The 143,277-nt window shown below is 42.2% G+C and overlaps 1 protein-coding gene and 1 long non-coding RNA gene across 2 annotated transcripts; both read left to right on the plus strand.

The window, feature by feature from the left end:
• Nucleotides 1-20,345: 20,345 nt before the first annotated feature.
• LOC123510539 lies at nt 20,346-79,619 on the plus strand. The gene is made up of 4 exons (XR_006676538.1): nt 20,346-20,479; nt 26,093-26,142; nt 75,011-75,090; nt 78,900-79,619. It is a non-coding gene; the product is annotated as an uncharacterized LOC123510539 (long non-coding RNA).
• Nucleotides 79,620-80,312: 693 nt separating this feature from the next.
• Nucleotides 80,313-93,299, plus strand: LOC123510623. The gene is made up of 6 exons (XM_045265909.1): nt 80,313-80,464; nt 85,415-85,555; nt 88,614-88,655; nt 90,057-90,137; nt 91,597-91,694; nt 92,506-93,299. Exons 1-6 carry the CDS (start codon nt 80,329-80,331, stop codon nt 92,671-92,673), a joined length of 666 nt encoding a protein of 221 aa, XP_045121844.1. The 5' UTR covers nt 80,313-80,328; the 3' UTR covers nt 92,674-93,299.
• The last annotated feature ends 49,978 nt before the right edge of the window (nt 93,300-143,277 follow it).

Genomic DNA, 143,277 nt, shown 5'->3' on the forward strand with positions numbered 1-143,277 from the left:
AATGCTTAATCAAGAAGTAGTTTGCTTTTATTTTTTTCCCTGTCTGCCTTCATTAATTAGCTAAGGGAACAAATAATTCTACCAGACGTTAATTAGCGATTTAATTAAAGGCGAAACTCAAAGCTGGTTTTGTGAAAAATGAGAAATTCGATCTCGGCGACTCGTTCATTACAACCAGCAAGTCTTACCCAGAGAGAGAGAGAGAGAGAGAGAGAGAGAGAGAGAGAGAGAGAGAGAGAGAGAGATAGTGTGTGTGTGTGTGTGTGTGTGTGTGAAGGGGGATGAGTGGAGGGGAGAAGCGGACTGGGGCTTGAGCGAAAGTTTGAGTCCCGATCGAACCCAGGACAGAACACAGCCGATGCCTCCACTCCCAGAGACTCCCAGCGACTCTAAATCACGCCTGTTTCTTAAGGCCACACAGGTGATAGGCTGAATTTTTTATAGCTTTTCCTTACACTGATGGCGTGAAACTCTTAAAATGTTTCTAGAATCAAATAAACACCAATGAGACTTTTAGTATGTAACGCGAGATTTCCTTCCATTCATCTATTATTATATCACCCATTTGTCATCTTTTATGTGTATTAATGGTGGTGAATTCTTGTCAATCTCCCTTTATACTCATGCAAACATTTATGAGACTCCTAATAATGTGAAGCGCACCTACATCCATCCATTTGTTTGTATGTTATATGTTATGGTGCCACTTATATTCTATATTTTACAATAATTAGTGATAAATAAATGTTAAATGTTACATCCATCCATTCATTCATTCATTCATTCATTCATTCATTCATCTATCCATCCATCCATCCATCCATCCACTCATTCGTCCATTCATCCATTTCTCCACGTATTTACCCCAATGCTTGAATACCGACAGTTGGAAAAGTTAGTTAAAAATCAAGATTATTTTATTTTCTCCCGCTGATTGAAGGTACAAATTAGTCACCGTAGAATCAAAGCTTGGTTAGATTTTACTGAAAGAGAAGAGAGTTGGTTATCGTACATGTAAAGCGAAGTGCAGTCGTAAATCAAACGTAATACAACGCCTGCCAAGGAAGAAGAATCACAGGTACTAGTATTTTTTTTCTCACATGCATTTTTAACGGGGTTGCATTTCAGGAGTGCATTGGAACTTCACGCGCCACAACGAGAGACAAAAGTGTGCGGAATAAGATATCGTGAGTGAATGGGTAAAGAAATGCTACTGATAGATAGAATAATGCAGCTCTCGGTGGATAGCGGGGTTGCATTTCAGGAGCGCATTGGAACTTCACACGCCAAAGAGACAGGAATGTGTATAGAATAAGATATCGTGGGTGAATGGGTAAAGAAGTGATATTGATAAATGGAATAATGGAGCCTTAGGTGGATAGATGGAGTTAGAGAAGCTAGATAAAAGTTTAGATAAGGACGAGAAGGATTCAATAGCAGGATACTAAGAGTGGATAAGTGGATAAGAAAAAGTTGCCAATAGAAAACAGTGCTGCAGTAGATGGAAAGACTGGCGGTGAGTGGTATGAAGTGGATAAGTGAAGAAAAACTATTAAAACAAGGGTGGAATAGTTCAATAGAAGACGATAGGTAGATGAATAAAGAAATGATAAAGTGAATGGGTGGACGCTATTAGTCTTACAAAGTGGAATATAGAAAAGTGGAAAATAGAAAGTAAGTGGACGGTAGGAGTGGATAATTGGATACATAAAGAAATCCTAGGAGAAAAAAAAAAAAAACTTGCGAGACATAGATCGACGAACTGTATGAATATTGCGAAGTGGAATCACCGAAAACAAAAACAACAAATGCCACAAACAAGTTAACGGCACGAGTGAATGTGGAAAGCGATACAGAAAACCAACAGGACCAAGGAACTAAAACTACATTAGGTGGGCGGAAGGCAGTAAATAACTCACACGAAGAATGGAAATAGACGCAGGGATAATATGGTGACGTGGATACTGGATTAGCCTCCTCCTGTGAGGGTTCGTGGCCCCAAGTATTGAGCCTCGCCAGGTGGAAAGTTTAGCATTCACTTACTTGGAGAAGTACCGAGACCTGCTGGGAAATAAAATACCCTTTATTCTGGAAGGTGTTCTCGCTGCGCAGAAGTGGAAGGGATGTACTCTATGTGTGTGTGTGTGTGTGTGTGTGAGAGAGAGAGAGAGAGAGAGAGAGAGAGAGAGAGAGAGAGAGAGAGAGAGAGAGAGAGTTGAAAAAGGCAAGATATTTACGACGTGTTTTCTAAAGTATCAAGGTTGTTATTACATATATAATGATACGAGGCTCACTTAAAATAAAAACTGGACAGCTCACTTCAGAGTATCCCTGAGGGTCAATACACTGTTATGCTTCTATTTACTGTATTTGTAGAAAGACAAAGCGTGAGAAATACATTGCTATACTCGATTGACGTTAAGAAAACAATCACAGAAAGTGCCTGGAAATAGGTCAGTGGCTCCCTCACTCTTCTCCCTCACGGTGGGAAAAGGAAAGGAAAACCAAACGTATTGCAAGAAGAGCCATGACTGAATGTTCCTCCCGTCACACGCCGTGAATGAGAAGTGTGTTGCTAGAGTGCTCTGTGACGCTGTCCTTCACTTCCACCACTCAAGCTGAACCCATAAACAAGAGCTGGCAGGGTACAGTAAGTGGAGGAAATAATTCAGACTCCAGCAGCAAATTACAAGTTGGTAAGTGCACGGGAGGTAAAGGTACTACCCTTGTGGAGGCGCCTCTAAGTGTCTGACCCAGCGGTCCCTCGAGAAGTTACCTGGGCGAGTGGTCAGGCAAGTCCATTTGAGCTCATCTTACATTTATAAGGTAATATGGGCCGTAGGGGTCCCCTGCCTCCTGGGGATCACCGCCTAAACTTCAAAGTGGCTCTTGGCCAGCTCCCTCCCTCGGCTTGACGATGTGTGAAGGGCGGCCACAGGAAGAGCGCAAGGAGAAGGAGGAGAGGGAAGATGACTGAAGAGAAACAAAGCAGTGAAAAAAGGCAAGAGTATTAAAGACGGTGAAAGTGAGAAACTGAGAGGATTAAATGGTGTGCAGAAGCAAAGAGAATAAAGAGGGTTGTCAAACATTATGCCAGACAGAAGAGGGAGAGGAAAGCCCGTGTCCAATATCTGCTCAGGGAGAGGCGGCGGCCCGGGGAGGGAGCGCCGCGACCCCAAGTCAACACCACAACACCATTTCCTTGCCTCAAATTTCTCGTAACTTTCCATACGCTGCCCTTGGCTTCTGGCAGATTTTGTTAACTATTCGAGATATATTAGATTACCCTCAGACGCTGGCCTGAACAAGCGGCAGGCCGAGGGTTCCAGAGCAGCTGCCTCCCTCGCTCCGCCGTGGACATAGCCAGGCCGTAAAATCACCCGTGAAGGGAGTGTAAGCGAGGTCACCTTCCCTTGATCCCCCTTGGCAATACGGCTTTTGGTCGGTGCTGTCAGATCATCCTGGGTGGTGGGCAGCGGCCTACGGCGATCCCCAGGAGGTCGACCTCAGGGCTCCGTCAAAGGGCGTGCCCAGTCAAACTCGATAACCTCATAATCCGCGTTCCCTTTGACGGCCGCTAGAGGGCTCGGCGGAGACTACCAGAGATGTCGCCGCTCGGCCGGACGCTACTTCTTGATCCCGAGTCCTGGGAATTACCGAGACTCCCTGATTTTCTGCTCCACGCCTCCAGTTTGTCGTGGCGGAAGCTGCGTCCAGGCCCCGCAGGGAGGAGCGATCCTTGCCGCCGCGCTGAGTGGGTCGAGGGACGGCTGACAGACTGGCAGGAGGCGTGGGCAGTGATGAGGGAAAACTACCATACACAAAGTTAATATTTTTCCAGTGTTGGTATGAATTTCGTCTTTTCATAAGATTTTGTTTCTCCTTCCACGAAATGGGTCTTTTCTCCCTGTACACACACACACACACACACACACACACACACACACACACACACACACACACACACACACACAAGCCAGAGGACCGGGGTTCGATTCCCCGGCCGGGTGGAGATATTTGGGTGTGTCTCCTTTCACGTGTAGCCCCTGTTCACCTAGCAGTGAGTAGGTACGGGATGTAAATCGAGGAGTTGTGACCTTGTTGCCCCGGTGTGTGGTGTGTGCCTGGTCTCAGGCCTATCCGAAGATCGGAAATAATGAGCTCTGAGCTCGTTCCGTACGGTAACGTCTGGCTGTCTCGTCAGAGACTGCAGCAGATCAAACAGTGAAACACATACACAACACACCATAGCGTGTCACCTCAAGATAAATCTCTGTATGTTTTCTAAAACGAATGAAACTTTAATGGAAAATTTAATCACTCGCCCAATAATTTGTGGGCTAATTACTACTTCATTCCAGAGAGAGAAAGAGAGAGAGAGAGAGAGAGAGAGAGAGAGAGAGAGAGAGAGAGAGAGAGAGAGAGAGAGAGAGAGAGAGAAAGTTATTTTTCTCATTTATCCCTGTATGTTATTGGAATTGTGTTCATTGCTATATAGACCACACGTGTTGCTTATATTTCACTACACTAGCTAAAATCAACTCACTTTTGATCAGATTACTTATATAGTCGTACAGAAAGACACTAATCACTCACATAAACACAAGAAAAGAAAGTAAAAAACCCGCGTCTCCTTCCTGACTGTTTTCCATTCGACGCTGAAGGAAAAAAGTGCCTTGGAGTATTAAAGGAGCTGGAACTCTTAAGGTTTATATAAGAAAAATCATTGCTTTCACGGCGGAGCTTGAGAGTCTCTTCCGCCTGGCTTTCGAAGTTGCATGTTGCAGCGTTAATTAGTTCTCCTGGAAGCCACCAGGGTGCAGGTCGTGACGTCATTAAGGAGGCAGAGAGAGAGAGAGAGAGAGAGAGAGAGAGAGAGAGAGAGACATTTAAGAAACCAAAATTATTTCAGATATACCCTTTTTTTTGTATCTGAGAAAATGAGTGTTGTGTTGTGTGGTGAAGTACTAGTTACTGTACTCTTTGTAAAGCTCGGGGGAAGTTAATCAAGCTAATCAGTATTTCGTGCAGTGATTCTCGTTTTACCTTGATTTATTTACACGTTGCCTACTCTTTACTTCGCTGTGACATCTCGAGTCTCGGCTAGTTAGGCTGCTGATGAGTCCGTAGAAAAGAGAGAAAAGACAAAAAGACTCGTACAATTCAAACAAAGATTAAAGCGAGGAGAATTATGCACTGAAAGCGGTAATGAGGTAAAAATGTGCCATCACGAAAGGGGGAACTGTTATTATTTTTTTTTCGTGTGTGTGTGTGTGTGTGTGTGTGTGTGTGTGTGTGTGTGTGTGTGTGTGTGTGTTTGAATCGCCATGTGTATGTTTGATTTTGATTGCCTGGCGCGTTTGTCAGATTGCATTTTTGATATTTCTACGCCTGCTGTATTTGCGTGCCAGGGCCGGCCAGGTACATACCACACAATATACGAAAATTAGTGAGTGACACCTGCAGCCAGCGGAGAAAAGTCAAAACGCGCGAATCTCTGCAGGTGCGAGGTAGGGAAATTAAAATAAAAATATATACATTTATGTACGTACGTATGTCACTCATTTATAAAACTTAGGATCCAATACCATATAAGAAAATAAATAAAGGTTCAGATTGCATTGATTTTCGAATCGTAAATGAGACTTGGCTTCTCTTCTCTTCTTGCCGGATGTTCTGCTTCAAGGAAATAAAGGTTTTGTTGTGATTTTTGCTTGGACTCACTTTGTTGGTCTGCCTGGTGGTGCACGAGGGAACAACATTGCTGCGATGCATAATTAATCCCTGACGCTGTGCAATATTGGTGAGTGTCAGCCCAGCGGGGGAGGCCAGGCTTTGTCCTCCCCCGACACTCCACCCTCGAGCCGTCCACATGTAACCTTCCTCCTACCCTTTCCTACCGACTCAGCCTGCCTCTCTTCCTTCTCCTTTGCTGCCTGCCTCCCCTCCCCTTCCTTGTCACCTTTCCCACATTTCTCCTACACGAGTCTTCTTCCCTTCGTTTTATTATTTCCTGGTCACTTTTCCTATTTTTTCCTTAATTTTCCTATAGCTTGTGTTCTCTTCCTCCTCCTCCTCAGTCTTCCTAGTTTTCCTCTTTTTCTACTTACTAATATAAATTAACATTATTTATCCTTTTTCTAGATGCTCTGTGCAATTCGCTTCCCTCTTCCACTTCTCCAGGTCTTCCTCCTCCTCCTTCTCTTTCTCCATCTACTCAATCTTCCTAGTCTTCTTCCTTTTCTACTTACTAACTTATCTAACATTATCTATCCTTTTCTAAATACTCAGCGTCATTAGTTTCTTTCGTCCACTTTGCCAGCTTCTCCTCCTCCTCCTCCTCCTCCTCCTCCTCCTCCTCCTCCTCCTCCTCCTCCTCCTCCTCCTCCTCCTCCTCCTCCTCCTCCTCCGGGGCAGCCATCCTTCAGTAGTGTAAGCTTAGGCTGGGTTAGGGGGTGAGATGTGTAGGGATTAAGCACTTACTGCAGCGTGAAGTAATGGAAGTGTGTTTATGTGGTGTTGATTCAAAGAGAGAAGCACGTGTGTGTTATAAATAGCATTAACAATAAAAAGAGTGATAAAAATTGTGTCCAGTAGTGTAGTGCAGTGATTTATAAAGGAAGTATTCATGTCTCGAGAGGGAAAAAAGGGAGGAATAAATGTCGTTGCCCTACACACACACACACACACACACACACACACACACACACACACACACACACACACACACACACACACACACACACACACACACGTAGTACACACATGCATGCGTACACACAAACACCACAACTTTAGTCTTACCGAAAAAAAAAGCAAAAAAGAAAAGTGTGAATTTTCCATACCACTCAAGTCTAACACGTTCATACTTCGATATATTATTTTCCCAGTATTTTTTCCCCTTTTCCCTGCGTAGTGTAATCTTTGTAACACCGTAACATCATCAACACTTCACACTGTCTATACACACTCTTTAATGAAATCGAAAACGTGCTCTTTCTCTCTTTTCGCGGCATTAAAACCCATAGTCTAGTCACACATTCCCGTAACCATAACACAAAACAAAGAGAGAAAAAAATATATAAGGGAAAAGTGATTTAGTGGATTTATATTTCGCGTCCTTCGCCACCAGAAAGAAACATTTCAAAAGAGAATCCGCGACACATTTTCTTGGATCCTTTCCATGGCTGTTTTAATCGTTCTCAATCCCCGATAATTGAATGTTGATGCTGGCAAATTCTGTTTCCATTTTAGAGTATTCCTACACAACAGATTTTAACCTTCCTTACACACCTGGTCGCTTCCCCGGCCATCTCGGACTTCGAAACACATCACCCTTGCTCTAAACCCCACACTTTTAACGGCAAATAGGAGGTGCTTGGAACGCTCTGGTGCATAACGCAAATATTCACTGCTCCCGGCGACCATCACAGCCTTGCTACGACCGCGATAGAGTCCCTAAAGTGCCCTAATTACGGCATGTTAGTTAATTACAAACCTCATCAAGAGAATCGAACACAGTGTCATTAAATCTTTGACGAGCTTGCACAGGGCCGAGACGATTACTGACTCGGAACTTACAACGACCAAATCTTGTAATTGTCACACAAGTTTGGATGGCCTCTCCCCTCCCCCTTTCGCTCCTAATTCCACTTTTTATTCTTCTCGTTTCCGCCGTTTCCTTTCCATCCTGATTGACTCCATTAACTTTCCTGTCTCCCTCTGCTTTCCGTCTCTCTCTCTCTCTCTCTCTCTCTCTCTCTCTCTCTCTCTCTCTCTCTCTCTCTCTCTCTCTCTCTCTCTCTCTCGTCCCTTCTTCTTCCCGGACACAACTCATTAACTTTAATGATACTTCTATAATTGCTCTAATTTTCTGTCTTTTCATATTTCTACTCATCATCACTCGAACTGTTATCTCTTCCTGCAACTTGTTCATTTTTTTTTCTCTCTGTGTCTCTCTCTCCCTTTAGCTTTTTTATTTATGTCTCCTTTTTTTTATCCTTTTTTTTTTTTTTTTACTTAATCTCGTCCACTTCCTTGTCATCTTCCCCCTCCCCTCCTCATACCGTCCCTACCTGCCTTCCCTTCTGACTTCCATATACCTCCCTCCCTCTCCCTCATCTCTCCATTTCTTTCTCTCTCAATCTCCCTCCCTCTCTCCTTTCTTCTCTGCCTCTCCCTCTGTCTCCCCTTGCTCTCTCTCATCTCTCTCTCTCTCTCTCTCTCTCTCTCTCTCTCTCTCTCTCTCTCTCTCTCTCTCTCTCTCTCTCTCTCTCTCTCTCTCTCTCTCTCCCTTTCTTCTCCTACTATCACTGTCAAGCAACTTCACAGTAATTCTATTCACTGGTTTTCATCTCAACTTTTGAAATCTATCCCGCCATTTCAACTTCCCGCCACAGAAATTTTGAGAAATGTAGCTACCCATTTTTATCGCCATTTATTTATATTTGACTGTATTCATTTATTTTTTGTATTTAAATGTTTTTCAAAGTTTTCCACAGTCTCATCCTTTTCATGTAGTTTTTTTTTTTTCCAGTATCAAGACGGACTTATTTATTTGGTAGTATTGCAAACGTGATTTTTTTTCCTTTTCTGGCAAGAGTAATTAGTCTTCCACGCAACATTCCACAAGTCAGCGCAACTCATTTTTCACTCAATATTGATTTTAACAATAACTATTTTTTTTTTCACGTAACTTTCCTCAAACAACAATATTTATTAATCATGTATGATCTCAAGGCCAAGTGAAGGTAATGTCTTTCACAGAACGCCACGAAAACAACACTAATTCACTTTTATATTGATTCTCACAATAACTTAATTTTTCCCACGTAACTTTCCTCAAACAACAATATTTTATTAATCATGTATCATCTCAAGAACAAGTGAAGGTAATGTCTTTCACAGAACGCTTCAAAAATAAGACTGATTAACTTTTTTGTATTTTCCCTGTGGTGAGCGATGCATATTTAGCGGTGTGAAGGACACGATGAGGCGAGACTTTGCTTAACCGAACCGCCAACACACCTCGTAGAGTGAGCCGTGAGTTTGACTATTTTGAGGTAAATACAATGTTTGAGGTGCCTCGGGACGTGGTGTGCGAGGCGTAAGAGCCTCGGATAGGAGGTACAAATAGCAGCTAGTCGGAGGAGACTAGCGTAAAACTGCTGCTAATGGCGGCGGCCGGTAGCTAGTGAGGGATTTTGTTTACTTAGTGGCAAGGTACCAAAGGGGCAGAGGAGACAAAGGGAAAACCGAAGCTGGATTTTCTGTAGCGAAGGTAAAGCTGCGCGATAGTGTAGCAAGGGAGGTGTGGGTAAGGAACGGAGAGGAAGGAAAGGAGTGGAGGGGAAAAGGAAAGTAAGGAAGGACAGGGGAGGGAAAGAAGGAAGGGAGGGACATGAAAAAATAACAGGAGGGAGGGAAGTGGTGACTGCAAGCTTTTGTTGTTTCTAAAATAGTCGTGTCTTCATTAAAGTTCTTGGAAGGGAGAAGTGAAGTCCCCTTTTGTGATGTTTTTTTTGTATGCCCTTCTCACTTAGGGTCAAGTTGCAGCACGAGGAATAATAATACTGATGATTATGATAGTAATAGTGATAATGATAATAATGATAATAATAATAACAGTAATATTAAAGATCACAACAAGGACAGCGACAAAATCAGCAGACAAGAAAAAGAAAAAAAGAAAGGACAATAATTATATCTATTTAACACAAGGAAGACAATATGTACGTGATTCAATTTTACATAGATTATTGTATGCCAAGTGTGTGAGTAACATCTTCCTCTAGTAAGGTAAAGTTAGGTAAGGCTACGTAAAACTAGTTAAAATTTCATTAAGTTTCCAGGAACACACACGTACTCAGAAACCTGCCTTATTAATCAGTCACTCAAACCCAACAGCTTTCTCTCTCTCTGGTGTCGACTCAAACGCACACATACACACACATACACACAGCCTACATTTTTATGGGCAAATATTGTTTTACGTTGGCGGCAATATTTCCCCGGACTCTGGCACACAATTTGTTATACTGTACAGATTCGGCTCCATAAATCGTCTTGGTAGGGGAGTCGCTCTCAGTGGCGCCGAGTCCTCTTGTATGACGTGCTAATGCTTTATCAGGCGTCGCTTACTCGCTCGATACTCTCTTGATTCCCGTTTCATATCGCTTCTCAGGCCGCGAGCGTGGGACCGAGGGTATGTTGTGAGATTGACGTGTGTTCGAGGGTTGGTCAGAGTGCAAGGGTGGTGTTTTAAGTGTTTTGAGTTGTTTTAGTGCTTATTCAGTGTTTCTGATATGTTTTCGCATGTTTTTTTTTTGTTGTGTTTATGTTAGTCTCTCTCTCTCTCTCTCTCTCTCTCTCTCTCTCTCTCTCTCTCTCTCTCTCTCTCTCTCTTTCCGGCACTGTCAAAAAACATCAATCACAATACTTGTTAGTCTCCCCTCACACAGCATCGTACTCCGCACCTCGCTTCCTTCCTTCGCCATAACACTGAATTATTACCGCGAGTACCAACCTCCATGCACTCATTGCTCGCTCACTTTTACCACCAGACGCATAGAGGGTGTAAAAGAACAAAACAACTTCCCCTCACACCGAACAATGGATCAACAATAGTTTCTTCAGCGGGTACGATAACAGAAAATATGATACTCCCTTTCTGGCAACGAAGAGCCAAGGAGGACGGTAGGACGGTTCACCCCCTAATATCTCCTTATATCATTCATACGCCACAACGCGCTCTTAGCTTTATAAACCCCATCCCTTACGCCATCATCTAAAACAAACATCCCCCTTCAGCTGTGACCATAACAGACCCCTTTAATAATTCAAGGCGAGACCCAATAATTGAAATCTCGTGTAGAGGTAAGCGAGGCAGCCAGCCACCCCGTACCCACCCAGAAACTCGGACCAGTCGGACAACGCTTTCCACTTAAGACACTTGGGGTCTAGCCAGCCCTGATTTGCGAAGCCGTTATGAATTTTGAATATAATCGCTGAGCATGCTGAGTCTGTTTATATTCTTTATGTCTTAAGTGCTGGGCGAAAGAGGGCGCTTAGTACATCCACCCAAGAATCAGTGAAATGTTCTGTAACTCGTAATTTTTAAGATGGTCAAGGTGGTTATGAAAAATAGCTTGATGTCTCGATTTAGCCTAAGAATGTGTTGCGATTCCTATCCTTTACGTGGTCAGGTCAGAGGTTATAAAGAAGGCTTGACTGGAGTGAGGAGGGCGAGGTGAAAGGGTCCTGGATTTGGGGACATGGGTGTGTGGTGGTACCCCTCTCACTCCCCCTTCCCCGTTTCCAGGAAGTGACGGTGACATAAGACCTTACCGTGAGACTTCTTGCCGTCACCTCTTACAGATGATATAAATGGGGCTTTTTCCTCAAGTGCAGCAGAGAGTGGAGGCGTGAGTAGTGGTGAGACAGGAAGCCGGGAGGGGACGGGAGCGGGATCAGACGGGCAGAGACAGACACAGGCAAAAGGAGCCACAGAGAGGAGGGAAGGAGAAAGGAGTCTAATGGAGAGGGAATAGATACGAACTTGAAGATATACAAATACAAAATGCACCGGTAACTGAACGTGTCGAAAAGGCGGCAGCACGTACGAAGATTTGCTATTTGATTTTTGTGAGTTGGAAATACTTGAATAAATATTACCTAGAACAAAATAACAAGAAGCTACACATTAATAAAAGAATAGTAACTAATTTAAAATGTGGTTAATGTGACTGATAAAGAATAGATATAAAACACGAAATAAAGGCTTCGAAGCAGGAAAATGGCACATGAAAGGGTACTAAAGAGGGAATTGTAATATGTTTTGAAGTTTATCTGACGAAAATTATCCTCTTGTGTCATTGTCGTCTTATCGCAGTCATCTTGTGGTGTTCTGCTTGTAGTTTTCAAGACATCAAGTGCCATTGAGATGCGATGCTTTTTATTTATTTATTACGTTTTTTACAAGACATCTGAACGCATTATGTTCCCACGATTGTCTTAACTGTACTCTTACCAAAGAACACCAAACTCATCTGTGAAGTTCCTTTGAAATATTAAGATTCGTGCACTTCCTAATCATTGTTCAATACATCAATATTGAAATACAAAAAGAACACCCTTTTCCATATTAACGAGGGGACCATGAACGACCACCGTGCAGTACGTAATTACCAAAACGTGCAGTGCGTCGGTCATTTCATCCCGTGCAGGTCGTTTCCTCTACACCCTTACCAAAAACGAGCCTCGGTAAGTGCGCCTCCCCAACCTTCCCCTCCCACGCTTTGGCGAATCGAAAAACTATCGCAGACGAGAAGAATCAACATCACCAATACGACGACAGCGTCCGCGGCGGGTTGGTTAGCGCGTTAAGTCGTTTGGGGTGAAGTGAAGATGAGCATCAGTGAAAATGGAGCGTCTATGACGGCGTGGAGTGCACAAAACGAGGGGCGAGGACACGGGATCTTACTTAGGCCCTCCGGAAAAACAAAACACGGTCGCACACTCTCCTCTGTCGTCAACGTGAATGAATTTTTCCCACACTTTCGGTCAGCGGTGACATAAAATGAGCCACCAAATGAGGGAAAAAAGACGCCACGTGACCACATACCCGAGCCACCCCACCCGGACGAGCCACTGGACCCTGGAGTGCCGCCACCGGGGGGCTGGAAAGCTCAAGGTGGGTAGGACGAGAGGCGGTACATTGCGGTCAGTCCAGGCGGGAGAGGACGCGAAGGGTGAGGAGGAGAAGGCGTAATGTAGTGAAACTCTGACTCTCCTCAGGCCACACTCGTTGCTGCTGTTCCTTTGCATTCCCTGTATTTACCATTTGGGCTCAGGACAAGGATTCCCCATTTGGGCGAGTAGACGTCGATATTTTTGTTTCCTGGGAATATGACCTAGAATGACACTTCCCATTTCCTCATTATTTCCAAGTCTTTCACCGAGGAGTAGGACAAAACAAAGAAATTGAAAGAAGTATTTGTGTGTGTCTCAGTCGGAGGAGCGGACTGGGGAGAGGGAGTAAAGGGAGGGATGAAGAGAGGAACCGGGACGAGGAGGGGAGAAGAAAGGAAGAAGAGGAAAATATGCAAGATAATATGAGCTCTCAATGTAAATTCTGATGCCTTGGAAGCTCAAGTTTTGTGTATTGTTTCTGTAATGGCTTCTTCTACCTGAGAAGTGGAGTTAATTGCCATACTAATGCATAAAGGTGAGAGGGCTGTACACTTCTTCCCTTGAAATCAATAAGTAGTGGTGTGTCTAGGAAATAAATGAGTAAAATAATGAGAGAATTTAATGAGGGAAATAATGAAAAATAATAATGAGTAATAATGAGTAGAATAATAAGAGAATTTGATGAGGAAAATAATGAGAGGATTTACAGGAAACAGAGAGGAGAGGGAAAGTAAATCACAGGATACTTAAGACACACGAAGCAAGTGAAGGAGGAAAATAACGTGAATATGACAACAATCAGAGAGAGGAGAGGAGAGGAGAGGAGAGGAAGAGAAGAGAAGAGAAGAGAAGAGAAAAGAAGGTTAGAGAAGAAAAGAGAAGAGAAGAGAGGAGAGGAGACGAGACGAGACGAGACGAGACGAGACGAGACGAGACGAGAAATACGGAGTTACATACAGAAGAACAGAAATAACAACACACACCCACCCACCTACCCACTCACACACACACACACACACACACACACACACACACACACACACACACACACACACACACACGTTCACTAGCCAGACAGGATTATCCTTGCCTAATAGGGTGGTTAAGCGAATCAATTATACCCGGCCGTGACCAGTTAGGGAGCGTCACTGGCTGTTAGTGCCAGGCGGGGCCCACATAGAGGCCGTCAGTGGTATTCATGTGTTCAGGAGACTCCATTTGCTAAGGTTAAGGTTAATACTCCAAGTCTCATACAGGTGAGCGGCCCAGGTCAAATTAGATCATTACTTAGCGCAGGTGTGACGCTGGATGACCGTCACCGTCCTCGCGAGTCCGTACAGAGTGAGTTGGTGTAGCATAGAGGTGCTTTCGTGTTGTCTGTACTGTAATTGTTGTGGTGCAGTGTTGCCTCCTGTGCTGCAGCGCCAGTAAAGGGAGGAGGGACCGGATGTTGCCTCTCACAAAGGTGCCTGCGAGATTGTATTTGTAAAGCCATTTCCTCCACTTTACTAACTATAGCTTATTGTGGCGATTTGAGTTGAGGTTAAGAATTTATCCGCTTGGAAGAAATCTTAAACTGAGAGTGAAAGGTGAAAAGAAAGATTTGTAATATAAAGTCCCATAAAGCTGTCTTCCTACTTTATACTAGAATCTATTTTGAGAAGATGAAAATGGATGGAAGGAATTGATAATCTATTTCATATATTAAAAAAAAAAAAAAGAAAAAACCTTAATAGATTCTTCGACTGAGAAATTAAGACTTGTAATACGTAACTACATGAAACAATATCCTGTACATTTCATCGCTGTAGTTTATGCCAAAAATGTGTCAAGAATAAATAACACTATAGAGAATAAAATTTAAACAGCGCTAGAGTAAGCAGTAAGAACCACTGTAATATTTAATCCATCATACCCCGAGTGCAAGGAACAGACAGGAGGGAGATGGGAGGAAGATCGCCGTGAGAGGAACGTTCACCGCAGTCTCCTTCCTCCCAGCTACAACACAACATAAGGCAGATCTACTTAACAGATTTTATAAACTTGGTATGACTCCCGTTAAAGATCAAAGGCTCGGTTGATAGTTTTTCCTCCCTCTGGGCAAATTGTATCGAGTTTCAGGGCAGGTAGGTTAGGGAAGCGATGGTCTGGTTTTAGATCTGAGGCCGCCGTCTTGCTCCTTCGTATTGCTTTCCCTAGTTCTCGGCAACGCAATTTTGACTTCTGGAAACGCAACTTGAGTGTTTACGTGAATATAACCTCACTAGAATCACCCTTACCTGTTTTTTTGTGTACCTGTGGTGTATCATTAGTTCATTGCACCTGTGTCATTATAATTCTTCTCATCAAGGTACTACGTTAAGTTCTCATTATTCAGACAGGTATTACTGCCAGGTGAGGTGCTTAGAGATATGGAGAAATGCATAAGATGATGTGATGAGAGCTCAATAAGGCAGCCCATATCTTAAAGGCGATAAAGGGGAACGTACTGTGTGTGTGTGTGTGTGTGTGTGTGTGTGTGTGTGTGTGTGTGTGTGTGTGTGTGTGTGTGTGTGTGTGTGTGTGTGTGTGTGTGACCATTAATTGCCCATAGATGAAGGCGTCGCTTCCTCTTAAGCCTGACGTGGTTTACTGCCTAAAGACGTTGTGAAAACCCCTCCTTCCCTTACCCCTCCTGTTCCTCCCCGTCCCCTCCCCGTCGCCTTCCCGCCACAACAAAGCCCCGCCGCGCACACCAGCACACCAGGTCCTCGGGTGCCGCCAACCCTTCCGCCGGCAGTTCATATCTTGTCGTGACGTCTTATGAAGTTCGCATTTGACGGCACAGTCAAACTTTTATAAAATGTCAGAATTGACTGCGAAATATAGGGAGTTGCCACACACGTTTCAGCAGCAACTCAATTATTGTGTTTTGGGTGAAATATTGGCAGCAGTTTTACCTGGTAACATATTTCCGGAGAAGTCGGTAATGGGGATCGCATGTCCAGGAGAAGAGCATGAATTAAAGTCGATACCAGAGAGCGTCGGCGGCGTGGTGCCGGCAGCCGCGCGCTATAGCGGTGACCACCGGGTTGGCACCAGCGGGTAATGAGGTTTGCCTGCCCGCGGCGGTTTCTTGTTGGCCACAGAAGAAAACTTGGTCTTATGATTGATATTTGGATTAAAACGTAATTGATTTTCTATATGGAGTGCCACGGGAGCTCTTTGTCTGATGGGAGTCGCTATTAATACAGTTCAGCCTGTGATGCGGCGCGGGAAGGGGCGGCCCCAGGGAAACTCGGGTATTATGTGCTCGCCGCCGCCCGCACATCAAAAGCCGCCCGCCCGCCGCCAGCACGCAGGCGCACAGAAACCTGCTTCCCGCCCTCCCTCCTGCGTGTGGGCGTGAGGGAGCGTCAGCTCTGCGTCAGCGTTAGCGGTGGCAACGCCCATACTAGCGATGACGACAGCGACGATAGGGTGTGTGTGTGTGTGTGTGTGTGTGTGTGTGTGTGTGTGTGTGTGTGTGTGTGTTTGTTATATAACCCTTCTCCCTTCTTCACACACACACACACACACACACACACACACACACACACACACACACACACACACACAAGGAGACGAGCAGTGAGGGAAAGAGAGAAGCAGGGAGAAAGGGAAGGAAGAGAGAGGGAGAGAGGAAGAGAGGGAGGGAAGGAAGGAAAATCTGTATAGTGTGGTGGTATCTTAGCGAGACAGAGTTATGGCCGCCGAATTATAAATGGATTTCATGGTTGTAGGAACTGTGGATACATATTTTCCGGCGGCGTGGTGAGAAGCGTAATTTAATGTGCATTACTCAGGGCGGCTGTCGGAGTGCTGGGCGATGCAAATATTCATTGTCCTCTGCCCCGCCTGTGTTACGCTCCCGTTCTCCCATCGCACCGTGTGTAATGAATGCCTTTGCTGCCTTTCCCCATCTATTTTTCAGTCATGCCTCCACTGAAAGCATTACCGGGCGGACTTCTGCTGGAGTGGCTGAGGGAGTGGCTATCAAACTATTTCTTATTCATATTCTTATTTTATTATTATTATTACCTAACCTAATCTAACCTAACCAAACTTAATCTAACCTAACTAACCTAACCAAACCTAACCTAACCTAACCTAACTTAACCTAGCCAGACCAAACCAAACCAAACCATACCGAACCCAACCCAACCCAACTCAACCTAACCTAATCTAACCTCACCTTACCTCTCTCACCTCATATATCCACCGAACGTATTACTGGCAGGCTGACGAAATGTGATTGCTTTTGTTTTATCATTATTATCATCATTTCTTTCATAGTGACTTTCCCTCTGAATGTATTTGTGGAGTTGAGAGAGAGAGAGAGAGAGAGAGAGAGAGAGAGAGAGAGAGAGAGAGAGAGAGAGAGAGAGAGAGAGATTCTGACTTGGTGCTTGCTGTGGTGGCTGACGCAATGTGGTGACCTCTTTATTATTCATTCAATTTCTCGTCCATCGAATATACGTTTGTTGTTAGAGGAAGTTTTCTGACTATGCTTATTCGGAGTAGTTGACGGAAGGAGTAACGAAGTGCGATAATTCCTTTTTTATCGTTGTTTTTATGAGTTATTCTTCTACCGAGTGTGTTTTTGAAGTTAAAGACGATTTCTTATTTGTTGTTTGGTGTGGTAGCTGACAGAGGGTAGCGAAGAGTGGTTTTTCCTCCTTACTTGTTTCTCATACATTTGGAATGAGATTTAGTATACAGAGTGACTCTATGATTGTGGGTTTCATTTCTTTATTGTCATTCTATTTTTTAATGAGTTTTGCTTTCTTCTTTCAGACATATTTAGGTGATCACACGTTTTGTATTTTGAGTTCGATTAAAATTTACTATACTGAGTGACTTTTTGATTGTGGATTTCCTTTCTTTATTCTGTCATTCTATTTTTCATTAATTTTGCTTCCTTCTTTCAGGCATGTTTTGTATTTTGAGTTTCTGTTGGATTGAAAGTTGGTATATTGAATTTTTGATTGTGGATTTCCTTTCTTTAGTCTGTCATTCTATTTTTATGAGTTTTGCTTCCTTCTTTTAGACATGCTTGGGTGATTACACGTTCTGCATTTTGAGTTTCTGTTTGGGTATGAAATTTAGTACACTGAGTGACTTTGTGAGTGTATTTCCTTTCTCTATTCTGTCATTTTATTTTTCATTAATTTTGCCTCCTTATTTCAGACATGTTTGGGGATTTCACTTTCTGCATTTTGAGTTTCTGTTTGGGTATGAATTTTCCAGAGATGAAGTCAGGCAGGTCCGCAATGCATTAGTTTATCCCTCAGCCACATTTTCTATGACGTGGATTGATTATATTATTCATCCGCTGGAATTGTGTATTTTCTTAACATTTTCCTGCACGTCTTGTGATTCACCCCAATATAAAAAAAGCAAGAAAAAAAGAATGCGATATTTTGTCTATGTGATTATCCATTGGTTTTCCTCAATTTCCTCAGATTTTTTTTTTTCTATGTAATTAACTCCATTCAGAAATGTACATAGTATTTGACTCCCTTTTCTAGTTTTTATCTGATTTATAAGGTGTTTTCATTTACGTAAAAATAAATTGTAAGTTTTCATTTACGTAAAAAAATTAATGTGACAACTAGCGTAATTTGATTGAGCTGGAAAGGATTCGAACGGGTGGCAATGTAAAGTGTACGTGTTATGCAAAATATTTACCACTGAGCCAACGGACACCACCCACCATCACATTGCAGTCTTGTCTCCATCACACCCACAACATCTTATACTATCCTTTCACACACACACACACACACACACACACACACACACACACACCATATCATCGAGGTTTCCGCCTGAGAACACCAGTAGAGTGAAAGACTGAGAACAGTGTAGAGTGAAAGACGCGACTAAGTTTTTTTTTTCTCTTCCCCCATCTTCTCTCTCGCTCCATGTCTTCCTCCGACACTTCCTGGATTAGTTCTTCCCCGGACCACCCTGAACAGAATACGTCTCCATTTGTGATTCCATAAATAAAAGATGCTGAGCCGTCTCCCGTCGGTAGCCTCCACAATGGTATAATAAGAAGGGGGAATTCAATTACATACTTGCGCGAGTGACCCACTGTAATGCATGCTAACTAACGCAGCCTCCCTATTGGGCCGTACCGGTGCTGCGAGGCGTTGGTGGTGGTGGCGGTGGCGCTGGTGGTGGTGGTGGTGGTGGTACTGGTAGAGCTGTTGCTGAAAGTAGTGTTTGTAGTAGTGTCTGCTGGTGATGAGTGTTAGTGGTAGTGGTAGTGGTGGTGATGGTGGTGGTTGTTGTTAGAGGTAGTGTTTGTAGTAGAGCCAGCTGGTGATGAGTTGCAAGTAATGGTGGTGATGGTGGTGGTTATTGCTAGAGGTAGTGTTTATGGTAGTGCCTGCTGGTGATGAGTGGTGGTAGTAGTGGTAGTATTGGTGATGGTGGTGGTTGTTTTGGGATAATATGCAAAAGATACTGGTAGTTTTGTTTAAAATAGGGATAGTAGCCAGCATCAGTGGGGGATAGTAGTGATGGTGGTGGTGGTGGTGGTGATTATAGAAAGCAATATTGACAAAACTACCTATTGATAGTTATATAGTGGTATAATAACAGTATTGGTTGTATGGGTAAAAAAATAGTGGTAGTAATGAAGAGTCACTAGTGATTGTGGTGGTTAAAATGATGGTAGTGATGGTGGTTGTGGTGGTGGTGGTGGTTGGTACTGGAAGTAATGTTAGTAGAAGCACCTGTGGATTGTTATTTACTGTTAACAGCATTTGTTGTGCGCGTGGTAATACTGGTGTTGGTGTTGAGGACTTATGGCCGTGACTGATACTGTGCTACATCACCAGTTGAGTTTAAATACAAGTGATTCTCGTCGTTTCCTGACTTACGTGATGAAAGAGAGTAAAGTGAATGACAGTTAATGTGATGTGCTCGTTCAGTCATTTCCAACCCACTTCATGTCATTTACTAAGGCATTATAACACTCAGCAGGGTAGATGTTTATTTAGGCCTTTGTATAGACAACTTGTATCAACAGAAAACAAAAATACGTCTTTGAAAAGAGGTAGGAAGAAGAGGGCGAGGATGTAGGAGGAAGAGGACGAGGAGAAGATAAGAAAATAAATAAAACAGAGGTGAAGGGAGAAAAGGAATGAGAAAAAGAAAACAGACAGCCACGAATACTCTTTTCAAGGCGTGTGTGTGTGTGTGTGTGTGTGTGTGTGTTACATTTTCTACAATTCCGTCTTTTCCCTTGACCGCGTCCTGTGTCCTTCTCAAGCATCGTGAGGAGGCTTCCCGGACGCTCCCCGAAGTACCATTGTGGCGACCTTTAAAAGATTAACACGATAAGGCTGGACAGTAAGGGAGAATTGGTTCACTGCTCGTTCCTGCGTGAATCACCGGTTAGGGAAATGGAAACTACAGTGGCGCTCTTCCCTTTAGGAGAACCAACATGCGAATCTCAATAGATATTATGCTTTGTGGTTAATTTACACCAAAGTATCGGTGGTTCGCTTCCCGCCGCTATCTGAGAGTCATAGGCGAACGGTAATGGGGTTCATAGTCTGGCCAATGGACCGGATCAAGCTTCGTTGTATCTGAGTTGGTTTTGTTTCGAAGTAAAGGGTGTTCCTGTGTGATGGTGCGGTGCTGAATGCTGCTAATGTGTATGTGTTTGCCTCATGTGTGCTCGTGTGTCCTTGTGTGCCCTTGTGTGTCTCGCCTCCGTGAAGGGAACGAGTGCAGGTACTGATGGAATAATGGAGTAAGTGTTTTGCTTCCTCACATATGAAATACCTTTTAGCATAAACATCATAAACCATATTTTACTATTCTGAATCATTAATGTTTTATTTGAATTCAGTGTTAATATTCTTACCCACACCTCGGCACTAAAACAAGGGAGCGTTTATTTATATTTATTCCTAAAACGAAAAAAAGAGTAAAAAAAATATCATGCAGCGTTAGTTTACTATTTCGTGGCAACTCATGAAACAGAAAACATTGCCATTTTTTCACCATTGTATTCCATATTATTTTAAGTCGAAGGGATTTCATGCTGGATTGGCAGTGCTGGTGGCCATGAATAGACTCGCAGTGAAGTAGACTGTGATGATGAAACGGTTGCAGTAGTTGTTAATTGCAGCATCTTGTTGCATACGCGACTCGTAATGAGAGGGGTGCAGGTTTTGTCTGCTGCCATTAGAGTATCGACAAAAAAATCAGAGATGAGGCAGCCAGATTTGGGATATAAATGAGGGTGATAGCAGCGTCCTCCCCCGCCCCCCTCCCCCACACGCCGAGGATTAAAGAGGGGAGGAGGGGGACAGGGGGAGGGCTGTCAGCATATGGTCTTCCTGGCACAATGGTCGGGGTGGGGGGCGAGTTTCCACATTTTTGTAATCATTGGCGAGGGAAATGACGTGGTGGTGGTAGTAGTGGTGGTGGTGGTGGTGATGGTGATGGTAGTGGGGGGGGTGTGGGCTCGCAGGTAACTCATGCAAGGCTTACCTGTGCCTTTTTTTGATGTTCGCGTTGTGGTGTTGACGCTCCCGTGCACCTCAGAGGGAAGAAACAACATATGCAACAACGTCAACTTTTTTGTAATACTTTTGTCTGAGCGATTCCCGCCTGTAATCCAGCTGCTGCTCGCCCGTGTGGGTGTGGTAAAGCGGATTTTTGCATTTTATTCACTTTTAGGTATTTGTTCGAATTGGTGGAGCGGCGCCCCCCTCCGGCGGCGAGAGATTACGGCGCCGCGGCCCCAAGCGTGGCGGTGAGGGCGCTGGGGCTGCACGCTGCCGCGCCGCCGTCGCCTCGCCACGACCGACGCTTCCTGCCGTCTCTTCCCGCATCACTAACTTAGCAATAGCGGGCAGTAGCACCAGTTTGTACATTTTTAATTAATGTATTCACTGGACTGTTCCTATCTCTCTCTTTCTCTGTGTGTCTCTCTCGCTCTTTCTCTCTTGCGCGATTTAATCTGTTTGCCAAACGGCCACTTCCCCCAGTTCTGCTCCATTCCCTCAGTTTTATTTTTCTTTTTTCGCCTCCGTTTGACCTCTCCCATGAGCCCGGGCTGCCCACCCGCCGCGCGATTCTCCCCTCAATGACCAACTAACTATCGCGGGGCTAGACTCGTCCTCTCTCTCCCTCGCCCATAGCGGAGACTCGCCACCCACCGCCGTGCCTCATTTTTCCTCTCCGCGACAATACCAGAGAAAGGAAGAGGGGGAAAAATACACAATGCTCCAAAAGTTTGAGCATGACTGTCAAGAGAGAGGGTTCCTGCGCCACGGAGAGAGCTACATCTAACTCTCCTGACGCGGCGCGAGGAGGCAATAATCACAAGCACCAGATACGCAGAATAATGTATAGAATCACACACCCTCGTCTTGCAAATCGCCTGCGTGCGTGTAATTTTGTGCTTTTGATTGGAATGCATTCGTGTGCATCGCATAATCACATACATCTCAAACTTTGCACATAACACGCCAGGGGTCAGGACAATCGCAGGAACCCACTGTTTTGTTGGCAGTTGTGAAATGTATAACCGAATGTTTTAGCGGCGCCCGACATACTCAGCCCTCGAGTATGTCCTCAGCCGAGCGGAAAGGTGTTGTGGGGGAATATATGTTGAAGGTCGGACAGCGGCGGAGCGGTGAGGGCGGCGGCTACTGGGCCTGGCTGGGGTAGAAGAGAGAGAGAACCAGAGTACGAGAGGGAGAGAGAGAGAGAGAGAGCACCAGAGAGCCAGAGAACCAGGAGGAGGGAACTGCGAGCTGGGGTGAGGAGGTGAGTAAGATAAAATAGGAAAGCTGGGGAGTGAGAATTCGCGGTAAAGCGACTAGGGAGGAGAAGAAGAGGGGGAGAATGAATGTTACTGGGGGAGAGATTTACGACTTAAGGGAAGCTGGGGTGAAAAGGCGTGTAAGATGAAATAGGAAGGAAGCTGGAGAGAGAGAGAGAGAGAGAGAGAGAGAGAGAGAGAGAGAGAGAGAGAGAGAGAGAGAGAGAGAGAGAGAGAGAGAGAGAGAGAGAGAGAGAGAGAGAGAGAGAGAGAGAGAGAGAGAGAAGGGGTGAGATGAGGAATAGGAGAACTCGAGTGAGAAAAAAGGAAAATTTAGGAGGTGGAGAAGCGACAGAATGAAGAAGTTGCAAGGAAGAAGTAAGGATGAGGGATGTAAGGGAGGGAAGGAGATTGAATAAAGACGTGGAAGAAATACAGGAAACGAAGGAGGAAAATAGATAAAGGGGGCGAGAAACAAGAAGTAGAGAGGACGAAGAAGGAGAATAAGGAGTAAAGAGAGACTATGGAGAGATAAGAAGCTCTAAGGCAACTGTGATGGAAAGATGAACGTCTCAGAAAAACAAACAGACCCCAAAAGAAGGACGGTCACCATAAACACTTCACTTTTCAACGCGGCGCCTCGGAGGCAATTTAAGGCGACAAAAAAAAAAAAAAAAAAAAATAGAAATTATGAGACACTCCATACAAACAAGAGCCTTAAAACTCTTCCCTAGCGTCACCTTTCCGTTTCTCGTTCTCACCTGCCCCGTGATGATTATGCCGACAGGTGAAGGCTCCCCTGCTTACCCTCAGCCACCATCGCTCAATACTAATAATGATCAGCAAAGTAAGAAGGAAGAAAAAAAAAGTGAGGCGGTATTAGGCGGAAAAGATTGTGGTGTAAGAGGCGGAGGGAGACGGGGTACCTGGCGGGGAAAGTCATTAAGTACTGCCACCGGTCCTCGCTAATTAACTCAATTAATTAAGAGTCTTTTTAATTTTCCTGCTTCGTGTAAGCTTGGCCGTTCGTCAATTGAGCGGCCGGAGCGGGACCTACTCCATTGTCCGCCCACATAAGAAGGGAAGTCCCGGGGAAGGCAGCGGGAGGTAGGCCTTAGCGACACACCCCTCACACCTCTCTCGTCCTCGCCGCCCGATGCGTGAAGGAAATATATTTATTTAATGAGGAATATTCGCGGCTTCTTCCTCTAAAACCATCCCAGAGTCTGACTTGCTTAACCCCCACAGAGAGAGAGAGAGAGAGAGAGAGAGAGAGAGAGAGAGAGAGAGAGAGAGAGAGAGAGAGACTATCACCTCTACTAAGATAAAGATTACGTAAAACAAATCAAATAGAAAAGGAAACTTGTATAATTTCTATAATCATATTGAGAGAGAGAGAGAGAGAGAGAGAGAGAGAGAGAGAGAGAGAGAGAGAGAGAGAGAGAGAGAGAGAGAGAGAGAGAGAGAGAGAGAGAGAGAGAGAGAGAGAGAGAGAGAGAGAGAGAGAGAGAGAGAGAGAGAGAGAGAGAGAGTTTTATCGTTGTTTTAATCAGGGTTATGTCTCAATGAGTATAAACATTTTGATATTTGCTATATTATGAATAAAACAGACTGACACAATTAAGTAAACAGCAGACATATGAATAACACAGATTCAACAACAGCTTCCCCTGATGCCAAACTATTTATTATTATTATTATTATTATTATTATTATTATTATTATTATTATTATTATTATTATTATCATTATTATTATTATTATTATTATTATTATTATTATTATTATTTCTATTATTATTATTATTATTATTATTATTATTATTATTATTATTATTATTATTATTATTATTATTATTATTATTATTATTATTATTATTATTATTATTATTATTATTATCATCATCATCATCATTATTATTATTATTATTATTATTATTATTATTATTATTATTATTATTATTATTATTAGTAGTAGTAGTAGTAGTAGTAGTAGTAGTAGTAGTAGTAGTAGTAGTAATAATAATAGTAGTAGTATTATGTTTATTCTTGACCCCTTCACTACTGGGACGCATTTTTTACCATGAGTTTTGGATATGATTGGACGATTTTATTTAGATTAAAAAGGTGAGAAGATTAATGGCCAATGTTCACAATTTTAATCCCATCATAGGTATCAGAAACTGTATAAAATCACCAAATAGTAAGCAGAGTGAACATGGAGACATAAATCGATACACTATCTTCCTTAGTTCTTTTTGAAGTAACCTAACAATCTTAGCTAGTAGAAAGGTAAAACTAAAAAAAGAATTAGTCATATTTTTCTTTCCCACCATTCGTTGTTTCACTCTTCATTTTCATCTTATTTTTCTTCCCTCCTCCAGACAACAAGTGAGATACAGTCTTTCTTCCGCCTCTTCCTCCTCCTCCTCCTCTTCCTCCTCTTCCTCATCCTCCTCCTGCTCCTGCTCCTGCTCCTGCTCCTGCTCCTGCTCCTGCTCCTACTCTTGCTTCTGCTCTTGCTCTTGCTCTTGCTCTTGCTCCTCCTCCTCCTCCTCCTCCTCCTCCTCCTCCTCCTCCTCCTCCTCCTCCTCCTCCTCCTCCTCATCTTTGTCCTTTTTCTTTCTCATCTTCAGCCTCCCTATCTCTCCCATACCCTTCTCCTTCTCCTCCTTTCTTTTCCTCTTTCAGACAGTTAAGGTATCCTACATTTCCCCCCCACACCTCCTCCTCCTCCTCCTCCTCCTTTGTTTCTTCCTTTCCTCTCTTCGTTCTTTATTCATCTTGGGAAAGTATCTTGTAGGTCTAACAGCCTCCTCTTCTTTCTCTTCTTCTTTCGTCTTCTTCTCTTCCTTGTCTTCTTCCTTCACTCAGGCTTGGGGGGGAGGGGCACTGAAGGAGGTTGGGGGAAGGAATGGGGGGTGGAAGCCTTGGTAGAGGCGGTCATCAGCTTCCTCGTATTCTCGTGAGACTCAACCAATCAGCTTCTTGTTATTCACCAGAGGGCTCGAGCCAATATACGTTGTTATGGGAAAACATCGTCCAATCGACGCTCAAACTCTCCCTCCTGCCCCCCACCCGCCTCTCTCCCTTCGTCCCTCCCTCCCCCTTTCCTCCCTCCAACTCGCTAATCTCAATTCTCATTTTTTTTTCTCCCTCTCCATCGCTTCCCGTGATGTCAGGTGTTTTAAGGCAGGTGTTAGTGGGTGCTCGCTAATCAGGGGAGTTTAGAACGTTTTGGTAGTGGTCGTGACCTCAATTAACGTATGGATTCGATTGATGCTTCGTGTGTTTTCCTCCTGGTTCAGTTTTTTAATTTGGTTTTTTTTTTTTTTAAGCTTCGCGGCGGTTCGTCTCGATGCTTCACTGTACCAGAATTCTGACTCAGTGGCTTTCCGTTTTCTTTGCTTGTCTGCTCAGGTCTCCCTCTATGATGGATGTATTCACTGATGTCTATCTTCGGTTCATATTATGCTAAGTAGGTTGAATTCTCAGATCGTTAATTTTCTTCTCGCACACATACATCATCTGTCAACTTTCGTATCATTGTTGCGAAAAGCTGCTTCATATTTTTGCTTTTATATTCCAGAGTGTGAGAAGCTGTAGAGTGATGGACAAGCAACACAAGCAGACCACAAAGTACGTGTCTCTCTCTCTCTCTCTCTCTCTCTCTCTCTCTCTCTCTCTCTCTCTCTCTCTCTCTCTCTCTCTCTCTCTTCTTTTTTTTGCTTTTTCCTTCTTTCTTTCTTTCTCTCATTAATGAATACAGACTAGTGTAAAGTAAGGATTAATAGTACGTAATGCTCTTTTTAATATCGTCTCATCTTTATACATTAATTGACATAACATCATAGTTTTCTTGAGTGTCGCATAGCATCAAATCAGCCACAATTCTCTATTTAACCATTTGACTTTTGATAATACAACTTTTTATATTTTTCCACTAATCTCTTTAAAAACCAGATTTCTGTAACTAGCAAAAATTAACTTAACTTTTTTTTTTTTTACATCAATACGGCTTTTTATATTTCTTTTCCACTAATCTTTTTGAAAACCGTATTTCTGTAACTATCAAAAATTAACTTAACTTTTTTTCCATGTCCATCTAGATCATGTATTACTGTGATAATTTTAACAAACACAGCTCCAATATTAAAAAGATTAGTTGTCGCTACAGCTGGTCATCCTTCTTCAGCTAATTCCTTCCTTTTACAAGCATATCCTCTTTCACTACCTCCATAAACGTCTTCAGTATACACTGCTTTATTCAGCAGATATAATACCATAAACACTGAAGAATATCAACTGTTCCATCATTCCTTAACATTCTTACCTTGACATTTGTTTACGATTAGACCATTTTATTGACATTAGGAAGGGTCTATGGAGGTCAGAAGATTAATGACCACAGTTTTCACTATTTCAATTACTGGAACACATTTTAACCTTGACATTTGTTTACGATTAGACCATTTTATTGACATTACGAAGAGTCTAATGAGGTCAGAAGATTAATGACCACAGTTTTCACTATTTCAATCCCCCACATGAATTTCTGATGTTGTATAAGATCACCAAATAGTAAGTAGAATGAATGTGGAAACGCGTCATGGTACTGAAGTAGTTAAAAGATAAACTATTCCAGTTTTACTTATGCTGTCAGTAACTTCTTTCGAAACTAACACTGCTACATCAAATTTGAGGAGCAGCCGTGGCAGTACAAACGGTGAAGTAAAGGGTAGTGTGCTGGTTTGCTGTTCTCTCTCTCATGTGTTTTGTAATCCTGTCTTTCATAAGGTGGTTTTGTTTTTCAGCGTAAATACGAGTGATATGTAAATGTATCCCTACTGGTTTATGGTGACGTGGATTCCCTTAATTTCCATGTGAATCATGTGGGTTTTTGTGATGGTTGTTTATGGTTTTGGCTATTCTATATTGCTCGGTCACTGTTTTGCAAGCCGAAGCGAAGTGTTGGATAGATAGAGTGAGGGATAGTGTTACGGAATGTGCTTATCTCTCGCTACCATCATTACCACCATCTTCACCACCACCATCATTCAGTATCACCATCACCATCTGTTTCATCGTCACTATCACAACAACTATAACTACTACAACTGCTACTGCTACTGCTACTGCTACTGCTACTGCTACTGCTACTGCTACTGCTACTACTACTACTACTACTACTACTACTACTACTACTACTACTACTACTACTACTACTACTTGTCCTTTTACTACATTTTGTATCACTCATTAATTATTACCTTTCTCTCTACTTACCATTATAAAAAGTTGAAAGATACACACACACACACACACACACACACACACACACACACACACACACACACACACACACACACACACACTCTCTCTCTCTCTCTCTCTTTTACTCCCCTTGCGTTTCCACCACCACCACCACCACCACCACCACCACCACGAAGCCATCCCACTCTCTCCGTTAGTCAAGCTGGAATTAAAACAAACTACCACAGGGAAAGAAGATGAAAGAAAAAAAAAACACTGGGAACTAATTTTTTTGCGCATTATTCTCTTGTTTATTTGCTCCTGGCGATGTTACGAAACCTTGCTATTGTTTTGATAAGTAACTGTAGATTGCGTGACAAGAGATACACAGCTGAGATTTATGTTTATGGAAGGGAATACATCTTACTTGGAATATGAATGAGAGGAAACGTCAGCAGGGGAGAGAGAGAGAGAGAGAGAGAGAGAGAGAGAGAGAGAGAGAGAGAGAGAGAGAGAGAGAGAGAGAGGAGAGGGAGAGAGAGGAAGGGCGGGCGGTGAGGGAAGTGAGAGAGGAAGAAAGAAATTACGAGTAAAGAAAGGGATAGAGTGAGATTTATAAGCAGGAGTACGAGGTGTCTATACCCACGACGGGAGGAGTGAAGGAGAGGAGAGGAGAGGAAAGGAGAGTAGAGGAGTGAAGGAAACGAAAACGAGGAAACGTACATGGGTAGAAACGTTGAATATATTGAATACTGTATAAAACAACCATAAGTGAAAGAAAAAAATAGAAAAACGTTTATACATGTATCATATAAGAAGTAGTATATATAAAAGAAAGAGAAAAAAAACGTTGATTAATAAAAAAAAAGAAAGCTAAAACATATAATGAAAAAAAAGAAAGCTAAAACATATCAATGAAGAGTAAAGAGGAGGAAAGGAAAGGAACGCAAAAAGTGCATGAAGGTAGAAAATTTTGGGTGTTATGTAAGGAAAAGAAAAGAAAAGAAATAAATGATAAGAGAAAGGATGAAAAATAGTAGAAAAGGAAAGATAAGAAAAATAATTGATAAAGCAAGGATGAAAAGTGGTAAAGAAGGGAAAAAAAGAAAAAAAGAAAAGAAGAAAATTGGAGGTAGATAGGTTAGAAATAATTGAATAATAAGTAAGAAGGAAAGAGAAGAAAGATGAAGGATAGATAAAACGAAAAAAAAATATATATAAGAACAAAAAGAAAATGAAGTAAACGTAGAAAAGGCATGATAAATTTGAGAGAATAATAGATAAAAAGTTAAATAAAGGTAAAATATAACTAGAAGAGATAAATAATGAAATAAAACAAAAAAAATAAATAAACTGAAGGAAGCACAGGAATAAATAAAGAATAAAAAGAGAATAGACGCGCTAGAATATGTATTAAAAAAAAAAAACAGAAACGGAAAACAGAGAAAAGAAAAAAAATAGATGACGGGAAAAGGAAATTAACGAAAGATACAAAGTTACAAAGGATAAATGAAGGAATAGATAAAATATAACAGTAAATGTAAAGGAGTGAAATAATAGTGAAGAAATGAAGTTTCCAAAGATAAATAAATGGATAGATAGATAAGATACCATAGTGAATGTGAAGGAGGAGAAAGAAAGTGAAGATACGAAGTCAAAAAAGATTAAAAAAAAGGATAGATAAGCAATTGTAAAGGAGGAAAAATAAATAATGTAAAAATATAAAAAGAATATAAAAAAAGTGCCAGAAAAAAAAATAGACACAAGATAAAACAGACTGAAGAATAAGGTAATGAAACTGATAGACAGAAAGGCAAATAGGGATAAGTAGATGTTAGATAAAAAAAAAGAAGGAAAATTATATGCTAGAACAAATGGAAGGGAGGTAGATAGGGAGATCAGGAGGCATAAAGTGAAAACGAAGGAAAAAAAAATATAGAACTGAGAGGAAAAACTAGAAGAAATGGAAGAAAAATAGATAGGGAGAACAGGAGGCATGAAGTGAAAACGAAGGAAAAAAGCTATAGAACTGAGAGAAAAGATAGATAGGAAGAATAGATGTAAGGGAGAGGATGAGAGAATACAGGAGAGAGAGAGAGAGTGTGAGAGAGAGAGAGAGAGAGTGGAGGTGTGGGGTAGTGTGATGGCGAGGGGAAGGGCGGATGTGTAAAGTTTGATGAAGGTAAGTCTGGGAGAAGTTGGGGAGGAGAGGGAGGAGGATGGGAGGCAACAAGGGTGGGATCCTTTACCGTACTGATTAAATACCTTCCTCAGGCAGGAGCCAATACCTTCTTAAGAGGTTTTGATCCTGTATTATTAGCGCGTGTTCGATACCTCATTATACCGGCCAACTTTGGGTCAGAAAAATACTTAAGATGGGATTTGAGACTCGGGCCAAGGGAGACTCTGCAGCCGTAGCCCAGCCACCTCAGCCGTGACCTTAGACGCGGCGACACGTGGCGGTAGTAGTGGCGGTGGCGAGGCGCTGCGGGATGAACAGGTCGCAATGATGCAGGGCGCTGGGTGAAGGGAAATTAGGTGGGAGGAATGAGTGCATCGTTTTGAGGTTCGTGTGTGTGTGTGTGTGTGTGTGTGTGTGTGTGTGTGTGTGTGTGTGTGTGTGTGTGTGTGTGTGTGTGAGGTTGACAGGTTTACAGTGGTGATGGACTGAGGTGACTGAAGGCAAAGGAAACTGAGAGGAATGATTCGATTGGTTTAAAATTACAATGGAGTTATGTGTGAGACTGACAGATTTGCAGTAGTGATAGATAGAGGAGACTAAAAGCAAATGAAACTTAAGTGTGGGGAACGAGTAGATTGTTATAAAAGCACAGTAGAGTTATGTGTGAGATTGACAAGTTTGCAGTGGTGATAGATGAGGGAGACTAAAAGGAAATGAATCTTAAGTGGGAGGAACGAGTAAATAAAAGTACAGTAGAGGTATGTGTGAGATTGATAGGTTTGCAGTGGTGATGGATGGAGGTAAGGAAAGACAGATTTAAAATAGACAAAGTAATAATGAAGTTGATGAGATATGACTTAGAATGTGTAAATACAAGGACAAAACACAGGTTGGTAGATGTAATAACCGATTGATTGGGTGATTCTGAAGCGCTACAGCAACTGAGTCGGATATTCTCGTGTGGTGAAAGTGAAATGGATAAGGAAAGGAAGGAAGAATAAGTACTGGTAAAATTATCTGGAGATTTTTAACAGTACAAGCATGAGGCGGCGAGAAATACTTCGGTAGCATGATACTTTTTCATTGGGTGAAGACAGTTACTGAGAATTGAGATGGAGCAAATAGATAAGGTGTTTATAAGTACAGGTCAGTGTATTTTAAACTAGATAAAAAAAAGGCGAGCGAACAGATAGCACTAAATATACCTGTATTCCTGAAGGACGCGAGGGTGACATGGATCTTGCGACATTTGAGAAGTAAGTTGATTGTGCCTAGAAGTAATTTTGATACAAGTGCATAGCGAACTAGAAGCAAGCAAGAGGACAGTTAGCATGTATTTTCCTCGTATTCCCGAAGGAAGCGAGGTTGGCACAGAAGGAGGTCTTGGTATATTTTCCTTAATGAGTTGTAGGACGCATCAGTGTGAGGTGTTTCTGGAACGTCTCTGTCCCTTTGATGGTAGAGACTTTCTGTGAGTGTCTCCAGGACGGGGCCGGAGTTCAGGAAGTCTGCAGCAAAGACTCGTTGTGGGGGAAGAAAATATGGGTGTGAACTGACATTCCTCCGTACCAGAAGGAGACGAGGCGACGACAACAACCCAACAATGCCTCCTTCCTTTGTTGCAATTTGCGCATAAACTCATTTCAACAGTTGGATTGTCATTTTTGGTTAAACTTCGATCCCGGCAAAGCAGTCAAAGGTATTTAATCAAACTTGTTCCCCCTGGGTTTTGAGTGACTAGGAAAGTCGAGTGTTCCTATTTTTTCCTCTCACAACCCAACCACGCATCTAGAATTTCATTTGTTGGCTTCCTGATTAGCGAAAGTTGCTAAGTTTGCCAATTACGTGATACTTGATCAAAGCTATTGTGCGTGCGCCCTTGCTGAACCTGTCCGGATTGTAGCTGTGGCTTGGGCGTCGTCTTAAAGCCACCATGATGTATCGCACGGACGCATTCGAACACACTAACCCATTACGAACCAAAATCATTACGAACACTAATACGAAACATCTCACACGAAGCTCATTCAGTCTTTTCATTACGTGTCCCTCACTTCAGTAATGGCGCAAGGACACGAGTTCGAAGTTCCGGGATTAGTCTGTACAGTGGGACTAATTATGTGTGTGTTTGGAGGTCTGAATGTGGGCAGGTGTTTTTTTTTTTCATGTGTGTATGTAAGTTGATGTATTGAGGGTCCGATTTAGTGATGTATGGGAGGGAAACGTGATGGGCGAGGTGAACGAGAGAGAGAGAGAGAGAGAGAGAGAGAGAGAGAGAGAGAGAGAGAGAGAGAGAGAGAGAGAGAGAGAGAGATGTAACTATTTTTTTCTATTTATCACAGGGATTTAGAAGTGTTTAGTCAATGTTTGTATAGAGTCACATAAAAAAGAGAGAAATGAAAACATGACTGATAGAGACTCAGAGAGAGAGAGAGAGAGAGAGAGAGAGAGAGAGAGAGAGAGAGAGAGAGAGAGAGAGAGAGAGAGAGAGAGAGAAAACACACGTGTCCTCCTTTCAACCAGAAGTCACCTGAGAGGAAGAGACGAACCATACTTGACAACACACACACACACACACACACACACACACACACACACACACACACACACACACACACACACACACACACACACACACCTGTTAAAACCCGCGCCTGTGTTGACTTCCCGGTGATTTTTCCAGCCATTCGTTGCTAATGTCAAACTTTTCGGACTTTAGCGCGCCTTTTGCTCTGTCTAAGCCGAGGAGGAGGAGTTCCCGCCGCCTTCCCCGTCGGATCTGTCATCTTAACGTCTCGTGATGGGCACTGCCTGAGAGACGCCTAATGCACGCCAAATATATTCAACACGCCACCTACTTGTTTTGATAAGACGTGTTTCTATCCTGCGTGGGTGTTGATGGGTTTGTGTTGTTGTTAGTTTTTTTGTCTTCGTTCTTTGTGGTGTTGAGGGGAAAAACGATGGAGGGAGGGAAGCCAAGGTGAGATGAGGGGAGGAGAGAGGAGGTGAGGGGTGATCCTGTCTCCCCCTTCACTCCCCTCGACATAAACCACTAGCCTGGCTCCGTAATCCTTCGCTGCCACCACCATCACCACTACCACCATCACCACCACCACCACCACCACCACCACCACCACCACCACCACCACCACCACCACCACCACCACCACCTTTGTTTTACCTTTCTCATTCTATTCAGAGTCAACCTTTCCTTGTACTGAATCTAAGGAGTGTGGAAACATTGATTTTTAACCCAGTGATTGCTTGTGATAGTGTGATTCGTCTTACTTCATTCAAATAAGTCTTCACGAATAAACTGAGGGAAGATCAAACTCCTAGTGTTATAATAGTTTTGGGTCTTGGTCACTTATTTTGGTGTCAGTTTTGTGTTTTGAAGTTGGGCTCTGAAGTTGTACGAGATTGTTGTGTTTCTGTATATCTGTCAGTCAGTCAATTAGTTAGTGAATCAGTGTCTATATATCTATTTATATATTCATCTGTTTATCCAACTAACTGTCTATCTGTTTACATGTCTATCTGTCTATCTATCTTTATCTTTTTACTATTTATATATCTTAATGTGGAGAGAACAAGTGCCAGATGGTAGCGCGGACAAACAAATATGTAAAACAGTGTAAAATAGTGCCACTTTGCACCTGATGTCTGGCACGTCTCTGTCTCATTAACTAACTAACAAACTGCTAAAATAAGGCGTCTCATTACCTTCATCCGGGACACCGCTGCTCCGCCTCGAAATATTAAAGTGTCAGCTAATTGATTGCTATATAACAAGGCGCCGGTAATTAACTCCATAATCAAGTAGAGGCCTCAGGGAAAACATTAAAGTAAAAATGGGGTGTATATATATTTTTCCTGATGTATTACACGTAGATCCTTACTTTACCTTACTTAGTTCTTTGTCTCTTTAATACACATGCCTTAGGAATAACAATGAAGGTTGTCTGTATTTTGTTTGAGGTACATAATGTTTCGTGTATTTGATTGAACTTGATTTTACCTCACCTTACCTAACCTAACCTAACCTTACCTAACCTTACCTAACCTTACCTAACCTTACCTTACCTTACCTGACCAAACCAAACAAAACTTGCACACTTTCTTTGTCCTTATGATACCTGGACAGCGGCTGGTTTGGGTGCAATAAATCAAGGGGTTTTATTGTTTTATATATATCGTAGTTCTGTAACAGTGGTGCATTTCCTTAACCGCCAGCTGTCAATATCCATCACTGTGGAGCGTTCGCGGACACATTCCCTCGCTGAACGATATCACTGAATCGTTCTCGTTCGTCTCTCTCCGATTTTTCAAACTCCAAAATTTAATGTCTTTTTTTTTTATGTATATATAATTTCAACTTTATTGATGTGGTTTCGGGGTTTCTGATTTCACTCCTGTTTTTGCCGGGGTGAACTGCATGTGTATGTGTGTGTGTGTGTGTGTGTGTGTGTGTGTGTGTGTGTGTGAGAGAGAGGGTGTGACTGGTTCAGAGGTTAAGTTAAGAGGAGGTTATTGTAGACACGACAGTCTCTCATCCGTCACACTTTATTCCGCGATCATTGTGTTCCGTGACTCAGCGGCTCTTGTTCTTACTCCCGATGCTTACTGCTGTGACTCTCTTTGTCGTGTTGCGAGGCGGCGTGCGTCCCCTGCGTGTTGCGAGGCTGTTATGGGTGACTTAATAGATCGTTAGCGAGTTTTTACGTGCATTTTTACCATCGCGGTGTTTGGTAATCGTGGCGAAGGGAAAGTACTGGTGTTTTCCTCATCAAGGACGTGAGATGACTTGGTGTACTGGTGCTGTGGTGGTGTGGTGCTGTGGTGGTTTTACAGCGGCGCTCTCACCAGCTATGAAGAACCAGTGTCTCTTCGCACCTATATATCGGGAATCTATAATTAACTCACCTGGCTTGTCTTTTTAACAATAGGTAAGAGGTTGTCGGGTAGAGTTAACAGTACGCCTACTTTAGTGTGCGATTCTTGTGTGTGTGTGTGTGTGTGTGTGTGCGTGTGTGGTGTAGGCTTTCTTACCGACGTGTTTGTGGTGTTTGTTTTTCGATATTTTCAAGATATTTTTGTGGCCGAAGACAGGGATGATCTAGAGGCTGCGGCTAAAACTGGGCGGCCTCACCTTTGAGCTTCACCTGAGAACGTGAGTGTGGCGTCCGTGGCTGTCGCGTTAGTGTCAACAGAGCTCCGAGCGGCGGATGGGGGGAGGCGAGGGAGGCGGCACTCTGGACGCTGCTGCCCTCTGTCGTCGCGCCTCCAAAGCTGCTCCATCTCTCCCTCTCACACTTCCTCGCTCCTCTACCACTTTCTTGCACAGCTGTCATGGTATCTAAGCGTCCTTCGGAATTTCCTTGAAGTTATTTAATAAGACAATGTATATCGGGGCATCTTTTTCCATTACCTGACGAATGTACTGAGGCGAGAAAACGGCCTCAGAAACTGCTGGATTTTCCGTGGCGCGAAGTGAAAAGTTGGAATTATTGTTTGGACGAAGCTCGCGAATATTTTGTTTTTGCTGATTTTTGCTCGTCAGCTCGACTTGGGCTGTTGGTGGACTATTACCAGAGTTCATCGGCTCCTAAGAATCGACCGCCGGCCCGCCACACTGCTACACGCGGGACACGGCGGCAAAAACACGGCATTCCAGCGTATTGAGTTAACTTTAATCGAATGACTTATCTTTGGACCTCATAACGGTAATGATAATGATTATTTGCACGTGCACGCTATCAACGCTGTGTGTGTGTGTGTGTGTGTGTGTGTGTGTGTGTGTGTGTGTGTGTGTGTGTGTGTGTGTGTGTGTGTGTGTGTGTGTGTGTTGACATGTTTGTGTGTGCAGGATCGAGGCGATGTGTACAGAGGCTTTGTTGACAAGCGGCAGGACGTCTTCGGCTCAACCCTGCCTGGAGGCGCTGGGCCGCTCGTGGTCAAGTGCCCGGGCGCCGACTCACGCTGCAGAGACCAGCTGTTGCGGGCTTCTGGCGACGAGGGGGAGACGTACACCGCTCCTGAAGGGGAAGCGGATGGTGATGGGAAGGAAGCTATGACACGGAATAGGTTGTGACTGATGTGTTTTTCGGTCACATCCAATCTGGAGACAAATCAGAGAAAAAGGAACAGCTCGAAGGAGGAATGAGTTATGGAGAAAGAGAAACTGATAGGGTGTTATATTATGTTATTAGTAAATTCATATGTAAGAGTAGGGAAGATATGTAAAAATTATTCAATTATTCCCGAATTTCTAAACTCTACGGATATAAGAATACAGATAAAACTACTACTATACGTCTGCTCTCGATTGAAAGGAAAGGAAGAAGAAAAATGATATAGATTGACGGCCTTATAGCTTATAGAAATAAGAACACATAGAAATTACTTCATCTTTATTAGAACCATATAATACTACGGATACAAGGGTATAGATAAATAAATAAAATATGAAGGCATCGTAATACCAGAAAAAGCAGCGTCACATAACACGGATGACAGATAAATAAGAAAAAAATGTTAATATCTCGAAGGTGAAAAAAACAGTGATGGGATAAGATGACGAGAAAATCTAATACTCTCTCCTTAAAATACCAAGAAGGATAAATTGGCGGAACATGGAGTGAAAAATATAACTAAATGGAAATACAAAGAAATATATAAATGTAATATAGCTTGACGCCACAGCAGCTCAGAACAGCCTTGTGCTTCGAAGGAACAGTGGCACGCGGGGACATAAACCTGAACACATCACAAACACAGTCAATATGCAGATCCTCGCCAGGCCCTCTCGCCACTAAAGTTTTCCGATGGACAAAGACTCGGCCAATAATCTTCTTATGAAAATGTAGGCATTTCTTTGGCTTCTTACATTAAGCCTCGTACTTGACAGCTGCCGAGACGCGCCGCCCGCCCTGTGTTCGTGTTATATGGTGATAGCTGTGCGTGTATGTGTGTATGTATGTATGTTTATGTATATGTGTGCTTACTATAGCCAGTGTGTGTGTGTGTGTGTGTGTGTGTGTGTGTGTGTGTGTGTGTGTGTGTGTGTGTGTGTGTGTGTGTGTGTGTGTATGTGTGTGTCTGTTAGTTATGAGAGTATGTTTGGTGCTATTGTTGTTGATATATTATTATTATTATTATTATTATTATTGTTGTTGTTGTTGTTGTTGTTATTATCGTTATTTTTATTATTATCATATCTTTATTTTTATTGCTCCTGGTAGGAAAAGCACCGCCAACAGCATAATAAGTAAAAGGTTGTAGAAAGAAGAAAAGTAGAAATTATAGATTGAGTGAGTAAAAATACTGGATTATTACACCAGAGAGAGAGAGAGAGAGAGAGAGAGAGAGAGAGAGAGAGAGAAAATGATGGCCGGCTTCCCCTCTGAACGGGTGGTGCATCTAGTGTCGGAGAACTGGTGAGGGCGGGCCGGCAACACCCTCTCGTAGTCCCGTAAACACCACCACAAAGAAACAGTTAATGCAGGGCTGCCCGCTATTCTTGTGAGACAGAGGCTCAAGTACACCCCAAGAAATGAGGAAAGATTGTTTATCTACCCTTACACCTGCTGGCCGAGACGTACAACTATGCTTCCCTACCACGTAATGTCGCAGCTCCTAGTGTGAGTCGAACCTCAGCGCCCCGAAGATAACTCGGCACCGATGAGCAGGAATCTCGCGTGTAATTAATCTGGGAACAGGGGTGGGGGTAGCAGCGCCCGCATGAGTTATTGTCTCTTGTTATGAAGATGTGTTTGGCGGGAACCTGGAGTGTGTGTGGCTGTGTATGTGTGTGTGTGTGTGTGTGTGTGTGTGTGTGTGTGTGTGTGTGTGTGTGTGTGTGTGTGTGCGCGTGGGAGTAGAGGTGTGTTAGGTGTTAGGGGAGGATGCCTAGGCCGTCTGGACACGTGTGATGCTAAAGAAATCCGATTAAGGGACATTGTTTCACGCCCTCCCTTTGCCTTCCTCTCTATCTCTCTCTCCGTCTTTCTCATCCTCTTCCTCCTCCTCCTCTTCCTCCTCCCTGACCTGTGTCGACTCCTTGCGCGGTTACCGAGTCTCTGAAATTCTTGGTTTCGTTTTTCCTTTTGTTTTCGTTATATTTTTCTTCTGGCTGTTGGTTGTGGTGGTGGTGGTAGTAGTAGTGGTGGTGGTAGTAGTAATAATAGTTGTTGTTGTTGTTTGGTTTCTGTAAGTATTTGTAATTGTAGTGCGTAGTTGTAGTCCTAGTAGTAGTAGTAGTAGTAGTAGTAGTAGTAGTAGTAGTAATAGTAGTAGTAGTAGTAGTAGTAGTAGTTGTAGTAGTAGTAATAGTAATTGTAGTAAAAGTAGTATCACCACCATTACTATCACCAGTACCACCACACTCACACCACCAGTACCACCACCATTACCAGCACTACCACCACTACTAGCAATACCACCACATTCACACAACCAGAAACCCAAGAACACACCCTCCCTCCCTCCCTCCCTTCACAACACACCCCGTCACTAGCCCCTCACACAGGAAGGAAGGAAGAGTGCGTCACATTTCATATTCGGAGATTGACGTCACATTCAGACGCTCGCTGCTTCCTGCACACCCAGCCTCTTTTTCCTGGGGCCTTTCTTGCTTTCCCTATCCATCCTAAGGGCGCGGCATCCTTCCCTACACCCGGTCACTACCCCTATGATTCCTAAGCCTGTATTTTGAGACTTCCCTCTCACCACCATCACTATAAGAGACTAGTTGAAGATACTCGTGCTTTCAAGAGTATTTCTATGGTTCTAGTGATGGACTGGCGGGATTTCTAGTTGATTGAAAGGAGAAGCTGTCTTGAAATCATCTTTATGACCTTGGAAAATTGTCGTGGTAAGAGAGACAGGCGTTTCTGAATATGGGCCCTACTCTAGCTCCAGCGGTCTTAGGGCGGGAGACGAACCGAGAGGCAGCGTGGTAGATTATCCTTGTGTCCCTCGGGTGAAGAGTCTCCTGTGGCTCGTCAGTAAATAATCGAGAGGAGCCAAAGAGGTGTAGTGTTCTTGGCTCCATTTTTCATACGCTACGAGTTTCTGTCGAAGGTGCTCGGGAGACTGTGAGGTGAAAGGAGGTTGTGTTTTTGTTATTTATTTTTTTTTTTCATTTGGTATCGTTATTTTATTCTAGTTTGAGATGAAGCAGGTTGTGTTTGCTTTCTTTATTTATTTGTTATTTTGTATTCTTATTTTATTTGTTTGGTTTGAAATTAATAAGTTTTTGGGGGTTTGTTTTCTCTTATTGTGTTTGATTTTGTATTTCTAATTTTTGTGGCCCTATTTAATTTGTTTGGTTTGAGATTAATCAGGTTGTTTTTTGTTTTTTCTATTTTGTTCAAGTCTGTATCCTTATTTTCTTTGATATTAAATGAAGGAGTTTTTTTTTATTTCATATTCTACTTCCTTTTATTTAAATTTCATGTTTGGTTTGAGATTAATCAGCTTGTTTTTGTTTTTCTATTTTATTCAAGTCTGTATCCTTATTTTCTTTGTTTCGTGTTAAATGAAGGAGTTTTTTATATTCATCTTCTATTTTCTTTTATTTCAATTTCATATCCTTCTTTCATTTGTTTATTCTAATGTATTTATTCAATCTACACTGTGGAAGATTTAGAATAAAGGATGTTGCTCTGTTTTTCCAATTACTTCTTTTTAGTATATTTATTTCACTCTTATTTATGCATTATCATTTTTGGCATTCTTAGTGTCATATGTTTACATGTGGTTGGTTTCAGGAAGGTGAACGAACGATACTGGAGAAGCGTTCGTGTGATTTGATTTAATTTTGTTTGTTCAGCGTATAAGAAGTCTTGTTTTCCGCGTTGTTATTTTACGTTTCTCTGGTTTCACATAATTTAATGTTGTAACTTGAGTGCTTTTCATTTAGCAGGGTGTGGGAAATAAAGCGCTGGATACGGAAATTACTCTAACAGGTTAATGAACTCGTGGAAAGCTTGTAAGAATAATATGTTGAGGAAAATATAATAAACGAAAGGAAAAACATGGAAAAAGCTAGAATGAAAATAATTATCATCACCATCATCATCACCATCATCATCATCGTCATCACCATCATTGTCGTCATCACTAACACCACGAAAAATATGAATAATAAAGCTTGGGAAGAAATTAGAATGAAAAATAAGTAGACGTAGGAAAAAGGTCATTATCACCACCACCACCACCACCACCAATACACCTACAACACCACCACCACCACCACCACCACAACATCTACAAACACCACCACCACCACCACCAATACACCTACAAACACCACCACCACCACCACCACCACAACATCTACAAACACCACCACCACCACCACCAATACACCTACAAACACCACCACCACCACCACCACAACGTCTACAAACACCACCACCACCACCACCAATACACCTACAAACACCACCACCACCACCACCACAACATCTACAAACACCACCACCACCACCACCAATACACCTACAAACACCACCACCACCACCACCACAACATCTACAAACACCACCACCACCACCACCAATACACCTACAAACACCACCACCACCACCACCACAACATCTACAAACACCACCACCACCACCACCAATACACCTACAAACACCACCACCACCACAACATCTACAAACACCACCTTTACCACCACCATGCACCATCATATTATCTTACTTTCATCCTCCTGCTCACCACCACCACCACCACCACCACCACCACCACCACCACCTAACAAAATGAATCTGTTTTCCTCAATAAGATCACCTGGTTCAGCTTTCCCATCTCGGTACTGTGAAGAAATACGACTCGAGATGCTTCCTGTTATGGGGTAGTTCTGTTTTTCCTCAGGTATTCTCTTTCCTTTTATTGATACGGACAGGTGAAGGAGGCAACGGATACTGCAGGTGTTAAGAATCGATCAGGGAACTTCAAAGGCGATTCTAAAGGGAAGATTGTAAAGAAAAGTACGTGTCATATTATATCTCTGATTCTTTATATGTTTGCCAGTTTACCTATGTGTCTTTTTGTTATTTTGTTTGTCTATGTTTGTTTCTTGAGGTTTGATTGTAATAAAAGTACATTTCTTATTATTTCTGTCAATATATTTGCTTCTCATTGTATATTCCATTGTTTACGTGTGTGTTTTTTTTCTGTTTGTTTGTCTATGTGTTTCATTTTGCAGGTTTGACTGTATAAAAGGACATTTTCTTGCATCTGTTTGTTTGCCAGTTTACATATGTGTCTCTTTATCTGTTTGTCTTTTTTTCTTGAGTTTCCTTTCATTTCATAAACATAAATAAGCAATTCCTTAACGGTTAATGAGCAGCAACAGCGCTCACACGCGCGCGCGCGCGCACACACACACACACACACACACACACACACACACACACACACACACACACACACACACACACACCACACACACACACACACACACACACACACACACACACACACACACACACACACACACACACACACACACACACACACACACACACACACACACACACACACACACACACACACACACACACAGACAAGCGCGATGTTTTTTTCCTCACCTTATTGTTCGATGCTATTGGCTTTCACTGTTTATTGTATCCATCGGCATTATTTTATCACGTAATACCCTGTGCGCAGTTTCCCAGACGCGGGTAATCCTTTCTTGGCTCTGCAGCTCAGTGGGGACGAGGGCTCACATCAACAATACATAACACGCCATCTATATCATCCCTTTTTTTTCTTCTCTTCCCTTCACCCTTCGCGGGATTTTCTTTAAGTTACGTACATCAAGTCCAGTTGGGGTTGGTCTTCTTACTCCTCTCACTCACTCAGTCGTCTCAGATTTCTAATTCTCTTGTGTGTTATCTATTTTCTATCTCTTCCTTTCACTTTTTCTTCAGTATGATGTAAAGTACAGGCTGCATCATGTGGCTTCAAAGCGTTCCTTCACTCACTCCTATCAAATTCCTGCTTTTTTTTTTGTTTTATCTTGGCTTCTTATTATCTATTCCTACTTGCTTTAGTTTTTATTTTCTACACTAGCTTAAGTACAAAGGAACTTCCATGTTTTCTTTTAGTTGTCTTATTAACCCATACCATATTCCTTGTTTTCTCATTAACCCCCTTCAGTATTGAGACGCATTTTTTTTTCCATGATTTTGGGATATGGTTAGACGATTTTATGTCTACTATTCTAATCCCCACACAAGTATCTGAGGCGTTATAAAATCGCTAAATAGTAAGCAGAATGAATATGAAAACGCGTCCTAGTACTGAAGGGGTTAGTCTATCAAATAATTATCTGATTCTTTAATTTCCAGCATCTTTTCCTCAATCTTTTCAACAATGCATGGACTAAAGATTTGTTTTCGCTCAGCTCCATCTCTTTTTACTCTTCTCAATTTCTTTCACTAGCTTATCTTTTGCTTCCATCTGGTGCTTAGGATGTGTTTCTGTCCCCTGGCCGTTCGGGAAACCTCCATCCTCTCTCATCTTAAGTGACCAGAGAGGGGCAGCCCAACTTAGCCCAGGTAGTCAGGTAGGGTAATGGACAGGTATGAATTCTTTAGTAGCGAAGAGGGCGCTTGATCCTCGAGGGAGCGGGACCACTTGGCACTCCCCGGCGCTGCTCATCTTGCGGCACACTGTCACTGCCACTCTCTCAGTTAGCGCCTCTAAATATTTGATGGCCGTGTTCAGTTTTCGCGAATATTTCTTTTAAGAGGAACAGCTTGAAGAAGAAGGAAGAGGAGGAAGAGCTAGTGTGCAGGAAGACAGGAACTAGAGACAGAGAAAGGAGGAATGAGGAATAAGGGGATGTTAAGCTGATAGAGAAAATGTTTTATAGAGAAAGAAAAATAAGGGAGGAGGATGTGGAGGCGATAAGGAAGAGGAGAAATAGGAAGAAACACACACACACACACACACACACACACACACACACACACACACACACACACACACACACACACACACACACACACACACACACACACACACACACACACACACACACACACACACACACACACACACACACACACACACACACACACACACACACACACACACACACACACACACACACACACACACACACACACACACACACACACACACACACACACACACACACACACACACACACACACACACACACACACACACACACACACACACACACACACACACACACACACACACACACACACACACACACACACACACACACACACACACACACACACACACACACACACACACAGCAATAACAATCTTGAGGCAAAACTTATCCATTTGTAGAAAGGGAAAAAAACAATTAAAATTTTAACCTTTTATCACCTTCGTTCTCACCTGCGCCTCACCTGTCTCCTCCTGTCTTTCACCTGTGGTCTTTCTTTGGGCAGGTAATGGCAGTGTCCTCTAGTGTCCTTCTCTCTCGTGTCTCGTGTCCTCGTCTGACGCCTCGCATTATCTCACAAATCGAAGGGAAAGAAAGTCCGGGAAAGAATGTCCGCTGGGCTTTGTTTCTGTCCTTTTTTTCCTCAGTTTTCCCTCTATTTTTTCCTTTTCCCTGCCTTTGTTTTAGGTTAAGGTCACGATTGTTGTTTTGGCTTGATGTGATGTAGTATTTGAAGTGGTATGATTTACAGTTATTTTTTTAATGTGAGTGTCCTGGAAGGTTGAAATGATTGGAAAGGATGTGAAGTGAATGACATGAGGTGAACGTGTAACTGTGGCATTGTTTTTATTCTTTTTGACATTGCGTAATAGAAATATCGCAAAGAAAGGACGAGATAACATAAATGAATTCAACACACACACACACACACACACACACACACACACACACACACACACACACACACACACACACACACACACACACACACACACACACACACACCAAAAAAAAATTCTTCCCGTCTCCTCTCACTCTCCCACCTTGCCTCTCCCCCGTGCACTCTCCCAAAGTCTCACAAACAGCACCACACATGGATTGAAGGATATATTCACTCCTTGAAAACACGGCGGCCTCCTTCCGCACTCCGCTGGCGTGTCAACAGGAGACGTAACTCGGGGCAGACAGTGGCTTAAGGATGGCAGGTTCTTTCAGCAGGAGTTTGGGGAGTGGGAGTGTTGGGACCGAGAGTGCGAAGCCTTGGAGTTGCTGAGAGCGAAGTGGTGCACAGGGAAAGAAAAGGAGAAAGAGAAGGAAGAGGAGGAGGTGGTGGTAGTGGTAGTGGCATTGAGAGACAGACAGACAGAAGACGCTAGTGTTGCTTATCGTGAGTTTCGTGTAGTTTGTCACCGTGTTTGTTCATCAGGAGGCTCTAGATGTTGAAAAAAAGACTTTGTTTAGTGTTTGTGTTATGACATGATGCTGGGAGAGAGAAAGGAAAGATGGTTGTGTTATCCTTTCTGATTTTAGTGTATTTTGTCTTCTTGTGCGTTTATTAAAATTTGGGTTCTGTTCAGTCTTCATTTGATGGTCAAGAAGAAATGTTGAGAGAGAGACAGAAAGAGGGAGGAGAAATGCTAGTATTACCTATTGTGAATTTATTGCAGTTTGTTTATTCAGTTATAGATATTGTTCAAGAATTCAAATGATGTTTGCGTTAAGAGAAGATATTGCAGAGAGAGAGAGAGAGAGAGAGAGAGAGAGAGAGAGAGAGAGAGAGAGAGAGAGAGAGAGAGAGAGAATCATCCATCGTGATTTTAGTGCCATCTATCAGTTTGTATATTCATTAAAATATTTCAGGTACTGTTGAAAAAACATTAGACATATGAACACAAAACTTGGTATTATAAAGATTCTTACGTATACCTTGTTACCTTTCACTGATTATTACACCTGAGAATATGCTAAGAGACGCGTCAGGTGGTGTCTGTTTTACTCCTGAAGGCGAGGCGGAGTATAGCAAAGCAGTAGTAAAGGAGCGGTATTTGTGACGAATCTTCCTCCTCTTTTGCCTGACTCATAAACCTTATTTCACTGTGAGAGTTTAGAGTGGCGTGGAAAGGACACTTCTCTCACCTCCCTCTCACCACGGCAAGGCTGAAGGGTAAAGGAGACGAAAAGGGGAAAGGAAAGGAAGAGAAGTGATGAAATGAGATTAAAAAAATGATAGGTGAAAATGAGGAGAGAAAGGAAGACGACAATTATGAAAGGAGAGAGAAATGCAGGGTGAAATAGAAGAGGAAGGAAGGAAATGACGAGAAAGCAACAGAATATGATAAAAAGGAGGAAAAAGAGAATGAGAAAGAAACCGAAAGAGAAATAAACGAAGGGGAGGAAGAAAAGGAAGCCAAAGCAGAAGGATATGATAAAGAAAAGTAAGGAAAAGAAGATCAGAAGGAAATCAAAGAAAAGGAAAAAAGAAAGAACGAAAAAAATTAAGAAAAAGGAAAGAAGGGAAGAAAGGAGAGACAAGATAGAAAGGAAAAGGAAGAAGAGAAGAAGAAGAGGATGAAAGCACTACTCGTAACACCAAGAAGGAAAAATCAGAAAGAGGAAGAAGATAAAAAACATAAGCATCAGGAAGGAAAGATGATAAAAATGAAGAAGAGAAGAAGAGGAAGAGAATGGAAGCACAAGCATTAAGAAAGAAGGAATAGACGGAGGAATAAGAGAAGAGGAAAAGGATGGAACCATATACACTAAGAAGAAAGGAGGACAAAGAGGAAGAGGGAAAGAAGAAGAAGAAGAAGAAGAAGAAAAGTATGAAAACACAAGTACCAAGAAAAAATATAAGAAAAGAAGTGAGAGAAGAAGAGGAGGTTGAAGGCACCAGGGGGAAAAAATAAAGATGAGAAGAGGAAGAGGAAGAAAATTGCCAATACTAAGAAATAATAAAAAGGATAAATAAAAGAGAATAAAAGCACCACCAACAGATTAAAAAAAAAAGAACATGAAAAAGAAGACAAATAGACACCAGAAAAAATGGAAAGAAAATCAAAGTATAAGCACCAGAAAATGAAAGAGAGAGAGAGAGAGAGAGAGAGAGAGAGAGAGAGAGAGAGAGAGAGAGAGAGAGAGAGAGAAAGAGAGAGAGAATAAGAGCACCACTAGCACCATCAGGAAGAAGAAAGAGGAGAGGAGAAGAGGAAGAGGCTCTGCTGGTAACGCCAACATAATAGCATTTGATCACTTACCCAACTCTAAAGGACTCTCACTCCCTGATCTAGGCTGAGTAGTTTATGGTGTTGCTACTTATAGGGAAAAAGTGATGCCTAGTTCTGTGTCTAAAACCCATTTCGTGTAAGTTATAAATTTTATCACCATAAGTTTTCTCTAGTCCTCAGGGAAGAGATCAGTTGAAGGAGGAGCTGAAGGAAGAGGAGAGAAAGGCACCAGGAGGAGGAGGAGGATGAGGAGGAAGAGGGAGAGAGGAAAGTGATGAGAGAGAATGGAACGAAGTGAATAGTGAAGGGAATGTGATGGAAGGCAAAGATGTAAAAGAATTGTTGTAAAATGTAAGTGTAAATGGTATTAGATGGATAAAAGGAAGGAGAGAAAGACACCAGGAGGAGGAGAAGGAGTAAGAGGAGAGGAAAGGATGAGAGAGAATGGAAGTGACGTGAATAGTGAAGGGAATGCGATGGAAGGCAAAGATGTAAAAGAGTTGTAGCAAAATGTAAGTGTAAGTGGTATAGATGGTTAAAAGGAAGGAGAGAAAATTGGTGCAAGTAAAAAGAGAACAAATGGAAGAATGGATAACGAAGAGGAAAGTTGTGCGGAGAGAAAATAGCTGAAATAAATCAAGGATACAAAAACACTGAAACAAACACAAAACAAATACGTGGTTACAAGATTTTCTGAATTAAAACAAGAGAAAATTACGTTCAAGAGAGAGAGAGAGAGAGAGAGAGAGAGAGAGAGAGAGAGAGAGAGAGAGAGAGGCAAATAAAACGAGAAGTGATGGACAGGCGGCGTGAATTGGTACTAGAATGATGCGATGTGGAGGAAAAGTAACGCAAAATTTCCTTCCTCTTCGCTCAGGCAAGGTGACGGTGACGCAGAGACGCAGACCCTCACGCAGCACCGGGAATAAGTAAAAATATCACCAAACCCTCCTGACGCTACAAAACTGACGAAGGAAAAGGGAGAAAAAAGGAAAACGCTTCTTATATCCGATAACAGAGACAAGATGAGAGTAGAATAGTGAAGATATAGACTTACAATTGTATAGAACTGAAAGAAAACCGAAAAAAAGTGTGTTTTACGTATAGGAGTGTGAAAAGAGTAAGAAGACGATAAAGATAAGGAAAGATATCTCATACCTATCCACTGAGAGAAAAAGAAAATGGGGGAATAAAAGATGGGAGTGTTTCTTTATTCTACTCACAACAGAGAAAAATATGAAGAAAACTACTCCACTCTTGACCTTGCAATAGATCCCCCTAGCGAGTAAGGTTGTCAGCATAAGACATAGAAATCACCATTGCTCCTCTTCCACGCTCCTCTCCTCTCTCTCTCTCTCCTCTCCCCCACGCCCGGTCTCTGCTTCAAAGCAACGCACACACAAAAAAGACCGGAAAAAACTTTGGAATATTGAACTCAGCCGAGAGAGAGAGAGAGAGAGAGAGAGAGAGAGAGAGAGAGAGAGAGAGAGAGAGAGAGAGAGAGAGAGAGAGAGAGAGAGAGAGAGAGAGAGAGAGAGAGAGAGAGAGAGAGAGAGAGAGAGAGAGAGAGAGAGAGGAGAAAGGATAAAAAAAAGAACACCATCGTTGGACACATGTATTCAATTCTGCCTCACACTTCTTCCTTCGTTCATGTACAACTTCGGCGCATATTTCACTTTCCGTTTTTTATACATCTTTTCTACTCTATTTTTTTTTCTATCCTCCATTTTAGTGGCGCTGGGTGGAGAGACGGGGAGGATAGGCACTGGGGAGGATAGGCAGCGGGGAGAGGCGGCGAGTTGGGAGGGATATAAGAGTGTTTGGTGGGTTCGTCAGTATGTGTATCACTCTGGCATAAATCAAGATAATGCCTCTGGTAGAACGGGATGCAACGCCAGCCCAATATCCTGATTGCAATTTAGACTAGTGTCGGCATCCGAAAGCCTGCACAAGCCCCCGTCCCTGCCTTCTCTCCCTCCCTCCCTTCCTCCTTCTCTACGTCCCTCCCTTCCTCCCTTCCTCCTTCTCTCCTTCCCTCCCTCTCTGTCCTGTCTCGTATTTCTATCGCGGTTTTCGACTAAGAGGGTGAGAAGGCGCGGGACCCTCACTGACTGACATCATGATAGAATGTGTGTGTGTGTGTGTGTGTGTGTGTGTGTGTGTGTGTGTGTGTGTGTGTGTGTGTGTGTGTGTGCACGCGTTTGCTTAAAGGAAAGGCGGGGAAAAATGTGTAAATGGTTAAAGAACAAGAATTATTGGAGACATGACCTCTATCACACGTTTTTCTGTTGCCGTTTTAAAGTCATCATACACAGGCCTCCTCCTCCTCCTCCTCCTCCTCCTCCTCCTCCTCCTCCTCCTCCTCCTCCTCCTCCTCCGCCAGAGAGAAATATCAATCATGGGAGTAAAAATTGTATCGCCCATGAGTATTCCAGTTTTTTTTTCCTTTCTTTCTTTTCTCTTTTGCTTCCTTTTCGGTCTCCATCTTTTTTTGTGACGCTGACTCTCTTTTTTTTTAATTATCTTTTGTTTTCTCTTGCGTTTTTTATATTCAGAACGAGTTATTATTATTTTCTTTCGCTTTTGTTGTTTTGATTGTGTTTTTCCTTCCCTTTTTTTTTCCCATTTTCCTGCAGTTATGGTTAAAAGGCGACTGTCATTTGTCTCTGGGAAAAAAAAGAAAGTGGGAGGAAAATACTTGACTTTTCCCGTCATTTCTCACGAAGTTAACTGTATTTTTGTATTTTTTGTGTTTATTTTCTTGGTTTATCAATTTTTTTAAAGACTTTTTGTTATTTATAGTCGTGGTTCATGTTTGTTTATTACGAGTCTTACGCTTTTCATTTTATTTCTTCTTTTCTTCCTTGTTTTGATAATTTTCTTAAGCCTCAGTTGTGTTAAAGTACGGATTTTCCTTATTTTCAACTTTTTTTTTTTTTTTTTCTTAATTTATATATTATCATTCACTTATATTATTATTATTTCATATTATTCATTCATGTTTAGCAATACCCGTTAGTCTCTTCCTTTTTCCGTACATTTGCTTTTCTTAATCATCATCAATCATCATCATCATCATCATCATCATCATCATCATCATCGTCGTCATCATCATCACCATCAGCATCATCATCAGCATCATCATTCTCTATTGTTGCACTGAAGGTTAAAGGTTGATTTTTTTTTTTTTTTTTAGAGAAAAGTACATGTGTTTGTTATTATTCTCTTATTCTATTGTTATAAGGTTCTCTCTCTCTCTCTCTCTCTCTCTCTCTCTCTCTCTCTCTCTCTCTCTCTCTCTCTCTCTCTCTCTCTCTCTCTCTCTCTCTCTCTCTCTCTCTCTCTCTCTCTCTCTCTCTCTCTCTCTCTCTCTCTCTTTAATCTTGTTATGTGTGTCTCCTAGATTTGTCTGTTCACCTTTCTCTTTTTTGTTGACCTTAAGTGTTTGTTTGTTTGTGTGTTATATTTTCCCTGTACATCTCTTACTAGACGTGTGTGTGTGTGTGTGTGTGTGTGTGTGTGTGTGTGTGTGTGTGTGTGTGTGTGTGTGTGTGTGTGTCTGTCTGTCTGTCTGTCTGTCTGTCTGTCTGTCTGTCTGTCTGTCTGTCTGTCTGTCTGTCTGTCTGTCTGTCTGTCTCTCTCTCTCTCTCTCTCTCTCTCTCTCTCTCTCTCTCTCTCTCTCTCTCTCTCTCTCTCTCTCTCTCTCTCTCTCTCTCTCTCTCTCTCTCTCTCTCTCTCTCTCTCTCTCTCTCTCTCTCTCTCTCTCTCTCTCTCTCTCTCTCTCTCTCTCTCTCTCTCTCTCTCTCTCATGGATTTGAGAAGTAGGTATAGGTTCTAGGAATTCTTCGACGGAGGCAAAGCCCAATAATCGGTCGACATACTCTTTCCTTCAGCTCCTCCTCCTCCTCCTCCTCCTCCTCCACCTCCTCCATCTCCTCCTCCTCTTGCTCTTCCTACCTGTTCGACGCATCTACCTGTGTCTCCGTTAATTATCCCCGTTTCTCTTCACCTGTACACGTTTTCATTGTTTTTGTCACGATATTTAGATTTGCGTGTGTTTTTTATGCCTAGTAAGTGTCTGATGGGAGATGAGTGTGCGTGTGCATGTGCATGTGCGTGAGTGTACGGTTTGGTGGTTAAGGGCACGTTCTGTACTCGTGTGGTTCATGGTGTGTTTACTTTTCCTGCTATTCTCCAGGTGCTTTCACATCTCATCGTCTAATGCAGGGGCGCGCGCAGTTTTTGATTCACCTGCACCCCTCTCTCTCTCTTCCCTCCCCCTTGTCACCTGCACCCCTCCCCTTACCCTTTCGTCACTTGAATTCCCCCCTCTCTTCCCCTTCTTACCTGCATCCCCCTCTCCTCCTCCTCCTCCTCCTCCTCGTCACAGGTAAAGGTAAAAAAAAAAAAAAGAAAATTGTTTCCCAGAATTAACACCATGATAAAGAGAAACTGTTTTTCATTCACTTCATTCAGTACAAAGTCGTGTTTTTCCCTTTAATTTTTACCCGCTTGTCTCTTCAAGTGCATTTTTTTTCACCCGCTTCTCAGTAATTTTCAGTAATTTTCTCTATTCTCTCACTAGTTTCTTTTATTTCGCATTTAGTTTCGTCTCTTTGGTTTGGTTTCTCTTCAATTTGTCGATAGTTCTTTGCTTTCGTGTAGTTATTGTCTTTTTTTTCCCGCTCTTTATTAGTTTCTCAAGATTCCACTGCAATTATGAGACTCCACCTTTACTCCACACTTGTTAGGATTTATTTCACTCATTCCACAAACTTGAGTACTTTTCTTTCCTCGTAGACAATACAAGTCTTCCTCTTTCCTCTTTAGCATCTATCTTTAACGCCTATCTTTTCTCTCACCCTGTCTGTCTTCTCACACCATTAAGTCTTCTTCCCTCTTCCTCTCACGTATTCGAGTTTTCTCCCTCCCCCCTCCTCACTTTCTTCTTCCACCTGAGAACCATTTCCGGCTCCCACCACTCACTCCGCTCCACTCACATCCACTCCCGCAGCTCCCCACCTACTTTTCGATGTCCTCCACCCACTTAAGTTACGGCTTTCCCACTCATCCACTTTCCCATGCACTCACTTTATTGATCGTCCATCCTTTCTGCTCCCTTTCCCTCCTCCTCCTCCTGCCCCCCACGAACCTTCTCTCCACCTGCTCTCTCTTCTCTTTCTCTCACACTCACACGCTCTTATCCCCATGTAATTTAGGTTCACTGCTTATTCACAACACATTCATCCATATCCTCTCCTCTTCTCCCTTATGCTCATACACTCACTTTCTCCCATGTAATTTAGTTTCAAAGTCTGCTTATCCAAAACACATCCTTGCAAGTCTATTTTACATCTCAACCATCTCACCATCCGTGCCTTTTTTTCCTCCCTGTCAGCGGATACAACATGTGTGTAAAAAATAAAAAGTTGTCTATATCGTATACCCTCGCAAAGCCCAGACCCTCCATAAAATCCCGCCACAGGGCCCCAAGGCAAGGCAGGCAGCACAAAACGTAACCATCACCCAATCCTTCTCGTGGAAACACCATCCCCCGCACCCAGAGTCCCCTAGACAAAGGCAGATAGCCAAAGCTAGTGCCGCCGTCAAGCTTCGGGACACAGGCAGGCGTTGTATACTTTGGAGAATTAGGTTGGGAGCGGCTCTCGTCTCTCTAAGGGGGCCACAACTTTCCACTTAAGCTACACACACCACTCCCGATATTGAAGGCTTGAGAGTCGCAGTGGTGAGTTACCTTTCGTGGGTGTGAGGTGTCGTCTCCTCTACATTCACACCCTTGTCTCCCTTTCTCCTCAAATACTCTCTCTCTCCGTCCTAGCTCCTCCCTCCCTCGCTCCATTACTGCTACTACTACTGCTGATGCTTATCGTTTTGTTCCTCTTTCCCCCCTTATATAATCACCCATATCTTAAATTACACTCAGGTCTCTTGGGGGCGCTGCAATTCCTTCCTCGCGCCTCCCAGTGAGTCTTCGGCGCGCACAGTTTGCTGATTGGAATTGACTGTCACGTGGGAGATTTGGGCTGGCAGATTGATCCACAAGTCTGACTATGATGAGGACGACTCGTGGGCGAAGGACCCGAGGCGTGCGGTAGAGAAGGGCTTCCCAAATCCTTTCATTCTCTCACATCTTCGTCAGGATAATCGTATTCGCCCTCCATCACCCAAGATTCTCTCAGCGGTGCAAGTCCTGTTTTCTTGCTGTTTCTGATTTACAACTTTGGGATTTTTCTTCGCATCGTTGCCGCCAGTAACTTGTGCCCGAAATAGACGTGTGTGTCGCTTGTTTCTCATTACAACTTGCATCGGTAAAACTGTCGCCAAGTTACGTTGCTGTATTCTCGTGCACAACAAAACAGGAAATTACTCGTGAATCTAACTTGATACAATAAAGCGGTAATGTTTTCATGAAATGTTAAATGGTTGAAATTGTAGCTTACGTACGTACATTAATGTTGATCTTAACATTGCAGTCACAAATAAATTAGGAATCTGAATAAAACCTTTTTGTTAAATAAAGATAATTTTTGAGAATGTCGTATAATGAATGAAAAATGAAATAGAAACTGATTAAAAGGAAACTGAAACATAACTAACAAAACTCGAACAAAGGAAGAAAAATGTCACTGAAGAAACGCAAAACAAACACGAAGTGACGAATCCAAATTGATGAGAGAGAGAGAGAGAGAGAGAGAGAGAGAGAGAGAGAGAGAGAGAGAGAGAGAGAGAGAGAGAAGGCGAGTAAGAGTGTTAGGAGTTCTGAGAAGTTGAGGATGGAGGAGTATGGGCAGGAAGTCTGAGGGTGAGAGAAGAGAGATGGTGTGAAGGAAAAGAGGGAGTGGGAGGAGGTGGAAGCAGGAGGAAGGAAGGAGGAGAAAGGAGAGTGAGTGAGGTGGGGGCGCGGGGGGGCTGGGTGCTGCAGCGGGTGTGTGGGGGTGCGGGAGGGGAAGGGGACGTGGAGGTGGCGAGGAGTGCAGCTTAATTACACCAACTGAAGTGCGGGTTAAACTTCCCTAATGAGTTTCCATGCCCCTCTCATTACGCCGACCGTCCTCTCATTATCGTCGCTTTCTCAAATGCTTCGCCCGCCGTCCCAGCTCGCTCGTCGCTCGTGACTCGCCGCGAAGAAGAGCGAACGAAAACCAGAGAGGGCGAACGCTCCTTTTTCTCCCAAGGCTCTCAAGTGGACTAGCCCTTAACTCGCGGGATGACACAAGAAGTTTGCGTATCACATATACAGCGGCCAGATGAGTCTTATGTAAATGTAATGCAAGAGTTAATATAATAACAAATTGGTTCTAGAATGCGCCACCCTTGCCTTCATAACTCGGATTTAATTAGTTAAACTATACGTGTTTTATCGTGGACTATCCTTATTTTTGTCCTAGAACCTTGGGGGTGGTGTGGGGAGAGAAGGAGGGGGATGGGGAGGGTGTTTGTCCCCTTAAGTCCCCCACAGAGGTCCCCCAGGAAGTCCCCAGGAGGTCCTCACTTGGCCATTGTCACCGCCACGTAGCAGGATAATTAGAAAGGTCAGGACAGGGCAGTGGAGGGAGAGAGGAAATGAGACTCAGCTTTGTTCCTCGGCCCTGTTGTGGGGAGGCAGGGGACGTGGGCAGGGGACGTTAGGGAGGGACAGGGGTCGTGACGGGGGCTGGGCGGTATGGCAAGGGAGCAGGGAACGTAATAGAGGGAGGCATGACAGGGTATGTGGTAATAAGGTGGAAACGAGGAGGGACGCAAGTGGAGTGGTGTGGTGTGGTGTGTGGTTGGTGTGTGTTAGCAGGTGTGGGTAGGCGAGGGTGGAAGGTATTAATCACACACACACACACACACACACACACACACACACACACACACACACACACACACACACACACACACACACACACACACACACACACACACGGGAGCTCACTCTCGTTCCTAAAAAAAGCAAAACAAGGGCAGGTCAGGAGCGGTACTCTCATAAATATTATCACACAAAATCACTGTAATCATAAAACGGTCAGGCATGATACGTGCAAATGCAACAACTGGCCACAACATCTATTTGCAACAGGGAATATACAACAACAAATTATTTCCATGCCCCCTCTCCTTTTTTTTTTACCCCGGTGGCTGGTGGGAATTTAGTGCGGTAATAATATATTTTGGTCCACTTTCCATAATCCCGAAAATAATTCAATATTTTTGGCGGGGAAGTAATTGGGATAGGACGCATTAATCCTGATGTTGATTCTCTTTTTGCCTCCGTGTTGCAGCACCAGGTCGCGCCGTTTATGGGAACCGAGTGATTGTGTGGCCAAGTGTGTGAAATATTCGGCCCATGATATTTATGCATTCAACACTCCGGTCTCTTTACCTGTGCGTGCCTGGGCTCTTGTTGTTGTTGTTGTTGTTGTTGTTGTTGTTGTTGTGGTGGTGGTGGTGGTGGTGGTGGTGGTGGTGGTGGTGGTGGTGGTACAGGTGGTGGTATTTTTATTGTTTTGTTGTTGCTGTTGTTGCTTTTTTTGTCAGTCAGTGGGATTTGGGATTTGTTTTAACGGTAGTACACACACACACACACACACACACACACACACACACACACACACACACACACACACACACACACACACACACACACACACACACACACACACACACACACACACACACACACACACTGACGCTAAAGCAATCAATCAATCAATTTTCAATGTTAATTGATGTGTGTGTGTGTGTGTGTGTGTGTGTGTGTGTGTGTGTGTGTGTGTGTGTGTGTGTGATGTTTTACGTGTCAGCTTTCTCACTTATGTTGCTGTTGTTGTTGTTGTTGTTGTTGTTGTTGTTGTTGTTGTTGATGTTCGTGTTGTAATTCTTGTAATGGTGGCAATATTGATGATAATAACGATAATAAAAATTATAATAATAATAATGATAATAATGATATTAATAATAATAATAATAATAATAATAATAATAATAATAATAATAACAATGGTAATAATAATAATGATAATAATGATACTAATAATGAATATGATAATAACAATGCTAATGATAATATCAACAACAACAACAATGAAAATAATGACAATGATAATAATAATAATAATAATAATAATAATAATAATAATAATGGTGATATAGCGATGATGAAATATGATAATGTAATAATAGTAATTTTCATCGTCAACATTATTATTGTTATTAATATTATGATCATTGTTATTATTATTACTACTATTATTATCATTATTATTATCATTATTATTATCATTATTATTATTATTATTATTATTATTATTATTATTATTATTATTATTATTATTATTATTATTATTATTATTATTATTAATATTATTGTTGTTATTACTATTATTTATTACTATTATTATCATCATTATTTTTTATTGTCACTTATTGATAGTAGTAGTAGTAGTAGTATCACTATTATCATCATCATCACCACCACCATCATCATCATCTTCAATACCACCACCACCACCACCACCACTATCATCACTACCAATACTTTCCCTCATGAAACAGGCTGAAAAATACCAGGGAGAAAAAAAGAAACCTGTCATTTGTTAACTTTCGCAATGTCGAACACTAGACTTGATTTTTCTAAATGTCCTTAAAAATCGGCGCCAAAGCCAGAAGTAATAGAATGACGCGTTATGAAAGAAGAAAAAAAAAGGCTGCAAGTCGGCTTTCGTACGTGGTAGTGGTGGTGGTGGTAGTAGTAGTAGTAGTAGTAGTAGTAATAGTGGTGGAAAACTTTAAAAATTTTTCTCATTTATGCATAAAAAATGAAGTAACACGACTTAATACTACAATATATTAATGTTCTCTTGTCCTCGTCGTCGCAAAAAACAGAAATGAGACGCGCAGAAAATAAGTCATTTGTTTCATATTGTTTTGCAGTTGGTTTTGTCTTTCTACACTTAAGCTGTATTTTTTATTTACACCTTCATTTTTCTGTGATACAAACATTCCTTTGCTCTGACGAAATTGTATCACTATTATTATTATTATTATTATTATTATTATTATTATTATTATTATTATTATTATTATTATTATTTTTATTATTGTTATTATATTATTATTGTTATTATCAGTATTATAATTGTTGTTATCAATATTATTATTATTATTATTATTATTATTATTATTATTATTATTATTATTATTATTATTAGTAGTAGTAGTAGTAGTAGAGTCAGTAGTTGTAATGGTAGTAGTAGTAGTAGTAGTAGTAGTAGTAGTAGTAGTAGTAGTAGTAGTAGTAGTAGTAGTAGAGTCAGTAGTTGTAATGGTTGTAGTAGTAGTAGTAGTAGTAGTAGTAGTAGATGAAGTAAGAAGCCCAGAGAGAGAGAGAGAGAGAGAGAGAGAGAGAGAGAGAGAGAGAGAACGTAGTGGCGGTGGTGGTAGAAGAAAAAATATATGATGGAAAGAGGAAGGAAGTGATAGCGACAGGAAGAGGGGGATGAGGGAGACAGGAGCGGAGGGATGAGGGTGACACGGTAAGAAAAAACCCAGAGAGAGAGAGAGAGAGAGAGAGAGAGAGAGAGAGAGAGAGAGAGAGCAAACAACAAATAGCAACGTTTCATGATGCTGGTTACTCCTCCCCGTCTCTCTCTCTCTCTCTCTCTCTCTCCTCTTTCTCACTCACTCTGCGTCCCTCCCGTCTCTCCTCGCCTCTCCCTCCTCTCCCTTCGCGGTAAATAACCCTCTTCCCTTCCCGCAGTATTGGAGATGTGATCACCACTGCAGGTATATTTAATTTCCTCTCCTTAAGTAAATCTAGCCAGAGTCGGCCTTGGATTGTTAATGGAATTTCCGAAATCACGAAATTGAAAACGCCGCGCCAGTATACGTTTTTTTGTGGTCTGGGCTGCGAGAAAGGAAATTAAGAGATTGAGATAAAACAAATCTAATATTGTTAGCGTGGCATCATGGCGGCGGCGGTGGCGACGGCGGAGTATTGAGAAAGGTGTATGTATGTACGTTTGTGTCTGTTTGTATGTGTGTGTGTGTGTGTGTGTGTGTGTGTGTGTGTGTGTGTGTGTAAGGGTGATGTCCTCTTAAAGTAATGTTTGTAGAGTAAAGATCACCTCTTGTTCATTTTACATTCTCTTCTTGTCATACTTCCATGCTTTCCTATTTCCTTCTTCATTACCTCACCTGTGCCTGCTTGTAATTAGCGTCCGTGTCCATGTCCGTTCCATCTACAAAAGCCACATTTTTGTATTTCTAGTTCATGATATCTAAGCTTTAAATTCTGCAAAGTTTCGTGTTTAAAATGGCGCTGCTTTAATTTATTTCTAGTAAGGCAAACCTGACACCTGTGGAAGAGACGAGCTCATCTTCTACAGGTGTGACGCCACGTGTACTATCTTCCCTGTACATAAGTGTTAGAGGTAATGTCACTATTTCTTACTTTAAAATCGCCCATTTCATTCCATTCCAGTTCTCCTCACCATTCTCTTAACCTCTTCAATACTGGGACGCATTTTTTACCTTGAGTTTGTGTATGATAGGACGATTTTATTGGCATTAGGAAGGGTCTGTGGAGGTCAGAAGATTAATTCACACAGTCTTCACTATTCTAATCCCCACGTAAGTTTCTGAAGCTGTGTAAAATCACCAAATAGTAAGCAGAATGAATATGGAGACACGTCATTGTACTGAAGGGGTTGTCACACGTTCTTTCCCTCTTTTCTTTCCACTGGTCATTCACATCACCTCTTCTCTCCACTTAACCCATATTTCCTCCTCTTCCTGCCTCACTTACTCTCTTTTTGCCTCCTTTTTTCTCTCTATTTCTACCTTCCTATCTATTTTTTTTATCTCCCCGTTTCTCTCTTCTCCTCAGTCACATCACCTCTTCTCTCCCCGTAACCTATCTTTCCTCCCCTCACCTGCCTTACCGCCTCCCTCGCACCTCCTTTTCCCCTCTTCTTCTCCCACCTTTCCTTATCTCCCCTCACTCATGTTTCCTCCACTCATCTGTCACCTCATTCACTTCTCATCTCCTCACTCTCTCACTAACTCGGTAACTCTTCTCTCTACTCTCTCTCTCTCTCTCTCTCTCTCTCTCTCTCTCTCTCTCTCTCTCTCTCTCTCTCTCTCTCTCTCTCTCTCTCTCTCTCTCTCTCTCTCTCTCTCTCTCTCTCTCTCTCTCTCTCTCTCTCTCTCTCTCTCTCTCTCTCTCTCGTTACCAATATTGTTAATCCATCGGCCGCTCTGAACCAGGTGTTTTTAGCGGCCAGAAAATTACCTGTTGATAAAAAGTGTTTGGATTAGATGCTTTTGGATAAGGCCCTCTCTTCTTCCTCTTCTTCATGTCCCTCCTCATCCTCTTCCTCTTCCTCCAGTTTCTTGTCCTCCTCCTCCTTCTTCTCGCCCTCCTGTTTTATCTCTTTTCCTTCCTATCCTCCAGTTTCTTCCCCTTTTCATCCTCCTCCTCCAGTTACTTTTCTTTTTTCCTCCCCCTGCAGTTTCTTCCCCTTCCCTTCCTCCTTCAGTTCTTTCTCCTTCTTCTCTTCCTTCTTCAGTTCTTTCTTTTGTCCTCCAGTTTTTTTTTTCTCCTCCCCTTTTCTTCTAGTTTCTTCCCCTTCTCTTCCTCCTTCTCCAGTTCCTCCCGTTCCTCCCCCTTCAGTTGCTTTCCCTCCTCCTCCTCCTCCCCCCCCCACTCCAGTTATCCCGGCAAGTTCCACCCACGTTTCACTCTCAGTCGTTACTCTCCATTTAATGCCATTTATCTTTTACTTTCTTATGATCTCAATTTATCTAAGAGGCGCCGGGAACTACTTAGCGAGAGAGGGTTGGTAGCCTTAAAGAGCCCGGGGAGCTTTGTCTTAGGCGAGGCGTCGCTCCACCTCTGGATCACAATTTAACGTGTGTTTAAAGGTCTATTTTGTTTCATTTTGCACCGACGCTCTGATGGAGGAAGTTCCCTTACTCTGAGTTTACCTTCGTTCTCCCTCTCTGTGATGGTTTAAGTGTTCTTCTGTGTGTGTGTGTGTGTGTGTGTGTGTGTGTGTGTGTGTGTGTGTGTGTGTGTGTGTGTGTGTGTGTGTGTGTGTGTGTGTGTGTGTGTACTTAAGTTTTGTTTTGGTATACATTTGTCTAATCATATTTTATTTATTCAAGTTTTCCTCAATAATATTAATGTTTTTTTACTGCTTTCTATTTTTTTTTTCTGTCTCGCCTTCGTCCTTCCTCACTGTGTTGGTTGAAATGTTCTTATGATTTTATTCAGCTTTATTTCTGTCTATAGTTCGTCTAATCCCATTTTATTTTTATTCTTCAACATTTCTTCAATAATATTAATGTCTTTTGTAGCCTTTTTCTATTTTATTTCTGTCTTACCTTCATCCGTCCTCACTGTGATGCTTTAAACGTTTCTTATTAATTTTCTACTTCACTTTTGTTTCTGTCTATAATTGGTCTAATCCCATTTTTCGTTATTCTTCAACTTCTCTTCCGTAATATTAATGTTTCTTATGTACTGTTCTTTTTTTTTTCGTTCTTCCTGATTGTGATGGTTGAAACGTTCCCTATTATTTTTTTTTACTTCTATTTTGTTTCTCTGCATAGTTGCTCTAATCCCATTTTCTTTACTTAACTTTTTATTCCCGTAATATCACTGTTTCTTTTGTACTTTTTTTTCTGCGTCTTTTTCCATTTCTTTTCTACTTTCTTTAATTCGTCAAGTTCTTTTCCCCCTTGATACTAATATTTATTCTGAATTTCTTTTGTTTTTTCTCATTCCTCTATTTTCTTTATTTTTCATATTATTTTCTACCGTCTTCAATTCCTCAGTTATTGTCTCACATAATATTTCTACATCTTTTTTCTTCTGTATTAATAGTCAAACGTTTCTTTTTTTTTTTTTTTACATGATCTACTTTCTTTAATTCTTCAAGTTCTTTTCTTCCTTTCTTACAGTTTTCCTCTATATATCTAATTGCTTTAATATTATTTCCTTTTCTTGTTCCCTTTTCCTCTTTAATTTCCTGGGTTTCTTTCTCCTCGGTGTGTTAATGCAGTACTCGGTGATTCTTTCCTTTGGTCTCATCTTTCTTTTTTCTCTGTACACTATTTTAATACACTAATCTTTTTATATTACCTTTTACTGTCTTTGATTATATTTTGTCTTTCATTTATTTTCATTTGATACGGTATTTTTTCACCATTATCATGTTTTTGCTTATTTACCTCGCTATTCTTTTCATCCAAATGTTTCCCTAATTTTTTCGTCTTTATTTACGGTATCTAATGTTCCTTCTACAATTTTTTTTTACTCTAGCTTATAATCTTCCATATTTTTCTCACATTTTTTCATTTATCATCACCATTTCACTACTGCCTTTTATTTCATCCGTTTCCTCTTTCCTTAGCGGTAGTTCTCCTTTATCACAGCTGCTCTAACAGTACGTATTTCGTCTGATTCTCTTCATTTACCACTTTAATGCACCGCCCTTACTTTGCTATTACTCTGGTTCATTTTGTTGCGTCTTCCCTCTCACATTTCCCACCTCGTGTTATTTCTTGCCAGCTCCACAATTCAGATTAATACTTCCTCTTTACCTCACAATTACTTACTTGCTTAGATGAATCCCGGAGACACTTCGGTAGAGATGCATTTATCTAAGAGAGAGAGAGAGAGAGAGAGAGAGAGAGAGAGAGAGAGAGAGAGAGAGAGAGAGAGAGAGAGACAGACAGAGAGACAGAGTATATAAGATGTAGCTTTTTTATGTGATGCTACAAAAGGAGACTTCTTATCTACCTTACCTGCTAATTATAGACACGTATACCTACATAGTCTCACCTGCCCTTACCTGTCTCTAATTGCTTTCACCTGTCTTCTCCTTCACGTCCTTATCTGTTATTTATTTACTTCTTCTCTCTCTCTCTCTCTCTCTCTCTCTCTCTCTCTCTCTCATAGTCCCTCCCCCTCGTCGAAAGATGATAAGGGCCATATTGATTCTAAATGTAAACAAGATACTCGCACTAAATAACAGGTCGGGGTGTGCAGGCCAGGCCGAGAGAGAGAGAGAGAGAGAGAGAGAGAGAGAGAGAGAGAGAGAGAGAGAGAGAGAGAGAGAGAGAGAGAGAGAGAGAGAGAGAGAGAGAGAGAGAGAGAGAGAGAGAGAGAGAGAGCGCTTCGGTGTAACCACTTCTGTGTACGTTAAGGATTTTAATTAACTACTGAAGAGGGAGACACTAATGAAAGTACGTGTGTGTGTGTGTGTGTGTGTGTGTGTGTGTTGTTTTGTTATGGTGTTTCTTTTCCTCTTTGCTATATTTCCTTGTTCAGTTTTCTGTGTCCTATAAATACTAGATTGAATTGTGATGACGCCTACAAGGGATGTTTATATTTTCTCTCCGGGATTCGAAGCTTCGTTCGCGTGTGTCCTGTTTACCTGTTGTCCAGTGAGCCAGGTAGGGAAGAAGTAAAGAAAGAGTCAACAGTAATATCCTCTCGTATTTACTTTATTTACTTTTTTTGAGAAGTAATGCGGTGGAAGATTTGTTTTATAATTACTGTTACTCTTTTAGTGTGTGTTTTGTGTTCTATAGTTATTTTTTCTAGGTTTGACTATTACTAATCACTACCACCATTATTACCACTAGCACAACCACCACCATTACTACTATCGCCACCACAGTAAGTTGTTTAGAAGCTGAGATTGTATGTTCCTTTCTTCCTTTCTCCCTCCTTTCTCGTCTTGTCTTCCTTCTCCTCCTTATATCTCTCCCTCCTGTCCGTTCCCGTACATTTGTCCATCCTTCTCCTCCTCCTCCTCCTCGTCATGTCTTAGAGGCGGTGAAAGGAGCAAAAAAAGCAAGTTACGGCGCTCCTCTTCTCGTGATGTTTTGGAGACAATATATCTGATCATCGCGCCTGCCTGGAGTGACTATAATAGGACAAAACTAATTAAAAGTATCCCAATAAGAGAACCGAGAAGTGTATTGGTTCAGGACACTCACTCCCCTCCTGATGGAACGCCTCTTCTTCTCCCTCCCTCCCTTCTCTCCTTCCTTCCCTCCTTCACCCCTATATTCCTCCTCTTCTTCCTCCTACTTCGCCGCCTGTGTCTCTATTTCTCTTCCTTCATACCTAACTCTACTGCCCTTGACTTCTCTTCCACACCCTATGACCTTATTCCTCCTCCTCCTCCTCCTCCTCCTCCTCCTCCTCTTTGACTCTCCCTCTCCCACTCAATCTTACTCTGGTTCCCTCTCTCTCCCTCTCCCTCCTCCTCGTTTTCTTCTTCCTCCTCCACTTCCTCCATTTCCCCCTCCTCATTCCACTTCCCCTCTTCTTCATCTCCTCTCCCTTACCAGACTCATCTACACGCGCGTACACACACACACACACACACACACACGCCCGGTAGCTCAGTGGTTAGAGCGGTGGCTTCACAAGCCAGATGACCGGGGTTCGATTCCCCGGCCGGGTGGAGATATTTCACGTGTAGCCCCTGTTCACCTAGCAGTGAGTAGGTACGGGATGTAGATCGAGGAGTTGTGACCTTGTTGACCCGGTGTGTGGTGTGTGCCTGGTTTCAGGCCTATCCGAAGATCGGAAATAATGAGCTCTGAGCTCGCTCCGTAGGGTAACGTCTGGCTGTATCGTCAGAGACTGCAGCAGATCAACAGTGAAACACACACAGGAGCTTTGTACTTTATATAACATCAGTATGTTCTATTGTTATTTCATTTCATCATTTCCCAGGGTATATATAGTATGCATTAATTCAGTAGGTCAAATTATATATATTACAAAAAACAGTACTTATACACATATACATATACGTTATAGTAGTGTTTGTGTGTGTGTGTGTGTGTGTGTGTGTGTGTGTGTGTGTGTGTGTGAAATTTGGCATAATGTTATGTTAGTTCTGGTCTGCATGTACTTGTAGCTTCTTTTTTTACTTTTATTAGTGTTTTTAGTGAGTTTTAGATTATGTTATGTCATTTGTTCTTTTTAATTCGTTTATATAATTTCTTTCAAATGTAACTATGGTCAATATCTATCTATCTATCTATCTATCTGTGTGTGTGTGTGTGTGTGTGTGTGTGTGTGTGTGTGTGTGTTTGTGAGTCAGTCTTCTCATCTTCCAGTGTACATTCTTGGAAACATCACTCGAGTCTCGAGAAACCCAAACCAATCGCTCCGAGGCTTCCAAACATGGCCGTAAATATCGGTTTTCTGCCTTTTTTTTGTGTGTGGGTGTGTGCTTCAAGTATTCATCACGAGCGATGTTTCAGTGTCCGTGAATGCCACAAAATATTCATCTGTCACTACGCACTCACACACGCACTCTCTCCGTTCCTTGCGTGCAATAGAAGCGAAGTTGAGAGCAGCCTCAGCCTTCCTCCTTCTCCTTCCGTCCTCCTCACGAGAAGGTATTTGTCTTGGAACGTTTGAGCAGAAGCCGTCGCAAACTTATTGATATAATTGGATAAATGGCTAGCGGGTCTCCCAGCGGCCCAGGGCAATCACACCCGCCTTCCCCTGTGCAGCAAAACCGGTTATTGCTATGTTATTGATCTGGCCCGTTATTGCGTGGCGCCGCTCCTGCTCCTTCTGGCTCGGGTGTTGTTTCTTCACGCTGGTGTTGTTGCTTTTGTTGCTCCTCTGCTGGTGTTGGCGGTGCGTGTGTTTAAGGGTGTTGGCCTTCCTCGGTCTGTTAGTTGTGGTGGTGCGTTGTCCGTGTGTCCCTCCAACAATGGTAGTCCCTTTTGTCTTTGTCCTCGCAGCTCCTCCCGTCCGTGTCCGTGGCTGTGTCAGTGTCGGTATTAGGGTTAATGCATTTTTCTATCTGTCTCGCTATTGACATTCTTAACTGCCTTTTCTTGGTGCTCGTATTGTGCCTGGGATATTGATTTTATTCCTGCTCGCCTCACAACTCGCTTCACCAGTGCCCAGTCCCCTCAGAGTTGCCTCACAGTTGCCTCACACTCCTGGACGTGCTCGTAGTATACTGACGGGGCCTCTTGTCCATCCTGTGTAAGGCAAACGTGTCCGATCTTTTGCTCAGCTCATGGAATCCGCATTGTACGAACCTTTTAGTATTCAGTTGACGTGAGGAAAAACTTTATTGTCTATCCAGAAATAGGATCCCCTCTCTCCGTTTTCTTTTTATTCTATACTTCACTTTTCTTGCATCTGATGCCCCCACTTGCCTCTCAAGGTGCTCCTGTGTGTGTGTGTGTGTGTGTGTGTGTGTGTGTGTGTGTGTGTGTGTGTGTGTGTGTGTGTGTGTGTGTGTGTGCCTAGCTGGAAGAGTTTTACTGGGTGTTGGAGAGTTGTATTGACTGTCAGAAACACTTCATATGTAACAGATTGTTTTCTGGGTCTTTTACATTTTTTTACACCTGCCACGGAATGCACCTGTCATTTCTTGCGAGGCTGCGAAGACAATATAGGGCGAGAGGCACGTCCGGACCCCCTTCAGGAGGCAGGACTCCCTCTCACTAAGGCAGGAGGAAGAGGGGAAAGGAAGCGTGAGTAAATCCTTGTTACTGATTTCCATTGTATCTGTTTGTGAATGGTCTTGAATGTGGCAGACGTAATCCGTAGAGTGTCACGAACGCCACTATCATTCTGCCTCACCACTATTGATCACCACCACTCACCACCAGTGTCACCACCACTCACCATCACGTGGCAGATCCTCGTGTGCCTCTTGCTGAAGGATCTTAAACATTATAGAAGCAATTCCCTGAGTTCCATGCAAAACCACCACTACCACCATCACTACCACTGTTCATCACCAGCATTCACCACCACCGTCAACACCAGTCATTCAGCTAAGCCAGACCCTCAGGTGTCGAGGCTCAAAGAGGGTGGAGCTCTGATCGTCCCTCTCCACACAGCCTCTTTTACCACCTCGCCTGACGTGGACTCGCATGATATTCCGTGTCCCTGTGTTTCTTTGCCGCTTCCACTTTTCCTGTGCGTGAGAGAAGCTAAATTTCACACGCGTAGGAGGTTGTGTAGTCGGAGCCTCGAGTTCAATGTTAGACGGAACTTTAACGGGATCATGTTGTCATTTCACTGTGTGCTTGTGCCGCATCGCGTTCCTTCACCTTTTTAGGGAAAGTGAGACCTCGTGAGGGAAGCAGTGGGGAGGGGAAGGGCAGGGTGGCGTGAGGGGAAGTCTGGCCTGCCCCGGTACTAGATTTCCAATGGATTGCGCTCGAATTTTAATTGCTTTTTTGATTATTTTATTGAAAGGTTATATATATTTACCCTCCCAATTTGGTGTGTTTGGGAAATCACTGTGTTGGCGACACGTGATGGCGGTGGTGGTGTGATTGTGTGGCGGTGGTGGTGGTGGTGGTGATAACAATGGCATGGTGGTGGTGGAGGTGGTGCACAGACGAGGGATGCGGTGCTATTATAAGATTGAAATAGAAAAGGAATTTAAAACCACACTAAAAATTTATTTCAGTTACCGGGAAACTTAGCAGGAAAAAAACGAAGAGGCAAAATAGGAAACAGATCAACAAAAGCGAGAGAAAAAAGAAAAAAAAAAATGCAACCAACCACCTAACAGGAGATTAAATGCATCATAAAAAGCGACAAATAAACATTGGAACCCAATAAACAAGAGAGGCCGGAGTGTTCCCCTTCTACTGTAACTAAAAGGGGAAAACTGAAAGAACGGCTTAAGCAGACTCGCCACGACCAGCAGCACTGAGGCGGCGTGCATTAGTGTAGCTCCTGCCGCGGCGGGGGAAGGCGGCGCGGCGGGCTGGCGGTGAGCGGCAACCCTCTGGCCAATTATCACAGGATTTGGCCGCCTGATGGATCCAGCCCACCTGATGCCTCGCCCCCTCTCTTCTCTTTTTTTCCCTGCTTCTTTCTTCCTCTATGCCCCTCTGTCCTCCCTCCACATTTTTCTTTATCCATCTCCACATATATATATTTTTTTCCGTATTTCATTCCTCCTCTCATATTTCACGTCTTTCTTTTATTTTTCGCCTCCGTTCTCTATATACGGTCGTTCCTCCCCTGACGTATTGAAATAGGGCGATGTTTTAGGGGTTTAGTTAATTATCCCTCCCACGCTGTGTATAAATCATAAGGTAATGAAAATGAATATAAATGACAATTACTGAGGGAATGTATAGCACGTGGGGTTCACCAGACCACGTAACTTTTGCCACGTTAGAAAGTTTGCCGTAGTGAAGCCAAGCTGCCGTCCGTCGCCAGGTGGCAAAGGTTAATTGACAGGTAAAGTTCATCAGGTAAATGGCACCAGGTGTGTGTTTCCTACCCGTAGGGAAAGGCGCTACTGAAGCTACGTCAGGAGAGAGAGAGAGAGAGAGAGAGAGAGAGAGAGAGAGAGAGAGAGAGAGAGAGAATGTTAAATAGAATCACATACATCATTCAGTCTTTAGTAGTTGACTTCCTGTTTCGTTCTAATTATCATCTCCTGTTACTTCCTTTGTCGTCATTATACTAAATTTCTCTGAATATTTGCGAAGATTGATTAGCGTGGAAAAGTATGTGAAGGAGGAGAAGAAGGAAGAAGAAGAAGCTGAAGAAGAAGAAGAAGAAGAAGAAGAAGAAGAAGAAGAAGAAGATGATTTCTGTGGAACTATTTGCATTTGTTCTTTAGAAATGAATATGCTTTCTCTTCTTTTCTTCCATTTTTTCCTCCCTTTTTTCCTCCACCTTTATCTCCCTCCCCTCTGCATCTGTACCTTTGCCTCCGGGTGTCCAAGTGCAAGTAACACCTTTCCACGAGGAGGAGGAGGAGGAAGAAGAAGGAGGAGAGGAGGAGGAGGAGGAGGAGGAGGAGGAGGAGGAGGATGGTCACTGGAGACGTCACCTCATCCTCCACCTTTGATCTGCGTTCCTCCTCTTCTCCCTCTTCCCTCTCCCTTCCTCTCCCTCCTCCTTTTGACTCTCTCTCTCTCTCTCTCTCTCTCTCTCTCTCTCTCTCTCTCTCTCTCTCTCTCTCTCTCTCTCTCTCTCTCTCTCTCTCTCTCTCTCTCTCTCTCTCTCTCTCTCTCTCTCTCTCTCTCTCTCCATCCGTTTCCTTTCTGCCATTTTGTACCATTTTCTTTTTTTCCTCCTCATTAGCTTTTCTTTCTCTTCTCCTTAAATCACTCCCAAGATTCCCCTTTCTTATTCCCCTCTTTTTTTTTTCCCTCCCCTTCCCGCTTCCCTTTCCCTCTTTCTTCCATTTCCGAGATGAGCTAACCTCCCTCATTATCTCTTCTTTATCTTCCATTATGTCACCCAAGCTTCCTTTATTGTCTATTTCCTTACTTCCCTTCCATTGTCTCCCTATTCTTAAGAGATGGGGAATGGGGAGAGGAGGAATGTGCTATCTATCTTTCCTTCCCCTTTTTTTATTCTTATTAATCCTTATTTCTTTAATATTTACTTGTTATCCTCTGCTTCTCTCTTTTTTCTCCCTTTTTTATTCCCTTTTCACAGTTTCAATGGGGAGGGAGTGGAGGAGAGTTGGTGTATGCTATTTATTCTCCTTTCTCCCTGTTTATTTTCCTTATTAGTCCTTTTCCTCTTGATATTCCCATCTGTTTTCCTTCATTCCTCCCTTTTTCTACTCCCCTTTTCTCTCTCCAGTTTCAGAGGGAGAGAGTGGGAGATGGGGAGCAGCGCAGAACTAATGGAAGTTGATGGTTGCACGAAGGTTGCGCAGGAGGGACGTAATAGAAGGGAAAAAAGAGCAAGGTTTAAATTGCACGTGAGGAAAACATGCGTATTTTTCCTTACCCAGAGAGAGAAAGAGAGAGAAGCAAAGAGAGAAAGTAAGATATTTTTTTTCCTGGCTCTTTCATGACGAGTGCTGCATTTCCCTCTTCTTTTTTTTAACGCTTTTTATTCATCAAAACTTGTAATTCAGGAGTTGAGGTGAGCGGGACAGGTGGACTGGAGCTCTGTAATGGCAGGAAAGAAGAGGAAGAATCAGGCACTCGTCATAAAAAAGACACTTATTTCATCCTTAACCTTACATGGAAACGACGACTTGCCCTGAAAAACCAACGCTCTTTAACACTAACTTGACTCTGCGGAGGAAAGAAGAGAACCACTCACACACTCACCATAAGAAGAACACGTGTTTTCTCTTGGATCTCGCAGTATCTGAATAAAATACTCTGAACCGCAGACAGGGAAAAAGAAAATAAAGAAAATGTGGGGAGTTTTTATCCTGATATCCCGACATGCAAGAAAACTAACGCCAGACACACTCCGATAAACCTTATTTTCTCTAATCTGAAAAAAATAATTAGATGACATAAGGAAAACTCTGAATCATCACGAGAAAGTAGTATAAATTTAACAGTACGTAGAGAAAATATAACGCATGTGAAGTTTATTATTACACCGAAAGATGTGAAGTTTATTAATGCACTAAAAGATGTGAAGTTTATTAATGCAGTGAAAGATGTGAAGTTTATTAATGCACTGAAAGGAAGTAATTGATTGATATGTTGGAATTAAATGGCGACGTGACATTGAGAGCATAGGAAAGGTAACAAAGAAAGAAAGATAATTTGAAAGAAACACGTCTGAAAATCTGGAAAATAGGAAGAGAAGTAACTGATTAACTAATAGATTGACAACTGAAATAGATTGGCGACGGAACAACGAGGAAACAGAGGAAGAAAAGATAATTTGAAACAAACACAAATTCACACACACACACACACACACACACACACACACACACACACACACACACACACACACACACACACACACACACACACACACACACACACACACACACCTACCAAGAGTAATTAAAAACATATGCATTGCAGGACCGAACGTTGTCATTAGTGATAATGTAAAAGAGAACGTACCCGATGAAACAAGGAGAGCATAATCACAGTAGACGGAACTAGTAACTTTGATCCACAGAGAACCTTTCAGACGCCCAATAATATGATGTCTTGAAGCTCAGATCCTCACTACACGAGTTGCACTGCCTTTGGAGGTCACTGCGCAGGGGGGAAGACGTTTGAAATAGGAGATTTTAGGGACTTTTTAAGGGAAGTTGCAAGGTTTTAACGAGTACTGAAGGGAACGAGAGGAAAGAAGTCTAGCTGGAAGTGATTAGCAAGAAGGAAAAGAGAAATTAATGAGATTTTTAAAGGAAGTTAGAGGAATTTGAGAGATCTTTAGAGGAGGGGAAGGAGCAGATGTGATTGATTGACGTATGGAACAAAGAGGAAAGGGAAACTTTAAAGGGGTTTTAGGGAACGAAGAAGGGCTCTAAGGGAGATAAAGGGATGTAGAGGTAAATTTAAGGGGATGTTTAGGAATGTTGAAAGGTTTTAAGTCTTTTTAAGGAAAGGAGGTGAGGGGAGGTAGAGTCTGGTTGGGGAAAAGGGGAAGAATGGTAGTTAAGAGAGCATGAACGTGAAAAAGAGTGAAGAATATGGTCTTTAAAACAGAAGTAACAGAAGAATAGAGAAACTTGTGGGTGAAGGGAACAAATGGATAAGAAGAGGTGAGATAGACAAGAAAAGATTAAGATATTGAAAAAAGGAAAATATGTAGACTGCAGAAGGAAATGTTAAGAGAGAGAGAGAGAGAAATAAAGGAGCAAAAAGGGAAAAGAATAGGGATAGAGAAGATAATAGACAAGTATAATAATAGGAATGATATATCTGAGAGTAAGAAATTGGGAGAAGAAAGACTTAAGAAGAAATATCAAAGAGGAGGAAGAGGAAGCTTTGTTGTTACCAGATAAGTTTTAGATGGACGAGTCTTCTTTAAGTGTGATGATGAAAATGACACTGGAATAGCATCAGTCGTGTAAGTGAATATATTTTCCCAGCGTTGCTTCCATGTTTTCCTTGTTACTCAGTACTCTCCTCGTCCTTCCCTTTGTGCGTGTTTACTCCTGCACGTTTTTCATATTTTTCTCTCGTAATGGAATGTCTTAATCATCTCTTTTCTCTTCTCTATTTACATATTCTTACTGCACATAAAGGTCTCTTGCACTTATCCCTTTCCCTAATTGCCTTCCTTTTCTTTCCACCCCTCGCCGTTCCTCCCCCTCCACCCCACCCTACTCACCTGACTGCCCTCTCGTCCCCTGCGCCTGGTACCTGCGGGGCCCGGCCACAGGGGAGCTGCACCGCCCTCTCCGGTCCTCTTTCGGCATCCTCACCAGCATCAAAAGACCAGATTCTATTGCGAACCAGTCGAACATGAAATTTTGGCTCTGTTAATTAACCACTCCGGAGTCTGGCCTAGTTCCCTGGCACGGCATTCTCACCTCTGAACACCTGGTGGGAGGGACTAGACTCGTGCACTTCCCCCTCCGTCTACTTTCGGCATTGTTTTCTTCGCTCTTGTTGTCATCTATTTGAGACTCTGATAATGAGATGCAAGATGCCCTCCTTGTAATTATCGCCGGAATTCTACTTGTGCCGTGGCCCGCACTGAGGACACCTGAAGAAGCACACCCAACCTGTTCTCTGAGGTGGGAAGAGAGGACAAATTACTTAATACAGCCTCTTGCTTGTTTACCTGCAGGGTGTGAGGGTGCTGGCAAGGGGAGAGAGAGAGAGAGAGAGAGAGAGAGAGAGAGAGAGAGAGAGAGAGAGAGAGAGAGAGAGAGAGAGAGAGAGAGAGAGAGAGAGAGAGAGAGAGAGAGAGAGAGTAGTAGTAGTAGTAGTAGTAGTAGTAGTGATAACAAAACTGAAAACTAACATAAATAAGTGAGAAATGAATAAATTGCACAGAGAGAGAGAGAGAGAGAGAGAGAGAGAGAGAGTACTAATGATAACAAAACACTGAAAAACTAACAATAACAAATAGGAAATGAAACAATTGCATATGAAATGAACAAAAAACAAAAAAGTAACAATTTATATAATAGTACAATTAATCAAAGAAAATGGACAGAGAAGCAGATACTAAGGGAAAATAATAATAATAAATACGGCCACAGGAGGAAATAAGAAAGGGGAACACGTAGCAAAAAATATATAAAAAAAAATTATTGTGTAGGATTATTCGAGCGACGTACAATGGCATGATAAAATATAACACCTATAGTTGTAGTAAGGAGGAAGAGGAAGAGGAAGAGGAGGAGGAGGAGGAGGAGGAGGAGGAGGAGGAGGAGGAGGAGGAGGAGGAGGAGGTATAATAATTAATAATAATAATAATAACAAGATGAAGAACAAGAACAAGAAGAAAAGGATAGGAAAGAGGAAAAAAAGAGGAAGAGGAAGAGAAAAAGAAGCAAAAAGAAGAAAAGAAAGAAGAAGAAGAAGAAGAGGAAGAAGAAGAAAAAGACGAGTTGAGGAAATGAAGAAATAGATAACGACCAAAAGAACCAACCATGAAAGAAGGCAAAACACAAAAAGGAAAATGGAAAAAAGGAAAGAATAGAAAAATAGGAAAAGAACACGAGGGATAGAAGATGGGAAAGAAGAGAACTAGAAAAATAGAAGAACAGGTGTGACAAGAGATAAGAAAAAAGCAAAGAAACACATAAATAACTAATGACAATATATTGGAAAAACAAGAATATGATGAAAGGTCAAGAAATAAAGAAGAAAAAAAGAGATGACTAGAACTAGGAGTAGAAGAAGGAGGAGGAGTAAGAGAGAGACAGTGACAAGAAGTAGGAGAGAGGGGGGGAAAGGAAGCGAAAAAATAAGTAGGAGTACAGGAAGAGTAGAAGGGGAGGAGGAGTAGGAGTAAGAGGAGAAGTAGAAATATTAGGAGGAGTAGAAGGAGGAAGAGCGACAGTGACAAGAACTGGTAGAAGTGGAACGGAAGAGGAAAAAAAAAAAAAACCGGATCACAGGAGGAGTAAAAGTGGAGTAAGAGTAACAGGAGTAGAAGTAGAAGTAGGAGAAGGAGAAAGAGGAGGAGTAGAAGTAGGAGGAGGAGGAGAAGGAGGAGGAATAGCGACAGTGACACGAACTAGAAGAGGAAAGGAAGAGGAAAAAAGGAGTACAGGATGAGTATAAGAGGAGTAGGAGTAAGAGGAGGAGTAGAAGGAGAAGGAGGAGGAGAAGGAGGAGAAAGAACGACAGTGACAAGAACTGGTAGAAGTGGAACGGAAGAGGAAAAGAAAAAACGCATCACAGGAGGAGTAGAAGTGGAGTAAGAGGAGGAGTAGAAGTAGAAGCAGGAGGAGGAGGAGGAGTAGTAGGAGGAGGAGCGACAGTGAGGTACATACGCACGTAGGTGGCGTGAAAGGATCACTCTACACATCAGCGAGTCCTCTGTAAAGCCACTCACTCTTATTTTACAGCAGCAAGTTTTCTATGCAGCTAACAAGCGGCGAGAGGATAACAAGGCCATTGCCCCTCTCTCGGCATCTGGGCTGGACAAAACATCAGCTGGAGGGGACGCCACAACCTGGGCTAATTGGTTCTCTTGTCAAATGAAGGTCTGATCTTCCACGTGCGAGACAGACCTCAGTAAACACACACACACACACACACACACACACACACACACACACACACACACGGTCGTAAATATGGTTCCTTCTCTCACTTTCACTGTTATAATTCTTTTTTGTCTCAGTTTGAACCTTTTTATTCTTCAGTTTTTCTTATTTTTCTTTTTTCTTCGTATGTTTGTATATTGTTCAGGTGATTGCTTAGTATATTCTAGTTGGCGAAATAAAATTGCTGTTATGTGCATTCTCTCTCTCTCTCTCTCTCTCTCTCTCTCTCTCTCTCTCTCTCTCTCTCTCTCTCTCTCTCTCTCTCTCTCTCTCTCTCTCTCTCTCTCTCTCTCTCTCTCTCTCTCTCTCTCTCTCTCCATATATATCTACCTCCCTTCCTCCCGACACGTTCTTTAACCCAGGTAGAAATAGAATCCTTGAGGGAGGAATATCTTACCTCCATGTCCTGCCTCCAAGCCTTCTTCCCTCCATTCCTTCTCTCCCCTCTTTCCTCTCTTCCTCTTCTCTCTCCTCCTCCCTTCCTCTGTTCTCTCCATTGTATCCTCTCTCCTTGTTTTGTTTCATTTTCTCCTTTATCTTTTGATCTTCAGACAGAGAAAATTTATTAGTTATATTCGTGGGGTTCGTTATATTAGTAATTTATTTCGTGTAATTTAAGCAGTTCCCGTTTTCTCTCTTTTTCGCAGCGCAGTGTCACTTCATTATAGAAAACGTGCTTCGTTCTCGCCAGTGTAAGATGTATGAAAATCTACGCGTGCACGGAGGCTATTTAGATTTAATTCAGATAATCGGGGAAGAACCGGAGAGTGGTCCTGTACTTGTATCAGACGTGTCCCCGCGCTTATTCCCCCGCGGCAGGTCAGGTCAGGCGAGGTTATTGTGCTTGTGTCCAGTGTTGTGGTGGTGGTAGTGGTGGTGGTGGTGTATGTTGTTTGTTTTCTTATATATTGTTTAGTTTTTTCGTTTCTGTTATTTTCTCTATTGAAGATAACGTTCCCAGTGCAGGATTAGGTAAGACTTCTTCTGTTGGTATGATGAATTGACATTTTTATTTCGTTTATTAAGAAGAGATACATTTTTTTCAATTTTTTTTAAGTATACATCAGGAAATGAAAACCTCATGTATATTGATAAGTGTATTTTTAGCACTTTTTTCCTACATATCTTTAATTAATTATTTTTTGTGTATAATTAGGTAAGTATTCATTTCTCTGTATATCAGGAAATGGAAAAAAAAATCCCTTGTATACTCAAGTAAGAATAAGGGAACTTTAATATACATGTATGAATTATTTCCCTCTATGTATCAAGTAACATTTCCCCTCACGTATCAGGTAAAGAATTCCCCGTATATGTTCTAACAAACTGTGTGTAGTGACGCGTTCAGGTAAAGAATTCTAGGTACACGTCCTGCTAACAAACCTTGTATAGTGACGCGGGAGGTAAAGAACTCGTCGTATATATTCCATAAACCGTGTATAAGGACTTGCCCAGGTAAAGAATTCTCTGTATACATTCTGCTGACAGACTCTTTTGTATATTGATGTATTCTGATGTGCAGTGAAGTACGCTGAGAGGAGTTATATGATATGATTTAATACAATAGTTAATTCCTTCAGCACTGGGACCCCTTCTTACTATGATTTTTGGGTATGATTAGCGGTCAGAAAATTAATTGCCACAGTCTTCTCTATTTTTAACCCCCTTCAGTACTGGAACACATTTTTACCTTGAGATTTGTGTATGATTAGACCATTTTATTAACATTAGGAAGGGTCTATGGAGGTCAGAAGATTAACGGCCAGTCTTCACTATCTTGATTCCCACATAAGTATCTGAATCTGTATAATATCGCCAAATAGTAAGCGGAATGAATATGAAAACGCGTCATAGTACTGAACGGGTTAATAAGGAAAAATTTTGCAGTAATATAGTGCTAAGGCTGACAGTGGAATGTTGAGGCTTGGCTTTAGTTGTAAAATATATAAAACCAACCTTACCACTACATACTGAAGAGTCATGTTTGATGGATTGCTGTTCATACTTGTATATATCCGATTTTCAACCCCTTTAGTACCATGACGCGTTTCCATATTCATTCTAGTTACGATTTGGTGATTTTATACAGCTTCAGGAACTCGTGTCTGGGTTTGAAATAGTGAAGACTGTGGTAATTAATCTTCTGACTTCCATAGACCCTTCTTGATGTTAATAAAATCGTCTATTCCTGCACAAATCTCAAGATAAAAATGTTTCCCAGTATTGAAGGGGTTAAAGTGACAATTCTAATCTACATTATGAACTATATTAATTTATTTTATTGTCTTTAATCCATGTTCATGTAGTAGTAGCTATTTGCCTCATTATTCAAAGACACATGAACATTATTAAGTTTCACGAGGGACTTTTCTTTATTTTGTTTTCTGTTATTTTCTTTCAGTTTATCAGAGGCAACAGGAAAAGCCACCGATCCTTCTAGTACAGGTGTGATCTTCTCCGGGCTTCAGGTGTGACCGCCAGGTACGTCATATCGTGATTAGTAAAGATAAAAGTCAACTTCCTCACCTTTCACTTACTTTTCTCTCTTTTCATTTTGTCTTTTTCTTTTCTGCCTCGCCTGAAGACAACTTACCTTCCTTACTTGCCTCACCTGCCTATCCTCGTGCACACCTTTCACCTCACCGTCCCAGACTCGCCACTGTTCGCACTGCACCATTGCCTCGCACTGCCCAGCTTTCGTTTCTCATTCTTTCCCACCGAGAGAGAGTTAACATCTGGAATTGCCCGGGTTTAATAAACGATGCATAGCGAATATAACAAGGTGTGCGTGTGTGTGTGTGTGTGTGTTGAAACATTTAGCGCTGAACCTTCAACGCCGCGAGGTGAAGCACTAGAAACACAGTGAATCACGACGATGGATCAGAATTGCAGAAACACACGGAGAAGCGTCAGGCGGCGATCTACTCTTCCTCTCCTTCTCTACATCTTTCCCCCTCTCCCCCTTTCTCTCTCTCTCTCTCTCTCTCTCTCTCTCTCTCTCTCTCTCTCTCTCTCTCTCTCTCTCTCTCTCTCTCTCTCTCTCTCTCTCTCTCTCTCTCTCTCTCTCTCTCTCTCTCTCTCTCTCTCTCACCTTGCTCCTTGCTCCTTGTGCCTTGCGGGAACTGCGCCATCGATCTGAGGTGAGACGGCGCCCAGGCATGACGAGACACGGCCATGCACACCACTCACCGTAATTGTGTAATGGATGTGCAGCGGACGTTTATTTGTTTACAATACCCTTGCAAACTGACGTGCCTCGAGTTTGTCTGGTGATTGTAAAGCGATCTCGTGATGGATCGTGGAGTAAAGGTTTGCGTTTTATCGTCTCGTATGTGAATGTGGCGGTAAAATAAGGAGTGTATTTCTTATTTCCCTGTGTGCGATGTAGTTTCTGTCCAAAATCTAGTCACTAAAATTTATTCGATATTTTCTTTGTGGCATTTTCATTTTTTTTTTTTTTCATGTTTTTTGTCCCGGATAGGATAATAGTAAAGTGCACATTCTTCTTTATTTTGTGTTATGTTATGCTTGATAGTGTTTATCTCTCTCTCTCTCTCTCTCTCTCTCTCTCTCTCTCTCTCTCTCTCTCTCTTTCATGGATTTTACAGCGAAATATAAGAGAAATTATTTGATTTAGAGGCAGAGAAGCAACAATTCAATTCAAAGGTCAATAAAAATCACCTTTAGAAAACTGGATTAATTTATTATTTTGTGCGCGCCAATTCTACTTTTGTCTTTGTAGCAAATGTGATAATAAATAGATAAATGGTATCTTTGTTCTCTCTCTCTCTCTCTCTCTCTCTCTCTCTCTCTCTCTCTCTCTCTCTCTCTCTCTCTCTCTCTCTCTCTCTCTCTCTCTCTCTCTCTCTCTCTCTCTCTCTCTCTCTCTCTCTCTCTCTCTCTCTCTCTCTCTCTCTCTCTCTCTCTCTCTCTCTCTCTCTCTCTCTCTCTCTCTCATTTTTTGTTCACATTGAGAGAGTAGACACTGTAGGGGCACAAAATTCCCTGCCATCATAACTTGTTTCTTTATTCATTTATTTATATATCATCGTTTTTTTGTTGTTATTGTTGTTTTTGTTATTATCATTTATCCGTCTATCTATCAATTCATCATTTATTTGTTAACTTTTCTTATATACCTCATTCTAATTTGGTTTTATTTATTTTGTATGTTAATTTATCTTTGTTTATCTATTTATTTCTCGTCCAAGTATATTTCAAGTTACGAACGTGTATTTCCCGTGTCACTCGTTCCCTATCCTCGCTGCGAGCTTCACTTCGCTTTCACGCTTCGTCTGCAGCCTTACCAGTTATTACGATGCTTCACTCTCGCTTCATTATCCACATGCTTCACTGCTCTGTTCTTTCCTGACTAATCAACGAAGAGTACACTTGTAAGGTTAGTCTATAAAAAAAAAGAAATCAGGCAAGGATGAAGTTGTGACATAAACCCAGATATATTTTTCTTTCAGTCTGTTTTTTTTACATTTTTTCTTCTAGTTTCTCGTCGTATTGCAACATCACCTCACTATCATTACAAAGGAAAGAAAAACATTAGTGATTTTCAAGTAACGAGACACTGGCAAGACTCTGCAATAATGTAAATAGTTGTAGTAGTAGTAGTAGTAGTAGTAGTGATAGCAGTAGTAATGGTAGTGATAGTAGTAATAGGAGTAGCAGCAGTAGTAGTAGTAGCAGTAGTAGTAGTAGTAGTAGTAGTAGTAGTAGTAGTAGAGAGAGAGAGAGAGAGAGAGAGAGAGAGAGAGAGAGAGAGAGAGAGAGAGAGAGAGAGAGAGAAAGTCATTGGTAGCTGAGGAAACCGAACGAGAGAAAATAGTAACTACATTCTATATGAATTGCTACGTATTATATGGTGGATAATTCTCTCTCTCTCTCTCTCTCTCTCTCTCTCTCTCTCTCTCTCTCTCTCTCTCTAACAAAACCTCACGGGTCAGTTCATGTACCCGCCACTTTCTCTGTCCTAAATGGGAGTGAAAAAGCATACCTGTTCTCCTCACCTGGTCAAAAATAAGATAATTTTTCAGGTAACCATATATGACTAATTAACACAAACCCCATAAATACCCGCTCACTTTTTTTTTTTTCATTTTTTTCTTTTTCTTAGCCATTTGATACGAGATGGAAAGATTATTGGTGTGTTCCTTATAGTGAGAATTCTTTGTCTTTATAAGGGTAGAGGTAATGAGGAAAGGTCTTGCTGTGTAGTTGAGGTCCCCAGGGGTTCATTCTTCTGCTCCCCTGGGAGAAAGAGACTTCGATGCTCCTGTAAATAGACATCAAGGTAAAGTTTGGTGTTGAGTGTCCCTGTTTGTTGTTCATTGGGTTTTGTGACTCGTGGTGGTGATGAAATTTGAAAGGCGTTTTTGGGTGTTCTTGTTGATGTTGTTTTCTTTATGTGTTGTTGTTTTGATGCGATTTGTGTTTTGATATAGAGTAAATACTTGTTTTTTGTAGGTTCGATGTATGTTTTTTGGTTCATATTTGTGAGGACACACGCACACACACACACACACACACACACACACACACACACACACACACACACACACACACACACACACACACACACACACACACACACACACACACACACACACACACACACACACACACACACACACACACACACACACACACACACACACACACACACACACACACACACACACACACACACACACACACACTCACACTCTCTCTCTCTCTCTCTCTCTCACACACACACACACACACACACACTCTCTCTCTCTCTCTCTCTCTCTCTCTCTCTCTCTCTCTCTCTCTCTCTCTCTCTCTCTCTCTCTCTCTCTCTCTCTCTCTCTCTCTCTCTCTCTCTCTCTCTCTCTCTCTCTCTCTCTCTCTCTCTCTCTCTCTCTCTCTCTCTCTCTCTCTCTCTCTCTCTCTCTCTCTCTCTCTCTCTCTCTATACCTACGAGGAGGAGGTATCCACACAAACCTACCTGCTTACTTACCTCCCATTTCCCTTCCCCTCCCCTTCTCCCATCCCTTGTGTGCTTATCTTTCCCATCACCAATAACTTCCCTCCCTCCTTTCCTACCTTTACCTTACCTTTCTCTACCTGCCCTACATTTCATAATCACATTTTACCAACTCCGTCACCAAATTAGGGAAAGAATTAAGGGAGCTGTAGGGAGTACCAAAGGGCGTGTGCTTATGTCCCCATGTCACTTGGAACCATACACGCCCTGTCCACCTTTTCAATTCCTACGATTATAATTCATTCTTTTTCACACTTTTTGTCGCGTACAGGATATCCTGGGCCTACAGCACGATGCCTCACCTGCGCCACAATGGGAGGAACTATGCAGGATAAGCCTCAATACCGCTGCACTCGTGGGGCTAATGATGTCTATTGCTGGTGTTATGAAAAGTACCGTAGCTGTGTACATACGTGGTTTCAATACTGCAGGGAGTGTTAACCTGTTCATTAGTGTGACGCATTTTTACTTGAGTTTTCGGTGTGATTAGATGATTTTTTTGACGTCAGGAAGGGTCTATGGAGGACAGGAGATTAATGGCCAGAGCCTTCACTGTTTTAATCCCACACATGAGTTTCTGAATCTGTATAAAATCACTAAATATGAAAACGTGTTATGGTACTGAAGGGGTTAACATGTGGAGACTGTTATTTTGGGTTATTTGCTTATTTTTGTGTTTTGTGGAACTTTTTTCTTTTTTCCTCCATTTTTTGTTAGTTTATTGTTTTCTTTGATACGTGTTTAGTCTTTTAGTTTTGTGTGTGTTTCGTAAATACATCTTAGTTTTTGTAGATATTATATTGTATGTGGTGCTTTTGTCTTTTTTTGACATATGTATTTTTTTACGACAGTTCATTGTGGAGTTCATAGTTTTTTTTCTACTTTTCTCCTCATTGTGTCACTTAAATGCACGCTATAACCTGACGGGAAGTGTGTCGTAGTGCATAATTGTTGTTTTTTAGACCAGGAAGCTACTGTATCGAATATGTATAGGGACATTGAATCTTTATTACAATTTTTCTAATGTTGCGTTTCTTTTTACCCCTTAAGTAATGGAACGCATTTCTACCTTGAGTTTGTAGTATGATTGGATGATTTTATTAACATTAGGAAGGGTCTGTGGAGGTCAAAAGATTGATGGTCAGTCTTCACTATTTTAATCACTACCTAAGTTCCTGAAGCTGTATAAAATCACCATATAGTAACCAGATGAATAGGAAAATGCGCTGTATTGAAGAGGTTAATGGACGCGATGATAAAGGGTGAAATATAGCAGGAAATGTTTGGTTTTTATTGCAGGATTGAATATCATCTGAAGAACATGTATCACCTGACTTGAATATAAGATGAAGACTTGTTTAGGTGAGTGTGTCAAGACGTTCTGGGTCACTGCAAGAAGTTGACCGCCAATGTACATGATCTGTTTGTCTTAACCGCATTGCTTTTCACCTCGACGTGCGGGTTCAACGGCCACTTTAACGGTTTGTGGAGAGACAATGCAACGCTCTTCCATCGCTCCCATTCCACTAAGGAACAGCGAGGAACCACAAGTAACGCGCGCAAGAAACTTCTCAGTGGCTTTACTTAAGGCGGAGAACGAAAACGAAAGCCATCAACTGCATTGCTAAGAAAACGTAACATTTCAACGACACTATCACGCAAGTATGTAGAGTGCACAGGTCTTAAAACGCTATGTAATAATGCACGTGTGGAAACATTACCGCCAGATTTCCCCGGCTGCTCCCCGTTGGGCCAGAAGGTATAAAAAGGCGGGAGTGGCCAGACAAGTCACTCCCTGGACGATCGTCGAGGCGGAAGGATCTCTAGGGACGCGAGGTAGGCCAGGGTGGTGTGCTGAGTGTTGGCCAACTTTCATTAACCTTTTGTCTGGCACTTGATGCACCTTCCCTTCATTACCAATAGCTCTGAGACAGCTTTACTTGTTCTACAGCCACATCCAATCCTTAATCTGTAGAAAAAATGTAAAATGTATGTTTTTTAATCGTTAACTTTCATGTAGATGCTAATAAAGACTTTACGCATTGCTTCTCGGGTTGCTAATTGTTTCGTGTCGCAGTGAAAGGGTTAACCTACGTGGAGTATAGTGCGCAATATTTTCACTCCTGTAATTACTTTTTTTTTTTCATCACCATGCAATACGTTTACTTTTCCATATGTCAAGTCGTATTAGAGTGAAAATATGAATTAATTGAATGAACATTGATAAGATAATGTAAAGATAAGCAAAAAGATGAATGTCACTGAAATTTTACCTTTATCATGTACTCTAATCTTTTCGTGCGACAGGTAAGCTTTAAGTAATGTACACTCGGAAGTCATAATATAGCATGTCAAGACAGTAGATAATAGAAAGACGGACCATTTCATTATCCAACGTTTGATATTCATGCGTACCAATTCTTTAACCCATCAAGCAAATCGTAGCAAGAGTAGAAATAAGTGGCGGTGACTGAGGTAGCAGCGAGCGATGATAGCAGCAATCAGAGGAAAGGAAAGTGGCTCATCCCGGGAACTGAATACTACATCGTGGCCGTGATAAGAATGTCCTCGGGTGGGTGACTGGGAGGCGCTCTGGCCCAGTAATTGGTCATTTGGCTTGACCTTTTCCGGGACTCAATGTTTAACCCCGAGGGGAAGATGATCGCCAGCCTCAGATGAGACTATTAATGGTAATGAAGCGATTACAAGTAGCGGGAGAGAGAGAATTTAGAGAGGTACTGTTTAACCTTTAGCCCCGCCCATTCTATTATTTAAAGGGGGTGGGGAGTGGGTTAAGTGAGTGTTATGGGTCTCTCTCTCTCTCTCTCTCTCTCTCTCTCTCTCTCTCTCTCTCTCTCTCTCTCTCTCTCTCTCTCTCTCTCTCTCTCTCTCTCTCTCTCTCTCTCTCTCTCTCTCTCTCTCTCTCTCTCTCTCTCTCTCTCTCTCTCTCTCTCTCTCTCTCTCATCTTTTTCTTCCACGTCCTGTTAATTTTTATCCTCCTTATCATTTTTTTTTTTATTCTCACTGCCTTTCTTCTCATGCTTCTTCACTTCTCCATCTCTTCATCGTTCTAATAGTTCTCCTCTTCATCAGGTTCTGTCTCATTCTGCCAATTATCATTTATATTCTCTTAGCGACCTCTTCCTCATTTTCTTTGCCATCTCTCTCTCTCTCTCTCTCTCTACCATCATATTCATCCATGGCATCTTTCGTTCTAGTAGTTCTCATCTTGTTCTGTCTCATTCTCCCTATTATCTTCGTTTTCTTAGAGTTCTCTTCCTAATTTTCTTTGCCATCCAAGGCGTCTTTCTTTTCTGCATCGTCTTCATCGTCTTTGTCATCAGTTTCTTATTCATTTTTCTCCTCTTTGTGTTCCCGTTCCTTATTTTCTTTCGTGTCACACTCCTCCCTCCTCCTCCTCCTCCTCCTCCTCGTCTTCGTTGATTAGGTGTTGCAATGGTTATGACGCAGCCTCTCAGTGTATTCATTTTCATTTGCACTTTTGACAACGGCGACGTGTGTTTCCGCATTTATAAGTATCAAAAGAGTCAGAGCCTTTTCGTTCTTAGTTTATACGTCGTCTTGTCGCTGGGATGAAGTTTGCACTTTTCGTCTCGCTTGTGGATAAAATACTATTGATTCTGTGAAATGTACTAATTAACTTCCGTGAAAAGTCGATCGGGTGGAAGTCGGCAAAGTGGGAAAAAAGGTTAAAAATTATATTGTCACCCACTGCCTGTGTGATCTCCGGCTTCCATCTTTATTTTTTTTCATTTCTCTTTCCTTTATCATTCTGCTTCTGGTAACTCCTCCTCTTCCTCCTCTTGCTCCTACTGCTCCTCCTTTGTCATTCCTCATACCCTTCTCTCTCTACGTATTCTCTCACTTGCTACTCCTATCACCTTTCCCCTCTCAGCTATTACCACTCACAGCCTTCCCTCCTACCACACTCGTCAGCCTTCCCATTCCCCCTTTACCACAATCGTCTCTCTAGTTAGCTCTCTCTCTTTTCTCTATCATCACTCTTTCTCGCTTTGCCATCTGCCATTATTATAACTCTTCCTTCTATCACATTTAGCCTTTGGTCATCTTCTCATCTTCTCCATCTCATTCTTCAATCTTTATTGCACTTTTTATTTTCGTCATCCCATGCTTTCTATATCTGCCTTATCATGCACTCCATTCATTTATTCCAGTTCTCTTTCGCAACTCATTTTTATCTTAGCTAATTCTTTTATGCTTTACCGTCTCTACGTTTTCTTCCCTTTCATGTACTTCTCTTCTCTCTAACACTCCCCTTCACTTCCCTTTCCTTCCTCCTTCCCTTGTCATTCTACACTGTACCCTCCCCTTCCCTGGCTCTCTCTTTACTGCCCACATCACGACACGCAGGCGCTGGAATGTACGACTAACGTTACGCGAGATTGCTGAGAACTTTCCCTCCCTTCTACCGGTAAAACTGCCTCTACGGGTGTTGTCGGGAAAGCGCCGTTTGAAAGTGCCAAGTGGTAGCGGCGCGTATGTTGTTTTGGTGCCAGGCTTTGCACTTCGGCACAGGGAGAAGTTAACTTTTGCACGGAGAGTTTGAGTGTGTCTACGAGTTCATGTGGAAAGATGTTATGTGTGTGTTCGTTTGTGGTGTAAAGTTGCAGGTGGTTTTGGGATATCATGAGAAATTGATAGGGGTAAGTTATCCAGGAGAGGCACTCGTCTGATAGGAACCTCTGTGTGTACGGTGGGCTGGTGTACAAAAATGCTACGTAGTGTGTTCGTAGTATAGAATGGCATGACTTTTTGATATGATGTGGTGAGAAATTAATATGTATTGTCAATGAAAGGTGTTACTAAGTATTATGTTAGCCATTGTGTTTGTGAGTACGAGGTGAGTTAGTGCTGGAAGATGCTGTGAAGTAACGTATAAAGTATATCTCTTTTGGGCATCATAGTTTGAGAGACTGAGAGACTGTCCATTAGAAGCCTCCGTCTGCTAGAACCTCTCAAAACACTTCAGGAGGTGCGAGTCTGGTATCTTATTAACCCAAGGCTCGAGTGGGGATTTAAATGGCCTTGACTCTCCCATCACCACAGGAAATGAGGGCGTACTTGTGTATTATTATGCTGGAGTGACCCTTCATACATGCCTTATTGTTTGTTTCGCTTATGTAACACTGCTCTGGAAAGGAAGTAAGTCGTCATATTACAATGCTATTAACTAACACTTCCTCTAGCCTGGATAACATACGCTACATTGTCACTCCTATATTTGGCGGGAAGGTGTTGTCTTGTATTCTTCGTGTTGATTTGTATCACTTGGGTCTAAATCGGAATGGTATCAATTATTTCAGGTATCCGATCTGTGGCTGAATTATTGAAGGGGAAATGTATATGTGAAGAGAGACCAGACTGGGAGAGGATGACGAAGAAGATGGAGAGGAGAGAAAAGAAGAATGAAAAGGGAGAAGAAATAGATAAGTAGATGTAAAAAGAGGAAGAAAATAAGATAGAACAATGACGATATGAAGAAAAGAGAAAAAAATAATAACTAGAAAGTGAAAAGGACGAGAACAACGAACTAGATAAAGATAAAAAGATGAAGAAAAATACAAAGAAAATAAGAATTAGATAGAAAACAAGAGTAAATAAGAAAAGTAAACAATTGGACGAGGATAAGGAAATAGGAGAATAGGAGGAGTAGGAGGGAGTTTCGGCGAGGCATTGCGAGGGAGCAGGTGTTGGTGTGGCGTGGCATAAGGTGGCCGCCTCGTGATGCATTGTTCCATAAATCTAGCGAGTGGCGGCGGAAGGGCAGCCTTTTATGACATTGTGCTCTCATGCAAGGCCTTATGACAGATTCATTACCCAACCAGCGACCAAGCAGGCATCCACAAGCTGTCTGGCTGTCTCCTTCACTTCCTCATTTGCTAACCTCACCCATCACCGCCACCGTCACTGCCGCTGCCACAAAGGAAAGGAAAGAAAGTACAAGTGTGAGATTTGTTAGTTTTTATGAGAGTGTTTGTGATGGGGTACTCTAATATAAAGGAAGAGAATGCTACTGGTGATGCTGTTATTGCTGCTAGTGTTATTTATTTCCTTGTTATTGTTATTTTTCTACTGTTCGTACTGTCACCATTATTGCTGTTGTTTTTATGGTTACTATTATTATTAATACTGCTACTGCTACTAAAACTACTACTACTACTACTACTACTACTACTACTACTACTACTACTACTACTACTACTACTACTACTACTACTACTACTACTACTACTACACGTACTGCCGTTATAACTGTTTCAATTGCAACCGCAACAGCCGCTATCAAAATTACCTCGTCCTCTTTCCCACTTCCTGTTCTTGTTCTAGCTCGTGTTGCTTATAATTGTATCAAAACAAGGAGATCACACACACACACACACACACACACACACACACACACACACACACACACACACACACACACACACACACACACACACACACACACACACACACACACACACACACACACACACACACACACACACACACACACACACACACACACACACACACACACACGAAGAGAGAGTTAGTTATACGCACGTGTAGTCACATACCGCTGCACACACACACACACACACACACACACACACACACACACACACACACACACACACACACACACACACACACACACACACACACACACACACACACACCGCGAAAAAAACCGAACCCATCCATAATCCTCCAATTTCTCCCGTTGTACTTTTACTAATACTTTTTCTTTTTTCCTGCAGAAGTCAAGATGCGGTGCGAGATTCTCCTGCTGGTGGTGGCGGTGGTGGGGAGAGCCTCCGCTTGTAAATTCTACTGCAAGAACCCCGTCAGTGGCGACTATGTTTGCTGTGATGACGGGAATCCCTTCTTAGTCCTTGAATGTACGTATACCAGAGAGAGAGAGAGAGAGAGAGAGAGAGAGAGAGAGAGAGAGAGAGAGAGAGAATTCAATACAGTGAATTATGCATTTCAAAGTGTAGTATGTTTTATGATACATTCTCCGTCTCGACAGTGGAGTGAAAAGCGCATAACAATTGCATGATGAGAGATGGTTCAAGTCACGCACCGCATTCTTGGCATTTATTCATTGTGGAGATCCTTAAGCTATTCCTCGGTCTCTTGCCTTTAGTTGGTGTTATAAAATTGATCATAAGTTTTTTCCTCAGGTAATAAGACCGGGATGCTTTGATATTCTTTTCTTTTCTTAGCCCCTTGAGTACCATGACGCATTTCCATATTCATTCTGCTAACTACTTCATGATTTTATACGACTTCGGAGGATTAGAGTAGTGAAAACTGTGGCCATTAATCTTCTGACCTCCATAGACCCATCCTAATATCAATAAAATGTCTACTCGTACACAAATCTCAAAGTAAAGATGTCTCCCACTACTGAGGGTTTTTGTTGCAATGGTGTTTAAAATACCGTGTTTGTAGCAGTTTTGACTGTTTAGTGGCATCTGGTAAGCAGGATAGGGTAAAATTAGACATATTGTTCATAATTTACAGATAAATCTAACTCCTAATGACTTCATAATAATATGTCTACTTAAAAAACAATCTGGAAAGGCTTAATGATACTTAAATATAACGATACTTAGTTAATGATCCAAAGTTTTGATTAATAGCAGCTTAGTAATGACCAAACCAATCTTGTAATAGTTGTTATTATGTAATGTCATCTGATACCTTTATAACTTCCTACAAAATCCCTCCTCGTGATTCCAAATAGGCAGTTGAGTAGTGTTGATATAATAGCGATGGTAAGTACCTGGTGTGCTGCTTGGTGACTGCTATGATGGCTTTTATGATGAGTGATGGTGACATTTTGGAGGGGAGAGAATAGTGCGTGACGGTGATGGTGCAAGTAGTGATGGTGGTTGTGATGGGCTAAGAATAATTGCAGTGAGGACGGAGAAAGAGATAGAGATGGAGAGAGCCAAGCAATCAGTCACTCAACAAGCTACCGAACCAGATACACACATGAGAAACCACAGAAATCAACAGAAAACATAGTAAATGATGGTGGTTGTGATGGGCTGAGAATAACTGCAGTGAGGACGCAGAGAGAGATAGAGATAGAGATGGAGAGAGAGCCAGGTAGCCATCCAGTCAACAAGCTACCAAACCAGATACGTATATAAGAAATCACAGAAACCAACAGATAACATGATAAGTAAGTGGTGATGGTGGTTGTGATGGACTGAGAATAACTGCAGAGAGAACAAAGATAGAGAAAGAGATAGAGATAGAGAGAGAGCCAGGTAGCCATCCACTCAACAAGCTACCGAACCAGATACATACACAAGAAACCACAGAAATCAATAAATAACGTACTAAACTGAATTAAAACACACAAAAACTGGCCAATTACATAAAAAAGAAGAATGAGACACAAGTATAATCCGGAAAACTAGAACGAGGAGTATACCGGAGGAGTGAGGGGAAGGCGGAGAGGAGAGAGAGAAAGCTAGCACGGGAGGGAAGGAGGGAGAGAGGGTAGGGGGGAGGAAGGGAGGGAGGAAGAGGTGACTGTTGAGGTGAGGTGCAAACATTCACACCATTCTCATTTCGGTGACTTGCACGAGCTGGTTCCTTATTGTTTTACGCTGCACTGACCACCACCACCATCACCACCACCACTATCATTAACAGCCACAGCAACCTGACCATAACGGCACCTGTGTTACCTAGCGTGATGGTTCTAGTGTTACCTGTCGTGCCTGGCCGTAAAGTAAACCCTCAGGTGACAGGAGGTGGGTAATAAACAGATAAAGGTGGAGGTGAAGTGGACGGATGAGGTGTATTGCTGCACGTCACTGGGGAGAAAGCGAGGCACATCCCAGATTTCCCTGCACCTCAGATCCGCACGAGAGGCTGTTCACCCCTGCTAGTTTTTCGTATCTCGTTTGTTAAGAGTTCACTTGTAACATTCAATACACAGGCACATGAAATACCGTAAGCTGTAAGAACTATTAGGCCTACATGTTCACCCCTGTTAGTGTTTTTTTTTTTTTTATTTTTTTATTTCGTTTCGTAAGAGTTCATTTGTAACACTCAGAACGCAGGAACATAAGAGAAAGTTACAAGAAGTCATTAGTTCTACACGTGGCAGTCCTGTATATATGTGGCAGTTCTATACACGTGGCTGTGTCTGTTTGAAATATTATTGGCTTAATGTTGAGGGTTTTCTCTGTGTAATGGAGAGATTTAATCCCTTCAGTACCGTGCCGTGTTTTCATATTCATTCTGGTCACTAGTTGGTGATTTTATACAGCATCAGAAACCTATTTGGGGATTGAAATAGTAAAGACTCTGGCCGTTTATCTTTTGGCTTCCATAGATCCTTCCTAATACAAATAGAATCGTCTAATCGTAACGAAAACTCTTGGTAAAAATGGTTTTCTCTGTTGAAGGGGTTAAATATAATCATTCAACACTATGAAGAGCCCAGTCATGTAGAAGTCTTACCACGTACTATGGTACATATTCACTTTGATAAGGGTGACTGTTCCAAATTTTGAGTGAAAGAAGACTTTACTTAAATGATATCCACAAGTACATAGGATATTTTCAAGCCTAGAAATCAGTATTCCTGTTGTGCATTACTATGACTAGACTTAACCCTTCAGTACCATGACGCGTTTTCATATTCATTCTGCTTACTATTTGATTATTTTAAACAGCTTCAGAAACTCATGTGGGGGATTAGAGTAGTGATAACTGGCCATTAATCTTCTGCCCCTCCATAAACCTTTCTTAATATCAGTAACATGGTCTAATCGTACACAAATCTCAAGATAGAAATGAGTCTCAGTATTGAAGGGGTTAATATGAATCCTATAGAAGATTTATTATTTGTGATTTTAACCTGCATCTTTGTGGACACTGGTAATTAATGAATGGACGGTTGTTGATTTATATTTTTTTTGTTTACAGCTGAGGAGGAGCAAGAACCTGAAGTGTATCCGCCGTACGAGTGTAAGTTGCTTCGTGAATTTGTAATAAGGTTTAAGTAATTTGAATGTGTTTGGAAATTTACTTATATAATTATGTTCATTGGTCTTAGTTTATTGCAAAGGTTATTGTATCTCTAATATATTTCCATTTCCATGCAGAATCGTAAACATGATTTAACTTGACCACTTTCTTTTTCCTCATAAGTAGCTCTAATATATTTCTATTTTCATGCATAATCGTGAACATGATTCAAATTAACCACTTTTTTTTTCCTCATAATTTTGTTACCCTTTATCGGTGACCCTCTTGCATATAAAAAAAAACATAAAAACACCTCATATGTTATTAAGTTTCTGTAATTGCAGTAATAAAAACACCTTATTTAAAGCAATGATGTCCATAGGGGCACATGAACAATATTCTTATACCTGTTTACGGTAACCACACACACAGCACATGTTTAATCTTGAGTACAAGTGCACGTTTCCATATTCATTGTGGTTACTATTTTGACGATTTTATAGAGCTTCAGAAACATTTGTTGGGATTAAAATAGTAAAGACTGGCCATTAATCTTCTGGCTTCCATGGACCTTTCTTAATACAAATATAATCGTCTAATCATACCCAAAACTCAAGGTAAAAATGTGTGTCAGTTTTGAAGGGTTAAGGAGTGGTGGGTGTGTGGTCATTAAATCAATACCTTAACCTTTTCCCTGCTATTTAGAACACCTTTCTTCAACACTAACCACTCTGGGACATCTTTTCTTGTTCTTAAATAACCATCAATCATTATACTGGGTAGAAACTGCAAAATATATAATTTTTTCACCCTTTCTTGTGTATACTCGTTTATATATATATATATATATATATATATATATATATATATATATATATATATATATATATATATATATATATATATATATATATATATATATATATTTCTGTTTTTTACTTATTTCAAATTTTCTTTCTCTATGATAATTTTCACTCCTATTATTTGTGACCATTAAATTCTTCATGCCTATATTTTAAATTTTTCTTTATTTACTACAGTCTTTCTTTCAATATTTTTCTCACATTTTGTTTTATTTACCGCAGACTTTCAGTAATTTTCTAACTTTTTTTTATGCCAGTCTCAATAATTTCCCATTTTTTCTTATTTATCATAGTCTTTCAATAATTTTCTCACATTTTATAGTTATCACAGTCTCAATATTTTCTCACTTTTTTTTTATTTACTAGTCTTCCAGTATTTTTCTCCCATTTTATAGTCACCACAGTCTTTCTTGTGTCTACCTATGGAGATCATGCACTGCTTTTAGTGTTTTCATTTGACGCATCTCAAAGTGAATGAGTTTTAAAGCATACGGATGAGCTTGATTGTTAATTGTACACGTGTCTTTGGTACCTACAGATCCACCTTCAGGAACGGGCTGTGTCTACTACTGCGCGTACGAAGGTTCCACTTACTGCTGCGCTGACACCTCTGTTCCAAGTGAGTGAAGGAGGGAATGAGGAAGTGTGTGAGTGAATGAGTGAGTGAGGGTTGTGAGAAAGTAGTATAAGCAGAGTGGGAGTGATAGAGTGAGGGACTGGAGGGAACAAAGTAGTGCGTGTGAGTGATTGAGTGAGTGTGAATAAATGAGAGTGCTTGAGTGTGGAGAGTAAGAGAGAGAGAGAGAGAGAGTAGTATAAGGAGGATGGGAAGAATATGGAAGCAGGGGAAGATTAGGTATAGATTAGGTATGAAAACTGAGAGAGAGAGAGAGAGAGAGAGAGAGAGAGAGAGAGAGAGAGAGAGAGAGAAGGATTAATGCATACATGTTAGGATGGGTGAGTGACATGGGTGCTCTCTCTCTCTCTCTCTCTCTCTCTCTCTCTCTCTCTCTCTCTCTCTCTCTCTCTCTCTCAGTGCCTTCCCACTCTCCTTATTGCATTCATCCCTCACAGTTCTTTGTTAATTGTTTTATTATTTATTCTTCCCATTTTGTGTTCATATCTCATCTGTTCTCATCGTTTTCTTCGTCCTTGTTATTATTAATTACGTGTTTTACTTCGTCTTTATTACACATTCATTATTACTTCCACTTTCTCTTGATATATATTTTTTTCCTCGTGTCTTCATTACTTGCTCTCACTTCGTCGTTCCTGTTCGGTATCAGTATTTTATTTGTTGTAATAATGTCCGTCATTGGATTGATACATCATTATCCTCACTTTCGATGATTTATTTTTGGTATTTTCTAGGTAATCGGTTTCCTCTCCCCCTCCACCCCACCTTCCCCCCCCCCAGTCCACCTTTTTTTCCACATAGAATAAATTACCAGGATGGAAACGCTTTGTTCAGCAAAGAGGAAAATCAAAGTAATTAGCAGCACACATCAGTTAATGGCAACAATTTGATTAGTTTTATCATCCGTTATCATTACCACATGTACCGAAGCACTCATTATTTACCGCCATTGTGACAGCTGTTATTACTACTGCTACTACTACTACTACTGCTACTACTGCTCCTAATGCTCCTCGTACTACTATTACTGGTAGCAGTTTTGGTGTGGTGGTGCTACTATTACTGCTTTCTTTACTCATGTTTCTACTTCTACTTCTACTACCTACTATGACTAATACAGCAACATCATCATCATCATCATCATCATCATCATCAGTAGCAGCAGTCACATCCCCACCAACGGCAATAATAACAACAAAGCTATTCATAACTATTACAACAACAAGTCAACAACAATAACCACTGTTTCTACTACTACTACTACTACTACTACTACTACTACTACTACTACTACTACTACTACCACACCCACACCACCACCACCACCAACGCCATCACCACCACCACCACCACCACCACCATTACTACTTCTACTGCCACCACCATCACTACTACTACTACTACTACTACTACTACTACTACTACGACTATCCCTGCACAGTTCCCTCTAGCCATGAGGCGCACGAGGGCAGGTGTCCGGAGGAGGGTGAGCAGGTGTGCAAGTCTCAAGGCATCTTCCTGTACACCAAGAAAGCCAAGGTGAGGAAAGGTGACCAGGTGTAGGGGAGACCAATGAAGATGGGAAATATAGTGTTAATTTTGTTCTGGTGGAGTTATAGGAGTACTGGGATGTGTTGGTGTAGATTGTGGTGTGTTATTTTTCACTACCTGTACTGATTAATATAGTGTGAATTTTGTCCTGGAGGTTGTATGGGATGTGTTGGTGTAGATTGTGGTGTGTTGGTGTTGTTTTTCACTACCTGTACTGATTAATATAGGTTTGTATTCTCCTACTTTTGGGTAACTTAGCATTTATTGTGAGTTGTGTTGTGGTGGAATCTTTTAGTCTACCTTCTCAAATCAGCATGGGTTTGGTTCCTCTTGAGGGCATTTAGGTAAATCAGTAGGTCATCCATTATTGCAATAGTGTCTGGTGCATGGATTCAATGATTATCTAGATATTGGAAAATGAAATAGACACAAGAAGAAGAGTGTTAGTTGACGGAGTACGATATGAAAGCTACACACTGGCAGCATACTAATCATATTAACCATAATGCATTGGTCGTTGTCATTCAAACAATTACTACTGATAATAATGAAAGAGGTTTATTTCTACCGGGAGACTGGAAAAGGATGTGCGTTTTTCTATTGCAAAACCAACTGAACAATATCATATCCCTGTGGTGACTTTGTTCTAAGCAGGGAATCCAGGAGTGGCCACCAAGCCGCACTAGCAACAATAACAAGGCAGCAGTAATGGTCAGGGGAAAGTAGTGCGTAGAATACCCAATAAGCAGCGTGAGTAGCAAGAGTAGGAGAGTAGAGAGTCACTTGCTTTGTTCCTCAGACCGGTAGGACCTCTGGATCGCTTCTCCTGGCTAATGGTGACGCCAAACAGCAAGGCTCCTGCGCTTCGGACGGCTACTGCGCCAAGGACGAGAAGTGCTGCCCGAGCAAGTGTGCACGGAGACACATCTGTCTGAAGAGTCTGACGAAGGAGGATGATGACAAGTAGAGACAAGTGGACGGCTGCGTGGAGAAGGCGAAGTAGAGGAAGAGAGTGAAAGATGCCTATAATGAACGCTGGTTTACATCCTGCATTGAACGGAATGTAGAAGGAACTTTTTTTCTTGAGTGCTTCCTAGCGTGAGGCTAAGGAGGGGAGGAGCTGCTCTGGCCAACCCTGTTAAAAGAGCTTCCTGCGGCACAAATAATGATCGTGTGTTCCTGGCGTGTCCGAACTGCTTACAGAAGGAAAGCAATCAACAAAAACATAGAGAAGAATATCATAAGGCGTCCCAACTCCTTGTCCTTAATTGTTGCAAGAGGCTTCGTTTCCGGTGGTTCAGTGTTCCGAAGCATAATTTACACTTGCTTGTAAGACTTCCTCTGTAAGCCTTTCATCCACTAATGCCCAGATCCTTTGCACTAGTCTTTAGTCACTGTTATTTGTTGTGTATCAGTTACCTTTTGTGTCTTTTAGATATGTATTGTTTTTATACGATGCACTTTGTTCCATCCACTTGAAACATTTAATATATGCAACATGATCACCGCGAGGCTGTTTGAAGCACCCGGAGTCTGATGTCCGGCTGAGTGTGCGGCACAAAGTGTGATTATTAATTAAAACCATTACATTACCGTTCCGAGTGTCCTATAGTGGGAGAGAGAGAGAGAGAGAGAGAGAGAGAGAGAGAGAGAGAGAGAGAGTTTGGTTGATTGATATAAGGTTCTTTTGAGAGAGAGAGAGAGAGAGAGAGAGAGAGAGAGAGAGATTTTCCTAGATAAAAAAACAAAGCATTACATCACGAAATCCCATCGTATTTTAACCTCTTTTCTCTCTCTCTCTCTCTCTCTCTCTCTCTCTCTCTCTCTCTCGGATCCCCTCAAAGCGTCGATTGTATTCCGTGTTGATGAGAACCTTGCATTAGTAATGGATGAAAATGATGATGACTCGTTCCAATCATCCAGACAGAACTCTCTACTCGGGCCCGTGACAGCTCAGCCAGGAGGGGGGCTTAAGATGCCACCAGTCGCCAGCCCAAACAAAACCAGAGCTTCTATTTCCTATCCATTATTCCCAAACGCATTTCTTTCGTCCTTTTCCGCATTATCTTTTAGTGTGTGTACGTGTGTTTCCATTGGGTAAGTGTTGAGTGTGTATGTAAGATGTGTACGTGTGTGTATGTGTGGATGTGTGTGTGGTAACTAACTAGGAAGGTCTTTTCAGAGTAGATACGTACCACAGGACCCAATTATCTTACTTCATCAGGGAGACAAAAGGGATGGTGGTCACAGCCACTACTGACAATTGAAGGGGTCAATCAGAATTCACAACCATTTTCTACCTTGTCTTTTATGCCACGGAGGGAACATCCTGATTTTTTTTTTTCCTTTTACATTTTTCTTCTCTGTTATTATGTTCGTGATTTGTCTGTGCTTTGAGTTCAGGTGTCCACGTCTTTCTTATCCTGATGATGGAGTTCACCGCATCGCAGTTATTTTAGATACATAATTCAAAAGAACATGTAGTGAAAATAAGTATATTTCACTCTACACATACTCATAATTGGTAACACTTCCGTCTATGTGATAACGCTGCAGCATGAGTTCATAAGAGTGGTGCGAAGCTTCGTGGTGCATCTCACGAGCAGTTACGTATTGTGTATTTTTTGTTTTGTTTATGTAATAGCAGGATTGGCCAAGGGCAACAAAAGTATAAAGAAAAAAAAAGGCCCACCCAGTTGCCAGTCTCCTTAAAGAAACGATACATTTAGCTAAAGGATAGGGACAAATGTCTTGAGACCTCCCTCATCTCCGCTCATCTCGAGACTTCGGTTGACTTGAAGTTTGAGTCTTCAGCGTCTCTGGCAGGGAGAGGCAATCACGTCATGTTGTGTGAGAGGGTGGACGTGACTTTGCGACCGCGGGAAAGTACTTTTTAAATTAGTGAAATGCGTGACGCGGACAATTGATGTACGTGGCTGTGTGTCGCGAACTTGGTGACTGTCCCGTAGCTTCAAGGGCCACGAGGAGAGACTGGAGCAGGAGCAGATGTAAGTTGTCTGCCATGTGGTGATACAAAGAAGCAAAGACGTGGCCGGCTGACGAGTCTTGAGTGAGTATGATGATGGAGTTGTGGTTTGTTGCTGTTATTGCTGATTTATGGTGGAAGCTGAGGAATGGTGGCGAGCAAAGGTTGGGTGGAGATGAGAGAAGAGTGTAGATGATGTATTTAACTTTTCAGTAGTGGAACGCATTTTTACAAGTTTTTGTTATGGTTACACGATTTTATTTACGTAAGGAAGGGTCTATGGAGGTCAGAGGATTAATGCACAGAGTCTTCACTATTTTAATCCCCATATAAGTTTCTGAAGCTGTATGAAATCACCAAATAATGAGAATAGATATGAAAAAAACACGTCATGGTGTTGAAGAGGTTAAAGATCAATGAGACAGAATTGTGAGGAGAGAAGTGGAATAACATCATGGTGGAAGAAGTGTGATGGTGGATATGTAACCCAGGTGAGAAATAAGAGGTATTGGTGTAGTGGAAGATGGAAGTGGAGTATAAATGGTGAGGGTGGTGAGGTAGAGTGACTGGAAGGGGAGGGGAGGGGGTATGATTGCGAATTGCCACGTGTCAGGCGAGGCAAATTGGGCCGTATTGGCGTCAAGGGGAAGGCGGTGAAGGTGTGAGGGATGGAATTACATCATAACTGCCACAAAATCCTGCTTGAGAGTAAGTCGGGGAACGAATCTGAAGTCCCGCGTGCTGATTGGCTCATTAGTGGCGGTGTGGAGTAAGTCCGCCAATCAAAGGGTCTTTTTGCCGCCTTCCTCTCCACATCTTGCCGGGACAATTATTTCCATGGGTGCCAAGAGGACGGCGCCCACCTGTGACCTATTCCCGTCACTGTTTCCCTTCCCTGCGTCGTGACCTTCTGCTGTGTCGTCTTGCACTGTCAGTCACTCAGTCTCGTCTCTTTTAATTTTTCCTTCATCGAGAACATGGAATCAAGAGCCGTATTCATAAACGCGTTGCTCTCTCACCACTATTCTTAAAGGCCAACAAGTTAATAAGCCGAGTTCTCAAGAGTGTCTTCCTGCAAATAACATAATTATATTGGTAATCATTCACTAAAACCACAAGAACACCTTAGGGAAACAGTAGCAGTTGAATTAGAGCCTTCTGTAAGGAAAGAATGTGTATCGCAGTAGTGTTCTCAGAATATGGTCTTTTCCTAATGTCACTCTGTTCAGGTTCACGGTCACGTATTCTCTCTCTGCCGTGTCTTCACTACTTTCAAAGGCCTCTAGTTGAAGTCACACGGGATTTCAAGTATTTTTTTACTGTTCTAGTGACACGTTAAGATTTTTACATTATTATTTGCTGAAACACTCTTGAAAACTCTCCTCGTCTATGATTCTGTGACCTTCGAAGAGTCGTTGTGAGAGTCAAGCGTTTCTGAATACTAGCGAGACGTGTGGGTTGAGAGTCTAACGTCATCGGGACCTTCCAATTACTCTCCCCTCATCGCCAAGAGTCGTGTAATCCCTCAGCTCCTCCATACGTAGGATTTCATTTTTTCTTATTTTTATCTGCACTGCGCGGCGCCTCGAGTGGTGGGCGGTGTGAGTAGGTGCCGCGGCGTGCATGACGTCATCAATGCCTCCCGCCGCCTCCCATTCTCTCACTGCCTCACCTCTCTCCGTTTTCTGTCATAAAGTGCGAACATATCACGTAGTTTGGTGTTTGACGTCATGGAAGTCCTCACAGCTATCAGTACTCTCCTCTCCTTCCTCTCTCCCTATCTCTCTCTCTTCTCCCTCACTCCATCTCTATTTTCCTTCCCTTCCCCTCCCTATACACTCTCTCTCTCTCTCTCTCTCTCTCTCTCTCTCTCTCTCTCTCTCTCTCTCTCTCTCTCTCTCTCTGGGTAAGTGATAACATTTTATTTTTAGTAGCATTGACATCTAATTTTATCTTGATAGTCGCCTGTCTTCACTCAAGTCTCACATTGTTGACCCACTAATTACCTTTTGGAATTATCTGATAAATTGGGGTATTCATTTTTACTCTTTTTTTTTTCTTTGGTCATTTTAACAACACCTTCAGTACCTTGACTTGATTTCATACTTTTCTCCTTACTATTTGGCGATTTTAAACAGCTCCGGATTGAAATAAATAGTGAAGACTCTGGCCATTGATCTTCTGACCTCCATAAAACCTTCCCGATGTAAATGAAATCGTCTAATCATACCCAAAACTCGTGGTAAAAATGCGTCCCAGTACTGAAGAGGTTCTGTTGATTTATGCTTTTTCTTTGGTGTATATATTTTTTTCTCTAATCGTCATGCGCTAGTTATGAGAGTTATTTTTAAGTTATATTTATTTAGTGCTCCAGTTTAGTTTGAAGTGTTGTTCCTGACTTGGTACATTAATTTGGTAACCCATGCAGTGACTATTACATTTTATTGCTATCATTTTGAGCCAGACTATAATATCAACTAAGCTGAGGATGCCTCCCTCCATCACACACACACACACACACACACACACACACACACACACACACACACACACACACACACACACACACACACACACACACTACGTATATCACCACAAACATGAAAACCACGAGACAGCTGAACACTACCACCACCACCACTCTATGAACCACACACACACACACACACACACACACACACACACACACACACACACACACATGCACAGAGACCACAATAACATTCCTCCATTCCTCACCACACACCTCCACACCACCCTACTCACTCTCCCCTTCCCTTCCCTTCCCTTCCCTTCCCTTCCCATCCCTCCTGCTGCCCCTTCTGTAGCCGCCGCCTCTCGTTGGGCTGCCTCGCCGGGGGCACTCCATCAGCTTATTTCCATGAACCTTGTTTCCGTCTAGCCTAATGCCTAATGCATTAATACTCCGCTTTAGTAGCACTCAGCTATCTGGGCCGCGGCCGCTCGCCACACAAACAGATTATTGGCTTGTGGCTTCATTTCTATATTGTGATCAGCTCTCTCTCTCTCTCTCTCTCTCTCTCTCTCTCTGGTAGTAGTGCCCGTGGTCGTGTTTCTGTGTTGCAATTTCGACACTGCAAGATACAGGAATGGAAATTGGTGCGAGTTTTGCGAAATGTTTGAGTGGTTCTTGTCGTCACGGGGATATGGACGCCCACACTCTACCTCCCGCGCCTTAGTTAGCGTCGATAGATTACATGTGTACGGATGCGTGCGTTTACAAGCTGCAGGAATTACGACACACACGGACGCAAATTCATGAAAGAGATGAAGACTTTTTATTCAAACATTTGTGGATCTTGTCTTCACTAGTTACAGCAGCTCGTGTGGAGATAAGTGGCGTCTTCAAGGGTGTTTTCATGATTGAATTGAAATGTAGCAAGGATTCTGCATCATCAGTGGGAGAAGAGATCCTTGAGAACACTAAAATAACATATGTAGCTTCTGAAAATTGTGATGATGTAGGGAAGAAATTGTTTTAAGAATAGTTAAGACTGAAAATGCAATACTTATATCAAGCTAGAGAGAAAGAGAGAGAGAGAGAGAGAGAGAGAGAGAGAGAGAGAGAGAGAGAGAGAGAGAGAGAGAGAGAGAGAGAGAGAGAGAGAGAGACTTGTACAAGCATCTTTCCTCTCTCTTCCTTTCTCTCTTCTTTTAAAAGCCCAAAGACCACATCAATTAATATCTTTCCTTGCCCATCACGTAAGGAAGTTTGAGAAGACTCGCATCTTCATGGCCAACGAATCCTCTTTTACCTTCCTGCTGTTTGTAGATCTTCTCTTCTTGTTTCCCTCACGTCCTCTTCCTCCTCTTCCTTTTCCTCTGCTCTCTGCCTCTCTCCCTTATCTTCTCTGCTTTTCTTTTGCTTCCGCTCATCCATCCCTTCATAGTGTCTTAGTGTGTGTGTGTGTGTGTGTGTGTGTGTGTGTGTGTGAAGATATTTATTTATATATTTCTTTTTGTTTCCTGTTTGAAGGGATGTAAATGGAAGGGTTTGGAGAAGGAAGGAAGGAAAGACGGTTGTATGGGAGAAAAAGAAGGAAAGATGAATTGTTTTGAGAGGCAAGAAAGGAAGGAGAGGATATTGTTGGTGAAGGAAGGAAGGAAGGCAAAAAAAGGAAGGCGGATTTTCTCGTAAGGAAGGAAGGAATAAGAATTGTGTATGCAGAAAGAAGGAAAGAAGTAAGGGGAATGTTTTGGGGAGAAGAAAGAGAGGAAAGAAAGAAGTGATTGAGGAGGTAGATCAGAGTGAAAGAGAGGAAAGTAAAGGAGAGTGAGAGTGAGAGGGATAGGGAAGGAAGGAAAGGGAGCAGTGTGTGTGATGGGGTCAGAGTGAAAGGGAGAGTTGAAAAGTTGTTAGTTCTTGCCTTTTTAATTTTTTGGTTTGCAGTTCTTCTGTGTCGCCGTTAGTGGCTTTTGCATGTCGCTGTCACTCGTTTTTGTTTGTGGATATTTTTTTAAGGCAGTCTCCCATATTTTTGTGCGTTTCCTACCCCGTTTTCTCTTTCATCTGTAAGGCGGGTAGTCAACTGTGCTGTGTGTGTGTGTGTGTGTGTGTGTGTGTGTGTGTGTGTGTGTGTGTGTGTGTGTGTGTGTGTGTGTGTGTGGACTAGTAATGAGGTTTGGTTCAAGCATTGATTTCTTCACATACATACCAGTCAGTGCATACGAGTCAATCAATTATGCATTGTTTAGTGATGTATTCTACGAAAGGTTAGTTGGTAAAATTACGTGAATTTCTCCGATATAGGAACGAAGTAACTACCATAATTACTACAGCTACTGTTGCTGCTGTTACTACTATATCAGTGGCTGCTGCTGCTGCTGCTGCCACTTTTTTTTCTGTTTATGTTATGGTTTATAGCGTCTATAGGCATACTTGTTTCTTATGTAATAGAAGCACCGACCAATGCCAACAGAATCATAAAAAAAAGACCCGTTAAGGTGCTCGTCCCAAAACAGTCCAAAGTGGCCCTCAAATTTAAAGGAACACGGTTTTCCTGACTTGAAAGAGTTCAAGTCATAGGAAGGAGAAAATAAACAGTTACGGAGTTTAACAACAACTACAATACAGCCGTTACTACTACTACTACTACTTTTACAATACTACTACTTGTAATCAACATATGACATAAATCTATTCTTACAAATAGAAAAAAAAATGTTATCACTCACACTTGACTGATAACCCTTTTAATAATGACAGCAGCAGCAGACACAGTGGTAGCAGCAGCAGCAGCAGCAGTAGAAGTAGTAGTAGTAATAGAAGTAGAAGGAGTAGTAGTAGTAGTAGTAGTAGTAGTAGTAGTAGTAGTAGTAGTAGTAGTAGCAGTAGTAGCAGGAATAGTGGGAGCAGCAGCAATAACACAGCAGCCACATGAACAGCATAGGAGCACAGCCATTAACAAGCAGTGGAAGCAGTAAACCTTTGAGCAGCGTCGGTGGCAGCAGCTTTTTACTAGTCAGTATTTACATAAAGGCGGAACACAAGTCCATTTTATCATTAGTCTTCCTGATGCTGTGGAGGGTGGAGAGGGGAGGGGGCGTTAGTTGAGAGGAGTAGGCAGGGGTTACTGGGGACATTTTAGGCATGTATTAGGCATGAGAGAGAGAGAGAGAGAGAGAGAGAGAGAGAGAGAGAGAGAGAGAGAGAGAGAGAGAGAGAGAGAGAGAGAGAGAGAGAGAGAGAGAGAGAGAGAGAGAGAGAGAGAGAATAAAAGTAATAATTGAAATATACTTGTCATTAGCTTTTTTCAATTATTCTCTCTCTCTCTCTCTCTCTCTCTCTCTCTCTCTCTCTCTCTCTCTTTAATCATTCACTAGTCACCTCTATGCCGCAAGTTTTCTTCCCCATCAGTCACCGTCCATCATCACTTATTTACATTCACACATTAAATTTTCCTTCCCCGCCAAAAGATTTCAAGCAAATAAGTCGATTAATAATTAAGAAGGACTCGCCTCGTCTACTTACTCCTTGGTCGTGGTATTCTATTATTCACAATGCATTATTAAGGTCTCACATTGCCTTGCTGTTGCTTTTCTCTCCTGGGACGCCACTGTTTGCACACACACACACACACACACACAGCTTGAAACTTAGATAAATGTATTTTTTTCCTAATTTTTCTTGCTTCATTCCTTACAATCTAAGCTGTTTGTTTTCTGTCTTTCTCTCTCTCTCTCTCTCTCTCTCTCTCTCTCTCTCTCTCTCTCTCTCTCTCTCTGGTTTAGATAATGTTTTCTAATAGGTTTTACAATTATGAAGTGTTTGGAAGGGAGCTGGAAGGTTAATTCGAAAATTTACTTAAGTATGACATAAAACACATTTTCTACAATCTCCTCTCAACTCGTTTTCTATCAATATTTCTCTCGGTATCTGTTTACCACACACTTTTACATTTCTGCCACACGTCAATCGAGGCATTTTTTTGTTTTATTTTTGTTGTTGATTTACTTTCTATACTTATTTTCAGCTTCATAATTTCTGCTCTTGATCTCCATTCTTCTATAACTTTGTCTAATTTAATGCTTGTTTTGTTCTTTCACCTCTGTCATGTTTGTTTTTTCTTTTCGTATATATTATCAATTGGTCCAGTTTGTTTTTTTTAGCGTCAGTCGAAGCTCCTATATAACTGATGACTTTAATGATCGTCCGTGTTGCTTCGTTTATACCTGTCCTATTACTCTCCAAGTGTTTAATCAGTATCATTTGGTCTAATCTGGTCTGCATTTTAGCATTAATGTCTTCAGTACCATGACGCATTTTCATATTCATTCTTCTTACTATTTAGCGATTTTGTACACCTTCAGAAACTTGTGTGGGGATTTGAATAGCAAAGACTCTGACCATTAATCTTCTGACATCCATAAACCCTTCCTAATGTACATAAAATCATCTAATCACACCCAAAAATCACAAGGTAAAAATGTGTCTCAGTATTGAAGGGGTTAGCCACACGCTGTCTAACCAATACCTGTCTTTCACCTCCATCCTAGTGTATTCAAATATTCAGTTGTTTATTGGTCTAGTCAAGTGTTTTAGTCTCAGTTGCAACCTTTTGTCAATGTTTATCTTTTACATTCACCTCAATTGTGTTTTGTTCAGTGTTCAGTCATTATCAGGTGGTCCAGTGTGCCTCCCGGTGTTGTTTATTGGTTTAGTCAAGTGTTTTAGTCTCAGTTGCAACCTTTTGTCAATGTTTATCTTTTACATTCACCTCAATTGTGTTTTGTTCAGTGTTCAGTCATTATCACGTGGTCCAGTGTGCCTCCCGGTAGCCTCGCCGCGGCCTCCATCTCACCCCCTTATTGGTTTCAGGGATTCCCGCACATTTCTCTCCTTTGACACATCAGTTACCACCAAATTGAGTCATATTTCAGTGGTAATTCACGGTATTTTATTGTTTTTCGTTCTATATACATTTTTTGCGAAGGGTAGGAAACAATTAATGCAAGGCTACACGCACTATGTCAAAAGTAAATAAACGAAATAAACAGAAAATTGAATAAATGGTCATGTATGAACAAGAATCGCAATTAACGCATACGGGCTTAATTCTTTCGGTTTTCTTTTTTATCGTCTATTTTTTTTTTTTTTTCCTGTTTGCTCCTCGACACTGGGATCGATGAGAGGCGGAGGGAGCAATAAGCGGGAAGGGCGAGGATCCTCTACAATCCTATTTGCATAAAGAATCCATTAATAAATCCTTTATTAATATCTGCATCATTTGCCACCATTGTCATTAGGCGTTTTTTGTCGCCATCTGACGCGGCCACGGCGGTGTGCAGGGAGATGGACGGTGTTGGCGTGTGCTTGTGTGGGCGTGGTGCGTGAGGGAGGAGCGGGGGAGTTAGGACCATATGTGAGATGAGCTGTGAGTTGAGGATTGGCCACGGAAGGATAACAGTAGGAATAGGAAGAGAAACCATAGGAAGGAATGACTAAAGTAGCATCGATAGAGAGGAGGAAGATAACGTTGAAGGGGAAAAAAAAAAAAGATGCATAGAAGCAGGAATGAGTCCACAATTTAATCAACATTTTTAAGTGTGAAAGGAAAAAGAGATAAAGAATAAGAGAAGGAGAAATAGGATAAAGAAAGTTGGAGAGAGGAATGAAAGAAAGGTTGTAGGAAGTATAGTGAAAAAAAAAGAATGAACGAAACCACAGCATAGCAACCCATAGTAAAGTAATCATTTATAAAGAAAAAAAAGAAGAAAAAAAAACTTGGCAGCATTATATAAAAAAAGAAAAAAAACGAATGAAAATATAGAAAACAATAAAACAAGAACAACAAAGTAAGCATAGTAACACATCAGAGGATAGTTAAGAGGAGGAGGAGGAGGAGGAGGAGGAGGAGGAGGAGGAGGAGGAGGAGGAGGAGGAGGAGGAGGAAGGGAATGGAACAGGAGAGGAGGAGAGGGGTAGGTAGGTGAAGCAGGTAGGCTGATAGAGAGCAAGGAGATTACACTAGATATTCTTCCTCGTCATCCTAACCTCAAAGACGAGCACAACTACTGAAGGGCCGCCGCTGTAGTCTTGAAAGTGGAGCCTGGTGCTTGAGGAGGATGGAGGGCCCGGCGCGGCTGTTTGAGCATCGGTGACACAGGCGGCAAGAGGGAAGGTGGAGAATGTAACCAAACCTTTCCTCTTACCTCTTACCTGCCAGTCCTCACCTTTCCCGCCCTTACCTTTATCTTGTCTTCCCCTGCTTCTCTCCTCTCCTTCCTTTTCTCCTCTTCCTTCATCATGTTTAGTTTCCTCCGTTTTCCTCTCGAACGTTCTGCCTATTCTCCATTTTCTTTATTTCTACCGCTTCTTCTCTCCCTTCATGTCTCTTTCTCCCTCTAATATTCCTTCCTTTTCCTTTCCTTCCTTCAGCCATTACATTTTCCCTTCGTCCTTCCCATGCATTCAGTCTGAGCAGTTCATGTATTCATCAGGCTACATACAGCAATTACGCACATTCCTTCTTTCTTATTGGAGTTTGCTTTAAAACTTGTTTTCATGACTTCATGTGGACAGTCGAAAAGAAAACGATTCTGTAATGTTCGGAACGCGTTGTTGGGCACGCGTTTCTGTAGCTCATGTCGGCAATCCACGGCCCAAACGAAGGCACAAATCATTAAAATCAAAACCTGATCGATTCGCCGCCAAGCTGATAGGCGAAGCAAGACGCTAGAGTTTACCGCCGCCGCGGCTTTCTGCAGGAAGAACAAACGCAGCAGCTCGGCACACAAATTCCTGTGTATTGTAAGCCAAAAATGAGCAGCCTTTGGCCAACCACAAAATGAAGATTCCAAAATAGCTCCAATTACCGGTGTTTAGTTCCGAGATCTGAGCACTAATTCTGGCATAACAAGCAGCCCGCGGAAATGCTTCCTTTATATATATATATATATATATATATATATATATATATATATATATATATATATATATATATATATATATATATATATATATATATATATATATATAATTTCATTATAAAAAGAGTTGAATGAAACAAATTCGTACTTTTGTTAAGAGTAGATGAATATATTTTTCATACTAATTTCATTATGTTTTTTGTAGGTGGGAAAGCAAATTAGTTCCGAGAAGCTTGCATTCTATTACAACATAAAGAAAGACATCATCAAAACCCTGCGACTTAATTATCATCTTATCATGTTTCGCATTATAATTTCTATCACGACTTTTCTTTTTTGTATTCTCTTTGCCACTTTTTATGAACTTTAATTGAAAGAATACCCAAATGAAAATCAAACTATCACGACCAGACGCCTTCTTTATTCATTACCAGTACACACCTTTGTCACGGAGCAGGAGGTGAAGACGAGAGGGAAGCGGCGAAAGAAAGAAAGAAAAGAATGAAAGTGAAGAAAAAGGATTTAATCAGATATTTCGTAGAAAAAGAAGAGACGAAAACGCACAGAAAGAGAGAGAGAGAGAGAGAGAGAGAGAGAGAGAGAGAGAGAGAGAGAGAGAGAGAGAGAGAGGAGGGGTCCAAGGGTGATTGTCCATTAGGAGCGTCCGCCCAGCTTTTGAGGGCCGGCGAGCACCATTCAGAATGCATTAGTAGCAATATTGGCAAAACATGCACCTCAATACTCCAGATGGACCGACCACAGGGCTAAATGTGTACGTACGACTGCCTGTGTGTAGCTATGTGCGTGTGTGTGTGTGTGTGTGTGTGTGTGTGTGTGTGTGTGTGTGTGTGTGTGTGTGTGTACGGGTGTGAGTGCGGGAAGGAAGGGAATGGAGGTGGTGGGGATGGATGGAAAGTGTGTGTGTATATGTGTGTGTGTGTGTGTGTGTGTGTGTGTGTGTGTGTGTGTGTGTGATGATGAGAGGAGAGAGAGAGAGAGAGAGAGAGAGAGAGAGAGAGAGAGAGAGAGAGAGAGAGAGAGAGAGAGAGAGAGAGAGAGAGAGAGAGAGAGAGAGAATGGTGATTTCTATCCATGCATATGTGTGTGTGTGTGTGTGTGTGTGTGTGTGTGTGTGTGTGTGTGTGTGTGTGTGTGTGTGTGTGTGTGTGAGGCTTGTATTTCCAGTTCCCAGCAACACTAATGTCGCCTGTAGTCCCGGTTTTGTGTTGCTTCGTCGTGACAACACCGCTGATGGAAATTTTGTTCGCGTTTCGTGTATTTCTTTCAGCGCGAGAATTAAATCAGTGTGGTAAGTAATTTCGGTTTATCTATTTTTCCTTTTTTTTATTGTTTTTCTTTCTTCCTGTTCATTAAGCTTTATATTTTATTCTTTCCTGAGAGTTGATCGAGAGAGAGAGAGAGAGAGAGAGAGAGAGAGAGAGAGAGAGAGAGAGAGAGAGAGAGAGAGAGGAAAATGAAAAAAAAGAATTATAGACATTTTTCCTCAACTATTGAAATGAGAGAGAGAGAGAGAGAGAGAGAGAGAGAGAGAGAGAGAGAGAGAGAGAGAGAGAGAGAGAGAGAGAGAGAGAGAGAGAGAGAAACTGCATATTAACAGGACATTTAATTAATCTGCTTCCTTATCTGGTTATTTATTTTTTTATGTTATTTTTCAGCTGTTTTTGAATATGGTGGATGTCGTGGCGTAAATTATTATGTTGGAAATGAATTGATTAGATGTTATCCTTATAAGTACAATACCTAAAACAAGAGAGAGAGAGAGAGAGAGAGAGAGAGAGAGAGAGAGAGAGAGAGATAATTCTATAAACATTTCACAATTTATAAACAAAGTGCTCGCAAGTCAAACAAATAAACGTGGAGGAACAAATGTGCTGATAATTGAGGGAAGAGGAAAAGGAAGAGAGAAGAGGAAGAGGAGGACGTAAAGAGAGGAAGGGATGAAATCATGTTGGGAGAGTTGACAGGGACCAGAGAGAGAGAGAGAGAGAGAGAGAGAGAGAGAGAGAGAGAGAGAGAGATGAATACTTGAATGAATTGCGGTTGAACCTAAGGCAGGGAGAGACATGAGGGGACTGAAATAAATCTAATTCCTTTTGATGACCTTAAGCCATTAGTGGGAGAGGCTGTCAGCTCTACATGGTGTGATGGACTATGGTTTTCCAATAAGCAATTCACCAGAAGTTGTTGGTGCGTTTTCCGAGGAATCCATTTGAGTCGTGTGTTGTAGAAAGGAGAGAGAGAGAGAGGCAGTTAGCTATATTTATTTTCTTGGAGTTTTATTTCTACTTAAGTACTGTTTTTTTGTTTTATTTATACCATGTGGGCTTTTTCACGGGAATTTCTGGGCTAAAGGGGATACTTTATTGGGGTACCTTCTATCTCAAAGCCCACCCGCTAGGAAACCGTTGCCCTGAGTGAGAAAGTCCATCCTACACTCGGACCGTGGACAGGATTCGAACCCGTGTGCTTGGAGACCCCTCGGACCCCAAAGCACGCATGGTTCCACTGTACCACGGCGGCCCTCTGTGTGTTTTATACTATTTGTCGATTTTATACAGCTTCAGAAACTTATGTGGAGATTAAAATAGTGAAATCTGTGGCCAATAATCTTCCGACTCCATAGACCTTTCGTAATGTCAATAAAATCATCTAATCGTCCAAAACTCATGATAAAAAAAAGCGTCCCAGTGCTGAAGGAGTTAAAAAGGTGAGGATTGATTTAGAAATAGAAACGGTTATTTTCTGTGTGTTTTCTGTGAATGTTTCCTTAAAAATTTTAAGGAGGTTTTAAAATGTTTAGTTATCTAGTTTTTTATTCAAGTGTCTGTATAGAAAGTTATATTCGTATCGGTATTTATCAAGTGCTTTTGTGTGTGTGGTGTGTGTGTGTGTGTGTGTGTGTGTGTGTGTGTGTGTGTGTGTGTGTGTGTGTGTGTGTGTGTGTGTGTGCGTGTGTATCAATGACGCAGAAACGAGTTGTATTAGCAGATAAAATCGAGGTAAAGTGCATGTCGGTGGTGCAGGTGTGAGCAGGTGTGTTGGAGGTGCAGGTGTGGACGTGGTGCAAAGTTTTGGGTGTCGAGGTCACGGGAAACAATTTGTCCCTTTCAGTCTCTCTTTGCGGCGGTGAGGGAACACGGGGCGGTCTTAGGCTACGTCAATCTTGCCTCCTCGCGAGCACTGAGACGGGTGTATCAGCGCTGCTCAAACCTGATGTTCAAGAGTCTTTTTTAGCATCTGTCAGCCAAGCGAAGACTTGCCGCCTTGTTGGGTGTTGAGTTCGTGGGTTGCTTACTGCCGCTTACTGACTCGTTGGCAGGAGAGGTGCAGTGAATTTCATGTGATTCGCCGTCATGTCTCGTGTAGCTATACAGGAATATGGTGGCGTGTATTTCTCAAGCGGAAACCCGACCATAAGAAGACGAGGCATTTCTGAAGTGATTTTCATATTTGACTTACAGATTGACCTGAAAGGCGATTGTGAGTTTGAAGTGACGCCTGACAGGCCGGTGGTGCTCTCCCGGGGTGACGGATCTGACCCATAAGTTCCTTAAGAAATATATCAAAGCTGTTTGTGAGGGACGCGGCGCCGGTGTCCGGGTGAGGGCGGCCAGGAATTTACGTGGCGGCCTGCACAGAGCTCCCTCAGGCGTGAGAGAGAACCTGCCGACAGAATTCACAACCCTTTCCCGTAACCTGCGCTTTCTGTTCTAACCCCTTCCTCCCCCAAAAAAAAAGAGCCGGAACACCGACAATTGGACCCGCCGAGCCGTGTCAGCGCGGCCCGGCACAGCGCGGTGGTTTGGGCTGATAATTTCCCGCATTAACATTTCGTCCGGCTACCTTTGGCGGCGTCCTCGCGTTGCCCTGCTCAAGGTATTCATCCATGGCCGCCTTTCATCTCCCTTCCACTTGGTGCTGTAACATTTGAGCAAAGCGCCCACCTGCCACTTTTAACCCCCTTCATACCAGCACATTTTCCGTGATATGTGGATGGAAGTTGACGGCAGAATGTATAAAGAGGAAGTTAATGCCGCGAGAAATTCAATTATAACCCGAGTGGTGTTAAGCCCCGCGTGAGGGGTCCCCGTGTTCCCTGCGAGTGCCAGAAGTCGTCTTGTGGCCGCAGGTTCCCTTCCCTTACGAAATGTTTATCCAGAAAATCTTGGACACCTTTTTAATGGATCCTAAAACTTTCATGTCTTTGTGGATAAGTGCTATTATTTCTATGAGTCTGTGTGCCCTGTGAACGTTAAGTGCCGTGTCGCTCCCACTAGCCGCGTTCAGAAGGGTATCAAAGTAAGCTGAGAGTAATGGAATAATGTGCGTAAGTGCAGTAAAGTGTCTGGCGCGAGAGGGATAAAGGGGAGGGAGGACGACAAAGCCAGAAATTGACCTGTTAGTTGGCGAGCGACCCAACCACCACCACCTGTGTGTGTGTGTGTGTGTGTGTGTGTGTGTGTGTGTGTGTGTGTGTGTGTGTGTGTGTGTGTGTGTGTGTGTGTGTGTGAGTGTGTGTGTTTGAGAGAGTGTGAGTGAGTGGGCGTATGTGTAGGTGTGTGTTGATTGGTTTTGTTGTGTTTTCTGTTTTGTGTGGTTGTTTGTTCCTCAGAGAGAGAGAGAAATAAGTTGAGAAAGAGGAGTAAGAGGAGGAAGAATGGGAAGTGGAGGGGGTGGCGGCGGGTCCCTGAGCCTGTGGGATCACGGGCTGTAGGGAAGACTTCCTCCCAATAACGTAATGTATTGGTTTGTTCGTCCCAATGCCAATTCTCTTAAGAGGCAGGACGAGTGTGATCGGAGGGGAGGTGAGAGTGAGAGGCGGGAAAATGTTCTAAAAATGTGGAGAAGAGGTGCTGGGGACGCTGTTCCCTTTGGGGGCCAGAGTGTTCCGTAGTAGGTGAGGCTACCGTGGTCAGGATGTTGGGGACTGTGGTGAGGAAGCCGTGGAGGAACAGTGGTGGGGGGGTTGTGGTGGAAGACAGGAGAAGTTGCCTGTGGGTTGCTGCTGGTCATGTAATGGAGGGGCATGATGACTCAGTGATTAGGAGTCGCCGTGACGCTGACATCGTGACACTGTTGTATTCATTCTGGTAATTGACGAGGTAGCTGCTTGTTGATTCTTCATGAAGCCGCGAATATTTTGTTTAGGCTGGATTAGAGAGGACACATGTCACTATAACACATTCCTCTTACGCATACATAACAATGAATAGTTTGTGGGAGACTTAGTAATCTGGTTCCCGGGAGGTGACTGTCCCTTCGCTGATTGGGTAAAGAAAATGTTGATCTGAAGACGCTGCTGGGAGGGGGGATAGCAAAGTGAAGAAAGTAAAGAGTAAGAGGGAGAGGAAAGGAAAGAAAGTAAGGATTACACTGATTCCTTGATGAAATAACCGTTGTCAAAGATACCAAGACTGAAGGAGTGAGGACATCCGTGATTGCCGCATCTCAGTGTGTCTCGGTGTCACCAGTCTCGCGTTGGGAGGCAGAGTTCACTCCAGCGTTGTGCAACACAGCAATATTATAGTTATAGGTGGAAATACTTTCTTTGTAATTAATCTGCTGGTTTGCAGACCGTAGCGGCGGCATTGGCAGGGACGGTGGCGGCGCGGTGCTGTAAACAAGGTGAGGCGGAGGGCGAGTGGCCGCCGCCGCCGCGCGTCACACCCACAACACACAGATTTATTCCACGTCATCAAACAAGTCGCCATTTGCGTTAAGCGCCTTAGAATGTGGGAATTTACATTTGACATCAGCAGAAATATTGCCTAAAAGAGTCTAACAGCCGCGCCTGGCGAGGTCTCCATCCCGTCCCGTCCGTGGCGGCCAACATGGGCCTTGTGCCGCGGGGCTGCACGGGCTCTTACCGCCAGATCAACACCCGAGGCTTAGGGCGACTCGCGCACGGCCGTCTCTTCTCTCAGATCAGCATGAAAAAGTAAAGATTGGTTTATTTGCGGCCTTTTAATGGCTTTATGATAATGGTCGTGACAGGAAAGCGTCGAGGAAATGAAGAAAAAGTGTTGAAAAGGAAATTAATTTTATATATGTAGTTTTCTTCCGGTTTTTCTACGAAAAAAAAAAAAGCGCCAGCGTCGCCGAAGCAACGGTCGGTCAGGCGACGCGCTGCGAAACACGACACACAGATATTTAGTTTCAGTTCCGAATGTCGAAATGTAGTTGTTCCGAATGGAATCTGGGTGTTGTAGGTCAAGGCACGAGCATAGTTGTCCAAGATAGAATTTCAATACTCTAAGCCAAAACTTTACTGGTTATTTTACAGATACAAGTGGTTCTGTCTCGTTTGTAACCTGGAGACAGTAGGATTGCGCCGGTGTACATTTGCTGATAAAATATTTACATTTATTTGTATTTATTATAACCTTGATGCGGGAAAAAAAAAATTGTTTTTGTTTGATGCTATAAGATAAAGCGATACCTAGTAATCTTTTTGAGAACATTGGCTTTAAACTTAAACTTTTATTTTCAACTACGCTAGGAACAATAACTGCATATGTATCTATATCTATACCTGTCTATCTATATATCTGTCAATCTATCTGTCGGTCTATCTATCTATCTATCTATCTGTCTATATTTTTTTCACATAACGAAGTAAAAGGAAGCAAGTCACTGTTACATTTCAGACACACATTAAAAAAATAAAATAAATAAGCTTTCCATGTAATCAGTTTCTCAGTGTAAAGAAAAGAAAGAAAAAAAAAAACCTTATCTTAAACGTGTGAAAGAAACAACGTAATCTGAATTCCTCTGAGTATTAACTTTCAAGGTGGTCTTCTGCTGCTGAAAATCGGTCAATATAGCTTATGTCTGACCTTGGCTTCTTCACTCCAGCGAGAGGAAACACACTGGTGATGTTGCGAGGGGGAAACGTGGAGGGTTTTGCAGGGGAATGAAGATGAAGGAAGATGAGAGGGTGGAGGAAGGAAGGAATGGTAGTGAAGGGGGAGAGTCTTGGAGAGTGCTGGGGAGAAGCAGGGTGAGAGGGAGTGAAAAATACGAAACAGGAGAGAAAAGATCAGAGGATGGAGGAAGAGGGATAGATATGGAGGGAAGGCAGAAAGCAGGGTAAGGGAGGGGAGGAAAAATAGCAAGAGAGGATGGGCAGGATGATGATGGTAAGGGAGAGGGAAGGAGAAAGGGAGATAGGAGTGGCAAGGTAATGATGATGGGGTTAGGGGAGAGTAGCAAGGGAGAGGGAGTGAGGGAGAGGTAGAGAAGGCAGGTCGTGATAGGGGGAGGGTAGAGGAGGACGAGAAGGGTAGTAGGGGAGTAGGGTCTTGCCTTTAACTCTGATCTTCACACGTGTGTTTGTTTGATCAGTAAAGAGTGATTCTCTGTCACTTAATTTCGTCTCTCATTGAGGAAGTGGATTTTTTCGCCCCTGGAATGGATGTAAAGGAAAAAAAATAAAATACGATACAGGGAGAGGCCGAGGTAAAGCCAAGTTAATCATGATGGAGGAGTTTCTATACTGTTTTCAAGCTTGATTTTCCTTCCCTCTTTAATTACTTCAGGTTTTCTGCATTCCAACGACTTTCTTCTTTCCTCTGGTGCGCTCTTGGTGACTTGGCGGGTTATGTTATATCATATTCGGTGTTTTCAAATTTATTCGGGTTTCAATTCTGGCGCGCAGCAAGTTTTAATTACACTGGGCCAATCAACGAGACACAAACGGGGGAGAGAAATAAAGGAATTCAATTAGAGAAATCAGATATCCAACGCGCAGTTTCATCATACAACTATGCAGCGGTATCGAGTAGTTCAATACACAATGGCCGGGAGTTGATCAAGAAATGGTTAAACGATTTGGAGAATGACTAACCTTCACAACCTTTCACTCGCTCCGGATTCCCAGCTCAGGGGTTTTGCGGCCTTTTGTGAACGAGTCTCTGTGGGAGCGAGCGAAACATTGAGGGTCCTGGTGAATTAACTGTGAGCTTGCCACTTAGCTTAATGCAATCAACGTGTATACACAGAGGATCAAATTACATCAACCAGGCACAAAGGGTTCGCTCGCTGATTGGTCACTTGTTTCGAAAGTTTAGTAGAATTTCTTAGGATCGAAATTCGTTCCAGCTAAAGGCTTCCCTTCCTAGTGAAAAAGTGAGGGGGCTATATGGAGATCACACTCTGCCCGCCTGGCACTAAGAAATTAAAAGCTCGTGTGAGCCCCTCCCTGGCAGACTCCGGGGCGTCCCAAGCCAGGCGGAACAGACGAAGGCCAGCGGGACCTGCCGTAAGGAACACCGACGTTAATCAAGTAATTGCAACAACTTGTGCTCTGTCCGCCCCAGAAAATCAACGACTGGTTATTTCTGTTAATTGTATAGAGATGAATCAGGTGAGGGTGACGTGTCGTGAGGGAAGGAAGGTGGTGAAGGCGGCGACGCACGGGTGAGCGAAACGCCACCGAGGCATCACTGCATGGGGACTTTCTGGCCTGGCCTCAGCTCACACTAAGCCTGCTGAAGGCCTTAATCCCGACGAGATAAGTCAAGATTTAGTCAAGTATTCAGGCATCTGTGATATTGTTTCTGGCGTGTGTCTCCGCCGCGGGCCGACACTAACGCTGCGGGGGGAGTGGCAGAAAGGTAGCAAGGTAGTGAGTGGGAGGGGAATAACGTCCTCAAAATGACCTTCCGTGGCAAGAAAGACAAGTGTATCTCTCGCACCTCGTATATATAAAAAGTATATGTTCGGTCTCCATTTTCTGAGCGGTGAACAAAACCTCCAGACAGCGAGTGTGAATAAAGGCTGAGTTACAGACCGCGCACCAGACTGAAATGTGGATAAGGTGAGGGAGTGGGCGGTGCGGGACAATTAAGGTGCGGGGAGAATATATTACTGCATTGCGATTTACCTCATTATGCTTTTATCATTACCTAGAAAACTCTCTCTCTCTCTCTCTCTCTCTCTCTCTCTCTCTCTCTCTCTCTCTCTCTCTCTCTCTCTCTCTCTCTCTCTCTCTCTCTCTCTCTCTCTCTCTCTCTCTCTCTCTCTCTCTCTCTCTCTCTCTCTCTCTGAACAAAATCTTTCACGCTTCTTACTATCCACGATCACTAAAACCTCTCACTTCACACCAAGACTCTCCCGCAAATCTCACGAAGGCTACTGCGATACTGCGAACTCCTGAGTGTGTGTAAAATTTTAAAGATCACTCACCCTTGACTATATTTTTCCAAGAGGTGTAACTTAACTGAAGGAAAATATTAGTAGTGGCAGACCAGACTTAGTTAGGGCACAAAAAGACTCTTAAATCTTGCGCAGACACAAAGGGGAAAAAGTTAAATTGCTGGCATTTAACCTTGAAAGTGTATTAAAAGGATGAGAGGAAGAAAGAGAAGAAAGATTTTATGCTCCCCCGTGTAGTCTTATAACTAATCAAATAATACTTCTTTTTGCTGGCCGGCTGAGTAAGTGACATTTCACACTTGAGTAAACCTAGTCCATTATTTTCAAGGTGTGAGTTACTCCGGGGGTAGAAAAAATAGGACTAACTGATTGCTTCTCCTTGAGAGAGAGAGAGAGAGAGAGAGAGAGAGAGAGAGAGAGAGAGAGAGAGAGATATGACTACACGACCAGCTTGTCACTAGTATTGCGAAAAGTAAGCCACAGTCTTGGCAGTCGTCACAGCGGGTTAGGCTTACCAGCTCCCCTCACCAATTAACCTAATTTGAAAGGCTTGAGATAAGTCTGTGATACCTGCCGCTGCTGGTGTGGATTCCCGCCAACCTTCACCTTGTTACGTTCATTAGAAAATACCTAAGTACCAAAAGAAAAAAAGAAAAGAAAAACAGCCAACACTTACTGAAAGAAAAGTGGCAAAGGGGCAATTCATCCCCCTTAAAAACTCTTAGAAATCTTTAGAAATCCTTAGAACCCTTAACCCAAGTCATGTGTGCAGTGACAAAAGCCTTTATAAGATACTTTACCCTTGAGGCTCTATAGTGACTCGGGTTCTATGGTGAGAAATGGTGCAATGGTGTAATGGAGCAATGGTGTCCTCAGCTGGTGCCATATCACTGGTGGGTCTTCAATAGGACATGGAGGGGACCGGGGCAGTGGTCCTGAGGGTGGTGTATGTATGGGTGCAATCACCATATATAATTAGGCTCAATAAAGGCAATGAAGAGACGCAGTGAAGATCAGAGCAAATAAATGACATTCCTCAGCGGTCACACACACACACACACACACACACACACACACACACACACACACACACACACACACACACACACACACACACACACACACACACACACACACACACACACACACACACACACACACACACACACACACACACACACACACACACACACACACACACACACACACACACACACACACACACACACACACACACACACACACACACAGTACACACATGAGTCTTAAACATGCTCTTCTCTCTCTCTCTCTCTCTCTCTCTCTCTCTCTCTCTCTCTCTCTCTCTCTCTGAAAATAGTAATATAAATTTCACAAATATATGGACGTGTCTCATCTTAATATGTACGTGGTATCACAGTCTTAGAAGTATATTTCACGGCGTGGCAGGTGCTGATCTAATCTGTTTCAGCAGTATTTGGAGAGAGAGAGAGAGAGAGAGAGAGAGAGAGAGAGAGAGAGAGAGAGAGAGAGAGAGAGAGAGAGAGAGAGAGAGAGAGAGAGAGAGAGAGAGAGAGAGAGAGAGAGAGAGAGAGAGAGAGAGAGAGAGAGAGAGAGAGCAAAACGTAGTGTGTGTGTGTGTGTGTGTGTGTGTGTGTGTGTGTGTGTGTGTGTGTGTGTGTGTGTGTGTGTATGTGCTTGCTTATATATCTGACCACGCATGTGTGTACGTATAAGCGTATGGAGGCATGTGTATATGCATGTGTGTGTGTGTGTGTGTGTGTGTGTGTGTGTGTGTGTGTGTGTGTGTGTGTGTGTGTGTGTGTGTGTGTGTGTGTGTGTGTGTGAGTGTGTATGTATGTGTGTGTGTATGTAGCTGTCTTGAGTTTGGAAGTCAGCAGGTGAAGCTTTGGCGGCCAGCTGGTTCTTCCTCCTCCTCCTCCTCCTCCTCCTCCTCCTCTTCTTCCTACTGTTGCTGCTGCTCCTGCTGCTCACCTGTTTCTGCATTAGTCTGCCGGTTATATATAGGTCGAGGGCCTCGTCTGGCCGCTGGCTCCATATGTTTACGTGATCGTTAAAGCTGCTTTCTGGGTGCTCTTCTGTGTGTGTGTGTGTGTGTGTGTGTGTGTGTGTGTGTGTGTGTGTGTGTGTGTGTGTGTGTGTGTGTGTGTGTGTCGATCCAAGCCTGTATTACAACTTCCTTTTTATACATTTTGTTTTTTACTCGCATTTGTGGCCATAATTGTAACTCTTACTTTAGTGAGGCTCCAAAGCTGTTGATAAATAATAGACAAACATAGTATAAATTTAATACGCCGCAGTATAAGTTCAATATCAAGAGCCATTTGTTAGCGCACCTGCAATCACCTCTCGTAAGGAACAAGCCAAGACGTGCAACTCATAATTGGTGGATGAAATATTAACGAGTCCGAACAGAAATCAAGAACACGAGGATCATAATCAAGTTTCTCTCCCTCATTTTATTCTCTCCTAGAACGGAATCGAGTCGTCTTCAATTTTCCCTCCCACGAATGCGAAAATTCCCTTTTTTCTTCGTGTTTTTTGCGTCTTGTTTCCTTATCACAAATTCAACATTTTGTAACATTTTTCGGAATCCTCTTTTTTTCCGCTATTTATCATCTTTTTTTAGTTTAAATTAACTCCTCCCACAGCGAGCTCTTGGCCAGTATATTTATCGCATTCGCATTAATATACCGAAACTGGTCTGTAGTAATTTTCTCCAGCCATTAAAATTCAGTGACTAATCCAAAACAAATGAGCAGCGTCCGACCTTCCGCAGATCAATACCTGTAGGTTAATTGAATTCTTGGCCAGCGATGATTAAACAGTCTGTGTCCGCCGATGGCATTTCATTTGTTTATTACTAAGTCCTTCCCTCTGCACTGGAACCCCTTGAATTCCCGTAATTAGGGTTATTATTCGAAGCTATCTTGATCGCCTGCAGGTGGGTAATTTATGTGTGTGATTTGTTACTTAAGACTGTCACGGTTCCTCAGGTAAATTAATTAAATGATAGGAAATGTTACAGGCTGCTTGTTTTGTCTTCTCTTGTTCATGATCATTGTTATTTTTTTTTCTCTCTATTCTTTTACAGTTGAAGTTAATGAAAAGTGTATTTTTTGCTAGATTCTGAAATTAGTTCCATCAGGCCGTCTATTTTTTATTAAATTATCTTTTTTTTCATTATTTTTGCATTGGTTTTTATTTTTTATTCTGTATTTTTTGCTTTGGAGGGAACTCTTGCTCGTCTCTCCCCTTCTCAACTTTGTATAATGCAATTCAAATATATAATGAAAATCCTCCAGTCTTGTTTCTTTTCCTCTCCTCTTTATTCTTTATTCCACCTTCCCTTTTCGTCTTCCCTTCCACCTCCTCTCCTATTTCTGTCTCCCCGGCTTGTCAACCCCTCCCACCGCTATTCGCCCTATGTTATTCTCTCTCTCTCTCTCTCTCTCTCTCTCTCTCTCTCTCTCTCTCTCTCTCTCTCTCTCTCTCTCTCTCATGTGCTTCCCATTCTTTCTTATATTTTTTTCTTCTTTCCTTCCTTCCTTCCTTTCTTGCTTACTGTTGCTTTTGTTTTTCTTTCATTCATTTATTCATTCTCTTTCTTTCGCTTATTTAATTTTTCTAATTGCTTTCATTCCTTCTTTCTTTCTTGCTTGTTTGCTTCGTCTCTCTCCTTTCTCTTCCTCCTCCTCGCTCCTTCTCTCTCTCTCTCTCTCTCTCTCTCTCTCTCTCTCTCTCTCTCTCTCTCTCTCTCTCTCTCTCTCTCTCTCTCTCTCTCCCGCATATTTACCGCCACCAAGGCACTTTAGAATTCGGTCATTTAAGCGCGAATTGCAATGAGTCTTTGGCTGATATACGAGAGGTAATAATGGGCCAGCGGCGTCCACAGAGCCCTGACGTGTTGCCATTAATATGTTAAATGGAGAGAGAGTTACATTTAAAGTTTTGGCATTAAAACACTAGTTAGAGCCGACGCAAAGTTTCATATTTCTGAAGTTTTTTTTTTTCCTTCTTTTGCTCTCTTTTTTTTTTATTTCTTTTAGCTTTTCGTATTTTTCTTTTTTCGTATCCTGGACTTTTTGAGAATATATTGTGCATAAAGCTCTTGCTGTTATAATTGCCAGAACAGGAGCCGCGGCTTTTGATGGCGCTGGATGAGGGTTGGTGGCTGGCTGGGTGGGTGGGTGGCTGTCTGGCTGGGGGCAGTATAGGCAGGTACGGTTTTGCTGAATTTGTAATCGAGTTTTGCGTCTCTACTGAATTTTGTGCCGACACGAGCGGCCACACGAGTCCTTGTTTGAGCGGCGAATCAAAAGGAGAATTTTAGATTGGTTGTTACATGTTAATTTCTACGTTAGTCTGACGCCCTAACGCTGTGGGGCTCGGTGCTTGTTCGGAGGCAGCCTTTCTGGAGGTGGTTTTATAGTCCTTAACCTCTTCAGTAGTGGGACGCATTTTTACCATAAATTTTAGGTATGATTTGTTGATTTTATATATATTAGGAAAGATCTATGGAGGCCAGAAGATTAATGACCAGAGTCCTCACCATTTTAATCCCCACATGAGTTTCTGAAGCTGCATAAAATCGTCAAATGGTAAGCTGAATAAGTTTGAAAACGTGTGATGGTACTGGAGGGGTTAAGCTTTTGAGAATGAGTAGAATTTGTTGAGATAATGTACGTGGTCACATTGAGAGGTGTCTAGATCTTGCCAATTGTTAAGCTGCGGGAAATCAATAATTGTGTTCCTAAGATGTTATTCATTGGGTAGTGAAGTCATTAAGTCTTGAGTTTGATGATAATGGAGGTAGAAAGTAGTGGTCTCAGTTACTCTCAGTATACCCAGTGCCAATCTCTTTCTCGTATCTACAGAAGCAATACTCTCAATTACTCCCATTAGTTTCATTTCTCTAATTTTCTTTTTGTATATACAGACGTACTTAAATATCTACATTTCCCTCACATTCCTTGACAATTAGGAGCACCCAATACTTTATTTTATTCATTTTCGTTTTCGTATCTACAGAAACAATATTCCCAATTACTCCCAGTTCTTTTATTTCTCCAATTTTCTTTACGTATACACAGACGCAGTTCTTCATCTACATTTCCTCACATTCCTTGACGGTTAGAAGCATCCAATACTTTAATATCTTTCCTTTCATATCTGCATTAATAATACTCTCAATTAGTCCTAGTACTTTAATTCCTGCAATTTTCTTTTCACATACACAGACTCAGTTCTTCATCTACTTTTCCCTCACATTCCTGACGACTAGAAGAACCCAATACTTTATTTTATTCTGTTTCCTTTTCGTATCCACAGAAGCAATACTCCCAATTACTCCTAGTTTTTTTCATTTCTCCAATTTTCTTTTCACATACACAGACGCACTTAATCATCTACATTTCTCACACATTCCTTGACCATTAGAAGCACCCAATACTTTTTTTTCTTTCTTTTTTTCTATCTAAAGAAGCGATACTTCCAGTTGCTCCCAGTTTTTAATTTCTCCGATTTTCTTTTCGTATACACAGACGCAGTTCTTTATCTACATTTCCCTCACTTTCTTGGCGGTTGAAAGGAAGGTGTAAGAAACGTGTCAGCAGAAAAGACTACACAAGCAAGGGATCCACGTAACCTAGTCTCACTTGGCGCCGGGTATTGACAGTGCAGCGGACTACTTCAGAAACATTTGTTCCCTTAATATTTCACAGGTGTGGCTCTCCCCGCAGGTAATGGATGGACAGGCTCACCGGCGTCGCAGAGTCAGAAGTTTTCCCCGACTGTCATACACCTTCAGGAACTTGGCTTATCATGTATTTATTGGAAGCAGACGAGGGTGGCTTTGTGAGGGCGGCAAGGGAAGGGAGTGAGGTGGCAGTTGCGTCTATAGAGGTTGAAATACGAGAAGTTTGATTTGTAGTTTTTTAGGACGATTAAATGTAGTTTTAGTCATTAAGAACAAATAAGAAAAATCATCTAATCTCATGTAAGATGTGATAGGGAGGCAGCAGTTCGTGTAAATGTCGAGATGATTAATTTCTGATGTAGCTTTTTCTTGGTAATTAGAAAGAGCGTTAGTTATTTAGAAGGAATCATCTCATCTTAATTGAGAGGATATACTGAAGCGACGGATCTGTCTATATAATTCTAAAGGGTGAGATTTGAATGTTTTTATATGTAATTTTTGAATGATAATTAAAAGTATTTAGAGTAATTGAAGAGATAGTGTAATTCTACTGGATAGGAGGCAATGAGGCGATAATCCACTGTAAAGGTTAATTTGTAAATGCTTAGCTATGTAGTATTGTTTATTCATTATAGATTGTCTCCCTGCTCGGCTGAAAGAATGGATTGATGGGGAGAAACTTTCTGCTGGTTTTACTGTTTCCTTTTACCTGTTTCCTTTTACATTTTTCTTATTTATACCATGTTGGCTTTTCACGAGAATTTACGAGCTAAAGGGGATACTTTTTGGGGTATTTCCTATCTCAAAGCCCTCCCGCTAGGAAACCATTGCCTCGAGTGAGGAAGCCCAACCTACACTCGGACCGTGGACAGGATTCGAACCCATACGCTTGGAGATCCCTCGGACCCCAAAGCACGCTTGGTTCCACTGTACCACGGCGGCCCCCAGTTTCCTTTTACCTGTTTCCTTTTCTGCTGGTTTTTCTGTTTCCTTGTATCAGTAGTCAGTGTAGTGGTATGCTAATGTATAAACTTCAAACATATTACTTGTCATCATTTGTGTGTCTTTGTATACTCATTCTCTGTTAGGCTGAAAGCAACGTAAGATAATATCAAGTTTATATATTCACTTCGAGTGTCTGCAGACTTCGGGCACCACATAATTCATAAAAAAAGGACCCAGACAAGACTTCAGAAACGTCTTACTGTCAGTAAGGCACTTTTGCCATCCCCCCACAAGGTCATTCACTCTTAAGAACAATATTTCAGGATCATTCTTTTGTCTGTCTTGTTTTTAAAGCTGTATTTCTGTTTTCAGGGTTGTGAATTTATCCTAAAGTTTCGTTCATATTTTGATGGTCTTAATTTTCTCTTTCACTTCATTTTGACCTCACGACCGCACTTTCTTTACTTCAGGTTGCATTTTTCGTTTTTCAATAACGTGATTATATTTCTTAGATCGTTTCACTTTCAAGGTCAATTATCTACGTATTTTGTCATTTAGTCAGCGTTATTAACTCAGCTCTTGCACTGGCCTCGTAGATGATGAAGTTCTTGTCTCATTCTTATCTCGCCGTCAAGGTCATCACTTCGAGGACTCCCAAATTAAACCCAAGACGAGTGAGGGAGGGAGCCTCTGGGAGTCGCCTTTAGGAGAAAACCTCCCTCGACCTCGTACCAAGAGAGGTTAATGAATATTCGTCGAGGCTCAGGTAGGAGAGGCGTGTACAAGGGTCACGGGGCGAAGAACGTTCCCAGAAGTGACCCAACACCCTCCCTGGTATAATGTACGTCCTGGTGGTCTTCCGAGAAAGAAGCAAAAACTACAACGCGACGGACACATTTTCCCTCCCAGTCCCTTGTCCTCATCCTCTGCCTGTTACACGGATGACGAGACCCATTCTTCGCCGCCTCTTTTTTCTTTATACACGCATACCTTCAATTTGTGGTGGGCTCGTGTACGCCTTGCTCTGTAATTAATTCAGTTTGATATCTGTTTCTTGAAGTTCTTGCCTTCTGTCCTCTTGTGCCCTCCTCCTCCACCTCCTCTTCCTCCTCCTCCTCCTCCTCCTCCTCCTCCTCCTCCTCCTCCTCCTCCTCCTCCTCCTCCTCCTCCTCCTCCTCCTCCTCCTCCTCTCCGCCCTCCGCTCTCAGCCTTCTGCATTTAAAACTTAAAGCCACTTCCTACTCCGTCCATTCTCTAATCTTTCTCAGCCAGACTTGCCACCTTAATGTATGTCTCGCGTTTCCATCTTGTAGCAAGCGCGGACATGCTAAACACACACACACACACACACACACACACACGCCCGGTAGCTCAGTGGTTAGAGCTCTGGCTTCACAAGCCAGAGGACCGGGGTTCGATTCCCCGGCCGGGTGGAGATATTTGGGTGTGTCTCCTTTGACGTGTAGCCCCTGTTCACCTAGCAGTGAGTAGGTACGAGATGTAAATCTAGGAGTTGTGACCTTGTTGTCCCGGTGTGTAGTGTGTGCCTGGTCTCAGGCCTATCCGAAGATCGGAAATAATGAGCTCTGAGCTCGTTCCGTAGGGTAACGTCTGGCTGTCTCGTCAGAGACTGCAGCAGATCAAACAGTGAAACAGTGAAACACACACACACACACACACACACGCACACACACGGTCGTAAGTCAGTGATTATTTCTACATCGTGTGATTGATTGTTGAGTTGCACATTTTAGCTTAATAGAAAGAGATACGTATATTTTTTTCTTTTTAACAGCTGACTGACTCCCGCACAGTAACGAGTACAGTTCAGAGTCGTGGAGAATTGGAGGTCAGTTAAGTTTGATCCCCAAGGACATAATTATCAACGTTTCCAGGAAGAATCACAACAGACCGCTAAAGATTTTGAAGTAGTGGAAATGCGAAAAAAAAGCCGTGACAGGAGTAGGAAGGAGTAGATGTTTTGGGGTCACGGAGCGTAATTAGGTCTTTGCAAATTACCTTTCGCCTCACCTGGGCCTGGGTAGGACTAGCGGAGCGTAACTCACACGGGCCGCCCACACTGGAGTTTGAATGAGCAAAGAGTTGGTAATGGAAGAGAGCACCGCCACCTGCCTACACGCCGCGCCTCCACCTCCTCCTCCTCCTCCTCCTCCTCTTCGTCCCAACTCGTTGTGAAGCTCCAGGGAGGCGGGATGAGCTGTGTGTGTGTGTGTGTGTGTGTGTGTGTGTGTGTGTGTGTGTGTGTGTGTGTGTGTTTGGGTTCTTTTTGTGTGTGAGACCGTTTGTGCGTCTGTTTCTCTCTCTCTCTCTCTCTCTCTCTCTCTCTCTCTCTCTCTCTCTCTCTCTCTCTCTCTCTCTCTCTCTCTCTCTCTCTCTCTCTCTCTCTCTCTCTCTCTCTCTCTCTCTCTCTCTCTCTCTCTCCCGTATCTCAAATAAACAGGATCTCTTTCCTATCACCCGCATGCTGTCTCCAACGCACACACACACACACACACACACACACACACACACACACACACACACACACACACACACACACACACACACACGTACTTCCTTTTCTCATCCTTCCCAGACTTTCCTCTCCATCCCGGACATCTGAAGCTTTATTAGTCTTGCCTCCCTCCGCCCCTTCCTCACTTCCCTTCCCTCGCGTCTCCCGCCAGTGCAGAGGTGATGCATCAGCAATGATATATTTCATTAGGGACAGACCCTGGCGGCCACACGCAGCAAGCTGTCTAATAGCCTTCTCGTGTTTCCAATCCCCGCGTCAAAACTGCGGCCAATCTAACTCATCAAACTATCCCGCTGTTCCTGATACTGCTGCTGCTGCTGCTTCGTAGGAGACTCGTGCTGCTGCTGTTTCTGTTGTTTCGAGCTTCTTGTATGTGGAGAGATAAATTGTCTTTTTTTTTATTAGCATATTAATTACGTTCTTTTCCGTTTTCTATCTGTAAAAGGAAAGAATAGTTAACTGAGCCAGTACTCATGTAAATTTTGGGTTTTTAGAAATGTCATGTGTATGAATTCTCCTTTTCTATTAAGGAGAAAATAACAGTTTCTCTCAGCCAGCGTGCATGCTAAGCCCTTCAGTACTGGGATGCATTTTCACAATGAGTTTTGTGTATGATTAGACGATTTTATTTACATTAGGAAGGGTACCAGAAGCTTAATGGCCAGAGTCTCCACTACTTTAATCTCCCACGTAAATTTCTGAAGCTGTGTAAAATCACCAAATAGTAAGCAGACTAAAATGGAATCGCGTCTTGGTATTGAATGGTTAAACATGATTGTCTCCTTATTCTTACTCGATGTATCTTAAGATGGCATAGACATGACCTTAAAATTATACCAGAATCATTTACGTCTCTCTAAAGGGCGGGGGCAGGAAACGTATTCTTTCATCGTGCTTTATAATGATATTTTTGTATTGCTGACCAGCTACTCACTCTGGAGCCTTTCCGTCACAACCTTCCATCGTCACTCTTCTCAGTATCATAACCCATCGACGTGACAGGAAGTAAAGGTTGCCGCGACTAATGATAAAAGGGCAGTAATCAAGCAAGAAATACCACCATCAAAGAGGGGCTATAGAGAGCTGCCTGTGTTAATACGTGTAATATCCTTCAAAACATTTTCACTTGAGTAAATTTTATACAGATTCTTTTTTCCAGAATATGAAGAGGAGAATACATAGGAAAAGAGATGGGAGTCGGAACGAGTAGAAGATATAATAGGAGGAGGAAGAGGAGGATAAAGGGAATAATGGTCAGGGGAGGACCCAGTAAGTGGTCATCCATCAAATTTAGTAGCAAGGGTTTTAAGTTAAACTAAGGAAAGAAAGTGGAAAGAAAAGAGGGAAGGAAGCAGCAGAAATATGAAAACGTCGTCCTTGCCACTGATAAGCAACAAGTAACGGTCGTAAATAATAACCAACGACAGAAACAAAATAGAAAACGAACGATACGCAAAGACAAATCAAGAACCAAAGCACTTTACTCTCACTCCTCCTCTCCTCCTCCTCCTCTCCTCCTCCTCCTCCTCCTCCTCCTCCTCCTCCTCCTCCTCCTCCTCCTCCCGTTCCCACTCTTCAGCTTCCTCCTCCTAGTCTTCCTGTGGGACAGTGAAGCTGACGAGCAAATGACACCATCCTCCCATCTTTCCCAGTCTCCCAAAGGATTTTTCCCCTCGTGGGTGCGGGCGCGGTGCGGGCGGCGGGCGAGTGGTGGCGGGCGGCGGCTCCACATTACCGCATCTCGCAAGCACATCTATTCATTAGCGGCGGAAAAACAGTGCCGTGTTTTTGGGCCACTCTTTCGCGTCTCCTCGGATTTGATATAATAATTGACGTCGGAGGAGAAATGCCTTTTTCGTGTTAAGCAATCACGCCTCAACCCCGCTACACTGACTTCTGCCTCCCTCCTTCCCTCCTTCCCTCCTCCCATGGCCCTCCACTGACTCTTCCATTCCTTTCACTCTCACTAGCATTCTCTCCTCTCGTGTGTATGTGTGTGTGTGTGTGTGTGTGTGTGTGTGTGTGTGTGTGTGTGTGCCTTGTGTTAATCACGCATCATGACAAAGCAAGCAGTAGATACAGCACTTAACTACGCTGTAACTCACTACACCGAAGACTTGTGGCGCTACTGACGGAGGCGCGGGAGGCGAGGGGAGGCGAGGGGAGGCGTGCCATCCACAAGACCAGCCGGTAGGGGAGTTTCTGGTCAGACGGGGCTTTTAAACGAAAGAATTTGGGAGGGTGTCATATTGCCGTGGAAAATTCCTCCTGAGTGGTACCCCCTCCGTATCCACAAAGGCTTTTAACACAGAAAACGGAACTCCCAGGGGCATGATGGGAAGTGGAGGAGTGACGTCACCACTTCGCTGTGCACTTCGCCTCACGTTTCTTGCGGTAATTGGGCGGTTTTTTTTGCGGTACTTGGGCGTCTTGTATATTGGCTGATAACTGGCGATAAGGTTCAGTTTGGGTATTCGTGACTGTGAATTATTTAGGTTCTGAGTGATGTGTTATACTGTGTGTGTGTGTGTGTGTGTGTGTGTGTGTGTGTGTGTGTGTGTGTGTGTGTGTGTGTGTGTGTGTGTGTGTGATATTTATGATCAACTCTCTTAAATATCTGGTGAAAATAATCCGCCGTCCAGTTATTTCTATTTTGTGTCGCTTTCACATATCAATCCTCGTTACTTGCTTAAAGAGTAATGTTGCCTTTGCCGCCGCCGCCACCACCACCACCACCACCACCACCACCACCACTCATAATGAAAATTTAACAGAAGTAACTACCGATTAAATTATTTATATTTGATAACTGCTGGGTGATGAGCTGTACTTTATACATTTTAATCAATTTTATGTAATAGTCATTTGTCGAATCGGTAATTAGTGACGAGTTGCGCGGATACAATCTAATTACGGGAAACGTTCACTTGTCTTTAATGGCAGGACGGCTGTCACAATTTGCTAAATTCAATTTGCAAATACTGATTATTATAATGCACCTATTGGCATACTGAGTGCGTGCGTGCGTGCATGTGTGTGTGTGTGTGTGTGTGTGTGTGTGTGTGTGTGTGTGTGTGTGTGTGTGTGTGTGTGTGTGTGTGTGTGTGTGTGTGTGTGTGTGTGTGTGAGTGTGTGAGTGTGTATTTTCATGTCCTTGTAAGTGCATGTGGTCAGTATAAAATACTTGGTTCTTTTCTACACACACACACACACACACACACACACCATAACACATCACAAACGGTCGTAGCAGCAGCAGCAACAAGAACACCACTTGTAGTTCGTCTTAGAGCCAAACTTTTCTACGCGTCACACTCCTCCATAAATATTACCTCCTCGAGCTTGCCAAGTCGCCGCATTTCCCGCCCATAACAGCCTTAGTGTAACGCCGGAAGCCTCCAGAGCCTCATCATCGGCTTTCACTATCTTGCTTTCCATCTCCATAACTTGCACAAAGGAACAGACAGGCAGACTGGCCGAAATATAGCCGCCTCTCTCTCGCCTTACCCACTCACTCACTGTCTCAGCCACTAAAACTTCTTCAAAAGGACGCGGCCACTCTGAAATCGATGAGAATGCGAGTGGATAGATATTCATGTGGTAGGATGGGAGTGGTGGTAGTGCAGGGCGTGTTAGTACCTCCACTCTTGCCACGCTTCTTGAATTATGATGCCCCGTGGAATCCAAAACGTTTTAACTTCATTTATCTTATTGCGTCATCACTTAACTCCGGTGATTGTGGTTATTGGTGCTTCCCAGTATGCCAACACCTCGCTGCCACCCCGCCACTGCTCTTAAGAGGCTCTGCACCTTGAGTGTTTCTAATATTTGGCTTTTCTGGCTTTCCTGGTAGTAAAGCAAATAAGTTGAAGTGGTCTTGGTTCTTAGCTTACATGAATTAGTGAGTGTTTCCACGTATTTTTCTTGTGGTTATCATCATCGCCTTAGAGAGGAGTCGCAATCGTAATGGTCATCAAATAATGTTCGAGATGAAATGGGACGAGAGAGTTGAGAAAATTAATCGGTGTCGTTCTCATTATCACTCGCAGCAGAATTACTGAATTATACTCAGACCCATTGCCTTAATGACGGCCCAGTACAGCCAGAGGCACTGCCAGGCACAGCAAGGCACAGCGAGGCACAGCGAGGCACTCCCAGCCAGCGGCTCCTGTTTTTGTTCATGGAGTGAGTCACCTTCCGTTCGTGGTGGCAGTGGCCCTCGTGACAGCTTTCGGCAAATCGGAGGGAAATTTAGTGAAATCGAAGAAGTGCGCTACTTACTCTCGTGGCTTTCTCGCTGCTTGGAAGGGACTCATGAGGGTACATTAGTGTAATGTTTCGGAATGGCGACAATCTGCAGTATTAAAGGAGACTGCAAACCCCTCCCTCCATCCACTACCCCCCTACCTCCCCACGCCATCACTCACTTCGTCCCATTTCTCTCACCACCATCACCTCTCCTCTATACTTTACCTTCCTTCCCACTACAATGCGTCACACTTTGCCGTCACCCCTCCCCTCACCCGTTACTTCTCTTCCCACTGAACACTGCACTCTGACCACTCCCTCACCCCGTCACGCGCCACTAAATTGCATCGCGCCACAGCATCACAGGGGGTCTTACTAACCGCATGTTTGGCCCCACTCAGCCCCTCCTCGTGGCGGCGGCGGCGGTGGTGGTGGCTGGGGGTAGTGAGTTCGATCTGGGCTAATGTATCGCATCAGGTATTCATGTGCGGTGTTGATCGGTGGCGGTGGTCGAGTGTGAGGCAACAGCACCCGCAGCAGCCTCGATGGACGGGAAAGGAATACTAGAAACTTGCACTTATGATTGATTATCTTTCCGTATTGCGAACGATCCTTGAAAGCTAAAGGTTCGAATACTCCTTGCTCTCCCTCTCTCCCTCTCTCTCTTACTCCTTTCAAGTTCTGACCGGTACTCTTCAACACAGAAATGGCTACGGAAATGACTACAGCGGTGTGGAATAATGCAGTGTTACCCAGAGCCTCTTCCTTGCACTCGACGTTCAGACTGATTTATAATAATTTCAGAACAGAATTTATAACTTTCTTTCTCCCGATCCCTCAAGTTTTACCCACAATCCTCCTCCTCAAAATTGCTTTAATGGATTAAATCTTCTGCTTCCTCCTCCTGCGTCAGTAATTTTCGCGTCACCTCTGTTCCCTTGGTCCGCCTTACCTCCTCCTCCTCCTCCTCCTCCTCCTCCTCCTCCTCCTCCTCCTCCTCCTCCTCCTCCTCCTCCTCCTCATTTCCTCCGCCTTCTCCTCTTGTCGAACTCCTTTTCCTTGTCCTTGCCTTCATCCCCTCCTGTTCCTCCTCCCTCCTGCTCCTCCTCCCTCCTGCTCCTCCTCCTCCTCCTCCTAATCTTACTGACTCAATGAACAAAGTCAGAAGGCCAAATAGCTCCTCATTTTCCCTATTGTAACTTTGTTCTCAGGAGTCTGCATCTTTCTCCTCTCCTTCATCTCCTCCTCCCTCCTCCTCCTCTCTTTCTCTGTCTCTCTTTCTCTACTCACTTCCCCTCTTAATTATCTCATTAAATAGATATTCTTGTCTTGTCCCCTCGCCATTTATTTGGCAATAACGATTATTTTTCCCCTCTTCGGATTTCATGTAATCATCTCCCCTCACTTCATTCTTTCTTCCTTACTCCGCAACCTCAGCTCCTCATTAAGTGATTCCGGAGTGTTTTCATTATTCTTTATCCTTACTTTTATATCCAAGAGGAATTTTTGCGTCTCTTCTGTAGCTTCTGCTCGTGATTTTGCTCCCGAGTCTGCTTTTTATGTCTAAGGAATCGCTTTTTATTGAGATTCCTGCGCTTCTTACTTTTGGTACTTGTGTTTGGTGGTGGCGCGTGTTGTGATGCTTATTTGAGTCTTGACTGTGTTGTTTTATAGAGCGTAAGTGAGAATACTACTAGGGAGAAGCAACACACACACACACACACACACACACACACACACACTGCAATGGCATGACAACCAACCATTGCACAGCTCTCATCTCTCCCTCTCTCTCTTTTGTGAGAGAGAGAGAGAGAGAGAGAGAGAGAGAGAGAGAGAGAGAGAGAGAGTGTGTAAAACTTCGGGAAACAGTGGGGCTGACTGTATTGTTGGTCCCTTACAAAGGCTGCATTGTATCTCTCTCTCACCTAATTTAATTAATGGAATATAAAACTGGCGATGAGGAAGCAGAGTCAAGTATTTTTTTGAAGGGGTCACGAGGGCCTTGGAGGGGTGGGGAGTTAGGTTACGGGAAAGGCGGGGAGGGGTGAACCTATACCTGATAATGACACCGGTACAAAAATGGTTGGTTTGATAATGTAACTATTGACAACACAAACACTACCCAATGAAAGGAACTATAGGAGGTCATCTTGTTCATCATTGCTCTGTGTGTGTGTGTGTGTGTGTGTGTGTGTGTGTGTGTGTGTGTGTGTGTGTGTGTGTGTGTGAGGGGAATGAGTGTGTTTTCTCCTAGCTCTTCATTTTCTTTGTCCACTAACTACAAATGCAAACATTGTGAAATATTTATTAATCCTTTTAAAAATACTCGTATCTCACAGTCTTTATGTTCTGATCAGCGTTTATATATAGAAAAGAATATTCATGGTTAGAAGAAATACGTACAAATCAGGGAAAGAAGTAATATATTGTCAGCAAAATGGTAGTTAGACGAAGTGTATAGAAATCAAGAAAAAAAATGCTTTCCTTTGAAGTACATGTATTGATCAGGCTAGGTAGGGTATCAAAAGTAATGGGAAATCCAGGTGTTTTGTCAGCAAATTGGCAGTTAGACAAAATGAAGAAGAATTAAGAAAAAAAAATATTCTTTGAAGTATATGTATCAAGTTGGGTGAGATATCAAAGTAATGGGAAATCCAGGTAGAAAGTTGACAGGTAATATCCATTGGAGGGGTTAGAGGAAACAGGGGAATTATGATGATTTTACGTGATTGTAGGATGCAGGTAAAAGGAGGTTTAGGAGGAAAGAGAGAGAGAGAGGGAGAGGTTAGTGGTGAGAGGAAACAGAATGAGGGAGGGAAAGTTGTGTCCAAGAGGGAGGAAAAGAGTGAGATAAGATAAAATAAAGTGATAGAGGTTGAGGGAGCGAGGCAGGTGAAATAAGCGACACACACACACACACACACACACACACACACACACACACACACACACACACACACACACACACACACACACACACACACACACACACCTTCATCTTAGTTAGAGAAACAACTATGGTGGAAAGTTTTAGAGGGGAAGAATAATGGTGATAATGCTAAGTAGGAGGAGAAGGAGGGGAGAAGAAAGAGAAGAGGAGAAAGAGGGCGATGCAGGAGTAAAGGAGAAATAAGAGTTGATACCAGCCATAGCAGAGCGAGGAGAACTTGCCGCGATGTATAATAAGAGTAAAATAATGTAGAAACTTTGCTCCAAGTAGTGAGTTTGAAATGACGTAAAGATCAAAGGGAATTGTCGCGAAAATGTCAAAATAAAATGTAAGACGAGCGTAAAGGAAGTCGAGGCAAATTATACTCAGAGAAAAAAAATAGATGTAAGAGAGAATATTAGAACTTTACAGGAAGAATTGCCGATGAGAAGTAGATGACGAATATTAGGTGAAGGAAAAGAGGTAACTGGAGAGAAATGAGCGGGTAAATGAAAGGTAGAGAGAGGGAATGAAAGGAGGAGAATGAGGAGGAGAAGGAAAAAGAGAAAGAGGAGGAGGAGGAGGAGGAGGAAAGGAAACGGAAGGATAGTAAAGGAGGCAGAAAAGAAAATAAACACTACAATAAGAAGAAACACTACATTGGAGGGAGAAGAAGAAAAAAAACAGAAACAGTATAGAAGAAGAAGAAGAAGAAGAAGAAGAAGAAGAAGAAGTGAAAAAAGTAGTTCAAGAAGGAGAAAAAGAAGAAGAAGAAGAGAAAGAAGAAGAATGAAAAAAGTAGTTCAAGAAGGAGGAAAAGATGATGAAGAAGAAGAAGAAGAAGAAGAAACAGTACAAGAACAAAAAGAAGAAGAGGAAGAAGAAGAAGAAAAGTCATCTCTCATTTCCAGGAGTTCTTAAAATCGAGGCTTTCGTTAAAAGATATCCATATTTCTCCTCCTCAAGGGGCTTTCACACCAGAGAGAGACGGGCGGACTGAAAACAATAACTCGCCATGATTAAAACGCACCAACACAAACGGGGCGACGCAGCAACACACGGGCGGCAAAAACAATTCCAAAGCAACACAAACACCCGCCCATGCATCGACACCGCTACACCCTCACACACACGAACATACGTACACACAAGAAGAAGGGCTCATAATGAAAGAGATGATCATACAGGAAATTTATAATGCAAGTATACACACACACACACACACACACACACACACACACACACACACACACACACACACACACACACACACACACACACACACACACACACACACACACACACACACACACATAAACACAAGTATAGAATTAAGGTAAAAGTTAGTGTGTGGGGGGGACAACGAAATGCACTCTCACAACACCTACACCCAAACAAGAGTAAATACTTAAAAGGAGGACAGTGAGAGGACAAATGACAAATTTTCCAAGGTCACAGCCAGCCAATCAGATCCATGGAAATCATCATAAGTCTCACTGCATGGGCTGGAAGTGTCTGGAGGAGGGACGCGAAGGAGAATAGTCAGTCGCAAGAGGCGCTGCAATCCATTTGTTGATATGGAACTTTTAAAAGACACGACGCTTAATCCCGGCATCCTTCTCTTCTTCCTAAATCAGAAGCTGCAGCGAGATCTCAACTTTGGGTCTTATCGCCACTTGAGCAGAGAGTCGCAAGTCCCGCGCACTGGTGATGCTACTTGATGAGGGATGAAATTTTGAGACGAAAGTGGGTTTCTCGTATCTATGAGGCGCATCTGGCATTAGCATATTCTGGACAAATGCGAGAACAGGCACGAGACAGTAGAGGCAGGACTTTGTTGCTTTCTTTGCCCGCCGAGATGAAACGTGGTGCGGGACGAGAGTATTGGTCGTGTTCTGCTCTACAGCTTCGAATGCTTATCAAAATATGGAAAAGGTCCTCCACATTTTTTTCTTCAAGAATTTTGTGTAAATATGAAAAGGCGTCCTTCTTTGATTCCGCGTAAAAATAGCGACGTCGGATGTACAATAAAAGGATGAAAGCTTGAGAGAACGATAAAACACAAAGAAGTTTTGTTTAGGACCTATTAAGAGAATTGGAGGTGGGCCTTGCACGGGGCTGCGCTTCTCTGTGCTGAAGAAAGTGATCAGTCGTTGCTTAAGATATTGCACTTGTTTGTCTTATCTCTGGAGCCTTTGTGGATCGCAACAATGACCGCGTTTTTACCCAGTTCACAGCCGAACGGGCGGAAGAATCATTGTGATGCTGAGGATTTTTTGAGAGGAAGAAAAACAGGAGTATTTCAAAGCCACCGTTTTGCGTTGAAGCGGCTCCGGCTCAAAAGAAGAGACTCGTGTGCACATTTTGCTATATTTTGGACATTTCCTGGGATTTTTCCGGCTAGAATTTTTCCTCGATGAAGGTAATGATGCCTTTTTAATTACACATATGGGATGAAACTGTGGCATCGGTTTAGTAATGAATAATGGATGTGTTTACCGTTCTCTCTCCCTTCCACGGCTGTAGTGGCTTTGTGCGGCTAATGCAACGCTCGTGTGTGGAACTTGTGAAAAGCTCCTGACGTGAGTAACATTTGAAGCAACGTAGGATGCAAACGTATAGATGAAAATAAGTATAGAAATATGACAAAAGCACTTACTAGGGGAAGGTTAGGTTAGGTAAGGTTAGTTTAGGTAAAATGGTCAACAGGAAATGTGGAAACCATCATGAGTGGGACTGTTACAAACAAAGGAAGCACATAAATAAAGGTATGTAGATTTGGGAAGGTAGGTTAGATTAGGTTAGGTTAGATTAGGTTAGGTTAGGTTAGGTGGTAAACAGTAAATGTGGAAACAGACATGAGTGGACGGAATTGCTAACAAAGGAAGCACATTAACAAAAGGTGTGTAGGTTAGGGAAGGTAATGATGAGGAGTGGGCGGAGTGCATGGGCGAGATTAGCTGTCATTCCTGTCATTTCTGCGCGTCTTTGTACCGCTGCAGAGAGAGAGAGAGAGAGAGAGAGAGAGAGAGAGAGAGAGAGAGAGAGAGAGAGAGAGAGAGAGAGAGAGAGAGAGAGAGAGAGAGAGAGAGAGAGAGAGAGAGAGAGAGAGAGAGAGAGAGAGAGAGAGAGTGGCGAGATGGACCAACACGAGTGTAGGAGTGTTTCTTACCTGTGTCGATCCAAGCCAGTAGGAGAAGCTTTGATGCATTCACTCTGCCAGGTGAGAGAGAGAGAGAGAGAGAGAGAGAGAGAGAGAGAGAGAGAGAGATTAAGCACATCTTTACGAGTTCTCGGTACGGTACTAGCTCAACTCTTCCCCTCCCTCTTCTCTCTCTCTCTCTCTCTCTCTCTCTCTCTCTCTCTCTCTCTCTCTCTCTCTCTCTCTCTGCAAAGTCGAAATAGAGGAGCAAACTAAACATTCCCTCACTGTTGACTCAAGAGTTCCTTGCCAAATGTTATCTTAAGAACAACATAAAGAGTTGAAGTCCACATTTTCTCAGAATCTTGGAATGGATTAAAAAGAAAAGAAAAAGACCCGCAAAAGATCGTAATAATGACCCAGTGGCTTGACTCGTGCCAACAATACAGCGTTAAGTGTTTGTAAAAAGGTAATAGAGCGAACCTTACTAATGAGTGAATTTACTTGAAGTTTTATTCCCTCCATGGCTGACGAAAGTACACGAAATAGATGGATATGCGGCACAATACAATACCGTGTTTAGAATCTATCAAAGAAAAGCGACAGAGTAAATCCAAGTCATCGCTGCTACAAGGAGCAAGAAGACTCTTTGATGTGAGTGAAGAAAGTACAAGAACCTGAAGAGAATGTTGGAAGACTTTGTAATGTGACTTTGAATGAACTATAGAGTGAATCTTGGCAGTGATAAATATTAGATAATGAATAGTATGACTTGTTTCCCTGACTGACACGAATATGTAATGAGAATAATAGAACTAGGAGACGTTGTACTGGGATCATTAGAGAGTAATTAGGGAAACTTTCTTGATAGCATATATTACTAATTAAAAGTGCATGATTTTTTCTTAACTTGAAAGACGAGAGCACATAAATAGAGAGAAATGATCAAAAAGAAGATTATATAAGACTTTTTTTTAAACATATGAATCTTATATGAATAGATATAAAAAAAAGTCTTCCTTGTCTCGATAGAAGAGAAGACATGAAACAGAAGTCGGTGATAAAGTAGAAGACAATGTAACGAGATTATAAAGGCGAGATTGGATGAACTGCCATAGTGACAAGTATTGGTGGTGACAAAAAGCTCATGTCTCTCCTTGACTTGTGAGGTGAGAATAGATGAAATAGAAGGAAATTAAGAAAGTAGAAGACCATGTAGTGCGTTCCTTTTTTTTTTCGGCACCTCAGTACGTAGCCTTTTCGAGGAGTCTTCCAAGGAGCCTTTCTGTCTTTTTTTATATTCTAATCTGAGGCAGTGATAGAGGTTTCCCGTAACCCGACAATGAGGTTCTATAATTAACTGAAACCCCGCGTCCCGAGCCCGCCAGCCCGGAGTGTTTTTCATTTCCACGGTATATAGGGAAAGTTGTGAGTTAATTAATGCATTTTTATAGAATGTTCTTAATAAGCCCACTTTTTTTCCCCTGGATATTAAATGATATGTAGCCAGACCTAGTTAATGAAGGTCTCAGTCTTGGCGGTGCACGTTTTGTTGGTTTTTCGTCGTGGCATCATTTTTTATCCTCCCTCGTTATTAGTCTTCGTATATGCAAAGAATTTAATTAATTTGGCTCTCTTGTTTATTTGGTCTTTTCCTGACGTGGATGGAGTGAGTGTGTCATTCCCCGCTCATCATCTGCTTTACGTGTGTGTGTGTGTGTGTGTGTGTGTGTGTGTGTGTGTGTGTGTGTGTGTGTGTGTGTGTGTGTGTGTGTGTGTGTGTGTGTGTGTCAGTCATAGTCTATCCATATCTCCTCGTTCTTAAGTGTCATCTCAATCTTGCATTTGTGTTGTTAGGTTGTTTTTTTTTATGTTGTGCTAGTGTTGTGTGAGTTCTTCAGTGTGTTGCGTTAGTGTTTTGGTCCCCGTGTTGCGTTGCTGTTCCTGTGTTGCATTATCTTGTGTTCCAATTTATTTGTTATCACGTTACTGTCGTATAATTACTTCATGTTGCGTCACTGTGTTGCTCCCTTGGTATACTGTATTGTGTAAGTATTATACATCGTTACTCTATGCAGTCGAAATACGTTGCGTCATATTCCTGTGTTGCATGTAATTGTTTCCTTGTGTATATGCATCACATTGATATTGAGTTATTGTATTATGCTAATGTGTTGCGTAAGAGTCTCGGTTGCGTTATGCTCGTTTGATTTGAGTTTGTTATTTGACGCTTCATCATGTTATTGTGTTGCTGTTTTGTGGATGGTTCGTGTATAGATGTGTCGTGGTTGTGTTGGGGTGTATCACATTAACGCACTGATGTCCATAGTGTTCCTTTTGTGTTGTAGTAGTCTGTCGTCGTTGTGTCTACATTAGGTGTGTTGCGTCGCAGCCTGGAGTGCCAGGGAGAGCATTATGGGGGAATGTACTGGAGGGAGTAACTTTAATTATTCAAGTTTGTATTTCACTTTGTTTTCTCTTTCAACTTTGATTTTTATCCAAAATGAAGCAAGTTTCCAATTACTGGACAAATTTTAACTCTTGTTTTCATTTTGTTAACTCTTGCTTAGCAATATATATATATATATATATATATATATATATATATATATATATATATATATATATATATATATATATATATATATATATATATATATATATATATATATATATATATATATATATATATATATATATATATATATATATATATATATATATATATATACATATATACATATATATATATATACATATATATGTATATATATATGTATATTGTAAAAATATTTATATCCTCGACATCCATCCATGTAACAGTTAACCCAAGAGGAACCTTTCCTATAAAGTAATAAATTTCAATCAGTTACAACTATTTATTCATTTACCTGTAATTAGTGTAACCTTTTCACACACACTGCCTGATTTTAATAGATTCAATTCATGTAATTGAAGTTTCACCAGTTTGTCTCACGCTTATCACCGTCGGTCCTTTTATTTCGTTAACTGCTTGTAAAGAGTGAAGTAAATGTAGATAAGGAATATTTATTTTATATTTACTTTTAAACTGTTTTTTTTTTAAATATATGTTAGAAATATATTTACTTATGTAAGACGACAGTAATTTTATTTCTTTACGTACACTTGTAATGATCGTCAATTAGATATTAGAGAAAGATGACTTGTTTGCCTCCACAAGACTAGTAGTGACTGGCTAATGTGCTTATCGCATATATTTGCATAACATTTTTACTAACTTCATCTGAAGACAAAAATTGTGTTTACGTAAATCAAAATGAATTGCAGATACTTACTTGTGTATTTCTTTCTCATGCGTGTCTAGTGAATGTTGGTTAAGTTAAGTGGATTGTGTGGTGTATATAGATAAGTTAATGACTCAATCCGCGCCCTTTTATATAGATACGTTAATGGTGACCCGGTGTCTGGAATTAATGGCTGATTCCTTGCCTGTGTATATAAACAAGTTGATGTTTGATCCTGTGTCCGTCTGGATGGATGAGTGAATGTCTGTCCTCGTGTCCGTGCGAATAGACACATGAAAACAAGATGACTGATTTCACGTCTGTACATAAAGAAGTTGATGTCTGATTTTGTGTTCGTATAGATGGACGTTCTGATGGATGACTGGTGTCCGTGTTTTGTGCTTTATGGGGGTTGGGGTCTGTTAGTTCTCCCAATGATGCTATTTTGTTCCTAGCCCCTTGAATACCATGATGCGTTTCTATATTCATTTTGGTTACTATTTAATGATTTGATACAGCTTCAAAAACTCATGTGGGGGATTAAAATAGTTAAAACTCTGGGCATTAATCATCTGACCTCCAAAGATCCTTCCTGATGTCAATAAAATGGTCTAATCGTACACAAATCTTAAAGTAATAATGTGTTCCAGTATTGAAGAAGTTAACTTCGACCCCCCAAAAAACACTGCATTTCTTTGTTTTACTTGGAATTTTGATTTTTTTTTTTGTTCACCAAACTCTCACCTCTATTACTGTAAAGACAAGTTAATGGCTGCTCCTCCGTTTGTGTCCGTGTCCATGGCGTCTCACACTCCCAGTGGTTGCTGTGACTCCTCCTCCTCTGTGACGGAATTCAATTTTGTCTTCAGGATTGTTAGGGTGAGCAGGCTGTCCCGCCCCAGGCCCAGGAGTTCCCACCGCCACCCTCCCCTCACTCTCCCTTCATCCTCGCCCCGCTTCTCCCCTCGTCTGCTTCCCCTGACTTGCTGCTGCTGTTGTTATTGTTGTTACTGCTGCTGTTATTGTGGTTGTGGTTGTAGTAGAAATAGTTGCAGTAGTTGTTGTGACTGTGGTATCATCGCCATTGTTTTCATCACCCATCGTTCATAATTGTCATATTAAATTTTATCCTTATTACGTTGTTATTATTATTTATTTTCTTGCTATTGATATTCATCCTGTTATTCATTTCCAATATCTTTAAAACCTCACAGTCTTAACCAGTTTTTATATACATTCTGCTTACTATTTGATGATTTTATACACCTTTAGAAACTTGTGTGGGAGGATTAAAATAGTGAAGACAGTGGCCATTAATCTTAAGACTTCCATAGATTCTTTCTAATGCAAATAAAATCGTCTAATTATACACAAAAATAAAGGTAAAAATGCCTCTCAGTACTGAAGGGCTTAAAGATCTATATCATAAGCCACTCATTATTTGCTTGTATTCTGATGGATGCTTTCCTAATGATAACACAATTAAACTGTTAAGATTCCTATTCGATACTGAAACGTTTACAGGAAAAGGTGTTGAGGAAAGAGAAGTATGTTAATGAGAGTAAATCTTCCCCCCACCAATGCACTGGCTAGGAGAACCACCGGCCACCTGCAGAGGAGAGACAAATGTGAGTGTTTTCTTTATAATTGTTTGGTATTGATGCGTTAGGTTACGTGTGGGTTTGATTCCGTCCAGCGCACCGTCAGTAGAAGCGAGCAGGCGAGCAGCAGTGGAAAGCATGAAACGTTGCAATGTGCGGTGTACCATTATGTATTGTTATTGTATATTAGTATGTCCTTTGTAGGCTCTTTGATTTGTAGTAATTAGGTCGCTGTGACGTGCGTGGGAGGTGGGAGGAGATGGCAGATGTCAGGAGTGTTTACCAGTACGTTTTTAACACTAACGAGAGAGAGAGAGAGAGAGAGAGAGAGAGAGAGAGAGAGAGAGAGAGAGAGTGTGTGTGTGTGTTGAATGTCGGCTATAGAATAATGAACGTTTTTTCAAGGTCGTATGTCAAATGAAAAGATGAAAATGGAAAAACAAACAATGAAATGAGGATAAAGAAGGAGAGGATATGAGAAAACATACACGCTGAAGGTAAACAGAATAAGAGAAATGGGAAAATGTCAGGGAGATTTTCATGAAATACATTAATTAAATTACACTCATTATCAAGGGAAATAAAACTAAAAAGAACTAACGAACCGAAAAAATGAGCACGCACACACACACACACACACACACACACACACACACACACACACACACACACACACACACACACACACACACACACACACACACACACACACACACACACACACACACACACACACACACACACACACACACACACACACACACACACACACACACATTTTTTTTAACTCAATTTCTTCTAGGTCCAGTTTCAGAAGAGCATCACACATCCAAATTTTCCTCCAGAACAACCTTCTTTCACTCTTTTACTTTCCTCCGTTCCTCTCTCCTGTAAAAATAGCTTGGACTGAAGAGAGAGAGAGAGAGAGAGAGAGAGAGAGAGAGAGAGAGAGAGAGAGAGAGAGAGAGAGAGAAGGCCCGACTTAGTGGCGTCTCCGGGGAATGCAGTACACTCACACAGTCTGTTTAAATCTTCATCAGCGAACATTAAGATAATGAACCCATTTGGATAATTACCTTGCGACGTTCCTGTTGTGCGTCTGACCTGTCCTCGCATCCCGGCCCGATTCCTTGAGAGACGGGCCGCTCCTGGGTCGTGAACCTGGTGAGGAGGGGAAGGAACACACCATATGTCTTCATTTCACCAAGTTTAACTCCTAGCAAAGAACAGGACTCGGCAGGAGGGAGGGACTAAGAGGAGGGACTTACAGGACCCTTCTGAGAGTAGTTTAGGACGTTGCGAATTGGTATGAAACGAGATAACGAGTCACTATTTTTCATCCTGTTATGACTCAAAAACCCGAATACAGATATGGTCCTCGTTTTCTTTATTACATTCTGTGCTTTTATTTTGTTCTTCAGAGCATGTGTGTTTCATCCCACAGTGACTCCAGGCATCGCAGAGCCATCTAGCAGATAGTTATCAGGATTAGAGAAGAAGTGACGTATTCATGCTTGAGAGACTTAGATAAAAGAAAGAATAATAAAAATACATTAAAGAATCAGTCCTGAGATAGTCATAAATGGCTGGAATGTATGTAGTAATCAGAATGTTATCGTCAGTCCTGAGATAGTCATATATGTAGTAATCAATATATGTAGTAATCAAAATATATGTAGTAATCAGAATGTTATCGCCAAGTTAATAAGGAATTGTTAAATGATTAGATAAATATATGTATAAGGATGAGTATAAAGGTACAAATATTTCATGCTGAGACTGGTGTATAAGCCCACTGAGTTCCTGCTTCTTCCCTTATTCATTAGGACACCCTCTCGTCACCTCAAGCTGTGCTCCTAATCTACCTTTGTTCTTTACCTTAATTGCATTCGTGGTATTGCAGAATGAATAGACGTCGAGCTAGATTGATTCAATATGGTGGGTGATAAACACTGTGTGGCTGGTGGAGGAAAGGCGGTAGCAATTCGGCAGGAAGCATGTAAATGTTGGTGGTAATGATTGGTGGTGCTTAGTTGTGGTTAACCGCTTCCGTACCATGACGCATTTTCCTATTCATCTAGTTACTATTTGGTGATTTTATACAGCTTCATAAACTCATGTAGGGATTAAAGTAGTGAAGACTGTGGCCATTAATCTTTTGACCTTCATATACTCTTCCTAATGTCAATAAAATCGTCTAATAGTACATAAAACTCAAGGTAGAAATGCGTTCCGGTACTGAAGGGGTTAACGAGGTTATTGGTAAAAGCATCGAAATATTGGTTAGTAAATTGTTGATGCAGGAAGTAAAAATTTAAACCAATCATGATATAAGAGCTGTTTGAATCATTTGGTGCATCATGTTACATTAGGTTCAGTAAATACAGTGTTTCATGGTAGGAATTAGCTTAGTTATTAAGGCATTACTGAGCTTATGGTTCTTCCCTGATCGTCTGCATTGTGTTACGTTTCTGAGTCACGAAATCATCCCAGCTTCTCGTGATCTTGAGTGAAATTAGCGAAGAAATAACAAACACAGCGACATCCCGGTCATAAATATTCGTCGCGGGTTGCATCTGGAATCAGGAGGTTAATGAGTCATCTCATATTGATTAGTCTCATATATTACCTGATAAATTTTGGATGCAGTGCTGATTGAATGCGTGGCTCCCAGAGTCATGGTACCTATTCAATTATAGCGGGGGACATTTTTTCATCCCTGTTTCTCGCGCCATAAGGAATGCATTGCAGTATGTCATCTCTGAAATTAAGTTAAAATTACACTATGCATTATTAATGGGGAGCATCAAGTTGTAATTCTCAGAGTACAATTGGGTCGGTTCATTAACTCATTAGGTATTCATGATCTTTGGAGGGAGCGGTTCAGAACCACGTGTTCCGTGACGTATTTGATAACCAGTGTAGAAGTATTTGCGAGGGGACTGAGTTATGGGGCCGCTCCAACGAGGTTATATGGGAGCGGTACGATGACGAGACATTATATTACAGCTGATATTGAAGTGATTGAATATTGAGAGTTATGGTGCCTGGCAGGTGGTATGCTCTCAAGAGTGAGGGCCACAATACTGAAAGGATAGTGCCTTAGAGAGAAGGAGAAAGAGTTCAGGAAGTAGTAAAGAAAATGTAAAGGTGATACCATCCCTAGTAAGAAATTATCGTGAATAAGAATCGATTTGGAATCCTTTAGATGATGTACCAAGCACTGCACCAGATCCATTCCCCTCATAATGCTACTTCCTTTTTTGGGGGAGAAAAAATCGTCATCTATATGAGAGGTAATACCAATGGCAATTTTCGTCACTCTTTAAAGACTTACTGTTAAAATAAACAAAGAATGATTGCACTGTTAAGAAAATTTTGGCATGAACAAGTCAACTGGATGAAAGAAAAAAGAAGAGATGGTATCAATGACAGTTTTCCTTGTTGTGGAGACTAATTGTTGAAGTAAATTGGAGATAATTGCCTCTTGAACAAAATTTCGGCATGAACATTAGAACTCGATAATATAAACGAGATAACGTTATATAAACTTGTCCACTGCTTTCATTAGACGTTAATTGTCTTGGGCGGAGAATAAATTAATCACATTCTTAATACAAGTTCGATGTTTACTGATAACAAAGTAACACAGGCGTGGTGGGATCAATAATACAATCGGCATGAGGAGTGCGTGTTGCTTCCCCACTTTCACCCCCAAACAGGAAAAAAAAGTGCTGAAAAAAAAACACACACGGATCTCTGGTTGGGGGAGTTACCTGGGGGAGAAAAACTCAGGTGTCAATCAGGTGGTGACAGGAGGTGGGAGGCTGAGGGTTGCTGCTCGTCAGTCTCGTCTCGCCGACCCGAATGCAATGGTAGAGTTCAGTTTTCCGTTGGTTTTTAGTTGTTAGTTGCAAGGAAGGTGTTGTGGAGTCACTCTGAGTAAACACTGCTGCTTAATGCCTTATTTTTCATTACTGGTCTCTTTTTTTGTTTTCTATCTGATTTTTTGAAGCTTAGTATTGCATTTGTGTCGAAAAAGATGGTAGGTAAACACACTCAGGCCGAAATACTGAGATAGGACACACACACACACACACACACACACACACACACACGGCCCGGTAGCTCAGTGGTTAGAGCGCTGGCTTCACAAGCCAGAGGACTGGGGTTCGATTCCCCGGCCGGGTGGAGATATTTGGGTGTGTCTCCTTTCACGTGTAGCCCCTGTTCACCTAGCAGTGAGTAGGTACTGGATGTAAATCGAGGAGTTGTGACCTTGTTGTCCCGGTGTGTGGTGTGTGCCTGGCCTCAGGCCTATCCGAAGATCGGAAATAATGAGCTCTGAGCTCGTTCCGTAGGGTAACGTCTGGCTGTCTCGTCAGAGACTGCAGCAGATCAAACAGTGAATTACACACACACACACACACACATACGATGATAAGGGAAGCTAAAAAAAAAGTGTGAGCTTCCTTATAAAAATATATCCACTTCTCATCAGTATCCATAAATTTATTTAATCTTTTGATGTTCTTTATCAATTCTGCACTAACAACCTCGTTACCGAAGCTATTCCGGTCATCTACTTCTCCATTTGAAAGTCAATGTCTTCCTATCTCCTTTATTAAATCTATCTTTCACATGACTGACCCGTTACTTCTGCTCCTATTCTGTTTACTAACCCCTAGGTATTTTGTTTATCATATCTCTTATTCCACTTTAAAATCAATAATGTTCTTGTACTTTACGTTTTGAAATAGTCACTTGTTTTCTTTGCGTGTTATTGCAGCGACCAACAGCCATCTAGGTTCGTGTAATTACATGCTTTCTGCTCATATTGTTTTTAGAGTTTTTTATTTCCAGTTTTGAGTTAGTTTTTTTTTTTTTTTTTTTTTTTAGCGAGGTTTTCATCACTATTTGGTTTATTCATTTAGTGTTTTTGTTTCGTCAGATTGTTTGTAGTTCTTTCAGTGTTGTGAGTTTTTTTTTATTGTTCTCATTCTTTTTATTCTTTGTCAGCATTTCGAAAACTTGCGTGTTAATCTTTTTTACGACAATTTTTTACTGTTCTTTCTTTGTTTTCTGTGCCCCGTCCCCTCCCCAATCTCTCTCTCTCTCTCTCTCTCTCTCTCTCTCTCTCTCTCTCTCTCTCTCTCTCTCTCTCTCTCTCTCTCTCTCTCTCTCTCTCTCTCTCTCTCTCTCTCTCTCTCTCTCTCTCTCGTGCAACCTTCCTCGCAACCTTCTCTCTCTCTCTCTCTCTCTCCCTCCCCTCAGCTTCTCCTCCTCCTCTCTCTCTCTCTCTGTCCCCTCGAGATTTTAGCAGAGTGTCGGCACTTTCCTCAGATGTCGACTCGAATCACAGGAGTTCGATGGGGACAATAAAATTTCTCATCTCGACAATGTAAAATCGCAACTTTTTAACACGGAGGACTGACAGCATTTAATTTCCCAGTGTGATCAGAGACTTTCCTTTATGATGCACTCAGGAACACACCGCTACCTGTCTTGCGTATAGGCTGATGATTGAGTGTCACCTGTTGAATAAATAGTTACAGGTGACTAAAGTTAAGAGAGATTTCCCGGGACGCCGAAGGGAACACTGATCGAGGGAGAAACAACGGCAGTAACAGTACAACGAACGGCGCCCTTC

The sequence above is a fragment of the Portunus trituberculatus genome, chromosome 29 (genome assembly GCF_017591435.1).
Source record: "Portunus trituberculatus isolate SZX2019 chromosome 29, ASM1759143v1, whole genome shotgun sequence".
Lineage (NCBI taxonomy): Eukaryota > Metazoa > Arthropoda > Malacostraca > Decapoda > Portunidae > Portunus > Portunus trituberculatus.

Excerpts from the sequence above, each read along its gene's own strand:
- LOC123510623 (XM_045265909.1), top strand. The coding sequence starts at position 80,329 with ATGCACGTGTGGAAACATTACCGCCAGATTTCCCCGGCTGCTCCCCGT. Across the intron at positions 85,556-88,613 it reads TCCCTTCTTAGTCCTTGAAT|CTGAGGAGGAGCAAGAACCT; the intron begins GTACGTATACCA and ends TTTTGTTTACAG. Across the intron at positions 91,695-92,505 it reads TGTACACCAAGAAAGCCAAG|ACCGGTAGGACCTCTGGATC; the intron begins GTGAGGAAAGGT and ends TTTGTTCCTCAG.